The sequence below is a fragment of the Cebidichthys violaceus genome, unplaced genomic scaffold (genome assembly GCF_023349555.1).
Source record: "Cebidichthys violaceus isolate CVI_PGR_0920_01 unplaced genomic scaffold, fCebVio1.0.p SCAF_11, whole genome shotgun sequence".
Lineage (NCBI taxonomy): Eukaryota > Metazoa > Chordata > Actinopteri > Perciformes > Stichaeidae > Cebidichthys > Cebidichthys violaceus.
Window position 1 is genome coordinate 14,760,533 of NW_027176274.1, and position 121,896 is coordinate 14,882,428.

The 121,896-nt window shown below is 40.3% G+C and overlaps 4 protein-coding genes across 12 annotated transcripts; 2 read left to right on the forward strand and 2 right to left on the reverse strand.

The window, feature by feature from the left end:
* Window positions 1-14,634: 14,634 nt before the first annotated feature.
* Window positions 14,635-36,985, reverse strand: impg2a (interphotoreceptor matrix proteoglycan 2a). The gene is given in 22 exon segments (XM_068734115.1): window positions 14,635-15,396; window positions 16,161-16,225; window positions 16,745-16,824; window positions 17,657-17,858; window positions 19,449-19,637; window positions 20,639-20,849; window positions 22,751-22,970; window positions 23,063-23,350; window positions 23,632-24,557; window positions 24,695-24,890; window positions 26,648-26,691; window positions 27,826-28,034; window positions 30,045-30,124; window positions 30,126-30,230; window positions 31,144-31,299; window positions 31,396-31,463; window positions 31,807-31,853; window positions 32,648-32,680; window positions 32,802-32,827; window positions 32,916-33,082; window positions 35,048-35,302; window positions 36,967-36,985. Coding segments are annotated over 21 exon segments (3,564 nt in total). The 3' UTR covers window positions 14,635-15,396; window positions 16,161-16,182.
* Window positions 36,986-37,543: 558 nt separating this feature from the next.
* Window positions 37,544-51,573, reverse strand: si:dkey-100n23.3 (sentrin-specific protease 7). Of its 2 annotated transcripts, XM_068705057.1 has the most exons (23): window positions 51,423-51,573; window positions 49,928-50,014; window positions 48,780-48,845; window positions 48,569-48,675; window positions 46,429-46,674; window positions 45,808-45,932; window positions 45,308-45,426; window positions 44,509-44,833; window positions 44,190-44,317; window positions 43,619-43,741; window positions 43,478-43,511; window positions 42,329-42,556; window positions 41,744-42,174; window positions 41,479-41,606; window positions 41,018-41,134; window positions 40,808-40,924; window positions 40,239-40,334; window positions 39,966-40,147; window positions 39,798-39,844; window positions 39,640-39,683; window positions 39,297-39,365; window positions 39,069-39,219; window positions 37,544-38,911 (listed from the first exon to the last, which is right to left on the reverse strand). In XM_068705057.1, the coding sequence occupies exons 2-23, from the start codon at window positions 49,982-49,984 to the stop codon at window positions 38,774-38,776; spliced, it is 3,078 nt and encodes a 1,025-aa protein (XP_068561158.1). In that variant the 5' UTR covers window positions 49,985-50,014; window positions 51,423-51,573; the 3' UTR covers window positions 37,544-38,773. The 2 variants fall into 2 exon arrangements, with proteins under 2 accessions (XP_068561158.1, XP_068561160.1); XM_068705059.1 differs by lacking the exon at window positions 48,780-48,845.
* Window positions 51,574-52,607: 1,034 nt separating this feature from the next.
* On the forward strand, window positions 52,608-59,740 carry ftcdnl1 (formiminotransferase cyclodeaminase N-terminal like 1). 7 transcript variants are annotated; one of them, XM_068705064.1, is made up of 6 exons: window positions 52,608-52,652; window positions 53,775-53,911; window positions 54,282-54,377; window positions 54,938-55,093; window positions 56,710-56,898; window positions 58,133-59,740. In XM_068705064.1, the coding sequence occupies exons 2-6, from the start codon at window positions 53,797-53,799 to the stop codon at window positions 58,567-58,569; spliced, it is 993 nt and encodes a 330-aa protein (XP_068561165.1). In that variant the 5' UTR covers window positions 52,608-52,652; window positions 53,775-53,796; the 3' UTR covers window positions 58,570-59,740. The 7 variants fall into 7 exon arrangements, with proteins under 7 accessions (XP_068561165.1, XP_068561163.1, XP_068561164.1 ...); XM_068705062.1 differs by having other exon boundaries at window positions 52,619-52,752; XM_068705063.1 differs by having other exon boundaries at window positions 52,619-52,752; window positions 53,778-53,911.
* Window positions 59,741-62,431: 2,691 nt separating this feature from the next.
* LOC137868337 (nck-associated protein 5-like) lies at window positions 62,432-121,395 on the forward strand. Of its 2 annotated transcripts, XM_068705067.1 has the most exons (14): window positions 62,432-62,962; window positions 76,724-76,859; window positions 83,441-83,531; window positions 86,594-86,749; window positions 90,992-91,060; window positions 93,664-93,702; window positions 94,385-94,504; window positions 104,997-105,176; window positions 105,317-108,210; window positions 108,538-108,652; window positions 109,413-109,488; window positions 114,211-114,597; window positions 116,497-116,592; window positions 117,799-121,395. In XM_068705067.1, coding segments are annotated over exons 2-14 (4,254 nt in total). In that variant the 5' UTR covers window positions 62,432-62,962; window positions 76,724-76,830; the 3' UTR covers window positions 117,801-121,395. The 2 variants fall into 2 exon arrangements, with proteins under 2 accessions (XP_068561168.1, XP_068561171.1); XM_068705070.1 differs by lacking the exons at window positions 116,497-116,592; window positions 117,799-121,395 and adding an exon at window positions 109,635-109,673 and having other exon boundaries at window positions 114,211-114,280.
* Window positions 121,396-121,896: the final 501 nt, after the last annotated feature.

Here is a 121,896-nt window from a genome sequence, read left to right on the forward strand (position 1 = left end):
ACATACAGGGCTGGGCTGTTTATCTTTAGTTGACAGGTTGGTGTGTAAGCCACAATCTCTTGATTACACTTACTGGTTAAAGCCTTGGAAGACTTGTTTGGGTAAAGGACCATCTGGTTTCCATTTGTCTGTCAGAAACAACTCTTACTGTTGGCTGGAAACCAAAAAAGATCAGCGCTGCAAAGCTCAGCAGTTGGCCGAGGGGCTCGTCACTTCCCGAAGAGAACAGAGAGCCCTCTGATCTATTTAAAACCCAACCCGAAGATGGAGGCTTCATGAAAGTGCTGTTGCATCCAAGAATTAATTGAAAAGGAGTATAGCTGAGCTTAAAATGATAAAAGAAAATCATGTTTTGCACCACATAGCTAACTCCTAATACATTTGATCTTACTGTGCAGCGTCTCATATTCCATAAAATGAATAGCAAATTACAAAAATGACCAATTTCATGTATTTATTTAATGATTGAGTAATTTTACACAAAGTTATATGAGAAGATTGATAAGACTCTCATATCTGTACATTAGATATGACGCTACATCAGTCGGTTAGCATAGCTTAGCACAAAGACTGGAAACAGAGGGAAACTGCTAGCCTGACTCAAATGTATTAAAATCCTTCCACCAGCTCCTCTAATGCACATTAACACTAAATAACATATTATATACTGTTGGTATTTACAAAAAACAAGGTGTAAAAGCGAGACATTGTGGTTTTGTGTTGTGTTCTGGAGTCTCAACTGGTTTCCTGGCAAACCAGGAAGTCACTGCAGCCAGCCAAGAAAATCTGACACATGATTCCCAGTAAAACCACAACATGCACTTTCAACACGTCAGTAAGTGGAATTTGTAGGTGGATTTTGTTTTAAAAAAAAAAAAAAAGTCGGACTGATCCTTTGAATAAAGTAAAAAACAATACCTTTAAGGTGAGGTAATCAGAACTGTTTAAAGCAAATTCAACTTTTTCAAGAATCTGATGATCAGAAGTGATCTTAAGTGTTTCATCTTAATAAATTAATCCTCATTTCTATAAATCTCTTAAAACACATGGTTCAATGATTTGAAATTAAGTCATTTTAAGATTAGTTCAGCATCATGCTTTGTATAAGATGAGGGTTTACTCTGATCCCTTGAGGCCAAGTCTGATCTGTCCTCAAAGTTATCCGGTTGGAGATGTCGTGTGACGCAGCCAGTTGGGCTTGAACGAAGCTAGAAACTGACAGGCTACAATATCCTTTAAGATTTTTTTAAGCATGTGGAGAAAATAAAATAAATGCAGAGGTTAAGACAAGAATAAGATGTAGAACCTGAAATCAATGAACCAGATGACAGAATCAATTTGGACAGAATGAAAAGAAAACATCGACAGCTTGGGGGAAAAAGCTACGTGGATCAAGAAATTCTTTGAAAGCAGCGTTGTAATTTAAAACATCATCTCCTGTTGAGGCCCAGAATGTTATGTCTGCTTTATACTGGACGGTAAGCCACGATTTCCTCCTCACAGCACCACGTATCTAAAACATTATCTCTGTCGACCACAGATATGACGGGAAAGATCTCAGACTACAGAAGGCCCAAGCAAAACAAACCAAGAGACTGAAAGACAACAGCGCTGATACAGAAACAGCTGGACCAAATCTGTTCTCTGCTTGCTTTGGGATTCTTCCTTCAGCCTCCCTCTGCACCCCAAGAGAGATCAAATCCTTTGTCACCCTGTTGGAGAGATTATTGGTATTGATCAGCCAGCCTGAATGTCTTCCCTTTTTCAGTGTGTTTAACCCTTACATACTGCTGTTAGGGTCAAATTTGACTCGTTTTGACATTTGACAGCAGTAAAAATACCTAAACGTCATTCTTTTAGCTTGAAATTTGATGACTTTTCCTAAAGTGACCCAAAATACACTATAATTTAAATATTTTAAAATTGTATACTTTTGAACAGGTGCTACACATTTTTGTACACTGAGGCTGTTTCGGGTCAAATTTGACCCGTATCTATTGAGATGGAATTTAGATCTACCAGTGTGGGTCAAATCAAGGAAAATGGTGGTTTTAGGGAATCTTGAAACTGTACAGGCCATGTTTGTGTGTATTTGTTATGGGATAGTGGTGACAGAGTTCAAGGGGGACCTCAAAACTGTCACCAGAACTGTCTGTGTTCCCACAACATTTGCCCAGGTTCCCGTAGAGACAGACACCTGCTGGTCTTTGAAGGGGCATGGAGGAGCCTCGAAACAGTGAAATAGTAAAACAACACAGGAGTGATCATGGGGCACAAAGGGAACAGAGGTCATCCACAGGTCAGAGGGTGCCTTGTCACAGACACAAGATCTGCACCTGCAAGCACAAGCACCTGCAATATTATCAAATAATCTACAAAGTAACACATTTGAATCAATTTGGGTTGGGGGGGGGTTCATAACATTATAAAGGTACCTGAGCTGCCATTTCAGTGACTGACATCATGGCAGCAAGATTTAGTGTGCAACAGGCCTTTGATCTGTTCTTCCAAGATGAGGAGGTTGATAGAGATTTGGAGGATGTGTCAGAGTGTGTTTATTATGTAATGTTTTGTGTTCTTAGTGGTAAATGTTGAATTAATATTGATAATTATGATTTCTTATGATATAGCAGTGGGGACAGCGTTTAATGGTTGCAATAATTAAATATGGTTATATTACTAATTCCAACAGTTCCAGAATGTTCATGCCATTTTCAAATTCAAAATAATATATTTAAGTCATTATGGCTTTTATGTTTTTATGTCTTATGTAAAACAGGACATGATAATATGTAATAGTAGATGTTTTTTTCCCAAAACAAATGTTGTTAAACTTAAAAAATACACTCTCCCTGCTCTCTGAAACATTTATTAAGGATTAATCATACATTTATTAATGAGAAATAGGCTATTTAGACATTCTGCATAGAGCTGTAGTTTAAAATTTGGTATAGACACTTACTATGAGGGAATTCTTGGTCTGGGTCAAAATTGACCCGAACCATACGGTGAAGGCATTAAATATAAACAGTATGTAAGGGTTAAGAAATTGTTCGCAAGCTTGTAAATACAAATCTTCATTTCTTGTAGAGAAGGTGTATACTACTCTCATGTCCGTAGTGTAGTATGAAGCTACAGCCAGCCGCGTAAAAACAAAGTGTAAAGACAAAAAGGAATCTATAGATCTATAGTTGACTATAGTTGCGGTACTATTTCTTGGCATGGTGCAGTGAAAATGGATAACTTTTCCTTGTTAAGTCGGGGCTAAAGACTTAACAAATTCATGTGATCACTTGCGCATGTCCGTGAGTGAGTGTGCACCTCTGGATCTGTCCACGGCTAATCTCTCATTCTGCCGAAGCAAACTGCACAATATTTTGGGTGGCCCGTCATCACTGCATGCTCAAGGACCTCTCATGGTTGTAGTGACTCACAATTTATCAAAACACCTTTTATTACCTGTTTTGGCGAGATTATGATGTGTCTTTACGCTGATTGCCTGCATACATCTGCTTGTTTTTGAGTTTGATTGAGGTGTGTTTTACGATGCATTACAGCCCATTCGTGTCTAGACGGGGCTTCAGCCAATCGTGGGTTTTATTCTTTCAATCACATATTACAGCGTTCTGCACTCTACTGAGTGCACTTTTCTAGTTTATTTTGTTTGTCTGCCTTGCTTTGTAAAGGCTTTACGGCAACATATTGTTAAAAATATGAAAAAAATATATTTTAGTCAGAGTACTTTATTGTTAAAGCAAATAATTAAAAAGGGGTGAAAAAAATCAGTCCTTTGAGAGGTGGGATTCCATTCCTCACAAGTTTGACTTCGCTCACATAATAGTAACAGATTGAGTTAACTTGGATGCGTTTCAGTTTCAAACACCTGTTGGTGAGCATAAATAAAGTAAGACATGCCACAATATTTTACTCCACAACATTTCAGGGTAGTGTTTGCCAACAAAGATTAAATACCAAAACCATCAGATAAAAACTGTCAGTGACCCTGAATCGCTGCAGTAACCTGTGCTTGTCGTTTTCCTGTGATCAGTGACAGTGTGATCAGTGACAGTGTGATCAGTGACAGTGTTTTACAGACGGCCCCAGAGGTTTTTCAGCTCCTCAAGGCCCAGGAGTGCAGATTGTCCCAAAATGAAGTGATGTGACAGAGATAACTGTCTGCTCCTCATCCTATATGCAACCGAGTCTTTCAACCTGCTACATAATGCGCATCTTTTTTGTCCCATAAGTACAAGACTATTTACAAGATTGAAGGTTTAGTAAAGATCTGTGGCATATACACTGCCTGGCCCAAAAAAAAGTCGCCACCAAAAAAAAAGGTCACACACTCTAATATTTCGTTGGACCGCCTTTAGCTTTGATTACGGCACGCATTCGCTGTGGCATTGTTTCGATAAGCTTCTGCAATGTCACAAGATTTATTTCCATCCAGTGTTGCATTAATTTCTCACCAAGATCTTGTATTGATGATGGTAGAGTCTGACCGCTGCGCAAAGCCTTCTCCAGCACATCCCAAAGATTCTCAATGGGGTTAAGGTCTGGACTCTGTGGTGGCCAATCCATGTGTGAAAATGATGTCTCATGCTCCCTGAACCACTCTTTCACAATTTGAGCCCGATGAATGCTGGCATTCATCTTGGAATATGCCTGTGCCATCGGGGAAGAAAAAATCCATTGATGGAATAACCTGGTCATTCAGTATATTCAGGTAGTCAGCTGACCTCATTCTTTGAGCACATACTGTTGCTGAACCTAGACCTGACCAACTGCAGCAACCCCAGATCATAGCACTGTCCCCACAGGCTTGTACTTTAGGCACTAGGCATGATGATCCAGGTGGCGACTTTTTTTTTGGCCAGGCAGTGTATGTTTCTAGTAAATCTCATGCTGGTCATCTAACCTTAGTTACATAGTAGTTAACGGCTAAAGGAAGCTAGATCAGCAGTTGTGACGCAGCTAAACAGGAACATTAAAGGTTCAATAAAAAGCTTTTGGTGTTTTTTTCCTGTTGTTTTAAGCAAACATAATAAAGGTTTTACTTGTTTTAGCCCACTAACTAGAAGTAGTGTAGATCTGATCATCCAGGATTTTAGACTGACTTCCTCCCTTCAAGCTTCTGTTCTCTTTTCATTTCAGCACGAGATGAAAAGGTTAGTTGACAGCTCGGAATGTTTTGGAAAATGTTTTAATGCGAAAGCACCATACTCACGTTATCCATGTTTGGTTATTGTTTGTCTTTACTATGCACCGCCAAGCGCGAGTTTTCAAATAAATCTCTAATGCGAGCTGCAGTATTGGGGTTTCAAAAAATTGGATGTCATTTTCATGGTTATGGATTAGGTTGTGCAAGTTTCTGCTCTCCACAAGTTAATTATCATACTGCAGTGAAATTACCAGAAACCCATGACTGATTGTAAGGTCAGCCTCAATCTTTTGGTATGCTTTTGAAAATGGTCAACAAGAATATGTGAATTTTGCTTAATGATTGATAAATGGATTATACTGCATGAAAGTGCAATATTCAATGACCTGTGGACTGGTTTGTATCCACTTCTTTAGTGCTGCTATAGAGTGGTGCAGGGATGTATTTTTTTAGCAACTTGACAAAAAATTAAATTGGATTTTTCTATTGGATTTTGGATTATTGCAGAAAAAAACACCTTATTTGGCATCTAACCAGAAACCCATTAAAAAAACAATGGACCACTAGACGAGGGAACCCTAAGTGCAAAACGCTAACTTGTCTATTTTACCTACTCCCAGTCCAACCATACTGCTAGTATAACCAAATGAAAATGGTCAGGCCATCAAACTGCCAAAGTGCTGTGAAAACAAATCGGATTTCAAGACAAAAATGACCCCAAACAGCCACCTCCCACCACTACTTTGCAACAAAAAACACTATAAAAAAATGTCCAGAGGGATTACACAAACCCATTTCTACTGAGTGTTTAAAATGAATAGATAAATAAATAATATATCTCCTCAAAAAGCATTAATATTTCACATGAATGACGAACACCATGAACATTCACAGAAAGTTGAGTAAAAAGTAATTATTGAGAATAAAAGGGTTTGTGTTCGGTTCAGCCTCGGGATTATGATGAGGATGATGATGATGAACAGTCTGATGGTTCTGCTACTGTCTCCTGTTTACAGACTTAAATGAGATTCTCCAGCTGCTCTCTACATGAGCAGATGGCTTCAGAGGGGCTTTAGGTCAAATGTGGTCTCTACACCTGTTTTCCTTTTCCACACAGCGCCTTTCTCGTCCAAATGAGGCCCTGATGCTCCTGCCAAGTGTCCCTCTCACAAGACAGACGTGTGGTCAAAAATGTAAATGATAAGCTGAAGCCAATCACAAACAGGATTTTGACTTTATCTGGGGACAGAAGTGGGGACTTCTTGAAATAAGCAGTCTCATTGAAAGGACACACTTATTGAAACAGGCCAATGAAATGCTGAGTGAGAGAGCACTGAGTGACAGAAGCTGGTGGAACAGACGCGACACGACTTTGAGGCTGCGACTTCGGCTCCTTGTGGTTTCGCACCAGCTGCCAAGGTCAACAGCCCAACATTCAGGTCAATGTGGTGAACAGCAGTCACAGTTTGACTTTGATCATTTCTCATTTCAGACACCGTGATGTCACAGTGAGAGTACATTGGGGAATGATTGAGTATCGTTATTCCACACAGAAAGCCGACCAAAGAAAACAAGGATTGACGTTTATGACTTTGATCTAAATTTGTCCAGGATCCTGTCTTGTCTTTCATCATTAGCAGTCAGCACAGAGCAACCAAAACAATAAAAGACCTCCAGATGATGTCACAAAACCAACACTGAAAAATCATAATCTCATAAACAGAGAATATTCAATAGCATAAGTAAAAAGTCGTTATTTTTTCCTGACATTTAACACTGTGGTCGCTAAAAGCTAATGTGAATGCCATCAGTTTATGAGCTCAGTGGATATGTGAGCAGCTTCTTCTTCCCAATCCAGAAAGGACGTACCTGTCCCTCGCTATGAACTGAGGTGGTGACGGATCAGAAGAGGTTTCCCTGCATTTGTTCCCTCCCGTCCCTGCTGAGGTCTTTGCTGACAGAAGGTCTGGAACAAGATAGCTGAGATTACATTACATTACATTACAGTCATTTAGCAGACGCTTTTATCCAAAGCGACTTACAATAAGTGCATTCAACATTGGTAATCAAAAGAACTACTAGTCACCAGAAGTCATAAGTACATTTCCTTTTCCAAACAAGCATCTAAGAGCATGAAGCAGAGCATAACTCAGAGCCAAAGTACAGAAACAAGAGAAACAGTTAGTGCTATAAGTAATACGAATACAATAAGTGCAACAAGCTAGTATGAAAACAATAAGCGCTAAGTGGAAGGCTCAGGGTAGCATTTCCTGAAGAGGTGGGTTTTCAGCCTGCGGCGAAAGATGGGCAGCGACTCCGCTGTCCTGACGTCAGTGGGAAGTTCATTCCACCACTGTGGGGCCAGGACAGAAAACAGCCGTGACCGGGTCAATCGGCCGCCAGGACCTCTGAGCGACGGGGCAACCAATCGCCCCGAGGCAGCAGAGCGAAGTGGTCGGGCGGGGGTGTAAGGCTTGACCATGGCCTGGAGATAGGAAGGAGCTGTTCCTTTCACTGCCCTGTAGGCTAGCACCAGAGTCTTAATCTGGGTGCGAGCTCTTACAGGTAGCCAGTGTAGAGAACGGAGAAAGGAAGTTGTGTGGGAGAACTTGGGGTGATTGAACACCAGGCGAGCTGCAGCTTTCTGGACAAGCTCCAGAGGTCTGATGGCCGACGCCGGGGCTCCGGCGAGTAGAGAGTTGCAGTAGATTTAGTAGCGATCATGTCTTTCACCCTCTTGATAGCTCTTGGTAGCAGTTCCAGTGCAATTATAAATAATGCCATGGAGGGAACAATCCATTACATATAATAGCGATGGAGCATAATTGGAAAAGAGAAGAAATACTAATATTAATTTTGCATTGTTTTTATGTCAGTGGGGACAAATGCCTCATCACATCAAAGGTTTTTCTTTACACAAACTGTCTCAGCCTATTATACTGTAAGTCGAGTGTTTGTTCAACACAACAACAATCACCAAAACACAGAGATAACTGGTGCCAAACTTCCAACAGACACGAGCTGATAAATAGCCAACTGGTTAGTGTTGCTGCCAAGAACCTGGTCTGAATCCAGCGCTGATTAAAGAGGGACGACAATAGGAGTTGTTTTTGACGTTAAGCTTCACTCCGTTGCATAGAAGCTCAGGTTTTTATCTGAAACATGTCTTATATATAATATCAATCAATTTGATAAAGGAGAAATGAATCGCTGCATTGAAATAAATATCAGCTTTGCTGCTTGATGAGTTTACAATCTGATAAAGCAGTGATTTCCAACCAGGGTAAGTTACCTCTGCAGTTGTAGGGGGGATGTGGAGTTTGTAGAGTAGCTCACTTTATTTGTAAAAATATGAATTGAAATTAAAACTATATCCAAAAGTTCCAACAGCAATCCATGAAATTGCGTGAAAAAAAACAAGCTAGCAGAGAAAAAGTTTGCTGAAAGTAATAACCAATCTGTCAAAACAAAGTTAATAATTAATAATAATAGTTCAATAATTAAATAATTTAAAATGACATAAGATGAGGTGGGATGAGTTAAAATGATATAAGATAAAACTTTATTCATCCCGAGGGAAATTGCTGAGCAACATGTGCAATTCAAAGAGTGAAGTATGCAAATATAAAGAGTGCAAATATTAAAAATCTAAAATAACAATAAGTTTCAAATAATGTAGTAGAAAAACGTTTGAAATAGTAAGCTAAAAGTAATAGTTTAAATACATTGCTAAAAGCAATAGATAATAGTGATAAAAAGTTGAAATGGAAAGCTAAGAGAAATGGATAAATGGTTGAAGCATTTGCCTCTGCTACTTGAAGTGACGATGCAAACTGAAACAAACCAACTTAACATTGACAGTAAACAATAAACATGTATGCTATTAATAGTGTTAAACACTATGCAGTTTAAAATCAGTTCAAATGAACACTTTCGAGTGTTCATTTGAACTACCTGGTGTTAATGAAGGGGCACTTGAGTATATTTGGGCTGTGGGGGAACGTCAGACAGAAAAGCTTGTGAACCACTATGATATAGTGAAACTGCACTTATCTGCATTTTGTCACTGTGACAGTCAGGAAGATATTATCCTAGATGGGGAAAAGGGAGTTGAAAAACTCTTTTCATTACAGTACCATAGGTCCTTAAGTGTTTCCTCTGCAGACCGTGGACAGCTCTGTTTCGCTGCTAATGGCATCACACTCATCACATAGAAACTCTCACTCACTCACACTCACACACACACACACACACACACACACACACACACACACACACACACACACACACAGTACTTCCCAACAGGATAAGTGCTCATCCTAGAACATCTGCGTGGTATAAATCAGTCTCAGAGAGGGTTATCTCACAAACCAAAAGGCCTCAGAGTGACAGAGAGAGAAGCCCTTGGCAGCGACCGCCAAGCAAGAGAAAAGAATTTAACCATCACAAACTGCAATACATCATTTGAATTGCCAAAACACCAAAAAAAATGCTTTGAGTGGGATTTGGGAAGGAAAAGTAGAAGCAGGCCGAAAAATGGGGTGATGCAAGGGCAAGCTGAAATCAACAACCCATTCTGCTAACTGTATCTCCGGAGGTCTGTATCGCCATGTGAATCTGCCTTGGATGTTGCTATGCTAATTACGCCCATGAATTATACGATGCACAACAGGAAGTCCAAATACTCTACGTTGCTGGTAATTGGCTTAAGCTCATCTATACTGTATGATTTTTGGGTCAGTACTGATACATCTTACAATAATTAGACTCTAAAAAGGAGTAAAAAAGGTTTTGACTGAAAATATCAAATAAGAAACATTTACACATCTTCCCTTTTTCCTCCTAATAATTAAATAATTAAAAAACAAAGAATTTTAAAGAACTACCTAGTCAAGTTGCCGTTTACAGCCACGTCTGTCCAAAATGTCATCGCTTCATAGTTTATTCCTATTAGACATTTGTGTGAAGTTGTCGTAATTTGCTTATTAATTCTTGAGTTATGGCCAGAAATGCGTTTTGGGAGGTCCCAGTGACCTTTACGCACCAAAGCATCATCAGCTCATCCTTGATGTGGACGTTTGTGCCAAATTTGAAGAAATTCCCTCCATGTGTTCCTGAGATATCACAAGACACTCCTTGTTCCTTATTCCTTGTTTCTAGGGCTGTTGTGTCAAAAAAAAACAATAACGATAATGTTGCAAAAAAGTGCCTATTCACACACCCAGCAGATAAACGCAACATTAGCATTCATTTGAAGTTTATAGCAACCTGGTGAAGTCTCCCTCTAGCAGTGTTTGGTCTCCTTTAACCACCGAGGTAAATATATGGTGATAAATGCTGAGTCTTCAATAATGGGCCGATTTGGGCCTGTGGCAACGACCATCAGGCCAGTGGGAGTTGGGGAAAATCAAATGATGACTTGCACACTCCTATCCGCCAGTGAACTCCTGGTTACCCGTTACATACACTATGCTGCTGGTGAGGCACGTGGGCCGAAGACAGAGCAGTAATCCAGCCACGTGCCTTTTCAGATTCTTTCTCCCTCGATCCGATTGGCTCTCACCTTCCATCCTCCTCCCACTGACACACACCCACATGAAAAAAAACAAAAAAACATACAGGAGACGTTATTGTGTCCACATCAGGCTTAAAAAGAAAACACATAGTCATTAGATATAAAAGGAAATGACGAGAGGAGGGACTGGTGTGAGTGCAAGAGATTGCAGGAGAAAGTGCTATAACAAAGAGATGTATGAGTACAACAAAATCGACCATGTTCTTGGTGTAGTCGATTAAAGCTAATTTGCCACATGTAACAATTTGAAATTATCTTTAGTTAGAAAAAGATCATCTTCCCAAACAGCTGCTGAAAGCAATAAATACAAGTCTTACTTGTGGGTCACATTCAGAGGTACTAGTGTACCAAACTCGTTTCCATGCTGCTCGGGTACAGGATATAAACTCACAGTTTCTGCAGTGTTTCACAGCCAGCTGGTGAGGGCTTTCCCGCTAACTCTGTCATTTATCTGCTCATAAATCAGCAGACTTTTATAAGACACTTAACAAGCGTCTGCACAGACACAAGGGAATGAGCTGCAGACTCATTGAGATATCAAATAACACCTCTGCAGGCTTATCAGCATAATTACAGGCTGTTGTTGAGGAAGAGGAAGGAGGACAGGAAAAAGAAAGAGTTCTGATTACTTAACGCGTTCAAAATGTGGGAATCCTGTGCAATCAGGTATCTATTCAGTGTCATACTCCAGTTCATCTCCAATCGTACTTGGAGCCTCTCCAACTACACATGGACACACACATGCATTTGAGTGATGAAAACTTAATTTCAAAATCAAGTTGAGATTAATGCAGCTTTCATCAAACATATATCTATTTATGGTCATCTGAGTGAAGGCAAACAGATACATGGCCCCCTGGTGGTGTCACAGGATCAGACACATCCAAAACACCACAGTCCGGCTATTTTCAATAATTAACTGCACAATTAACACCCAATTATTCCTGAGGGAGCTGCTTTTGTAAATACAGATATGCAGATTGTTTAATTCAGATTGATCATTCCTTTTGGGTTTTTTTGGAAAAAAGCCTAATTTATTTGACTAAAATCATAGTGATCGCTTTTTGAATGGGGAGAGAGTATACATTTTAGTGGGGCTTGTTGCAATGGGGGCATTACAGTCCCCTGCCCAGAACCACCACAGCGTCAGAAGAAAATAAAAAAATATTTTAAAGGAAAAAAAGGTTAATTTTGTTTTTATTACTAACAGAAATGAGGTCCATGGGAACCAAAACAATAAAGGAGTAACTCAAATGAACACAAGGGTTTTTCCACAAACTGGTTTAACACGAGGAACACGATCACAAATTACACATCAAGCAACTTATTCGAGCAGAAGTCTGAAGCTGCTTTTGTCACATGGGCAAACATTGACCCACCTGGTCGGGAACAATTCTCCAACACTGGAACTTTTCATCCGTTCGTCACTCCACGACCCAAAAATATCCTCCAGCATGAAAACATTACATGTCAGTCTGTCTGCATGCAGTAATGATTTCCTCCCACACTTGGTGTTTACATTTTTCACCCACTGCCATGCACTACACGGACCTCTGAGCCACTTAAAGCAGGCACACCCTCCTGCTCTGTCACCATCGTGATTTTGATTTTCTTATATTCAATTTGATTAAAAATACGCCATCACTGGCCAACAACACACCCGCTGACCTCATCAAACCACACCAAATATAATCCAAACCTCTGGAACAATACTCATAAAATGTAACAAGAAACTGCAGCTGGATCCAATACAGTGCAGTATGACACAATGCTGATAGTTGTATCGTTTTACCACACTAATGCCGTGTTTACACAATGTCTTTTACTTGTGCATAGGCGTGAAATGACATAGCCACACCCATGGCATATGTGTAGAAGGCTGATTACTGGTGATTACTGGCTGATTACTAATTTCACTTCAGGTTAATTGCAGGCCACCTCAAGGTGTCACTCAGAGAATCTTTTAGAAACTGTAAAGGCCACATACGGGCCTATAATCCATACCTGATGAGGCTAATCTGCTCTTCAGATATTATCCAGGAGCAGCTAAACAGCTGGTCCAAGAACATAGTGGAAAAAGACATATATCAGTAACTCTAAGAGAAAGTGTTATGCGTTTTTGTGGCACTGACAAGCACAAGAGGTGCTATAGAGGTGCTATCTACGACCCCTTTCTCTGGAGTTACTGGTGGATGGAATTTGCTATTTTTTTAAAAGAGCCAGGCTAGCTAAACTAAGTAAGCTAAGCTAACTAGCTGATATCAGGTGACATCCTCTCAACTACTTCTCGGCAACAAAGCGAATAAACGTTAAATAAATATAACAAACAAAATGTTAAAAATAAGTACTCATGTTGTAGATTTTCCCCATAGATTATTATATCGGTTACATTATTATTACTGATGCAAAGGTGGCTATTTTTCCTAGCTGGTGGAGGCGGAGCTACTGTTGGACACTTCTTATTTGATAACGAAACATTTATTTTACAGGCTTATCATGTGCTTTATAGATAAAATCGTAATCTGAGAACTACAACTGAATAGAAGTACAAAGTTGCATGAAATGGAAATACTCAAGTACCTCAAAAGTGTACAGTGCTTAAGTAAATGACCTAAGTTGTATTCCACCTCTGCATTTTGTATAAAACATTTTATTTTCATACATGTTCCAATTTGTTATTAATAATGTACACAGCAGCACGGCATGATAACACTGTTAAAATGGTGAAAGAAATATCAGTATAAAAAGAATGTGTTCATATATTGAGACATTTGAGACACACATGATTTACATCCTACAACTGTTAATAATATCCTCAATAATATTTACATGACAGCAGTATGGGATGATTGGCCATTTGTCCAGGTGGCAGGTGGAGGATGTGGAGAAAAAAGCATGCATATACAAATACAACTGAATATGCAGATTGCAAAAGGCATGACACTGTCACAAGAGTCTGCTTCCTTTGTCGGTGTTTGTCGCTTATGTAGACCTCTGAAATAAGAGTAAAAAAGCATGTAATGTAAACAAGAAGCTAGGACACGATCTATGTGTCTGATTCTGACAGTCACACTGGCCGACAGAAGGGTCAAGACGAACAAGTCCAGGGAGGAACATGTGAGAAGACCAAAGAAAACACTGGAGTTAGTCTGACAGGTTTCCGATTGAGGAGCAGGATGGTGGCCAAAAAAGTAGTCAAAGAGCAGGTCATTTTTTGAAAGAATTGCTGGTAGCCTTACAGTTTTTTCAACAGGAAACACAGCTTGAGGTTGGCTTTCCAAAGACAGCATGTTGTTTATCAGCTATTCCTGTTTTTTCAGGTGCATTACACATGACGTCTGAAAGCAGACCATTTGAATAAATCCCTCGGCCGCTTGCCCCACAGCATTTTTCCACTGAAACATGTTTTCACTTATTTCTGAATCCCAGAACTATAAATGGTTCATGCTCTCTGCCTTTCTCTCATCACCATGTTTTCACTTTCTCATGTCTACCACGCCGTACCTTTACAAACATACACACCAAAGCTTTTGATTGATGGAGCTGTTAAAAAGGCGGAAAAAATGACCTGCCAGTAGAAAAATTGTTGGAACAATGTTCAGATTGTGAAAGGCTGCTTTTACATTGATGGACAGTAATAACACATACACTAGCACCAAATTTGGCCATCTCGAAGGAATCGTTGAACATTTTGGGAAAACCGCTTCTTTGCTTTCTTGCGAAGATTTAGATGGGAAGATTGATTCCTCTATCTGTTATCTGTACATTAGATGTTGGGCAAAGCAGCAAGCAGCTGTTTAGCTTAGCTTAGCACGAAGACTGGAAACAGGTGCAAACAGCTAGCCTAGCTTTGTCCCAACATAACAAAATCCATCTACCAGCACCTCCAAAGCGTATTAACGCGTTATATCTTGTTTGTTTAAAATGTACTTAAGTGCGCAGATTTTGTTACCTCAGAGCAGAGTCAGGCTAGCTGTTGTGCTAAGCTAACAGCTGTTGACTGTACCTTCACCGACAGATATGAGGGTCCAATCAATCTTCTCAATTAAGTCTCAGCCAGAAAGGGAATACGCATACTTCCCCATAGACTGATTTTCCGCAAAATGTTGAACTATTTCTTTGATGCACCGTAGTGTATACAGAGTTGATCCATTGGTGATGCTTTAAAATTGTAAAAATAAATCATTATAGACCCCTACATTTTAAATTAAGATAGCACCATTGATTCAAAAAGAACAACTGTCTCAGCGCCTCTCTGAGAAAACCTAAAGAGTAAATTTGACCTTTATAGCGACAAAAATAAGTAGAGATTAATATTTTAAGTAGCCAACATCCTAACAGTAACACTTTATACATATTCACAGTTTTATGTTCTTCCCTTTAAGTATGGACAGATATGACATGATGAAACAAAACCGATTATTCCACTAAACAAAAGTACTACTGACAGGATTGTGATGAACATTTCAAGTAATGGGATTCAGTCCAGGTTTCCCCGAAGGGAGTCGTCCAGCAAATGAGCAACACTTGATGTCACAACCAGCTCACCCAGTCAAGAGAAGGCACAAAGGAAGGAGGAAGAACAGTCAACGAGTGCCATGATGAAGAAAGAAAAGAGTCTTGATAGGGGGCTTCACTTTACTAACATCGAGGCATGTTTCTGTGCAGCAGGAAAAAGTGTTTCAGTGTGCAGGGTCCACATTCTTTCATGTATTAGAAACACCTAATATACACAGTACACAGTCTTCTATGTATATGTTTTAAAAATGTTATGCCAATATAATGTCTTACTAGTAAGTGTCTTAAATCAATGGATTGTGACTCCGCAAATACAATTAGTCTTTAAGCTCTTGGAAACACCTTATTCTATTGATTCATGAGGCTGCAATATGATGTGAGCCCACTAGTTATCAAATATTTTAAAGAATCACCGGGAAATACACTTATTTGTTTTTTTTAATTGTAGTTAGTAGTTGTTAGTTGTAGTTGTTGTTTATTTATATATATTTCATAGTTAGGTGTCCAAAACTGCAGGAGTTACATCACCTTTGTTCTTTAGTGAATATGCAACTATATATATACATATATATATATATATATATATATATATATATATATATATATATATATATATATATATATATATATATATATATATATATATATATATATATTGTCCCCTTTCCTGAAACTGTTGATGTAATTTATTTATAGATGTTCATTGTAGGACCATTGCTAATGTATTGACTGGCATTAAACACTTCCTTTACTTTTACTTATCATGCTACATCTTTGTGTAATTAAAGTACTTCACTGTCTTTTCATTCCAACCTACTGTAGATGGTATTTCTGACAAAGATCTTGAGAGGACCTGTGACTGAAACTAACTAACCTGCTACAATCTTCAAAGGAAGACAGACATACCTTGTTTGTTCACAGGAGACTTTCACGTGTGAGCAGAGGAGCTCTCTCTGCGGGTATCCACGACACTGCAGCACATACAAACGCAAACATATTAGATTTCATCTTTCTAGGTCAATTTGTTACTTTATTAACAACACATGCAAGTACCCACAACTTTACTCTCAAGGTTTGTCTGGCAAGAAGCAACTCTATGGCACACAGATCGGTGGTGGTCTGTACAGCCAGATAGGACTTAAAAAACAACCACCACTTTTTACACACAGACACATTGCTACTGCCAGACTGTTGGCAAACACGAAGGAATGTCTGTGTCTCCTAATGGTTTCTGTCTCATTGTATCAGCTCCGGGCCTGATTGGTGAAGATTTTAGAATGATAAATCTGTTTCCACACTGGTTTGGCGTGGCTCGAACTCTTTCACTCGTCTCCTGCAACTGTCAACTAACTAACTAATCCTTTTTTCAGTACAATCTTGCCAGACTCCTGTATCTAACACTCACTTCCCCTTTTCCTCATATCCTGGTTTGCTTGGTCCATGTGTTTATCTCATTGCAGTATGAAAGGGAAAACAAAAGAGGCACTCACGCTTGATGATGCCGTACAAAGTCTGCAAACTGTCGGTCCTTCGCGTAGAGCTCAATAATGCGTATCCTGTCTTGGATTTCCTGCAGGAACACATGGTATCAGTCGGATGGGAACATTACGTCACAAGCAGATAAACATTAAACTTAACAGGATGTGGCTTAATCAAAACGTGACATTTTACACGAAGAAAAAACTACAATGACTTTCCTGTTTAACGGCGTAAGAGCCAGTTGGTGAACGAACAATTTTACAACCTGAGATTTCCCAATTCAGATCCTTAACAGGTAAAATTTGGATGTGGGAAATGAAAGTGATATACCTCGCCCTGGGTCTAACATTGGGATGGCTTTGAGCAAGACACATCTCCCACCTGCACTACAGTACAGCTACGTGGATTTTTGTGTTTGAAACGAGTGAAGACATTTCAAAAGGGCACCTGAGCTTTTCCAAATACGACTTATGAAAGTATGAATATAAATGCCAGCTTGGTATTTTAATGTGAGCAGAACTAAGACACAAGCCAGCCCAGTGAGGGTAAGAGGTTGTAAAGAAGACAACCATCAGTCGCCACTAACTTGATATCTGATCCCTTATTGTAACTGTAAATATACCCAATCACACGTGCATGGCTGTAGTTCATATGCTGCTCTTCCTAGATGTTTTTGATAAAAACAATATTGATTTTATCAGCATCGTATCAGTGCAAACATTTCACTGTATAATAAAGGTAATGAGGTACAAAAGAGAAAAAAGAGCAAAGGCCCTCTTAATGTGGCTAAGACATCTTCTGAATCAACCAGTGGATAGCAGCCCCCCCCCCCCCCCCCCCCCCCCACACACACACACACACACACACACACACACACACAAAAGCATACACACACACACACACACACACACACACACACACACCTCCTTGGTCAGTTCACTGTTCTCGTAGATGTGTCGTATCTCCTCGCTGCTGAAGTCAGTGGAGGCCTCAGCGCTGGCGCTGCTGTACACAAGAGCCTCAGGGTAGCGGCGGTAGTAATGGCTGTAGCCTGTGGTGGCCTCACTCTCATACATGGGGTTGTACTTGGTCGCTCTTTCCAGAGACGGGAGACTCTCTGCTCGCCTGCAAAGCAACACACAAATCTGTCACATTGTGGAGGCTGAATGATACACAAAGCAACACGTCATCTTGGAAAAGAAAACTGGGCTGCAGTAAATAAGACCTAAGTGTTGATAAACCTTCATTATGTATTAACGTTCATTACTTGTGTCTGTCTGAGTCCAGACTATGAGCAAGCCTATTGTGTTAGATGTTTAAGGCTTTTTTGGAAATACATCAGCATGACATCTGATCAGTTAACTATCTTAGGTTAACACAGTGTTTTTCCACATGCTGCTCTGGGAACCTTGCCACACACACACACACACACACACACACACACACACACACAGATATATGGTGAACAGACGCATTGTGTCTTCGTGTCTGCAACAAAAGACTAAAAGTAAAGGAAAGATCAAAGGAGGACAGGAGGAAGGGACACCCAGACAAAGGGAGTCTAGAGGAATAAAGGGATGGTGTGGTGGATAATTAGGCCGTCTAACTGAAGATACAGTCATGGGATGTCTCTAAACTAAACTCTAAACTTATTCTGTCCCCTCAAGAAAGTAACCAGTCTCCTTTAATCTAAAAAAGATTACATGGAGGAGAGAAAACTTCAAACACACTAAATGTAAGCGTTTCTGTTCACTATCAAACAGAAAAGTAAGGTTTGTTTATTTTCAAGAATAGACTTAACATCTTTTGCAGACTGATATATATATATATATATATATATATATATATATATATATACATACATATATATACATACATATATATACACATATATATACACATATATATACATATATATATCAGTCTGCATATATGTGTGTATATATGTGTATATAGGCGATGCAAAATTATATATACTACATTATTATTACCGTATTTTCCGCACTATAAGGCGCACCGGATTATAAGGCGCACCTTCAATGAATGGCCTATTTTAGAACTGTTTTTATATATAGGGCGCACCGGATTATAAGGCTCATAGAATAGAAGCTACTACAGCACAGTACCGGTGTTTACCGCTATTACTTCGGCGACGCCCCTGACTACGGTAGCCGTAATGCTGCAAGCGGTGCGGCTTTGTAGTTTACCAGTCGTACTGAAACATTTTGACAGAGCGCCGTGTACAACCAGTATGGATCAACCAATTAACCAATTGATCCATATATAAGGCGCTCCGGATTACAAGGCGCACTGTCGTTTTTTGAGAAAATTAAAGGCTTTTAAGTGCGCCTTATAGTGCGGAAAATACGGTACTATATACTATATTCAGTTTATAGTATATAGTTAGCATTCAGCCAGACATATTCAAATACAGTATTTATTTCTGTATTGGCCACACAACATGATACAATATGGATAAAGTGTATTCTCTAGAGTTGAAGAAGTTTAAAAGAAGGGACATTTTTCTGTCAGCACATGTATTTGTTTGTCAAGGACACAATTGTGCTCCTTTTTATTCACCTTCGGGTCACTCACTGACAAATAAACATTTGAATATTAAAAACTATGGAGCGACACATTGAGAATGGAATGGATCTAATTCATGGAGCTCTGTTGAGAAGTTTGGCTATACGGTAAGTGAGTGGTTTTCCTCACCGTATGGGGTCCTCAGACTCGTCCTTGTCATACTGATCCCGTAACGTCCTGGCGAGGAAGAAGATGACTATGGAGGCCACCAATAGGAATCCAGCTACGGAGGCGATCGCTATGCCGACCACCAGAGGCTCAGATACATACTCCTCACAGTGCTCTCCTCTGTACCACCAGTTCTCCCCGACGCGACACCTGAGGTGATGATGAAAAATGTGTCAGCTAAAATAATGTTCACAACAAAAACAGAAGACTTCATAAAACTGTTCAAGCATTCATGGAGCAGCAGAAGAACAACATTCTGCTTTTTATTCTGTGTTGAATGATTAGAGAATGTAAAAATGAATGACTGAATCATGTTTGTATGTTGTCTTGACATAGTTAATAACAACAAGTATAATGTTCTGTATGTGCTATTAAATCATGATTGCCTTATTTTGGAATAAAATAAGTCCTCAAATGCATGTCTACTGACTCCATAGAGCAATGCAATACTTGCGATTGGACGGCATGAAATAAACAACAATCCAGCAGCATCTGGAGCTGCCTGCATGTTTTATGATGTGGTAGAGGGTGTCTGTCTGTTCATAATCATACAATTTGAAGTGTACCACATAAAACAACACAGCCACAGGACATGTTTCTGTCACTGATTTGGATTACTGGCACATTATTTTACACCCCTGCAAATGTCTGTTTGGAGACACACGCACAAACATACTTGGACACAAAAACTCCCCAAATTGTGCTCATTGCTTTTAAATCATGAACAGTAAATTTAGTGCCAAAGGCCAAAATTAAATTAACATAGTAATTGGCCAAAGGTTTGATAGCTGACTCAAAATGTTGGCATGATTATCATTTTTAAAATCTTGATCTAGGTCATAAAAAATATAAATCTTTATTCCATTTAGTTAGTTATGATTATAATTATTTCTTCAAAGTATCAAAGAGTCAAATAAAAAATGTGCTTTTTAACGAATGCTTTGAGCGTGTTGAACATCTCTTATCTTCACCTCATCAACATAGAGCCAAGCTAAACAAAACCAACTCTATAGCTAGAAGCTAAGAATCCGGCCTCCTGCATGAACTGTTGAAAAGTTGTTTATGGGATGAAGCACTGGCCTCGCAAATCTGCAAACTCAGGCACCCTTTCCCCGCAAACACGCAGATCACTTCCCCTAATCCCCACCCACCTGCAGATGGCTCCCTGGCCGGGGATGATGTCACATTTGCCGTCATTGAGGCAAAAGTCAGTCCGCAGCTCACAGATGCTCTGACAGGGCAGGCCTTCTACGCTGAAGTAGCCAGCATTGCAGACGCACTCCCCCTCCCCCGACCACTTGTTCACCTTACACTCTGCGTACTCGTTACACGCCTGGAATTTACAGGGGTCGGCCTTGTCACCTGGAAATGAAAGACACCAGGAGTGTTGACTTTAGGTACTGTATGAAGAGAAACTGTAACAAGCAGGTGCTCATGTGGTGATCAGCATTTAACAAGAGGCAAAGAGTACATTTTCCAGCTAGATTATCTCAAAAGATTTAGAATTAACAATATACATAACAACCTGAAAAAGGTAACATAGATTTAAAGAAATAGTTCAACATTTTGATCAAATTTGAGTTCTTGCCGAGAGTGAGATGAGAATATTACTCTCTCGTCTGCACCAGTTTTTACACTTCGGGTTTTGTACAAATCCAACAAATGAGATACATGTTAATTAGTGAACTTTATAGGCGCTGGTTGTCAGATGTTTTCAGCTTCTGACAGAGCCACAACCCTTATTTTCAATGCTTATGCTAAGCTAAGCTTAATTACCATATTCACTGTATATACATGAGTGGTAGTTAAATAACAGCAAAATAATAAAACTAAAGCAAACTCAACAAAATAATAGCCTGTACAAGATTTAAAATATATCAGGGTTTTTTTTAGAGATTACTTGACTAGAATATTTATTTGCAAAATGGAGACACAGACACAAGCAAACAACATTCTTCCTCCCTTTTTAAAACACCCCTAATGCATGCTGGGATCCATTACTGTGCGTTGGCTGCGACTCAGACAGATTATGACCTCTCAGTCATGATTGTAAACACAAGAATGAATCACTGATATCATTAACGGCTGATTACAGGCTGAGTCATGCTCTGTTACACAGAAGCTTTGAGTTCGACACCACATGAAGAAATAAAAATAAAAAGTGCACAGAAGACTGGCTCCATATAACAGACACACTGTGAAAAACCAGAGCTCCACACACAGTAAGGAGTTGGTCAAAGTGCAGTTAATGACATGTGTCAACTTGGCTGCTGTCCAGGAAAGCCCTGATTATCTCAAGCCAGCTGATGTGACTCTTCATGGTGATTCAACACCTGCTTGAAGTGAAGTAATTTTCCAAAACAATGTTCAGAGATTACACCCACTGAGGGAATAGTTCAACATTTTGGGAAAAAAAGCCATCTTGCTGAAAGTTAGATGAGAAGATTGAGGTCACTCTGACGTATCAATATGAAGCTAGAGCCAGGAGCCTGTTAGCATAATTTACCATAAAGACTGAGGTAGAGCAGAGGAAAACTAGCCTTACCTTTGGACAGAGCTAGCCTGTCTCTGTCCAAAGGTAACAAAATCCATCTGCCAGCACCTCTGAAGCTCAGTGATTCACAAGTTATATATTTGTTGTTTAAATGAACCATTTGTGGATTTAAAGGGGGTTAATATTCCTATAAATGAGGCCAAATTAATGCATTTAGGTGGAGTTAACACGCTCTTGTTTTTTTCCTCTCATCAGTAAAACAACCAGAACGTACGCCAGCCTTTCATATTAGATTCAATGTCAAGGCTACTATTATCAGAACAACATGAACATTCAGGTTCCCTCATGTGGCTCAAAGAGGACTGCAGAAATAAATGTTAAATGAAAGAATATGGAAGAAATTCTGCAATTTTATTTGGCAATTCTAATAAAATCTCCTGTTGGTCCAGACCCTTTGGGAATGACTCCTCTAGAGTCTTGAGGGTGCTGGACAGTGGATGTAGTTACCTTTTGACAGAGCCAGGCTAGCTGTTTCCCCCTTCATTTCCAGTCTTAAAGCTAAGCTAATAGCTTAACCTCCGGCTTCATATCTACCGCACAGACATGAGAGTGGTTATCAATCCTCTCATCTAACTCGCTGCAAGAAAATGAATAAGCGCATTTCCTTTAAGAAACATCTGGCATAAGCTTCAAACAGTTGATGTTATTACCATTGCTGGCTTAATCAAAGCACTCATAAAAACGCTACAGTGTACTGGTGAGAACCTACCTGACTCGACGTCCAGTGAGTACTTATCGATGGCCAGGTTCATGGTCTGGTAGGCTGTATTGCAGAAGTCCTCAAGGATCAGATAGACTGTGGTGGTGACACTTTGTGGCACAGGTTTGCCAAATTTCATCCGGCTGTTGACCACAATGCTCCCGTTCCTGAAGTTCAGGATCTCCAGGTTCTCAAAGTTACTCAGGTTGGACTGCAGGTAGGGCACAAGCTGGGAAAAGATTGAAAAATGTAGGGTTTGATGTTTCAACACAACAGTGAGAACACTGATAAGCAGAAGTACAGTAAATATGAGACGTTTACCAGCTCAATGAAGCGTTGCTCTAAAGCTTTGTATTCTGGGGAGCTCTTGTTAAAGAGATCATCTGAAAAGATCATGTTGGTCACCCGCAGGCTGAAGAACACCATCAGTGCTCGTCCAGGGTTCACAGGCATGGCGATACTGACTTGGTCTGTGCCGCGAGCCACACCAAACGGAAAGCCAGTGCTGCCCTCCTCTGTGTGGTTAATCAAATCGTAACCATAATGGATCACATCATAGTCTCGCTCTCCAATGGTGCCATCGTCCAGGCCTTGGTTAGTGGTCTGGATCTGGTGGGTTAAAAAGGTTTTGAGATGAGACTTTCTACTTCTAACTGGCGTACTGGTTTACTTGGTCTTAAGCTTAAATACTGTTATCACAAATGTGTAGAAAAAAAAGTTGTGTCCTCGTTTAAAAATCGAAAAAAATGCACATTAACTGCATTATCCATAGTTCAGATTTCCTTACACAAAAATAAATTACATTTAAATGAAAAGCAAGACATGAGTCCTGTATTTAAAAAAAAAAAACATGGTGTATTTAATGATTTAATTCAATTCTTTTGCTTTACCTCTACTAGTGAAGGGATGATGACGTCAGAGGGAGGGTCAACTTCAGAGATACGGGTGAAAGGCGACTCCCTCTCTGGAGACAGGGCAGTCGGTTCGGCAGGGTTCAGATAATCTGTCACTGGTGGCTCGAGTTCATCTTTGTTGACCAGTAAAATTTCATCCTCTGTAAGATCCTCTGTGGAGATCTCTGGAGCTGCTGGGCCTTCTTCCTCTGCAGGTGGAGCTGCAGGTGCAGTCTCTTCCTTCACCTCCTGTCCCTCCCTCTCTGTTGCTTCCTCCATGCCACCCTCTTCAAAAACAGGTTCCTCAGGATAGGTCGACACCATATTGATGTCTGCATCTTCAGCAGGATTTACATCTGTGAGGTGGGACTCTTCTGCGCCCTCCACCGGATCTTCACCAATAGGAGGCAGACCTGTTTCTGCTGCCTCTGGCTCTGGTGCTTCACTCGCTTCATCTACAGCCTCAGGAGGGGGTACCAGGACAGACAGGCCTTCTTCTGTGGTCTTAGCTGCGATTGTAGAGATCTCAAGCTCCTCTGGAATCTCATTCAGATGCTCCTCATCCAAAGCTGCAACAGTAAGCTCTTCTCCCACTGCCGCAACCTCAACATCCTCTTTTTCAGCTTCAGAGATGGCATCTGAATTTATGGCTATATCTTCTGTTATCAGCCCATCTTCTGACCCAGTCTCCTTAAGAGACACTTCTCCTTCCTCTGTCGGCGTGGATGGGTGGAGCTGGTCCTCCAGGTCATGTGTGCCCAAACCAGAGGCCTCGACCTCCACTGGTGGTTCAGGCAGTGTGACGCCCTCTGGCAGCTCAGGGGAGGGAAGCTCCGCCGGGAGCTCCTCTGGTGGAGGGGTTTCTACAGCAGCAGTCCGCACTGTGTCCCAGGGCAACAGCAACAGACCCTCCTCCTCAATGCCTAGAAAAAACAAAGGCAAGAATAAACTCAGTCTCTGCTGGACTCCTTTTATTGAAACTGGCTACAGAAAATCATCCGTTGAGACTGTCACAAAAAGGTAAATAATAATAGAAAAGCGAGCTAAGATTAACACTCACTGCCAGCTTCAGGTGCACTAGTGGTCAGGCCGGGAGCAGGAGACACAACTGCACTCTCCTCCAGGACAATGACGTAATTTTCTGTGTTTGCCACTGTGTTGGTTTCAGAGGGGTCAGGCAGGACGTAGTCTTCGTTGACAACCTCTGTGTCCTCTTCCAGGTTCGTGACCTCTGGTGGCTCATCAACAGCATCAATCTGCATCACAAGCAGCATGCATTATCTAAAGCTTTGGGCACTGTTTCATTGGAGTGTGCCATTCAACAGGAGCTTTGATTGGCCAGATGTTTTGTGTTTACAGGTCAGGCCAATCTGAGCTCCTGCTGCTGCTCTGTAGGTTGGACATAATTCCACTGTTTGTATCTTAAATTAAATGGTAAAGCAAAAAACAAATTAACTGTGGTATGGAATATGATAGAGAGACATATTAGGAAATGGAATATCAAAATGTCAGAATTTCAGGGTTTCCTCGCCAAGCTTTTATTGTCTGACACATTACTTTTACGTTTCAAAAACCAATCAATATTGTGTCTGCATAAGGGAATGTTAGCTAACTAATAGTGGCAATACACATTTGATGATGTGCATGGTGATATTCAAACGTGGTTTTCTTAGGTTTATTATTTATTTGAATTCTTCTTTGAGCACATTTAGATATAAAGCTTTGTATCTACCTTTGTAAATTTCCAAAACGTTTCTATTTTGAGAAACCATTTGGCAGTACTTCTAAGGCCCACTAGATGGCGCTCTGAGGCCCATCAGTGATTATAGCTGCCCTTTGTACACTTCAACAGCATTACGTCAAGGTGATGTAAGTATAGAAGAAGAGGACGTAGTCAACATGACTTCACCAGTTGGTTTGCGGGCTGCTGTTTTGAAGCCCCGAGTTTGGCATTTTTGGCCGTCATCATCTTGGCTGGTTAGTTAGCTAACTAGCCTGATAATTCCACTTTCATGCTACACTGGTTACAGAAAATAAGCGCACATGGAAGAAGTTTGCCTCATCTGCTTCCTATAAGTACTTAAACTGGTGATATTTTGTTATTTCTTGATAAGAAGCACGATGTAATTCATTTGACAACTTGTCTATACTTTAGTTCTAGTTTTGCTTTAGTTTCCTTGCAGTACATTTGGTCTACTCTTGTTTATCTAACTCTTGTTTGTAATGACTGTCATTGGATTTGTTGTCCAATACTGTATTGACAGTTTCCCAATTGCTTTCACTAAAATCTCTAAAGGCAATTACCTGTCTTCAACCTGTATTTGAAGTGCGTTTAGCTCGCTGCATGTATTGTAAAAAGTGTCATGATGCAGGCTCCTTACTTTTAATATCAACTCAAAGAAAGCTAGAAAGACCAGTAGCTGAATCTCAAATGTTCCAAATCCAAACCAGGGCAGCAAAGTGCTTCAGTGGCACAGTAGCTCTGCGCTCTTGCCTGTGAATCAATTACTATGAGAAGTTTGCCAAACTCTCACCAACTCATTTAACGAGTCAAATGAATCACTTACCGAGCCGAGCTGCAAAGTGAACCAGCAGACGCATTTAGTGAACCCAAACTCTGATTAGCATTAAAGTGCACAGTCGACCACAAGACAGCACAAATAAAGACTGACTCAGGATGGAATCATTTGTCTGAATAAACTCATACTGTATGTGCTGTCTCTCCTCTTTACGCGCTGTGGTGTGGTCCACTGTAGCTTTTGCCCCAGAATAGCACTGGTTTAATATAGCAAGAGCCAAACTAATCCTCAAAGCCTCACTTCATCTTTGCTTGTGAGATCATCCTCTACCTGCACTGGGTTGGGTCTTGATGACATCATAAGCCGGTTACAGGTTACCGCAACGTCATTCATACTTCGGCTGTTAAGCTTCCTTAAACAAAAGTGATTCAAAGCAGCTGTATAGCGCGGAGAGAGATTGTTGTCATGATTGTGGAGATAACTTGTTAACTCACCATGGCTCCGTCTGCAGCGTTGACAGACTCTGGGACCTCAGACACTGTGGAACCAGTGGGGGAAACAAATATGAAAACAATGCGAATGTGCCAAATGGCTAAAAACAATGCCTGTAGGAGTCTGCAGAGCCCTTTTAAACTGATGGCGTTCATTTTTGACAGCATTACCTTCAGGGGTAAATATATCTACAAATCTGTGTTAAAATCTGGAGTGAATTTACTGAATGGCCACCAAAGTAGAAAAACAAAGCCAAGCTGTGCCTCTAAGTTCCCCTCGCCACACATGTCAGCAATATGAGACTGTTTAGCCATACTTTCACAAGTCCAAGCTCATAATTGATGTAAGCATCAGATGTTATGCACCTCCAGGGGAGCTCGCTAACACAGTAAACTAATGACATGCATTCTCTCCAAAAACATGAGCAGGGAGAAATCACTGTGGAGGGAAAGATGGTATAGACATTATCACATCCTTCAATTTCTTCACATTTCTGGAGAAGGACCCTGGCCATAAGAGGAAGCTAACCTACTTACTGACTGGCTAAATCTAACAGATGCAGTGGTTTGAATCTCCCTGTGTGAGCATTCGTGTGTGTGTGTGTTTTACTTTTGTGTCTTCTGTTGCATCAATTATTATCCCTTTTCTTCATATACTGTCCAGACTGTAAGATCCACTGGGTGTAAGCCAAAATAAAGGACTACAGTAAAGCCAAAAGAAATCTGAGGGCTCAGATTTCAAACATCCTTTTTGCTCAGCGCTCTCTCGCAGACCGCTTAATGACAAGGATTTAAGTGTCACACAGAATAAATGCACTGGTCCTAAAACTGATGGTTATGTTTTTTGTTCATTAAAAATGCCCCACTTTTGAGCTGAAACTTTTTCTCTGTCCTCTTTGACGGAAAGAGCAGACAAATAAGAAACAGATGAGACTATTAAAACCCGGGACTGTTTTCTGAAGTGGTGTAGCGTATGTTGTAAGATCAATGCTGGGTCTACTGTGTCTCCATTTGATATGACGTTTGGAGGTTTGCCCTGCATTGCATGCATTACTTCTGCCAATGCGTCCCCAGCGACATCGCTGACACGACAATGAAATAAACAGCTATAATGATGGCATGTGTGTGTTCTGTTGCAGAGCAGAAAAATATCAGCAGTCAAGTGCCGGCCACCGTCTTACCGCTCTCCAGCTCGTCGTTATGCAGGGCTTCAGTGTTTAGGTCTTTGACCTCGCTGATGGTGTAGACCACCGTGGAGAGCTCCATGACCTCACGGTACGAGTTCTCCACCCGGTTCGACTGCAAGGTCAGGTAGTCCAGTTGGTCAGTGCTCACTCCTGCTCCATCCACCACCACTGTGACAGTGTAGACCACCACCACGCCATCCAGCCTGAAGACACAAATATGAAGACGTTACATTCAGGCCACATACTGAACAGGGCTAGGCAGTAATTCAACATTATTGTACAATTAATGGAATCAAATTTTGATATACTCTCCCTGGCCTCTGAATTAGGTTCAGCTGTGCAATTTAATGCAATGTGATGCCACGAATTCTACATTTAGGAAGATTATATTTATACTTCATCACTTGTATTAAAACTAAAAATGTTTATCAAGGTTTTTGTTTTATGCATGTGAACACTTTTCTTTGATGCAAAGCATTGGCACAGTGAATATCAATTAAATTATTGTATGTGAACTTTTGCACAGCGTATTTTAACATATATCAAAATATATATTAATATCAGAATTATTTTTAATTTACTTCAGGGATATGGTTGTGAAATATACATAATGTATTTCCATAGGCTTCTAAATGGACCTTAAGGTGAGATTGATTTGTCTACTGAAACCAAGGAGTGACATTTAAATCTCAATTCCTATTAATATTGTGACATTGATTTCTGCCATATTACCCAGCTCTAATCTGTTTTATCACATCAGCCTTGATTATTATTTTTCTACAAAGCACTCAACTGCTTTGTTGCTCCTGTGAAGCTCCACAATGGCCACAAGCAGAAGACACATGTTTTCCTTTGTAGTTCTCAGGTGAGAGGAAAAGGTTTCTTTTTCTTTTTTCTGACCCAAACTTGGTGAGGATGTTTCCCAATCGGTACAACTTAACTGCACCTACACACTATTTTACATTCATCCTATACACATTTACAATAAGAAAGTATAATAAATCGCTCAGGCATTAGCATGAATTTACATCAAACCTCCTTAAAGAATTGTAAAGCGATCACAGATGACTGATGACTCGAGTGATTTACTGCTTGGAATGGAAAAAGCCAATCTATCAGCCTTCATTTGACTACTGGGAGCCCTCCACTCTGACCCAGTTTGTTGGGTTCCTGGCAGACAACTGAGCACGTGCCGGCCCGCAGTCGGCCCCGTTTAGAAGGAGATCCAGTTTTTCCCCGTTTAGCTTCACACATACACAGAGTCGGACTCCTGCTTTGCCCTGGGATCTGCAGATAGCAGCAGGACTAATCACAGCATCACTGTGAGAAGGTATAAATACATGTCTCAGTGTACTTAATATGTTTTCACAATTATTAAGTATACAAAGAGCAGTTTACAACAAAAAGAGCAGTACGTGTGCATTTAAAATCTCTCGCAGGAATGGATTCTAACTAAGTACATTAACTCAAGTATTGTATGTAAATATATATGTGAGCAAGTCAGTATTTCCATTTTGTGGTACTGTTAATCCACTATATTTCTTGTGAAATGACAAATTGTTAAAAAGATGCCCAATAGCGCATAACATTGGTTCCACCTCAATCAGCTACAACATTAAAATGCGTTAGAGTAGCTGGAAAGTGAATATTTTTACTTTGTACTGAGCCAGGTTGTCTGTGTCCCACTGTTTTCAGTAGTTATGCTAAGCTAAGCTAGCAGCTACAGCCTTATATCTACCACACAGAGGTAAGAAGTGTATTTCTCAAAATGTCTTTTACTTGCAATGGAGTATTTTCACGCAGCGGTATAGCTACTTTTACTGAAGTAAAGTGTCTGAATACTTCTTCAACACCATTACCCACCAACTTCCATTTCACCTTTGCTCCCCTGACACACACAACATCTTTCCCTCTCCCTCCTTCGACCAGAGGCTGATTGGTGAGGTTGTAAAGCTCTGATAATCTTCTGCATAGAAGAGCACCTGCACACCCGTCTCCACCCAACCTGATCCCACTTAACATGTGAGTGACCACACTAAGACCATTAACAAAGGCAACTAGTGACACACGTGCCCACGCTCACAGGGTAAATACAGCGTGAGATGAAGGTGACGCCACACACACTCACACAGATCTAGCTGAGGAATGGTTGACGGGGGATCGGTGGACTTAAATACTAGAATATTCGAGGTCAGCCGGTGCTGATGACTCACCCTTCAGTGTCCTTCTGGGGCCTACGTGAAACAAGTGAAGTGGTGTCAATACTACAAGTCAAGGTAATATTGGCCACATTGTGAGATTCTTTTGTCCACAGGATTAAACCACAGCAGGAACACTGACCTGAAGTCCAGCACAGACATACTCTTAAATCCAGGAAGCCCCTCCAGAGCGTCCTCTATCTGCAAGGACAAAAACGATCACGTATGATGAACAAGCCTTAGGAGGAGGCTTCTTATTTTGATAGGGTTACAATAAACCCGCTTGGCGAAATAAAGTTTGATTTATGGTTCCAAAAGGGCTAATTTTGTTCAAAGCAACTGAAAGGTCTCAAGTCTTTTGTGCAGTGGTCCAGATCATTATCCTCTGGAGGCAGACTAGTGCACTGTGGTCAACTGTTTTATTGGTCTACAAGGCCTTGCTTCTCTGCACTAAGAAAAACAATCCCAATACTGTTCTGCAGACTCACTGATCCGATTTATTGAATCCATCATGGAAAGAGGACACAAAAACAGGTCTCCAGGGTCTTTGGTCTCCTGGCTTGTCCTCCAATTCCCCTTTCTTAACATTCATATAATACCTTGTCCTCTGCTCCACTCACCCGTATAATTTCTTCAAGGCACGTGAGTTTGTGTGTTCGCAGTGTGTGTGTATGTGAAGGCATGCAGATTTTATGTGTATAGCATTTCTTCACTGAAAAACACAGGTCAGCGATAACGGGAAAATGTCTTCCTTTGTGGACATAAAATCCAGTGCATGCTTACGATGCCTGAGAAAATCCCCTAAACAAATTTACTGAATTTTCCAAGTATCTGTAAAACCACTGAAGTTGCTTCCAAAGGCAGAGTGCATACATGTTCATGTGCATATCTTTATCTATTCCCAAGGCACGTCATAACACATAGTTAAGTGCTTTTAAACTCCCGCCAAACAGTTTGGGTTTAACTACAGCTGCTGTTAAAGTGTGTGACATTAAAACAAACCAATGCATCCATTGCAGACCACAAACCAGGAGATATAGTGAGCCAAGATACAGTAGCACTAAGGGGAGTCATAAAGAGAGATGGACGGAAGGCGATGGAGCCAGAGACAAACCTTTTCAGCAAACTGTCTGCTGAGAGTTTGCCGCTGGAAGCTGGCTGGATCGCCGAGGTCGTCGCTGTACGTCTCTCCGGTCAGGAGGATGCTTAGCTCCACCACCTGCTCCAGCACAGCGGGGTTGGGAGGCTGCACGGCAATGTCATTGTCCATCTGTGCCATATGAGAAAGAGACTCTGTAATATAGTAATTATATGTGCACGTTAGTAAAACTTTGGAAGTCTGTAAACTATCTGTGGGTGCACTCACTGGACTCTCCACCGCCTCTGGGACAATGGCGGCTGCTTCCTGCACCTTCTCTCCTTTATCTTTGTCTTCTGGGTGGTTGAGTTCATGTGCATAAAAAAAGAAACTGTTTATTTCAAGTAGATGTGAGCTTAAACCTTTGGCACGTGTGATTACGGATGGCTGTATGGATTAGACTGCCCTGACCTGAGCGGATGTGGCCTACAGCCAAGCTCACTCAGCAAACACACAGAAAGATTCACTAACTGCATAGAAAGCTAGAATATTGTCGGAACAAGTACTTGGAAGCACACACAAGATAATGGTCTGACACTGAAACAACAATGTTTGTGCAGAGGTACAGATATGCTTATTGGACAGTAGAGACACCATGTGATCAAAGTCACATGTCCTACAGCAAAAAGGGACACTGACCTAGCTCAGCAGCTTCAACAGCCTCCGGTGCTCTTTGTGTCGGAGTGCTGTGAAACAGAAGAAGATTGTTACAACAGTGCTGATATCATATTACTTAATAATAACAAACACACAGATGCATACTGTGGGCAACTGGTTAGCTTAGCTTAGCATAAAGACTGGAAATAGGGGGAAACGACAAGCATGCATGGATGGAAGACAATAACATGAGGGCATTAGATATACCGGACTGTGGCTGCACAGACCAAAACTTGTTAGTAGAATGAATTCATTGTCATCTCCGCATGGGGAATCATGCAATCGGTAGCGTGCGTCTATGTGTGTGTGCATCCGTAAGTGAGTGTATCTGCTCCTATGTGGCTGTCCACAGCTAAACTCGCATTCTGACAGCTTGGTGAGTTTAATTTAGTTTTTTTGCAAGATTGTATGTGTATTATACAACAACATTGAGCCGATTGCCTGCATTCATTTTTTAGTTTGAATGTGAAGTGTGTTTTACGATGCCTTAGAGCACATTGGTGTCTAGCCAATCATTGGTTGTATTAATTCAATCACGTAATGCAGCAGTGGTTGTTGCAGACACACCTGGAAAATGTGCATTCCACTGTGTGCACCTCTCCAGTTGGCTTTGTTTTTTTTGCGTGATTTATTCAAAATAATAAAAAAGACTAAATAATGCCAGTGCTATCTTTTACACTCAGAAAAAGGAAAAGCACATGTACAAAAGAGCTTGGGTATCAGAGAAACAAATCAAACAGGAAACAATTCAAAGCCATGTGATGAAGCCATGTGTGCTAACTAACGTGCAGGAGTATGAACAGGTAAGGTTGAAGAGCCTTACCTGCACATTTGTTGCCAGGACCTGGTGGCTTCACTACAGATGGTTGGAAGAACAGATACATTTATAAGACAGTGAATGAGTGAATGTTAATGAGATCAATAAATGTTTGACTGAAATGTTGGGTTAGCACTGAGAGAACAGACGTTTATTTTACCTTCTCAAACCTGGCAGTGACATTCTCTAGAAGGAGAAAAAAAATCAGAGTTGTCTATTATGTTCTGTACTGCTCACATATACTGGTTTATTAAAGCATTAGTCAGCCACTAACCTTTTGAACCAGAGCCTGATGCTCCTCTGATTGGCTAAAGTAGCTGCCCACATCTTGTGCCGTAACTGTGCCCTCCTGGCATTGGCTCATCCAGCTTTGGTACTCGTCCTGCTCTGGGAGGCGGTCCCAAAAGATCTTGAAAGCCTCCCATATGGTCTCCTGGCACACTGGAAAAAAATACCATCCACTTTAAAACACAAGCTTGCAGAACTTGTTCCATAGTAGTGTTTTCCAAGTTATTTTGGTTGGGGCGACACTTCAAAGTGTGAAGGTCTCTTCTAGGCAACAAAGACCACTGGCTCATTAGCAGGTGAATACAAGCATATTTAATTAACTACAATTATGATAGACCTTTATATTATTAGCAGGGAGGTCTGAGGCCCAAATCTAGGTCCACTGTCATGACGATAACTCCTTTCATGAGTCAGCCGACTGGGCACTGATTCAAAGTCGACGCACAAACAAATGCTCCAATCTTCCTCCCTAATCAACGCCGTCTGTGAGGATTGAGACACCAGTGGTCATTGCTAAATCCAAATCTACCTTACATAACAGACCTCAACCCGTTCACAGACTGTCTCTTGGCACCAACAAGCCTGTCTTTGTCTACGTCTAGCTGCCCTGGAGTTCACACCTTGATCTCTGTCCACTCACACGCACATAAGTTACAGACTTCTTAAGCAATAACAGAACATAATGTTTCTTCTCTCTTGAATATATTGCTTCACAACTGCTGTCCACCTGTGGTGCGCTGCATATGTTTCTTGAGGTGTCAATTCAGAAATCTCACAAACGCTTACCCTTAAAAGTATCTCACTGTGGTGGAAAAAGATTCATTATTCAAGTAAAAGTAGCAAAACCACTACATAAAAATATTCCATTAAGTAAAACTACAGAATTATAATTACAATAATGTAATTTCATCTTTGTATTTAAATAATACACAAAATAACTAGTAACTAAAGCTGTGTATTTGTAGAGTAAAAAGTACATTATTTCTCTCTGAAATGTAGTGAAGTAGAACTAAAGAGAAGTATATAATGGTACTATTCAATTACAAGTACCTCAAGTTTGTACTTAATGTACTTGATTACATTCCACCACTGGTATAGAACCATGCAGACTGTTTTGGTTTTGTGTCCGAAGTTTGAGATATCCACCTCTAAGGTTTCTGCTGCTACATTGAAGAAAATGTTGTCTGTAGCCTGCTCCTCATCTCTGCTTGAGGCTACATTAGCCGCTATTAGCAGAACACACCAGAATCTCTGACCTGACTGTCTGTGGTCAAGTTGGATTGTGGGTAACGTAGGCGCCAGGTTTTGACAAGGAAGAAGAATACCATATCTCTGGTTCTGCCGTATTGATTTTGATACTTAAAAAAGACTGTTCATGAGTCCAATACTGTTATGGGATTGCAAAGTTATGTGGATGGAATACTCTTCTTCTATTAACTAATATGATATATTATCAAACTAAAATATATATAATAAAATAATATTCTGCTATTCAACCAGATACAGAATTAAGTGTCCATCTCTGCACAAAAATATAGTTTTTTTCACTTGTAATTGTGGAGTCATTTCTTTCATCATGTACACCTGTCTCAGTCGCTTCATCAATTGTTCCACCGTAGGGGGTTGATTTTGCAACCAAAAAATAGATATAATTTTCCTTGAAATTAATGTCAATATAGTATACCTTGCAGTGTGTCCCAGCATATGGTGAAGTACTGAAGGTACATATCTCAAATCCTGGCCACGTAACAAAAAAACCTGAACTATTTGCATGACTAGATACAACTAGGGTCAGAAAATGTGCTGTATTTGTAATTCAGGTGAACTGATCCTGTAAGTAGACCACAGTCTATTTGAATGTAAATCTCTTATGGCCTAATTGGAACTGGTGTCAAGGCAGATGTCCATCAACATTCTTCTGCTTGACCCAGGTGGATCACTTGCGGTAATGCAATGTGCCTAGTGGACATTAATTCCTCTGGGATGTGACAGTGGGGACAAAATCTCACACAATTAAATTTAGTTTTTGCATAATTTGAAGCCGCTTGTGTTCCCTCACCCGACAATAGTGAGGTATCCTTCCACAGTGATCTACTCTCATTTAATGCTCAGTCTTACCTCTGAGATGAAAGTAGCTCAGGTGATTTGCAACGACTTGCTGGGCGGTCTCTTGTGCACAGAGTTTGACTCCACTCGGGAAAAGGATGTTCCGTTTCCGTCGAGAGATAGCGGCATGGCCTTCATCAGATCCCTTGATATCAGACACATTAACAATCCGTGGCAACTCCTCAGGCTCCAGACTCAGGTAACCCATAGAGGAACCTTCCAGCGTTGCATCTGGGGGACAACAACAAAATAAACACACATTCAAGACTTAATGGTTAACTCTTGAGTAAGGTGTGAGAAGTTTAAAAGTTAGCGACAATACATACCTGTCCTTATGTCCAAAAATATGACCACAAAATAAAATAAAACAGAGTAGAAAACACATCTCCCAGATATGATGCTCATGTTAAATCCGTGACTGTGTTTAATTCCTTGGAAAAGGATTAAGTAGATGTGTACTTCTTCTCAACAGCTTCTTACAAGTTTGCATAGTTAAGAAGTCTCCAGACGCAGAAAAATAATGGAAGCATGTAGAGAAATCATTTGACGACACTATGACATGCTGGTTTCCCTCTGCAGCTGAAGAGAGGCGTGTCCCCCGGTGCACAGAGGACAGCTCCTGGCTCAGGTAGAAAGGCAGATGGCTCTTTGAAAGAGGGGGATTTTTTAATGCTCTCTAATCCTGTTTACTGTAAGCCTTAGAAGAGCTCGCCAAGAAGTTACTGGAGCAACACTGAAGGGAGGGGGAGTGGGGGGGGCACATAGTGTGGAAGAAACATGAACAGAGAGTAGGAGGGGGATACATCAATACATACAAATGTTATCATAGTTTACTGATTATTGTAGGGAGATTGGTTAGGATAAGGTTTTCTCAAAGAACTTAGCAAATGGCCAATAAAAGAGGCTTAATCCTGTTACCCCAGTTGAAGGACAGTCCCCTTAACTGTTAAAGCACCCTGCTAACCAATTAGGCAAATGGCGTTAAACACACCCAGCCTTTGGAAATCATAATGGCGGCCAGGTGTCTGCTCTAAATGGTGCATCAACAACAAAAAACATCAATCAAAGGGCAACAAGATCATATGACAGGAGAAAGTGCTGATCCGACTACCACACAAAAATACAGTGATTAAGTGTAAGGTTGGTCCAGCTGAGGTGTTGCCCTAAGAAGCGGAAACTGAAATCCTCTCAGTATGTGTATTTTGACAACAGTGAGAGTCATTGGCTTAGTCTGGAGTCAACCTTTAACCCCAAACTCTTCCTCCTCTTCTTATCTTTAAGTAGCTGCATTACGTATGCGGAAAACAAAAAGAGCAAGTAAGCTCACAATGACAATGCTAACATACTGGTGTTTAGCAACTGTAACGTTTACCATGTTCAGCATTTTAATTAAGTGTGTTAGACGGCTCACATTTGATAACTACCACTTGTAGATACACAGTACAAGTCCGGCAGAAAAATGTCCTTAGTTTTGCAGATCTTTTGGTCGTAAACCAACCAAAAGTACAGGATAAATTTAAACATTATCCTAGGTTAACAGCCTCGGGGTACCATGAATGTCAGTACAAACAGTTAAGATACTTCTCTCAAAGCCACACATCAAGGAAAAGTCAAGGAATCACCAAATGGGTCTAAAATTTAAAATGGGTTTGTCTCTTCGTGGTGCAGGTATCAAACCAAAGACCTGGCCATAGTATAAATATAAATATAAAAAATATTGAACTGTCAGCTTGATCTTGTACCCAGAGATCATGGACGACTAGCCAGGGAAAGTGAGCCAAGCAGGCCTAGAGGGCAGAGGCTGTACTCACACTGTATGTGTGCATTCAGTGATGCTGCTTCTAATACTGCAGAGTACACAACACTGTACAGGCCACGCAATCCATAAACATGTGTTAATATACACGCAGTTGCCAGTTTATTAGCCTCACCTGGCTCAAACGAATGCATACTAGGATATATTTCAGGACTGTTGTATTATTATCTTTAGCCAAGTGTACCTAATAAATTGGCAACGAGTGTAGATGTTGTATACGCCTGATGGCTGCAGCCCACTGCCATGCAGAGCGGGAGGGGGATTACTCGGAGTCAGACTGAGAGGGGATCCGACACGCTGAGACAGTAAATGCATCTAAGCCGACCATGTAACCCTCTGAACAGATTATATTTGCATTGTAATGGACAGGCATTTCAAAATGAAATCTTTGGACCGAGAAGAACAAAAAGAGAATCATTACGGGTAAAAAGAAAAAAGGGTTTGCAGATCAGGAGCCAAAGGAAACTTCTAATACATAAAAAGGAATAAATTGGTTTGTTTACCACACAGACATTACCTTTGTGTTTTAGTTACCAGACTGTAATCCTCATCTTGTGGGACAAGCAGTCAAGAGTCAGGACCCTACTCAAATATTGTGCTGTTGATATTTAATCATAAAAAACATGCTGGGCTTGTTTAATGCAACTATCTAGGTTTGTGGTTGCAGATGAAAGAAACAAAAAAAAAGAGTGTTATTTGGTCTACAAGTTTTAATGTAATTGAAACCAAAGAAATTTTGGAATCAGCTTCTGTACATTCGTCCAGCACAATGCCTAGAAAACATTAAGGGTTAAAAGTACAAACATCTGAACAAAAAGGGAAAAAACTACAAGACTCTCTGCTGAGAAGAATTTAGGCAACAGTAGTGACAGACAGCGATGTCTCTTAGGTCTGAATTTAGTAGCTTTTACGTTTGATAGCATACCATTCCACATGCTGATAATGTATGTATACCCCTGAACTTCATCAAGGTTGCATTTCAATAAAATAATTAAAATTCCATACGACTATCAGAACTATGATATAAAATATGTTTTATGCAAACTAAGAATGAACAGTAGCCTGTATCGATAGTCATCCCAATTTGGTTTAATTCGGCCAATTTATGCAGGCAAAGTGGATCTATTAGGAACCATTGCTGTGTCCCAATATGACTTTAGAGTTCATGGTGGATCAATTTGATGATAGTTGGTTTCCACCTGTAGAGACTGTCATGTTTCCCATCTAGCACTGGGAGGCTCTCAGGATAACTGAAGGAGGCACTGAGTGACTGAACGTTGTTTAGCATGTATTCAAAAGTTCATGACAGGATTCCAGTTCCAAAGGCTTCAAGTTATCTTATAATGAAATACATGTAGGCCACATGGGAGAAGTATGTTACACTATGCCTGTGTTCATCCAGTGAAGGTGCACCTATGTAAAGAATACAGAACCAGAACAGGGTTGATGAGAAAACCCATGACAGATAAATATGAAGTCACATGACTTCAAATGCCCAACAAATGTCATCAAAGAAAGCAAAACATGATGTACAATCTAGGCGTTACTGTACATGTTTACACTCTTTCCTTTGTTTCTACATACAAAATAAATACAAATCAGTTTTTATAATAAAAAAAATCGTGCAGCATAAAAACAATCAGTAAAAAGTCATGGGGTGTAGAAACAACTTCATGTCTAGATGTAATCTATTGTGAAACAGCTACTTGTATATTTTAAATCAACTGAAATGCCTTCATGTTCACTCACAGGATCCAAAGATAGTCAGAGGTTTACATGTTTAATGTGGAATACAATAACAGCATCTAATGCAAAGGAAATCCTTTTAGTTCACGCTGAAACGTCCGCCGCTCACTATGAGCGGTGATTTATAATGGCTACAGGAACGAGACGCGCTGAACAGAAGAGCTGCTTCATCCGTCTTATCTGTTAGTACCAAGGTTTTGATCTCGGCTAAGGTTAAGTACCAGATCTCGGATTTGGTCTCGTTTCCTCCGCACCTGCTGCCGTGGAAACCATTGTTGTAGGTGTAGAGGGAGATCAAAGTGCACCACAGGGTCCTGAGAGCAGAAGCAGAATTAATTACTGTGTACATGCTTTAAAACATTTTAATTTCCCACTGAGCTTTAATCAAAACACGAAGATTTAAAGGGGTTACATGAAGATTTAAAGGTGTCGGACTACGTGAGCCCTAGAAAAACAGATCAACGTCTTTACCTTGAGAAAACTCTCGACGTACTGCAACAGGTAGAGGCCGCAGTCGCTGCTGTTGTCCTGAAGGGGAACTTTGCAGTGTGAGCTTTGCATCTGATCAAGACTAAAGTCCCGCGATGAACCACGTCGGACCTCCCATTCCGACTGCAAGTACCTGAGGGACAAACGCACATTATCTTCCATCCATTCATAAACTGCAACAGACGGACGGATTAGAAGTCTCATACTTACTCCCGTAAGAGTTTGAAGACTCGCTCATGGAGAGAAAGTTTGAGGGAATCCATGATAAGAATACACGGCCTGCAGAAAAGAGAGGCACGTGTGTCATTCGATGTTTACGGGGCAGTGTGTAAGCAACTGAAAGCAGACCACCAAGACCATTTAGTAACTGTTGTAGTATGCGTATCTAAAACGACAAACCTCCAAGACACAGTTCAGACTCTAAATACATCTGAAAGTAACCATCACAATGCTTTTCAAACAAACAAAGTGCTTTATATTTAAAGACAAACCAGTTCTCGTGGTCATGTATTAGGCAGCAGGATAAAGTTACTCTAAGTAATCGCACACTCACCTCTTGCTAACAGTGTTCTTCTGGAAGGTCTGCTCTGTGCAGTTCTACAAACAAAGACAAAATTAGACTGAGTAGACTTGGAGGAACAAACATTTGTCTGCGAGATCAAAGAGAATATAGTGTTATTCCTAGTGAGCAGAGAACAGAATTTATCTTACCACTGGACCAGGCAATGGGTCTTTACTGGAATCTTCTGGAGGCTTTTCTAAAACACATGAAACCAACCATGAACTCACACTTTGCAATCACAACATAAATAAAGTTTCTGAAATGTACAACAAAAACACGTCATTTAACCTCGTTCAGTATCATTCGGTCAAACACACCTGTCTCTGTGTCCAAGCCGTCACTGTGGTTTAATGTGGGCGGTGTCTCTGTGTTGTCCTTTGGGCTTTCAGACCCCTGAGCCACCTCTTGTTCCAGTAACTCGCCGTTTGGACCACTCCAGGTCTCAGCCTTTGGCTCGTCCAGTCCAGGAAAGCAGATGACAACTAAATACCAATGAGCCCTAAACAGACAACAGACCAATGTGATGCAGAATGTGATATACAAAAAAAACAACCTGTTCAATACACCTCTTCATGATGTTTTTAACTCACTCCTGATTGACAGGGACAAACAGGAAGTCCTTTTTGAAGATGTCAACATGGCGTGTCCATGTCTTCACCCGTTGGTGTCGCCTCTGCCTCTGACAGCTGGGGGCACACAAAAATAAACACAGGGACACGTGTTTTAACAGAAATTCATAGACATACAAACAACTATAGACAATACAAAATGCTTAAGTTGAAGGCTTCACTAAGCTGATCATTCATGAAATCATAGAGCATCTTACTTTATTTATTGTGATGCATGTTGATTCTACTCGTTTATTCTTTTAACAGTATATCTACAAAAATCATGAAGACATAAGTATGTTGTAACATGGCAGTACAACAAATGGAAATAGAAATATGTACATTTATATGCAAAACAATTAACACTTTAGGTTTGTGATGGAGTTTCCATTGTGATGCCTTGTTATTATTTGGTAATAAATAAAACACAAAAAAAGAAAGATTTTGTCATTGTCAGACTCAAAGTGTGCAAGGTTGTGCTATTTCCTGGAAGCAGCACATACAAAAATTCTCAACAGAAAATATGAATTTTGTTTGGCAGCATTACGCACGAGTCAGTGGTGACGCCTTCACTGGCGTTGTCCCTCCGTGTCAGCTGCTTGTAAAAGAAGCTGCTGAAGATGTGGGAGCGCTCGGCCACGGCAGCAGAGGCATTCTGGAGGACGTACCTGGTTCAAAAACACATCGACACGATCCGTTCAAAGGTGGATCTCTTCCCAACAATCTTGTGAGGAACGAAAATATTTGAATGCATTACTTACTTGAGGTAAAAGTCAATGATAACATCATTTAAGAAGTGCCCGGTGTCAAGGCAGCGCAGGTCCTCCATTGTGACGGTTATTCCTCCTTTCAGTGGAGGAGGGGGAAACTGGATCAACCTAAGCAGAGATGAAGAAAGAAGAGCCGGTTTACAGTAGCAGTAGATGACTGATGTAGCAATAGCTGTCCATGCATAGAGAAACCATACATGTGAGGGCCATTAAAAAAATGTTCTTCCATCAGTTACATTCAGCATTCATTTTCAAATTTGGGCTGGTTAAAGATCTGTATCGGTAAATACAGCGAGTTAAGGTTTCGGGATCCTGAGAGAAAAGCCTGGATCAGTGCATCCGTGTGCTGTGTTTTTAAGAGTGAACTGCATTGGCTGCAAGAAGCCACGTGCCAACCGCTGCTGGGTCAGGCTGCATGAGAAGCTGCATATATGATAAGGAAGGTCACTTGCCTGCGAGCCAGGCCCTGATGTTTAAATTTAGTCAAGCTTGAGTGTGGTTTACACATGGACACAGAGAAGGATCCTTTGGCTCTACGATGGCACAGCGTGTACACAGGAGTGGGCTCCACCTTCTTTTCCTGAGGGAGGAAATTCATATCATAGTACATATGTACTCTGTAATAATTCAACACTGACAATGTGAACAAGTGGTCCGACCAGTGAACATATGCATGAGATAGATACTGCTTTGTTTTAAAGGCCAAAACTAACTTACCTCAGGCCGATGTTGGAGCTCCTGCTCTTTCTGATCCTCCTCAGGTTTGAGTTGCGTCCCCGTCTCCGTCTCCAGCACGGCCTCCTCCTGCGACTCAACCTCCAGCTGGATGTGAGGTGTGGTGTCCTCGTCTGTATCGCAAGGTGGACCATCCCGGTCAGGGTCTAGACTAGAGTCAGTGGTCTCCAGGCCGAGCAGAGACAACAGATGAGAGTCCAGTCCAGTTCTTCTGATCAGCTCCAAGCTATCATCCAGAGAAAGAACAGGAGAGCGGAAGTCCTCCAAACAACAGATTTGGTCTGCATTGTGGATGGATTGTTCTTGTGTCCGACTGTTGAGACAGTCGATGTCCAGGAGGGAGCGTAATAAAGCCCCCTCCATTCCCTGCACAGGATCTCTCAGCGTCAGCAGAATGAAGGGGCTCACCTTGTCTGTTCAAATAAAAAACAAAACATAACACTGTTATCATGCACCATGCAGGTTTACATAAGGAATAATGTGACGCATCAAACAACACACAGCAATTGCAACCTAAATGCTACGTGTCGCCAATAACCATTAAATGTGAGGTGGAAGTGTGCTCACCAGAGCTCGTGTTTCCATCTCGTTTGACACACAGCTTCAGGAGCTCTCGCTGTAGAGCAGCTGCAGCGCTTTCTGACACACAAAACAGAAGGACGGCAACGGGGAAAGGCTCCTCGTCATCCTTAAAGTGAAGCTCCCGCTCCTCCAGTTCCTGCTGTTCCCACACGCTGTACCTCCTCAGGTCTTTACGATCCAGGGTTAATACCACCGCCACCTGCTCATCGGTGTCTGGAGAGAAAGAGGTGGTGAGCTTAGTTTATCAGCTCCCCCAAGTCTTACCATACCACACTAAAAATAACGCCTCACACACAAAATAAAACAAGGATACACCTCACATTTTCCCCTCCTATAGCAGCAAATACTTTCCATCAACTTCAAAACCAAAGAAAGTCAATCCCATCTTCCATCCAGATTTAAGCTTCTCTCTGTAGATGTTCCAATCGTGCCACTGCAGATGCCTAAATACAGCTTTAGAGCTTTCCTAATCGGTTAGTGTGAATCCTACGAACATTTTCAAATCATAAAAAATAATGTTTCTATGCTCAAATCGCCACATTATTCATACATCCTGTAAGTTATTGTGAATCATCCTGAAGGCTTGGCTCAAGGTTTAAGTCATCAGCTGTTATTTATTCACAATCCAGACTCATTTTCCAGAAACAAATCTTGTGCTTGCTAGAAAATATATTTATGCAAACATGTTGCTTGGTTTGCACAAAATATTTTTACAAAACTATCATGTCACCTATTGTGTTTAAACATATGTCAAAGCCAACATCAAAGCTCAAGAAATTACCACCTTAGTTCCCTGAAGGGGAGATTTCACAGGATCAGAAGGTGAAAGTGCACTAGAGACTTGAGGGTCGAATCGAGGAACACACACGCACACGCACGCACACGCACACACACACACACACACACACACACACACACACACACACACACACACACACACACACACACACACTTTAGCATCTGAAATAGACTACTAAGCTGTGAGTGGATGGTGTGCAGACAGCATAACAGAAACAAGGAGTTTAAACAACCCAGACCAAAGGGCTCAGGCAGGCTACAGTTCCTCTACAAACACTGTGACTGTACTTTAGTGTACTTGATACCAACATTTAAAATAACTACTCACAACATTACCTGTCAGTGGAATTATGATTTGTTGGTCTGCTATCTGTGAAAGAGGCATAAAAAAGGTGTTACGCCTTATGTCCTAAAATGTGATATGAATACTGAATATGATCAGCAAAATGCTGAGTTTATGTAGTTTACACAGTTTACCATGATGTCTCCATTCGCTTTCCCTTGGTAACCTCCACAGTGCAGCGAGGAAAAGGAGTAGTCTATGCTGGGGATCGAAGAAACTTCCAATGAACCAGGAAGATCTACAACTACACGCAACACCTGCAACACACAAACACACTCAGTTTGGAGAAAAGGGTGCAAACAGTAATACACAACAACAGTACAATAACCCCCAATACTACGATGAGATCGAGCTGCATGGTCAAGCAATATAGTCGAACCCGGTTTTTACTTTTTCAATTTAATATTTTTCCAATTCTAATATTTTTAAGCCACTATGTGTAGGCTTTAAAACGCCCTTACTTTGGCGCCACCTAGTGGCATGAACACAAATTGACACTGTAGTTGACAGCAATGCATAATGCAACTTATTGGTATCTTGTTATAAAAACATCCCTCTCAGTAAAGTCTTGTTAGCTTGAGAGGGAATGGGGGTTAAAACAAAACTAAATACATCTATAAAAAAGAAGTTTGTTACAGCAGGAAAAGTCAGTGAAGTCATTGTGAAATGAAGCTCGTATGAAACACAGGGACACATCCTGCCAACCTGCATGTGCTCCATATCAGAAGCGTCTTGCTGTTTGGCCACAGCATCCTGTATTACTGTGTCTTTCACAGTGACCAGTGTGTTGGATGCTGCGTCACCACTCTCCTCATCATCACTGGACAGCACAACTGAAAAAAATAAATAATAATAATTTGATTTTTGATTATGCCTGTTCTTCCAAGAGCCAGTTTCAGAAACAGCTGGCAGAAGCTCAGTGCTTCCATTAACCGAGTTTCTCCACAGATAATTTCAAAACAAAATGTTCAGCAGTAGAATGCAGCTACCGAGTTTAGAAGATCTCATCCTGTGTTGTACTCACTGGGTTCAGAGGTTATAGTTGTGTTGTCCTGGCTAGACGATAGACTTCTTCTGGGGGTACTAATAGAGTCTTTGGCCTCCAAATTTGGACAGACGGTTGGGAGCAGAACTTCTGATTGATCGTCCGCTCCCACCGTGAACTGTACAATGGTACGATCCAGGCTCTCCAAATCGCCGTCTTCTCCGCTTTCTTCCAGACAAGCGCGTGTCGGTGCCCGTCCTCCATCTCTTCTGTCTTCTCCGGTGAGGCGAAGCACACTCTCGCGGTGGCGTTTGGGGCTGCCTGTCCCATTGCACTGGGACCCTTCATCCTTTTTCTTCCTCTTCTGTGGAAACAGCACAGAACGCAGCACCTCAAAGTAGGCGTTAAGTTCATCAGACAACTCACTCTGGTGTGCAAAGATGAACTACTGATATCAAGAAAGAAGAACAGGCTGATGGATGTTAAATCTGGTCATTGAAGTTTGAATGTACTATTTGTTCACAAGTGGCATGTAAAGCTTTGTGCTGGATATTCATACTTTCATCCACTTAGGTGAAAACTTCTGTGGCTTTTACATTTATGTGACGGTATCATTTTCGGAGTTGTGCCGTGTGTCATGGAAATGTTACCGAGTCCTAAAATTGACTCAAGGGCGTATTCAAGACAAGATGTTGTGGAAAAACTGCAACCACTTTAACATAATGAGACACACGTCTGGTCATTTGTTTAAGCCTTTTATGGTAATGTTTGAATGAAGTTTACTCCTTGCTGGACAGAGAGTTCTGAGGCATTCTCTGCGGTCCTGCACGGTACTCACCAGACTGTGCTGTACTTCTTTATCTGGATCAGTCAACCGGTCCTTGATGCCAGCAGGGGGGAACTCATCACAACTTCCTATATCCACGGCGGGCTCCCACCTCACCGACAACCCACAATCTGTATGAGATAGATAAATACTGATCAACCTATCAGGCTAAAATAAACAGGCAGTACCGACAACCTGACTGCCACTACTGCTACTACTAGAACGAGAAAAAATGCCCGTAAGAGAAAAGCTGAGCAAATTCTGTAGAATTTGATTTCAGATGCTACATAAAGTGTAGCATCTGTTTATTTACTCTGGATGCAGCACCAGGAGGATCAATACATCTTTCCCAAAGGACATATGAGACAAAGACAGGGAAAAGTAGCTAAATGCAAGCATGACGCTTTCAGAGCGGTAGCAGAACTGATATGTTTTATGAGAATAACCCAGTGAAATACAATGGTCATGAAAAGCAGCAGCACATCAGCAATTGTACCGTCATGTTTACACACCTACAACTTCAGCGAATTTGAAGTTGTCTCCGTTGTCCTTTCCTATTATCACCTCTTCAATATCTTTGTTTTCTTCCATTTCCACTTCACCATCAACATTTTGTGATCTTCCCCTGAGTCTTGACCTGAAGAAAGAATGAAAAGAATGAAAGAATGAACACATTGATCGGATTAAAAAAAATGTACCTAACCAAAAAACAAATGCAGAAACACATATTTGAACTATAATCTAAGTTGTGAAAGCTTTCCGTGAGGTATTATTTCAAATAAAATCACCACATTTTCTTCCTGGAAAATACTGAGAGCCAAAGATTCAGCCAGCAAAGCCAAACTCCATTAAAAGGTGACGGTGAGCAGCTGCAGTCTGGCTCCTTATTAGTCGGTTAGACACAGAAACAAAAACAAAACATGGTCCGGGTTGAAAAATACCGAAGTAACCCTTTAAGGTGACAATAAATCTTCAGAAAGTCATTGATTCTCAGCACATTAAAGCGACTTGTTAGTTTTACACTTAGCCGCTTATTGTACAGATTAAAACATACAAGATATAACGTGTGAATTAAGCTTTAGAGGTGCTGGCAGGTGGAATTGGTTACCTTTGCCTTAACAGGGATTTCCTACCTATGAGCAGATGAAGAGGTGGTCTTCTGGTTGCATTTCGGGGTTACACTCTTGTTCTCATCATTCCTGGCCTCCCTCTGTCTGGACCTCATGTCTCTGATCAGGGGCTCCTCTCTGGAGCGACCACTCTCCCTCCGTGAACTTGACCCTCGATTTCCCAAAGCACGACTCTGCTTTATCCTTTCCATGTACTCCTTGCCGGGTTGTGTGTCAAGGACATTGGTCAAGATCAGACAGGGCTTCCTCCTACAGGACGAAACACAGAAGCAGTTATTCACAACCTTCCTAGAGTACGGTTTTCAAGGTATTCTAACTTATAGCTCATCTACCATCACAGGTCAGACCTTGTGTTTACCAGAGGATCAAGAGGGAGGGCTGTAGATAAGCCATGTGTGCTGTCATGATAAGCTTGGCCTTGAGTCACGGTGCTCATAAATAAGCAAGGTTTTCTTTAAGCGGGTGATAGAAAAGTCATTTTCTCTGATGAAAACGGCTTTAAGAGCCAATTTTTATGAAACATTGACGAATCATGGTTTTAAAGGTTTCTGTACAATCAGTGAGGAAAGCATGAGACTTCTACAATGTGTGTAACGTCACACCTAGAGCTCTCTGTTACTGTCATGCATGGAGCTGCATCACCGTTAACATACAGCGATGTCATCTGTAAAACGCTGTATAAAGCTGTGGAAGGCTGATCAGTTACAGCTGGGAATTTTTGTTGAGTTTTAAAGCTAGATAACAACAACACTAATAATTCTGAAAAGAAATACAGCAAGACAGAAGTTACAAGTTCAGTACCAGTCTGTGAAAAGAGGGTCAATAAGTGAGCTTAATAGAACATATGCTAGACAAAAAAATACAATTATTCAGTCACTGTTGAAATAAATTAACCAGTTTAAAATATTTGCTATTTTCAAATTTAGATGGAATACCTCTCACCAATTAAAATGATACATGTAAAAGACAATTTGACATTTTAAAGGGTTTAGAAATTAAAGTTATAATTTTAATATTGCTTTTGAAAAAAATGAACACTGCTGTAAATCATTTTAATAAGACTATATTATTAGAATTTTAGGGTGAGAGCTCCATCTTGTGACAGTTTAAGAAACTGCAATCAACTATACAGGCAAGGCAAGTTTATTTGTTTTGCACCGCTTTCAACAACAAGGCATTTCAAAGTGCTTTACATAAGACAGAAAGACATGGAGCGCTTCAGTAGCTGAACGGTTACAGCGCATAACACAATATTGCAGTGCAGCTGGTTTAATTCCAGCCGTGGACCTTTGTTGCATTTCATACAACCTACTGAATACCAGGCAGATATGACTTGGTGTCGATTTGAATGGCGGCGATTTGAGACGTCGCAGGTCAGCTTAGTGGCATCCATTAAAACTATTTGCAGCTTCTTATCAGTCTGGTCAGTCCAGGAAGGACAGCGCTGTTCTCTCCATCGTCTTTGGAATCAACGAGGTTGGCGTTACAGATTGTGCCCGTTTGGACGCTGGACTCTTCGTGAACACACCCATGTCCAGAATTTGCAGTAGTCATCTCTACTTCCGTGTCATGGTCTCAATAATGAATCAAATCTGTTTTTTAATTGTTCCATCTTTGGCTGTCTGCCAGATGTTGGAGATGGAAGCGGGGCGGCATGATGCAGCTGGTAGAGTCGTCGAGTAGTAAACTGAAGGTTCCTGGCTGATTCTGGCTCCTCTACAGAGAATGTTGAAGTGTCCTTGAGCAAGACAACTGAACCCCCGACAGCCGCTCTTGACGAGCAGGTTGGCACATTGCATGCAGCGCTTCAGGACTGCAACCAACATCATCACATAAGTGATAATTTGTTGCGAGTGTGCGAGTTAAACTTCCACGTAGTCGCATTCATAATCATAGTGGAGCAGGAACGTCAGCTTTAACTTAACGAGGCAATGTTGTTAGACGCGTAGGGAGGGCGGAGCGTGCGCTTGTCACAACATGTGCTCGTAAAAAACACATTTGCGCATGAGGAGCAGAATATTTATTGCAGTGGTAATACTTATTTTGTCTGAAATACAGTTATCTTCTTCAATAGATCATGACAATCTGTGCACTTTATGGATTCTGATGAGCAGAGGTATAGTGTAGTGCAGGGTACGATTACCTGGCCATTTCCAATGTTGCAAGGTTGTGATCAAACTGCATGGATCCATTCATATGCTGTGAACCCCGATGTCTGCGCTTGCAACCTGCAAATGCAGTCCAGGAAACCTGTGACAGGGAAGGAGATTGTGGGAGTCTGAGATATAATCCAGAATAACCATACTATCACCGTGACATTTGTTCATGTGGTCACAAAAAAGGTATCGCTGTACCTGTCTTTCTAACTTTCCACACTGTGATGAAAGACATGGCACGGAGATTTTGAGCGGGTTTTCCATCTAAAATTCACAGGGTGGTTAGTTACCAAGCAACAGCCAAAAAGTATGTGTGCAAAATACAGCAAGTGCAAATAAGCAAAGATTGTGACTAAGGCTGGACCCAAATATTTGACTATTCTGTTATTTGTTCGTTGGGTAGGTACTCTGTTTTTGATTTTGGTATTTGTATATTTGTTATTTCTTTTTTGGCTGAGCTCTTCCCGGGTCACGTCACGGAGACGAGCTAAGCCAGGGCCCTCGTCGAAGTTGCTCATGCCGGAGCGTAACCCACGGGGGGGGCTCGGGGCTAAAGGGCAGAGCTGAAGCCTCTGCAGGCTGCATCACACATAGGTTTGGACACTGCTTTAGACAGCTCCTCACGTCGACACTCGCACACGCAGAGGGATGAGGAGAGGAGACGCCAGTGTGCGCCAGTCAAAAACAAGGCCTATAAACAGCACTTGTGGACTCAACATGACGTTTATTTTTAGAAAAAACATGTCCGAGTGTGGGACAAAGCAAATGTGCTGCTTTAATGACAAGTCTGTGCAGCATTTTAACCGGGAGGTTGATTTATGCTCACTTGTAAGGATTTGCTCATTATCTGTCTTGGGTAATGGGAAATGGATTCTTTTTCCATTTTAGTCTGTTGGTCACACAAAACAAGCAATTTAATGAACAGAATTCTGACCTGCGTTACATTTTCTGACAGGCTGCATGGTGAACTGAGAAACTGCTAAATCCATAATGAAAATTATATTTTGTTGCAGCACTGGCAGCAGCTAATTATGATAACTGTAGCGTAATATCAGCTTTGACTATGCTTAACGATTATCAGCAAAATGTAGCATTTTCCTGACCTCGCTGAGATACATTTATTTTAACAACGGGGAAGTGGGTTCACTGATCAACTGAATTTAGCAATATTGCAATCACATGAGCAGGTCTGATTGAGTGTAGAGCCATTAATCCATCCCAGATCACCACAAGCTTGTGATCAACACAAGAACAGCACAATATGATGGCAGCCATAAAGCAAGCGTCACTTCAGTATCTTGCCAAAAAGGTAACATGCATGTTGTAAAAACATGGGTCACACATACCCGGTTATCCATGTCAACATTAAATGGAATAGTTAAGGCTCTTCTTCGCTCCATCATGGTCCACAATTCGGTAAGACAGCAAGAACACTGCAAGAAAAACATACAAAACAATATAAAATGGCAAGGTGGTCAGGAACGTCCAGAACTGTAACACATAAAATAAAATGACATCCATTCTCTAAGCCATAACCAAGATATTGCTTTTTGCTAAGCAATATGGTCCTATTCAAACTAGGTGGTTTAATCAAGTCATTTCAGCTACACATGTCACATGTTGAGATTGTAAAACACAATGCAACCTGGTGGCTCCAATGACGAGCGTTAAAGACAACTATATAGAAATAGCCAATATCTCGCAGATGGTCTCGTTTACGGAACAAAGCTTAAAAAAATAGAGTATGCACTCTTTAGGAGATAAAAACTGAGGGTAACAAAACTGGATAGTAATCTGAAAGCTATCTATTAAATGGAGATAATCTTTGTTTTATTCAATTAGAAATCATTTAAAAAATTAACACTGCGTGAGTATTCATTTTAAATGTTCAAAATATGGCAACCCATTGTTTCTTCGATGGCTTTTGGTTTTCATTTATTAATTTGTTTGCGTTTCCTTTTAATCCTGCAGAGTTGATTAACCCAATACTACTAAAAAATACTTTTATTTACTTTTACTATTTTTGCACTTTATTATTTACTGCATGATATTGCATTATATACATATATATATATATATATATATATATATATACATATATATATATATATACACACACATATATATATATATATATACACATATACATATATATATATATATATATATATACACATATGTATATATATATATATATACACATGTGTATATATATATATATATATATATACACATGTGTATATATATATATATATATACACATGTGTATATATATATATATATATATATATACACATGTGTATATATATATATATATATATATACACACACATATATATATATATATATATATATATATATATATATATATATATATATACACACATATATATATATATACATATATATATATATATATATATATATACATATATATATATATATATACATACATACACGTTACCTACTGCTTTTGCCATATAACATTGTATGATGTTTACATTATTTTTGGCATGCATGTTTAATGTTGAAAAAAACCAACTACTTTTTTCAATGGAAAAATTACAACTAAAAACACTTTCAATTTTGGTTGCACATATAGCACGTGTAACGCTAACGTTACCCGTTCAATACAGGGCACCCCTACGGTCATAATGGTAAATTGTATGTACACCCCCGTAACGACCACCTGTTAAGAGTTTTTAAATAATTCTAGGTGCCTGCACACAGAAACTGACGAATTGAAACTGATAGCGGTAGCATTAGTCGACTGGGCTAGCTTGCTAGTGCTACACTACATTGTCTATGATGCTAGCTAATCGTAGCCGAGATAAAGCTTACCCGAGGCTGGGGCTTCTCTCGATATCAACAGAGAATATGAGGAGTATGTAGACAACTATTTCCAAACCAAGGTTTCCAACAGCACCTTGTAAACACTGTAGAGACACATTCTGCTGGCCCCTATTCACTTCACAGGCGCGTCAATGTTACTTTAGCAACATCCGGTGATCACCGGAAGTGTTTCAGGGGAAACAGCGAGGTGCACAAAGAGGTTATAGATTGTTCGCGGGTTCTGATGGAAGCCTGCCTTTTTGGAATAAGTTACTACAATATATTGATTATGTCATCCAGATATTGTAATTAACTAAGCAAGAGCTCGGCCCCAGGCTTCCCGCGACCGTTATAGATTCATAGATTGACTCCGATACTACTATTTACTGCTCTGTTACACAACAGCAAGCCATTAGCACTTTCGGGCATGTACTTTTTTCTGATTCCGGAGAGACGTTAGAGAAGTACTCCTTTGTACTTCCGGTTTCGTCAGTTAACCAAACCAGACCGTTCAGTTAGTCAAGTGCTTAGGATAAAGAAATTAAATTAAATAGATTCAGAAAAGACGACTTTCTTGATTATATATGATACAAATGTAAACACAATTATTTCAGGCATTATACAGATTTTAAAAATGCAGGAAATAGATAGATACATTATATACATTCTAGATTAAGGGAACATATGTCGAATTTATTCAATTCTGTAACCATTTTTTATGTTGTGTGGGCTGGAAGTATGTATTATTTATTTATTTATTCTTCATTTGGAAGGGACATAGACAAACAAAAATACTGCTATATAATGCATGTGGTGTTTATAGCGGATTCCATTGCAACACCCGTACCTTAACATGCAAAGCTTAAGCTTAGCATGTTAAGGGACAACATTCTTAAACTAGTTTTTCAGCACCGTCTGGTTTGGGTTCTTTCTAATATGTGTAACACCAAACATGTATTAAAGGCTTCCTAATATGCAAAGTACATACATACATAGACAATAACAAGTCACAAAAGCAGTACAAATAATAATTTAAAAAAAACTAAGCATGCAAAAGATGAATCATTTTCATAATCGTGCAAAATACGTTACAGGCTCGAGACAAAGTTTAGCGTCCACAGAAAAGACAGGTTTCCAATAGGTTGTAAATAGGAGCGAACCATCTTGTACTTATTCTCTCATCTTTAGCCACAAGTGCTGAAGTCTGCCTGTGTGTATTTGCGTGGACTGTGCATGGAGGTTGGTGTTTACGTAAAGCAAATGCGCTTTCCCCCCGTGGATCAGCACCAAAGAATGCACTTCACATGTCAATGCTGAAAGATCATTTAATGTAACGCAAGTATGCTATTCTTTATGGCCCGATTTTTAGGTGCAATTGCATGTTTTTGAATTGCAGGTCAGTGAGTTAGCTAACTCCATCATGGACTTTGAACACTTTCTGTAACTGTACAGACAGTCGGCACTGTCAGTTTAATACCCTCAGGACTACTTAAGTTAAACTATTAAACTGTAGCTTCTGTCTAGACTAAAACATATTACACAGATTGTACTCCTTTATTTCCTGGAGTCATGCCCTTTAGTTTATTTTCTGGAGCTGCTCTCTTGTCAGCATGGTAAACGTTGCATGCTTGGGCAACAATTGTGTCACAGGCAAAAACAAGTATTTTGTTACTTTGTTGTTCCCGTATTAAAAGGGCAGCTCCACAAACCGTCTGTAGATGGCATCATCATTAAAGACATTTTTGTATCATTATTTGGAGTGAACAGTTGACATTCAGCACTTTAAGATTAATGGTAGCCGTGCATTTATTAAAGATCTCACCCACTTGCCAAAATAACTCACAAATAGACAAAACAACACTATTAATACAAAAGCTTATAGTGACACATTTAAAGGAGCATCGGAAACAAAAAATGGGGAAAAAAATGATTGTACTTGGAAATGTGCCTACAATCTATGTAACTAGTTCAACAGCAGCCACAATGGCCACAGGTGACAATTATGAAATAATGGTAAATGTTAAGATTATAACAATATCACAAGTAGAGAAGAGTCAGTAAAGTGATTTTAGATACACAGAAATATCTATCTGAAGTTTTCAAACAGTAGCAAGTAGCTACCTTAAGCTTCTAGCAGAGCAAATAAACATGTGTTGTTTATGAATTCAACGTTTCATTTAGAAAGTGACATCCTTTAACATGTGTTGTCATGCATGGTGAAGAAAGTCATTATCTTGGCTTCGTTTCTGTCCCGATGCATTTGGGCAAAGTGGAATATTGTTTTATGACTGGCTGCTCTTCAGCTTTAGGTTCATCTTTAGTCTGGTCAGTGAACTTCATGTTTACATTCTGCACTTTAAGCAGCAGCAGCTACGGTAGAAACATGGCCTCAAGTTCCTTTGGCAGAAGACTGGTGGCTTGTCTTCTCAATATTTCCGAGGCTCACAGGAAAGACCTGGTGGAGACTGTGGCCAGGGCAGCCTTATACAACAATAAAGGCAAGTGACATTTAATGTTTTATCACTTGTAATTAATGAGTCTTGGAGATAATTATTACTAAAAGCATTCATTTGGTCTCTGTCTTGCTGAGAAAGAATAACTCAACCATTTATTCACAGGCCACGTTACAACCCCAAGGATGCTAAAGAGGCTAATCCTCCTGACTAATCCTAATTTTAACATTATTAAATTTACTTACTCACAGAAACTTTATTTTCCCACATTTACTCCTGTCCTTCGTGATGCTGTTAGACATGGTTTCTGGTTTTGATATGTCACTACAAAGCTTCATAGGGACCTGAGAAGACTCAGGCGCCTCACCTAAAACACAATTTAAACCTGGGCCATTTTTCTGCAATTGTACGTCAGGTGTTAGACGAGAGGGGACCACGGTGCTGAACATCTTTAACGACCGTGACTACAACCGTTCCGTCATCACCATTGTGGCCAGTATCGACTCTATCGGTAAGTGTTGAACCTTTACATGTGTGGTGAAATGTCACGGTTTTCTCCTGCTACAGAGGGAAGAATAGAGTCAGCTACTTGCTGCAGCAGTACTACAGCTAGGATTCAGTCTCCGTCCCCGGCTCTCCAATCCTCTGAGAGAGAGAGGGGGGGGGGAAATCCTTTAATAAGCTTTGTCAGGGATTTAAACACACACACAAAAAAATCAGGATGAACATTTTTCTGGCAAAGATCACAGTGAAAAGTTGATCTCATTGAATGCTTATCCGCAACACGACCTTCTGGCAATGCAGCCAAAGTTGTTCGAGGTTTACATTTGTTTGTCCTACACTCACTCCTAAAGACTGAAACAGCTTAATTTAACCACATCTTCTATTTTTCATCATATTGAATTCAGTTTTTTTTAGACTTGGATCTGAATTTCTGCTAAAGTAAACACACAACTTTAAATGAAATGCTTTTTTTAAATGACTAGTTAATTTTCCTACCCATCACATCAGGACTTGGCTTTGACAGTATGTTTGATGTATTGTTATGATGTCATTTTTGTTGCACTCAAGGGGAGGCAGTTCTGTCTGCATGCGAGAAAGCCTGCGGGCTGATCGACATGGGCGCCCACAAGGGGGTCCACCCATGTATGGGTGCCGTCGACCTCATACCCATCTACCCCCTGGGGGAGGAGGTGGGAGTGGAGGACTGTGCTAAAGAGGCTCGGGGTGAGGTGCCATTTGTACATGCGTGTGTGTGTGAGATACATGTCCCTGTCAGTTGAGCTTACCGTTGTTGTCCTATGTTGTATCTGTTCGTTAGCTTTCAGGGCACCGTCATTTGTTGCCTTCAAATGAGGTCGTGCTTACAGTGTTCACAAGAAAGAGTCTATTTCCTCTTGTGTTAGCCACAACCTCCTCAGTGGACATGTTCTTGAAAGCTCAGAGTTCACGAGTTGTAATGCGTTGGCTGATCTTTTCAGAAAGGACGGAGGCCATGAAGGTTCATGTTTAGTTAATTCTTAAAGGAGCTGTATTTAACATACAGAGCATTTATAGCAACACACAACTACTTTCTCTGTAAAAATATATAGTGTAGTAATACCTGAGCAGAGAGTGAACTCACTCTCCCTCTGTGTGTGGTGTCATCCGAGCATCACCTTGCTTTACTGACTTAGACTGGCCGGCCAAACGTGCTTTTAGTGCACGTTTGTGCATGTGAGTGTGCTCCCCTGACCCCTGGCTAGCCTCTCTGCACTGCTCTCATACAGCGGTTACAGCTGCTAACGCCGCACTGACCCACAGTGCCGTCATGGAAGCGTAGCATCCACCCAACCGGTTCCCCCTCAGGTAAACACTGTTAGCTCTGTCAGCACTTTCGCTATAGTTAGCATTGTTAGCACCCTTAGCAGTGAGCCGCCGGCTCGCCGTCAACATGTTGAGAGCTGTTGAGAGGCAATCTAAACTCTCCCAATCTGGGATCTTGCACGTTTAATATATTTTTATTTTAGACTTATAGCATTTTTCTTTGTAATTTAAATGTCTGAGGAAAATGTTTACAATCACATTACATTAAAGGCATAATCTTTTTCCTCTGACATTATGCCTTTAATTTCCTGCAAAATGGTATTCGCTAGCTTGCTTGAGCAAGCTAGCAAATGAGCTCACCAGTTCCATTTGAAGGCAGCAACTACTCGTGTCTTTTGTTTTGTACTCTGCAGCACCTGCTTAGGACTGAGATGAACTGGTTTTGACTCTATGGCTCAAATAGAATAAACATCCAGTGTGTGCACACGGGGATGACACAATAGATGTAACTTGAAATTGCAATTTCCCCTTTGCAGTGGGCAGCTGTAATTTTTCATTCAAGCCTTTTTTTGGCTATTATTTAATAATTTAGAAAGTATCTGCCTTATTTATCGGCCCTGACGTACAGTGTTTGTAATGAGTTCTAGAGCAATGTGTTTAGTGGCTGATGAGGTGGCATCTTTAGCTTCCTGTGCTGTTGATTAGTTTCACAGTTTGCCAGCTGACTTAGCAACCATGTGTCTTGCTGATAATAAGCAGCAGCCCAGCATGTGTGCCAGCATGCCTGATGTATGCTAATCTGTGGTGTGATTTCAGAATAATAATTGGCAAACTCACTAACAAGCACTGTATTTATGCATGCGCGTAATGAGCAGTCCATGTGCCCGTGTATTTCCCTCTGTCTGAATCAAACCCCCTCAGGTGTGTTTTGTCTGTCACGCTATCATTGCTCTCGTGCTCCTGAAGTTGTGTGCATGTGATGACATGCGCTCCATTTGCTGGTTAACTAACACGTCTGCGTTCTTGCCGGGGCTCAGCTGTGGCGCAGGGACTCACGGAGCGGGTCCAGGGCACCAGTGCTTTCCTGTTCGGCTGGGCAGACTCCCCCCTTCAGCGGGGGCTGGCTCAGAGGAGGAAGGAGATGGGCTGGTTCAAGAAGACGCCAGACTTGCAGGCAATCAGGCCCGACATGGGGCCGCAGCCACAGAAACCGTTTGGTCTAACAGGTGAGCCGGAGCTGGCAGTAAGTGTCTGAATGTAGATATCTGAGCCTGTAAGGAGGGTTAGAATGTCTCTTTGCCAGAATTATAAAGGTAATCCAGGAGACTTTGAATTTTTTGAATACAGGGAAATTCATTTGATAAATTGTCCGTATCGTGCCCACATGCCCTCCACACCTCCTAACTTATTATCATGGCTGTGTTGCTGAAACTGGAAACATCCACGCTCACAGATTCACCGGAAACGTATTCATACATCTTAGTGTTATCCTATTAACTTATGACGCTAACAAGTTATTTGAACTGTAATTTTAACGGTCCAGTAAATCTGCATTAAAATTCTCATAGTGCAGAACCATGGGCACCATGTCTGGGTAAAAAATGTGTTCTAAAGTTCAGCTGAAGCTAATATGAGGCTCCAGAAGTCTGAGTTAGTCAAATTAAAAGGGTATCTGCAGACATTAGCATTAGCTCCAGCTGAACTTCAGGATGAATCTTTGCACATAGCGAGGACTGCTGATTTTGTCCTCCAATTTCTTATGGTGTAGTCACACTAGCACACTAGAGAGTCATCACTTCATGGTCATTATGGACATGAGGAGTGATTACATGGAGCGAACACTGTTTCAACGGACAATATGGCATGTGAAGTGAGTATTAAAAAAAAAGACGGTCTTATCCTTTAAAAACAGCTGTTGGTGTGACCTACAGTACCTTCTGTTATCTTTGTCCATTCTGTTATCCAGTGCTGTTTACTTATTCTTACATAAAAACATGGCAATCATTGCCAATGTCGTGTCATCTTAAGATGTTTCTGGTGCAACATCAAAGGTGTTTGATAGACAGTTTTTTTGTTTATCTCAAGAAAAACTGTGTCAGTCCCTTAGAGCAAGAGCTTCATTCTAGACCTGCTGTTTTGAATTGTTTTTCAACGGTTTTACAGGGAGAAATCAATTGCATGAGTGGCAGCATATCCCAATTTCACCACCGACACTAGCCTCGGTAAACTATAATACAATTGAGCAACAACACGTTTGTATTTTGAGGCAAGGTCGAAACTTCTTCACTAGAGAAGGTCTTCACCTCTTCCTTATACAATCACTAATTCCTCTGCGGTTGTTTTCTGCAATATCAAAAGCTGACTGCTGAAAGTAAAATGCAGGACTGCACTTACTGAAGAAGAGTAGATGAGACGAGTTACGTTTTTCTCTGTGTTCTGATTTTGGCTGATGTCCTGCAGGTGTTGGAGCCGGTCCGTACGTCATGAACTGCAACGTCACTATCGACACCCAGGACATGGCCATGGGACGCAGCATCGCCGCGGCCCTCAGGGAGTCAACCCCAGAGGGGCTGCCTGGGGTGCAGGTGCTGGCCTTGCCACATGAGGGTGCTGTGGAAATCGCTTGTAATGTGGAAAGCGTGAAAGGGAGCCCGACTAGTCAAACGACGGCAGGTGAACCGTGGCCATGTTTCAGTATCGCCGGCCAGCCGTACTGTCATGTTCCAGCTTCCCTTATCACGGCGAGGGTCGCGGAGCTGGCAGGGAGGGAGGGGGTTAGCGTGAAGGGCACCGCGCTGGTGGGGTTCACCCCCCGTGAGTGCAGGGGCCTGGCAGAGTTCGCACTGTCTCAAAGGATTGCCGAGTTCTGGAAAGAACAGGGCAGGATCCGTATGTGAAAATTAATCCTTGCCAAAACCAGTAAAACCTCACACAAAAGAACCTCATCTTTGTTTGATGTCACTTTAATTACCATGAGAGTTGACCGTTTGTTAAGCCCTGCCTTCTCTGTTATGTATCAGAAAGAGTGGGTTTCTCATTTCTAACAAACTGGTGCTAGCTAATTTGATCAGTTGCCGTTAGCTAGAGTTAGCTAATTAATTAACTGCTATGTTAGGTGACAACTCTGTCTTCCGCTGTTTCATTTTTAAACACCTGTAAAACAATCTTAAATATGCACATACACCATATGATTCTAAAAAACTGGGGTTAAAGCTTTTTGTCTCCCACAAAATGTGGGACATGCTCATCAGTTAAAACTGAATTGGTTCCTTTTATAAATACATTTTTTATCATATTTGCTCAAACTGTTGCTATATCCTGACATTAGTACATGAGACTGACAATAGAAAAGAGTCATGCTTTAATGATTTTTCAAGCACTATGCTTCAACAAACCAGTGTGTTGGCAAACATTACTAAATCCATTGGAGTGTAAACTCTCCCAAACCTAATATAGATCAAGACTGAGCTGCTAACTAGCTTAAACTCTAATATAGTAGCGTCATGGCTCTACATATCGGATGTTCTGGTCCTCATGTCACTAATGTAACCCTTGCTTTGACTTTGGTGGTAATGCTAAGTTACTGCTGATGCTAGTTAGCCAGGGATGCTAACATTTGCAGCTTACGTTAGAGCAGGCACACCCATTGTTGAACCCCTTCCTTACAATTTTGCTCTCGTATTATTTTGACTTTGGAAAGGCACAAAGATAAAACACCATTCTCTAAACACCAAACTTGTTCTTACTAGCCTACAGCTCCATGCACGCAGCTTTAGCATGTAGAGAAATCCAAGGTTTAAATGTTACCTTTGATAATACACTTAACATTCAGTTACTGGAACCATTGACCTGTTTACTCGTTCAGTGCATTTCACTTAATTTACTCATAGATTCATATTACCTGAGATCCAATCCAATAACGCTAATATTGACATCTAATCTTTAATATTGCTAACATGGATTAAGATTTCTAATGACTCCATTTAAAGATTTTTTTTTTTTGATGAGCAACTGTTTGCGTTAGCATGTTATGAATACAGCATTAAAAAAAATGATTTATTGATTAAACATTTTCATCCTGGTATTATGTTCATAAAGTGGGGGAGTTAAACTGTGGCAAATATTCCCACATCCTCTCTGACACACCTGTCTGATCAGGGTCTTCCTAATCCGACACTTGCACTAAAAGAGATTTGGGGTTTTATTTCAGAATTTCTGCTCTACCCAACCAAGACCTAAACCATAAATCCCACCATATCATCCTCCAGAGTGGAATTTGAATTGTCTTATATGTGTGTGTGTGTGTGTGTGTGTGTGTGTGTGTGTGTGTGTGTGTGTGTGTCATTTCCTGTTTGGAACAAATGGAACACTTATGTTTACTGATGAGTCGTTTCCCATCATTTTCCACCATCAGCCTTGCATGCATGACTCTGTGGGAGAGTCACCATCTGTGTGTAAAACAGCTATTTTTATCACAAGTCATGGACAGAATTCTTCTAGAAACATCCAGAGCTTTGGCGGCATGTATACTGTGTAAACCTACCAATCTGAGCGCAGCTTTAAACATATATATATATAGTTGTTTACCATTTAGTCAAGCATCTTGTAAAGTCTACACAGTGTGAGCTCATGATGCAGATGATAAACAATTTAATAACGTTGAGGCGAATTTGGCCAGAGGACAGGTCAGGAATTAACTGGGGCGAGATGATTCCACTCATTTCTTACATAAGGTCAGTATAATGCATTGAATAGCAGCACATTTATGGGGCAAGGAGGTATGGTTTTGAGTCATTAGGTAATAATAACCTGGGCTATATGGATGTGGCACAAAGGCAAGGTCAGCCTAAGTTTTAAAAGCAAGCAAATCCTGATGTTTAATTTTTAGCCATATGTTCAGAAAATCAGTGATACCAGAGCCAATAACTGCCTATAATCTACATGCAGAGAGTGGGCGCTAATCTGTTAATCTTTACGCACCAAGGTAGCATGATTCACAAAATCCTCCAGTTAGATTAGTATGCTCTGGTGTCAATTTCTGAATTTACAATGCTTTTCATTATGCTGTGTGCATTTCTCTGCATTTGAAGTTACGTAAAGTTGCCCTTTGAGGCAGAAGCCGTGCAATTTTCATCAATGTGTGCGTTGAATAAGCTCTCTTACTGTGTGAACATTCACCTCTTTGTATATCATCCAGCTGAGGCTCTTAGTCGCACAAGCAACTCAGCCATGCAGCTTCATTTCATGCGTACACAACTCCCCCCCTCCCTTTCACACACACACACACACACACACACACACACACACACATCCTTTCTCTCCTCTCTGCTGTCTTACACTCTCTCTTCTGCATCTAGACACACGTGCAAACGCATTTACTCTATGGATGACACACACACACACACACACACACACACATACACTCAGCCTGCCAGGCTTGGGAGCATCAAGGCCTAATCTAGGTCACAGCATAAACCCAGAGGTATCCCGTCTCCACAAACACACACGCATTTTTAAATTTGCAAGCAAAATCGCGTCTTGGATACAAAATCCATTTTGACTAATTTTTCCTCTGCTAACAGTGAAAAGCGTTTGATTCTCATTTTGACAACAGACACACTTCGCTTCCCAGGAAAAAGAAGACTATAAATAAAATTCAGTGAATTTCATCTTTCCCAAAAGTCCCCTCCCTGCCAAACAACCTCGTTGGTTATGTGACTCAGTCTAATGGCTCTTATGATTGTCACAAGGCCATCATTTCCATGATTAAGTGCACTTCCTTCAGCAGTTAATATCCATTTAAAAAACTCCCACTGAAGCCTAAATCTATTTTTTGGTGTGCAATCTGCTTCAATAAAGACATGTATGTTCCTGCATGCAGCTGCAGTATATTTGCATCCTTGCTACAGAAGCACCATAGGATCCCTTTGATATGACTTAGTCTGACAGCGTACCATCCAAGATGCGACCGTGTGTGTCACAGCACAGAAATAGAGGAGCTTATTTCTTTACATCAGTCTCCAGCCTGCTATAAATATTCCAAAGCTCTCTGTTCTCTCTCTCCCTCTCTTTCTTTTTTTTCCTGCTGCTTTCTCTGTTCCCCCCTCCTTCCTTCTCCCTTTCACCCCCCTCTCTCTGTTTGTCCATTTTTTTCCCTACACACTCTGCCTCCCACATCTCCTCTTTTCCCTCTGCTCCTGTTGTATATAATGTAGAGAAATGTGTCTCGTCTGTCTAGAAAGAGGCAGATTGGGTAAAGTGGGAGCAAAAACACTCATGTGCTGCGTAGAATTTCTGAGCCTATAAGATTTATTTCCCCCCCACATCTGACATTCCTGCAGGGCTATTTAGTAAGCTGGCAGTGATTTTATCATGTCACATATAGAAATCACCTCCTCCTTCCCTTCGTTACTTTCCTAGCCCACAGATTTCCTGCAAATCAAGTACAGCGTGACGGTTAATCACAGCCATTAATCCCATCTACGACTGCTCAGATGCGTGATTCAAAAACAGGAACATTTACAAGAAAAAGAGGCCAAGCTGATTTTGCCAGTTAGATGCTGCTGTGCCCAAAATGTGAGCGCACAGTGCCATGCTCCCTAACCTATCAGTGTGGGAAGTAAGCGTGCCACCTATGAAGTCAGCAGTCCCCAACCCCCACCCTGAACACATGTTCAACATCCTCTGGGCACAGGCTGAGCAGAGCACTGAGACACAGCTGAGAATTAGAGAGAGGGAGAGAGAGAGAGAGAGAGAGAGAGAGAGGGCAGTGAAGTGGAAATATGGGTGAGCATCAGAGAAAGACAGAAATAGAGCGATAAAGCAGTGAATTAGGCGGAGGCAGAGAGAGGAGGAGGAGAAATGCGAGGAGAGTCTGTCACTGAGGCGGCGATGCTTCGTGCAGACTAGGTTGTTTTCTCATAGCAGAAAGCTCTCGTCGTGTGTGGATGTGAGAACCCCATGGATTTCCCCCCCGTCTGAGTCTCAGTGGGATTCATTGTATCCGGATGCAAAACAACTGCAGACGGAGGATGCGACCGTGGCTGGATGCTAGCATCCATGTGGGCCTGTGACGTCTGCACTCCCCTCTGTGGCTACCTTCTTCATCATAAGGATGGCTCCAGCAGCACTGACCCAGATTGTGGAGTCCTGGCTCTTCGCCGTGCACCGCCCCTCCGGTGGTCTTTGAATGTGATGCGCACGAGGAATGCTCTACACCTCGGCGGAGACCGCTCAACCTGCCACCTCTGCTGACATCTGTCTCCGTGGATACACGCAGCCACTGCCAGGGTAAGGATGCCGTGCTCTGACATGCACGCTCAAATGTCAGGCTGGTGGGTTTTGTATGTGCACGTGCCTGTGTGTTGCATGAATACATTACAAATCACTACGACCGCGCACATCCAATTTCTATTTTCTCACACCCGTGCCTGGTCCCTCTTGGACACAGAAATTGGGGGTGGGCAGGGGGGATCTATGGAGTTCCTTTTAGAGGCTTCAAACAGTACCATAGCGTGGCTGTGATGATGAACTGATGCCATATTGTGTGCATGCACTATGCAGAATAGCTCCATGTATAATGCATGACCTAGGAGATATCATGGTGAGCAACAAGTAACTGCGCTTCCCCCAAAGTACTGACGAAAGTAGGTTAGGATAGGACAGGCTGAGAAGACCTGAATAAAACATTTATTAAAGTCTTTTTGGTTTCTGAAAGCATTTGGCTTCATTCTGCTTGAACGGAAAATGGACACAAGGAAAATGTGTTCCTACACACTGGGGAAGATAAAGCAATAGGATTCAGCTGGATCCCATCTGAGCCTGTCTGATAAAGACACATCCGACCCAGTCACTTCCTCCTCAGTCTGGTCAGTACAGTTCAGTTCAGGTCATTTTAGTTCATTTCATTTGTATTTAATCCAGCAACCGTAAAAAGACAATAACACAGATCAGGACATCTCCAACCACAAGATAGTAGTGGCTGTTTCTTAACCAGAGGTCAGACATTTTGACTAGAGGTTAGACAGAGGGCAATAGGTGAGCAAAGAGCATCTCATTCAGTAAATACAGTGTATTTATGACAATATATGAGCGTAGGATGCTGGCTTTAGTCCTGTCATTGCGATGCCATAGTTTGCATATTTTTCGTTGGATGCTGATATAGTAGCTTGAGAAGGCCAGTTTTGTAAAGATTGTAAATCTGCTGTAAGCTTGTTTTATATGTATTTCTCATCATGTTACCAGTATCAGGTTTCACACGTAGGGTTATGCTGGAAATTAACTAGTTAGTACGACGTGTTGTCCGACCGCATTGGCTATCAGAAGTGTTCATCGTTGTTCCAAACTGCCACATTAGGTGGAGTGAAAAGCCAGCCGCCATAGAGAGGGGAAGACAAGACACCGTATGGGGATAATGGCGCACATTTTCAGACGGAAATTCATAGTGTTGCACTCAGTTATTCATGTGCCAAGTGACAGAAATAGTTGTGTTAAGACTGAAAAAAAGAGCTAGTGAGAGGAGTTCAAACCTCAGGCAACTTTTTCAGCTCTGCACAGCTGGCCAATCACCCTGTGAATTGGGTGTCAATGTCGGCTTCAGTAAGTTGCAGAAACCCGTTGGGAGCGTGTGACCATCCCAAAAGGACCAATTGCTTGGCCCCCAAAAGTTCTGCTTGCAGCATTGTCAAGAGGCTATGGTTGCTTGCACCCGCCACATGTGAAGTTGATGGGATGACAGTCTACAGACAGAGATTCCTTGCTTTTTTAATATCAGCTCTGCCCACAGCATTTGACCTAACTTTGTGAGTCAGCCATAGCAAAAAAGTTTGGAAAATCAGAAATCCCAAAAAGTAGCTTCTTCCAGGTTGGTCCAGAAATGATCTGTGCCAAATTTGGTGACAATTGCTTAAAATCAGTTGGAGGATTAGCGAAAAAAACTAATTTTAACACAATTCAAAATGAAGGACAATCTATTTGGATGCAAATGGGGATATAGATTCATCTGGAAACACAAAATCCTTTTGTTTCTGAGATTTACAGTTACAGATTTACACCATATGACCAAACACTGCACATCCTTGGTCCAAAGCAATACACACGGCAAGTGTGAAGTCGAATGAGCAGTGGTCGAGATATGCAAAGGATATATCCACAAACCCACAGACCGACTGTGGTTCCTTGCTTTATAGTTTGATGGTCGGACACAGCCCACTCTAACTCAGAAAGGTGTGGGGGGGGAGCATACTGGCAGCTTTATACATTCACAAATACGTTGGTGAGTGAGCTTACAATTTTAGAATTTTGAGACTTAAATCTTGTCATGTATTTAAAAAAACTAAGAAAATTAAAAGGTTTCTTCAGTTTGTCCTTTTTAATCCATTTATTCAATGCACTTTAACATTTTACTGATTCACCTCCACAGCTTTGCTGTTCTGCTATAAATGCATTTAACACTCGAGTTAGATACTCAAAGCTCACATCTGATGACATGTATCTGCATGTCAAGTGACTGAAAACTCTGGTCCAAGTTGGCATCAGATACCAACTTCAGTAATCTGTGCATGTTTGCCTTCTTAATGATGATACAATCAATGCCACATATGTCTTATTGTAGCCTTTTAAATGCCAACAGCAACTTGACTCTAAATGTGGTCCAGATTTGTTCATTGTGTGGGTCCAAAATGTTCCCTCTCTAGTCATGTCATGTCAAACATAGCTCCACTTAAGAATGATGTTTCACAGCATCTCTGTTTCACAGCATCTCACAGCAGCGGTCTACATTTCATCTCACAAATCTGTTGTTAATCATTTTCATGGGGATTGATTTACAGTTTGTTTGCTTGCTTGTGTAAGCGTGGTGCTATTGACAGTAGTACAAGCAGTAGTCACGACTTAACCGAATGGTTATCAGACCCCTCATGGTGCTGTAGCTCAACAGAAATCTCCAGCATGAAGAGTTAACAGGAGAAGTGGCTCAACAGAGAGCTGAGAAAACGCTGTGATTCACAGTGAACAAAGAAAAGTGAACAACTAGGCCCTGTCCCTCATGGCAAAAAAAATGCCAAACAGAATCTAATCTGTCACATCATTGTAATTGCTCCACTGACATGACAGTCAGTTTGAAAAATAAGGGTTTGTTAATTCTCATAATCCTGCCTCACTGCGGGAGCTATAACCTCACTTACCTTCTCAACATATGATGACACTTACGAGTCGATTGCCTTATTCAAGGGGACATCTGAAAAGTATTATCGTAACAACAGGGCTGATCTGACCTTGATGTGGAAAATTCCTTTAAACAGGAGTGGATGTAGAGTAGCTCAGGGCAAGGGGATAACCATTGTCTGTTGCTGCATCTATTCCATGTTTGGCGCATTGAAGCAGATAGTCTAATGCATTCGATTGGGCGGCTGGATGATGGCATTGTGCAGTGGCATAAAAGGGGTCGGCTGTAGCCTAAAGGTTAAAGAAAGGCTTGGACAGGGAGGGCTATTGCTGGAGTCTCCACAGTGGTCAGGAAAACATGGGTAAATAGTGGTCAATGCGCTGTTTAAAAAGCCATTGTAGAGAAGTCCTTAACCAGCAGTAATCAATAGTTTTCAAATTAACATTGGAATCAGCTTTAATGGCTAAGTATGTGAACACATACCAGTTATTTTACTTGTTTTCATTGCTCTCAGTGTACTTACACAGAAATAGACATAAAAGCAAAGAAAAAGGCCAAGAAATCTATATGAAGCAATTCAATTGCTATCCATACAAAAAGTGCAAATAAGTAAATACTAAATGGATATACATGGACTGGATGGTTATTTACACTAAGCACCTTTATAGATGTTTAGTATAAAGAGTTTGCAGGATGTATACTGACAGTGTATGTTGTCTACATGTTAAAAAGGTATGCATTTTAATTGTAAAAATATATAGTCTATATTGGGATCATGTGGATGTTTAAGGTGATTTAAGTCTTGATCAGAGTAATGATGAAACAAACGTAGAAATAAAAATACCTTTATAATATCAAAATGGTCAAAAGCTCATTGTTTTTTATTTAAAGTGTGCAGATTTACGGTCTGGTCTGGGCTCCTCATATCAACCTCCCTTAGTGTTCCTACAAACAGAGCTCACTGTGCGCTACCTGCCAAACACCAAATGGCAGACAAATTTTGGAACTAGCTAGTGAAGAAGGTTGAGCATCTTTAAAGATAAACACTAAGATATTTTTCTTAGAGATACTCTATACAATATTCAGATCATTAACATCAAACCAGCACTATTTTTATTGTAAAGATAGGCCTTAGTGAAGTGGAGTAATGTCTACCTGAGCAGAGAATGAGCCGGGCCGGCAGCGTGTGCTTCTAGTGCCTGTTAGTGTACATGATTGTGCTCCACTAGTTCGCTCACAGCCACCGCTCTGCACTACTTTCGTACGGCAGTTACAGCTGATCCCGAACAACAGTGTCCCTGTGGAAGCGAAGCACCAACCCTCTGGTTCCCCCTCATGTAAACAATACTAGCTGTTAGCACTGTTGGCTGTTTGCACTGTTTACGCTAGTAGCACTGTTAGCTGCGAGTCGCCAGCTCAATTGTCGCCATGTTGAGAGCCGTGTGGAGGCAATAGATATGCTCCGAATGTCGTAATGAGCACCATTACAAGTTCATTGCTTTTATGCTTACATTTTTCTGGTGGCTAGAAACACTGTTCCTCTCCTAGTTTTTCCTCCGTGTCTGCTTGATATGTAAACAGTCGATTGTTTCCTAGCACATAAGCTACAGTACATCAACCACTTGGTGATATGTGTTGACTGTGTATTTACTTGTTTTGATGTTTTTCTGCTCCCAAGTGGCCCAAAACTGCCAAACAGAACTGATAACATCAATGTTTGTTTGGCTCTTATTTTCTAGCACATAATGTATTTGGTTGCATGTGTTGAAACACTAAAACAGCTCATTTGGTATTGTTCATGTTAGCTCACTGTCACACTGTCATGTGTTTACTGTAACGCTCGAGGAAAACGAGCTACACAGACAGTAGCCTGACATGTGCACTGTTCATCCAGCTAACGCTGATACATATTATATTCATATGGAGTTGAATTTCTGGCTAGCTGTTAAATGTAAGTCCAGAATTCTCTCTCCTTTCTGCTCAATTTTTGTTTAAGCTCTCCTACTCGTAGAAAAATATCTGTCTCTTTAGCTGCTAAATGCTACACTATATTTACCAGCTCGTCTCTAACTTGGTGCTGATAAAGTGTACATGGGCTTATACTGTAGGAGCTTTGTTGGCTGTAAATTGTATATCTGTGGACTATAAAACCCAAGCAGTGAGCTAAAAAGTTGAGTAGATCTGCAGTTTTGGATGATAATTATGTGTGTTTTGCCACTCTGATGGACTCCTCTCTGGTGATGTGGTTCTTGTATTGATGGTTAGTAGAAACATGTTTGATTAGTGCAAGTTTAGATTCAAATGACTGTTTTAGTAGCGTAGCCAATACAATAAGAGGACAATTCTGTATAAAATATGAACTGTTGTTATTTTGTGGCATTAAAAAAGAAGCATAAAACATAATCTACTCATAAATCAAATTTAAAACTTTTAATATTAGAATTGACCGGTTTAAGTCTAATGACAGTGTTCAGCAGGGTGGAGCTGAGAAAGAGCTGAATCATTCCCTGAATAAATAAACGTTCAAATTAAAGAAACAAATCTGTAATAAATAGCTCTTCATCAAAGATCGAACTTGACTGTTCCGTAAAGACTTGCTGCAGAACCAGATGAGAGACTGGGGACGACAGAATGGTAACAGCATTACAGTGAGTTAGAACCTTTCCAACATCAAGGATGCATAAAAAAATAGCCTTGTGCTAAAAATATCTCATACAAGGACTATTTGTGGAATGAAAGGGAAGAGGGACGCATACAATTTCCATGTTTACGAGATAATTTAAAACCCTCTTCAATACTGCATTGAATTAAATGAATATGTTAATGACATAATGAATTCATTTATTATATACTTATTTTGTTTATATTTGACATTTCAGTATTTCTCCATCAGATACAGGCGACAGGAGTAGTGGGGGTTTTATTTTTGAAAAGCACTGTGACTTGGTCAAATCTATCAACTCACTGGTTGCTCATGATATTAGTAATTTCAGCTAAAGCATTATTTTTGAATTCATATTATTTGTTCTTTTTGGTTATTACCCTCTGCAAACTCTGTGTTAGCAAATCTGTCAGTTAAACATTTGGAGTACTTTTAGACATTGACAGAAGTTATTGCAGGCATTGTAGTTTATGTGTGTGTTTTAATGCTGCACACACTTATTGTAATATTGAACATGTCCTTTCAGCCATGCTAACGGCATGACTCAAGGGATGGCCATGATCCAGAATATTGCCAGGACATTTTATAAAGACATTCATGGTCCTCAGAGGATGAAGCCTTCTGACTTTTGTGATTCCTGACTTTTCCTCTAGTGCTACGATAAGCTTGACATTTGTAAAGGACATATCTTGACAATTGAAGGATGGATTTTCTTGACATTTGCTCCAGATATTCAGGCCCTTAGAGGAAAAATTCTGATGATTTTTGTGATGCCCTGATGATCACAATTATTCAGTGAAATATCTCAACATCTGTGGAATGGCATCAAACTTTGTACATCTCAATAGTTCTCTGTCGATGAAGATTACTGACATTGGTGATCCCCTGACTTTTCCACTTGCGCCAAAGGAAGGTTGACTTTTTGGTTGTTACTGAAATATCTGGTACACACATTTATGTTCAGTTTAAAAAAAAAAAAAATCAGTTTGAAGTTACAAATAGGCATGAGGTCCTTGTAGGTTTATTCTTGGGGTTACGGCAGCAATTATGTTAATTAACCACTTTTTATGTAATGGTTTTGCTAGCTTATCCGAAAAGTGACGAGACGACCCGGTGCGAGCCGTCGACAATGCGCATCAGGCGCACTGACCCTCGCTGACGCAGCATTCACTGAATGCATAATAAATCAGACATACGCCTCACAGAGCTGCTAGCGTGGCAGTTCTTAGTCTTGCTTTTAAATTCCATACATAAATACAGTGGGGACCACAATAAAAAAAAAAACTTGACTTGTTTTTAACCAAGTGCTACAATTTAAATTTTCTGTCATTGACGATGACATTTTTTACAGTGAGACATTTTGACAGGTCAAATTACAAAGTAAATCTCTATCCTTCTGTATATGAGAGGTAGGAGTGCATAGGGAAGTACATAAACTGAACAGCACAGAAAGACATAAATTCAACAAAGGAAACAACATGCTCTACATTCTCTGGTTGCACTGATGGGAAGCTGTGAAAGTGAGTTGTAAAACGTAACAAATGTAATGTTATGTTGTTTATTCTCCTGGTGTACTCAGTATCAGTTGTCTGTGTGAAAATCCTGAGCTTGATGTTTAAAAGTGTAAAAGTACAGTTCCTTGTGAAAGCTACATTTCCTACTCATTTCCCAGTGTGAGTTGTACGGTACACTCGCAAGACTGGCTCGCCAGTATATCAGCAGGATGTGATTTGGGGGAGAAGTATGTATTCATTAGATACCCTGGGGGCAAAATCTCAGCGAGGTCCTGTCCTAATTCATTCCAACATCAATGCCAGAGGCTGAGCTGCTGCCTTGATTACACCAATTTACCCCCCCACCCACCCAAAAGGAAGACGTGTAATTACACTATTTACACTGGAGTGCTTTCCTCTCTGAAAGGTAAAAGTAAACACACTCTAGCTTGGTTTTTTCTCTGCTAGTCGTTGTGATTGAAAAGTACAATAAATGTCTAACTGTTTGTCTCTGTGACACTGATGTAGAGAAACACTAACGGCTCTCAGGATGTTTCAGGGCTGTAACAAAGGCTCTAATGTGGACTGAATAATGTGATCTAATGGACGGGTAGTGATCAGTGTAACTGTCACAATCAGATTACAGATAGAACAGCAAAATGTTTTAAAGATGACTCCGATCAGTTTGTTTAGACTGTAGACAACGATGCAAAATAGCTATAAAGCTACAAGCTAAATTGAGTTTACAGGTAACCTGAAGTATTATCATTTTTTAAGCTGGTAATATTGCTGTTTTAGTCAGGATATTTATTATTGCCTTCGCCAAGGAGGTTATGTATTCAGTTTGATTTGTTTGTTTGTCAGCAGGATCAGGATATAACTCCTGGCCTGATTTTCACAACAGAAAGGGCTTGCATGGGCCATGGAGGAACCCGTTTCTTTAGTTTGTTTGCGCTCAGCAAGTGCCCTTCTAGTTTATCCTGTAACTGATTGTATGTTCTTCCTCTCTTTTTGACTAAATATTTCAGAATGTCTAAATATAGAAGAACCTGTCTTCAAAGGTGTAACAGAGTGCCTGAGAGAGCTCAAGGTACAACCACTTACAAGAACAAATACACAAGCCAACTATAAGGCGCGCTAACCTACGCCATGGCCAATCCGCTCCAAAATGTAATGGATTCGTCCTTGGCCTACGCTACACCCTTCCCCCAAGTTTCATAAAAATCGGGCAAGCTAGACTTCACTGCTTGTATCACATGTAGTAAAAAACGCTGAAAATATATTAAAAAGGCAAAACAGCATTTTGAGAAGATGGATATCTATCTCACTTCCTGTGTTAGCCTAGCTTAGCATAAAGACTGGAGGCAGGGGGGGTAAAATAGACCTACCTGCACCTAAAAAGCTCAAGAACATGTTGCCACATGTATCGGTTTCTGTTAAGGTACAACAGTAACAAACTTTGCAACTTCACTTTGTCAAGTCTCCAGGAAGTTGTGCACGATAACTGCATCCAGCTGCTGTTCATTGAGAAATAGTTACAGTTCCCCCCTAAAATCACAAATTGTTTTACACTGCTGTGGGTGTATTGGTTAAACAAATTAGATACAACATTTACAGATGCTTAGCTTCGCTTTATTTTATAATTTTCCTATAATGTATCAAATAAATATGAAAGGGGTCCCTGATAGTGATGAACCTTCATAAAATGATCACCAGAATTTGCAGCTCCTACAGTTTTGCAGAGCTTTACAATGAGTTTCCGGTCATTGTCTATCTATCAGAGACACAACTTAAAACTAAAAACTCACTGACTAACATTCTGAATATGGGATTCAAATTGTATTGGATATACTGGCCATAGCGTTAGCCTTCTAGTAGTAGTGCTCTTTAAAGGTAGACATTTTCACACGTCACAGTAAAGCACAGGCATGCTTTACAGGGGAAGAGAATAAAATGAATGCTGGCTGAGCTCCACTGAGCTGCTTCAGTTTCAGGGTCTTGGTATTGTTCATGCTGACTCATTGTCACACAGTCATGATTTACTGGGACGCTTAAACAGAAAAATATTGTTTTGTTTCCCCAGGAAACTTCTGATGATACTTTTTACCAGCCGGGATTACAACACAGGCATTATTTTCACCTTCTGAGTCTGTGCGTGTCATCGTGGCAAAATTTGGTCCTGGAAACACCTTGAGTACTTTGCCAGGTGTTTATATGTCTGTCTCTCTGTGGACAGATTCTCTCACGGACAATAGCGTCGCAACTGTGCAGGATGCAGTCACAAAACATTACAAGTGTTGTGAGCAAAATGAAGGCTGACCTCAAAGATGGGTGTGGTCCGAGCAAGGATGTTAGGAAATGGGGAAGGGGCCATTGGTGCTCCTACTTAACACTCCTGGTCTATTTCGGTGTCGCGGCTGGTGTGATCCCATCAAAGATGGTCTCTAGCTATATTTGCTTGTGGTTTCTGTGTTTGCAGCGTGTCTCTTAATGCTGCGTATGCATTGTCAAAATTGGTGAATCTGTTTCTCAGTTTTCTTGTGTTTTAATTGTTATTTTTTTGTGTGTTATCAGTGGCAAAGATGTTTTCTTCATTTGCTTTTCTTTTGTCAACTTGCTTGCGCTTGCAGCTTCATCATCTATATTGAGATGCTGAAAGTAGCCTGTACTTCATTTTTGAGGTAGGCCTATCCATTTTGCGCTACTTTGGGCTTCTACTCAACTTCATCCAGGGAAATATTGCATTTCTTGCTACACTACATTCATTTTACAACTAACATGCATTGTTACACATTAATATACTTTATGTATGCACATTATTGTATAATATTTATAGACTGTCGTCTTCTTATGTGAATACTCTTATCTATTATCTGATTCACTGCCAAAATCCTTTATTTTTTTATATCTCCAAGTCTTTATCCAGTTGACATGAATGAATGAATGAAACCTACCACTGTGGGAAACTAAACGGACCTTTGTTGGTAATTGTTAAATTAGTACACTGGTGAGATCTTGTCCAAAGAACAGCGTGTCACTGTCTATTAATAGAGGATGAAGTCTAAGAATGGACACCCTCAGTGGCACATCATGCTGTGCGTTTACAGTAGCCTGTTGTAGTTATTTTACTTATAGTGTGAATGTCTTGACATTCTCATACATCCCCAGTGACACCATGGGTATAATTGAAGGGTTTCATTTCTTAATGACGTATCTGCTATTTGAGAAATGAGACACCCACTCTTTAATGAATAACTGTACAAAATGAGCAATTACTTGATTTTATTACAAATAATTTTCTAACCGAGAATAATACGTCTTTGAGGAAAAACTTTTGTAAGTAGACATTTTCTTTGTTATTAAATGTGTACATTCTGACTTTGGATTTGTTTGAGAAATTGGAAACAGTGGATCAATTTTGTTTAACAGGTGTGAGGAGTGAGGTACTTTTTCTTCCAAAATAGATGTGTGATTTGTGAAGAGTGTCACATGACTCATTTAAATGGCGCCGTGTGACTCAGCTAAATAAACCAACACCTCTGACTTGAGGTGTAATCTGGCTGGCAGGCAGGCAGGTGTGTCTTCTCCTGTTTCCTCTGTTACAGTGTGGCTGTAAGGAGAACAGACATACATACGAGGAGGCAGGCGATAAATTCAGACGGTGAAAGACTAGTGAGGAAAATGAATGAAGAACTCCATCTACTGGCCAACTATTGGGACAACATATACTTGAAAAGTTATGGCTTGAGCATTACATAAATAACGTAAAAACAAAATCTCTCCAAAACCGTTGCATTATATAAAACCAATACCTTAAATCAGAATTTACTATATATACTCTTGTGACATTAGAGTTCCACGCACAAAACCAACAGTAATCCAATTCTCATGCTACAGAAACCAACAAACCAACCAACACATTATTTATTAACTTGCATGCTATTCTCTTCTCGCAGGTTGTTTGAAATGAGAGAATTATTTATTTAGGGGAATATGAAATATGTAATAGGACAAATATTAAAGAATATATTTATAACTTGTGGAGTGGTTGTGACAAGGAATATATTTGTGATTATTATTGTGGATGAAACGTTTGGAACTTTGTTTTGATTTTGTATAGACTAAACCTAGACATGTAAGGATTGCATGTTGTAAAAAGGGTAGAATAAGCTTAAGCTTCAGCCTATATCTGTTTGATCAATATGTTTTGGTTTTCCCTTTAATATAATGCCTTATTGTTATTTATTTATACATGCATTGTTTTGGGAAAACTGTTCACAGGGACTGAAATAAATCCCTGCTATTACTACTCCTACTACTACTACCATTACTACTACTACTACTACTACTACTACTACTACCACTACCACTACTACCACTACTACTACTACTACTACTACTACTACCACCATTACTACTACTACTACTACTACTACTACTACCATTACTACTACTACTACTACTACTACTACTACCATTACTACTACTACTACTACTACTACTACCATTACTACTACTACCACTACCACTACCACTACCACTACCACTACTACTACTACTACTACTACTACCACTACCACTACTACTACTACTACTACTACTACTACTACTATACTTTTTGGCAATTTTATTAGGAGACTGTGTTGTCGACTGGAACAAGATGACTTCTCAGAACAAGATGGAAAAAGCATTAGGGAACTTGATTAACAGTGTGGTGTAACAGCTTCAGTCATATGGACCTGTTTTACAGACAGGTGTAATGTATAACTTAAATGATGGCTCCTTTCCATTAAGTGTCCCAGTAAGCAAAGACGGTCAAATGTGCACTGAGCTTGGAACTTAAAATATAAATCATTATCATTAGTAATTTCACCTGTGCTTTTCCTGCTATGACGATGCAAAATTAAGTAAAATGCCTTTTCATCTGCTTGTAACCTATATTTACAACAAAACAGCAGCAACGTGCAATTTCCGTTTAAAAAAAAAAAAAGGCTTCAACTACTTTGTGAGAAAATACGGTGAACTATTTGACTGCATCGAAACCTCTCTTTGTTAGGTCCTCAGGATTCAAAGCAGGAGAGGACAACAGGTGGATGAACATTGGAATGATGTATGTTGAAACTGTGCAGTGATCCTGCAGTAATCTGCAAACATCACTAGAGGGCAGTGCCGATTCAGGGTTCACATGTGTGTCCGGTCCCTCAAATTTAGCTTTTTCTTTTTTACATGAATTTCTTTGCTTGAAAAGTTTTGTCCTTCCCTTTGCATGAAAAGAATGAAAATACTCAAATTATTTGTAATCCTAAATGTAGACCGGCTATTCCTCACTGTGTTTACATGCTCTTCTGGGTTGAAGGACTGACAAAATCAGATTCTCATTCTCAAAAAGAAAGAAACAAATATATAAAGTGGACTGATTATTTTTCCTTAGCATTCATTCAGCATTCTGGTCACAATAGTAGCAGCAATACTAGTAATCAGTTGTATAGACCTTTTACAAAGCAACCATTCTGATGTGTGTGTATCATCAACAGCACATAATTAATAACATTAATGGTGACTATTTTTTACATTTTGTTTTATTATTTCCAGGACAGGACTATGGCATTGTGCATGTTGCTCACTTGTATGGCTTCCTAGGACACGAAAGAACTGAGCCATTGTTAACGTTAGATGCACCTGTGCTTTTCCTGTTATAACGTGACAACATGTCTGCTCTGACATACGTGAATAGTGCTGGTGATAGCAGTTACAGTAGTACTAGATGTAGATGTATAATCAATCTGACACAAGATTGAAATCAAACACATTATATTTCATCATTATAGTGTGAATTGAGATTGTCCTTGCTTTAAATCTAGTACAATAAAGTACAGTAAATAGTTCTTTTGTTCCTGTACTGAAGCCCTGCATGGTGGAGTTACTGATTCCCTGAGTCTCAAACCTGTGGCTAAAGACTTGCGCCACAGCTGACTGATTATTTCTGAAATAGACCGGGAACCATTGTCGTTTTGATGGGCAATTCTGCTGGCCTCTTCATATCCCTCCACAGAGTGACACTAAATGGAAATTCCCATTAAGTTGATGCAAAGCAAGGATTTTACAAGCACAGAGTAATTCATTGAGATACAGTGAAAACTCCCTACTATAACGATGCAGGTTTATCAGGGTCATTGTGTGCAGCTGATTGACACAAATATAGTTTGCTCAATTCACATTTACGCTCAGCAAAAGAACGAGAACAGACCACTGAAACATGAATATTCTTTTATGTCACAACTGTTTTTCAGCTGAGTAATATTCAGACAGGTAAACGCCCAGAGGACAAGCCATAAGGCAATATCGTAATTATAATATGAACAACACCCAAACTTTTGCTACTGTTAGCAGTATTTAAATATATATATATACAGGTATTTGGTTCCAAAATGACAGTGTACCCTAAGGCCCTGTTTAAATGAAGTTCGTTTAAAAGAGTAGAGAGAAGGGAGTTTGCCTAACCTGTCAGTTGTGGGGAAAACACGTATGTCGACACTAATTCAAAACTACAGTGTGTGAGGTGGAGAGAGGACATGCTCTGCACCGGTCCTGCTCTTTTCCAAACTTTTTAAAAAAAAATAGAGGGAAAGGGAAATGAACAGATGTATTGTCTATATCTTTGAAATTGTCAGTGGGATTATGATATGCAAGATTAACAACAAATGTACTGTGTTTACTCCTCTCCCCTGCAGCTACGCCACCAAGACTGATCCATAATAATAATCCCCAGCTGGAGAACAAACAACATCTGGGCGTGGAGAGAAGGGAGAGGGCTAAGTCTCAGCAGGGTGGGCGGCAGATGGTGTCACTGCAGCAGCACTTCTCCAGGTAGCACCTTCCCCACACCAACAACCAGACACTGAAACACAGCGGCGTTCTCTACTAGAGCCTGAAATACTGATGGCAATATTTGAGATCTTAAAGGGGAGTACTATGTGAAAGTTATCTAAAGCCTCTTGGGGCTCTATAGGGAGTTGTACAAAGTTTGATACATTTGGTTGGGGCAGAAGACTACAGGGTTGTGCAGTTTGAAAGATTTTAATTTGCATTAAATAACAATGATTTCAATAACATTTCCATTTAAATGATTGCCCTTCTTGGTAATTGCAAATGATAGAACATACAAATAGTCTCCATATCCTGTCGTAGGATGCAAGATGTTTCAGAACTAAACTGAGAACTTTCCATTTAATTTCAGATGTATACAATTTCAATAACTACTAATGATTTAATTTACTGTCAGTAAAGAGTTACTATGACCGAACAAAGAAAGAAAAGATGAGCGATGACTTCAAACAATGAAACTTCAAAAACAAGAGCAAATTTGACATTCAGAAGAATGCAAACAGTCCAAAAAGCAAAGCGAACGTCAGCGAGGAATAAACACAGTTACCATCAGCGTTGCCTTGTCAAGGTGGAGAGCATTGACAGGAAAAAAGGGACTGATGGAGGCGTGGCCCAGGTGTCAAATGCCAACTGACTGCCATCAGACAGGCGACACTGTTTGGATCCCTGAGAAGTGAGATTTGAAAACCCACCTCTATATATAAGATGTTTTCATAGTTCATTGCTTATTTAATGAAAATGTTGAAATATTGTTGCCCTCAATCTCCTGTGCAAGACACTACAGCTTGCCAGCTATGCCGACTTTTTTTTCTGTGAGGAACAACGTATTAAAAAGTTTCCTCTGTTTCACAGTAGCTTATATCTCGGTAGATTAGAAGCCAGTGGCCACAACTCAATGACAAACCGTCAAAGTCAGCAACAAACATAATGCACAGCACACATCCATCAAAGGCCGAACACCAAATGTGATGAACTGCTGGGCTTCAGTGGCGACATCCAGCATTTTCATTAACTTGAGAGCCCACTTCATGCAGAGAATTGTCTTTGAAAGAAAAGATATGCTCAGTTTTATTGGAGTAGCCGACAATAAAACCTGATATGAAGTGTCAACCTACTGCAGTGAGAGGCTACCACTGTGTCCCCACTTATTGATCTCCCCTCCCAGCAAGCCATAAAGAGAAATAATAACCGAGCATTATGGCCAGCCAACTGTCAGGCTGCTGATGGCCCATCATGATCCAAGTTCGATGCCATCTGCATATGCTCAGTGAGGTGTGAGATGAGGCCCGGTGATTTGTGACTGTAAGTTAATTCACCCCTGCCATGCAGATCTGATCCACTGCCTAATATTTACTTAAATTAAGTTTGTTTTTTCCTCCCTGCTAGTTCTCACAGAGGGATGTGTCAGACAACTGTATGGCACAACCTATAATACAAAAACTATCCCCTTTATTTATCTATATCATTTTATTTTATACAGTAATGGGTTTTTTTATGTGTGACATGGCCGTTACTGTTTGATTTGTTGACTTGCACTGGTCTGTTTTTTGTTTGTGTGTCTTAGCATTACGTTTTAAACCTGATTTAATTGTGGTATAACTTAAATAAACTACATAAATGATGTTGCACCAAACTTTAAGACCAGCTTAACATTATGAAAAATCTAATTTAAACCTCTCTTTAAATGTCAGTTTATTCTGAAACGTAATTCAGTATTAACTTTAAACTTAAACTTGAAGAGGTTTAACTTTTAAATAGCTGTCATTTTGAGAGGGATGGAGCCAAATAATCAGGTTCCTCAAAGAAAGTTACAGACAGAGTAAACCTGATTGAGTTGTATTATGCTGCTGTCACTGGACGAACAGGGAGTCTCTTTTTTCTGAAGGTAAAAAAAGTGTTTTACTTTCTGTACTTCTGTCTACGTCTTATCTTCTATTATTTGAAATGATACACACTTCCTGTCTCCTACATGGGCGTGGACATGGTCTATTGTCTTTCCCCCCCATCCAAATAAAAGCAGATTGGGTTTTGTTTGCATAATGAATTTACATCGTCTTTAGATATTTACACAGCTAAAAGGCATATTTAGCATTACAAATATGGCTAGGGTGTTCGTGAACGTTAAATATCACTGAAGTGTGTTGCTGAGACAGAGAAAGGTTAATTGTTATTATAAGTACTTCTAGATCCAGTTAGCCTTGTCACATGCAGTGTCTAATCCAAAAGCAGCCTTTTTAAGTCAGTGCTCTGATGACATTTGCCGGTGATATTTCTTTAAACACTGGCCTCTGACGACCCTTAAGTGGTGCTGGTGAAGCTCTGGAGGATCCTTTGTGTCTCATATTTTATTTACAGAACAACTTCATCACTCAAATCTTACAAGTTTTTAGATATTTTCCACATGAAAAGATCTGGGTGGTTTCAATTTGAATTTAGATTTACACCAAACACCAAATCATGTCAGAGTCATTTTGATGGCTCACCATTTGAGATACTACTCATCTTTTTTGTCTTGATTTCTTTTTTAAATTTGTAAAAAAGTGTAAAAACATTATTCTTTTATTGGTCCTTTTTTCTCACACGAAGTGATTATTGAATCATTATTAGAAGAAAAGTAGATTATTAAGTTTTAAGCATTTCCATTTAATAAAATAAAAAAACTCTCTCTTTATATATATATTACACACATTACATTGTCTTTATGCACTTTGGGAGGGACGAATAAACAACATGAAAAATATGAAATACAGGACTGCAAATATGATATGTCTAGAGCTTTTATTTTAAAGGTAAGAATGGAAGGAGTGGGTCTGGTCTGCGCTGCCTTTGTCAGGGTTGAAAGGGGTAAGAAAGCTTGCTGTCCTGGTATTTCATAACTATAGGAGCAACTCTGCCTGTTCTGCACAAGGTAAAGATTGTTAAATTGGGGAGGAAAACCCTTGAGAGGAATAGTAGTGAGGTGCTTCCCCATACAGCTTGTGTTTGGCACTGGCTCAGTTTTCATTAAAGTGGGGAAAGGGGTCACCTTACTGCAGGAAACTAGGCCGTTCATTCATACATTGTCGTGCATGAAAAGTGCAGCCTGTGGCGAAATGTGACAGAGCAGCAGAAACCCCTCTGGTAAGAAGGAAGTGGTCATTTCAATTCAAGACAAATATCTATGTCATATACATACTGTAGACACATGCATGGGTGCACATGTGTGTCTGCATATGTAGAGAGTATACATGCGGCATGTGTGTGTGTGCTTAATAGTACATGATAGATAGGTGCATCTTCCATATTTAAAGGAAGAGCTGGAATGTTATGAACCAAAATAATGCTTTGCATTTATGATTTAAAGAAAACAAAAGCAAAACTCAATAAAATAGATCTTTCAGGAGTCCAGAGAGTTATATTTCACCTTCTATACTGATTTTATTATAGCTTAAAGAGTTGAAGTACAAGGACTAGTTTGTTAAAAAAGCATAAAAAGCAACATATGTATTCATTACTTCCCAAAAGTATAGTATGAACTGTATTTCTGTCTAAAAAAAGAACATTTGCTTAATACAACATTGGAATGTTAGTTTTTGCAAAAATGCCTTCTCATATCATGCAATAATCTACAAGATGCACTTCATTTGAAAATGCTGCTATCATATCAGGCATTCATCTTTAGCCATCGCTATCGTCTGACGAGGATTTAGTTTAAAACGTGCTTGTAAACTGGCTACTTGTGAAACAATCACACCTTAAGTAACTGGTCTGACTGTAAACATCAGGCAGTGCATGGAAAAGGAAGTCATGGCCCGGATATCTGGCTACACCGAAACCCCAGAAATATGTCCCCTTGCAGCTAGAGGCTTAGACGTTTTCAGACCGATAGCCAATGAGTTCTGAGATTGATCAGGCTTTCAAACACAACATTAAAAAATGCTTCATTAAGGATTGAAATAAAAGAGAATATTGTTTTTTTGGTTATTTTTGTCTTCTGTGCATGCACTGTGTTGTTGCAGACACAACGTGATTTAGATGCGCTTTACAGTCTGCTTAACGTAGCAAAAAGCCGCTGTGGCACAAGTCAATGGAAATGATGGGTTTCAGAGCGCAGTGTTGCCGTTGTCATGTTCTGGTGTGTAGACGGCCTTTCTTGTCTCAAAAGAAAAACGGTTTTACATATAAAGGTCAGTTTATGAGTCACAGGGAATCCAGCGCAGCCTGTGAAAGCAGTTTTAATATGTCTCTTGTGAGTTTTTACAGTGTGGCCAGAACCACGACGCATTTTTCCAAATCCGAAGTAAGTTAGCGCAAAAGAACAATTCAGCGTTCATTCAGCAGCACTTCTGAAATGAGGATGAACACACGGGGACAATCAGACCGCAGACATCTCCCCTGCTAGACTGCAGTCATGAGTCTGGGATGGTGAGGAGAGTACGAGGCCTTGTTAGGTTAGAGCCGAACAGGGTAGGAGCTTGTTTTTCCCCTTTCTGAGAGCACTCGGCTGCACATTATTCCCCACATGGTCCACTGGGAGACCAAGAGACCCACTTTCCCTTCAGTGCCCAATCACAAACACAAAGTAATGACGAAGTCTGAGCCGAGGAGGCTGAGGACCCGTGTGGTTCGCCTCATTTCAAATGACCAGCACCGGTGAAAGTTCAGTTTGGAAAGCAGCATGGGGTGAATGACTACAGAGTTGGGGAAAAAGTGGAGGCATTGAATGAAATATTGCTGAGAATAACATGAATGTTGAATAGAGTCAGGTGGATTTGTGCGACTTTGTGAGGAGCAAGCATGAGGAGCGAAAACTTTGAGGAGGACCGGCTCCAGTGTTAAAATGATAAAATGATCCATGGTAAATTTAGTGATGTTGAGGCTCAGATGCTGTGAAACCAAAAGATGCCGAAACACATTTGTATAACAATAAATTGACTATTTAGCATCATATTTATTCATACAGGACACACAGGAAGATGTGTTAACTCATACACTCTTATTAGTGGAGTAGATGCTGTAGATTTGACCTTTGTACTCCTCACTATCACTCCGGAGAGCATTGGTGGTAACAGAGGGTGGCATCGTGCATCTGATTCAGTTTGACGGATTCGTGACCACCACCACCTCACCCGCTGATTTCATTTTGGCCGGGTTTGTTTCAGGTTAGTGGCTGTGTGCTCACAGTCAGCAGCTAGTGCTAAAGACTGTGCCACATGCATCATACACGGGGAAAAGCTGCTTTAGAAGTGGCAGAGCAAAATGTCACTGCGTACAACACTATGCGGAACATGGTCAGTGTCTATCAAGCATACACAGCTCAGAGGGAAAACAATTACAAAATCACAAGGCAAGACTACACTGCAGTGATTTGAGCAAATGTCAGACGAAGTTGTATGTTGCGAAGCCTTATTAATATTTGGAGGTATTATATGTCTAAGGACAGTGTAAGTTTCCAGACAACGGGTTTGTGCAATATACAATAAGAAAACTGTTCATAATCAGGATTTTCAGGCATGATTTTAGAAAATTTGAATATTTAATTTGGGTCAGATAATACCTGAAATCAAACAATAAATCTACGCTACAATCTTTTTTTAATGTTAGCAAATGGATCAATAACTATGTGCAATGTGAAAGAGGGCATTTATGTTGCTGCTCTCTGCAAGAAAAAGAAAGAAAAAGCTCAAAGGAGCATGAATATTCATCAGGTGAATGAGGACAAGACTTCAAATTATTGGTAATGTTGCTCTGTATCTGCTGGAATTAGAAACTGTTTGCTAACACGTTTCCCATATCAACATGAAAAGGTGATGATATGTCAATGAAGTGTTCACATTTCATTTCTGCTGCCCCAAAGTGGCCAAAATATCAGTTCTTCCTCATTAAAGCCACAGTGTTTAATGTTTTATGTGGTTCTTCTGAAGGCAGATTGCAGAAACATGTTGGTTTCAGGGAATCCATTCAAATGTTAAGCAGCTGAACTCTATTCTTTCTTGTTAATCTGCCCGTTCAAGTATAAATAGTACAACAAAGCATGACATAAATTCAATTGCAGCTTTAACAGTGTAACCTATGCAGTCATTGCAAATGCTGAAATGTGTTCTTTAAAAGAGAAATGTCCCCTTAACATGAACAGGTGTATCAGCTTCACAACCCCTCATTTCTATCACTTTGCCTCCAATTAGCAACTTCATTACTGTACACACCGAGCAGGAAAAATGACATTGTTCTGCAGACATTGTTAATTTCCCTGTTCAGTGTGCGCTTTGTCATAAGCTATTACATGAAGGCAGTGATCAAAGGTGTATCCTCACAATCAACATATTTATATATATTTAAATATTTATACATCTTCAATTGTGATAATCTTAGAAACACTCAAAATGCATCTAATGTGTATGTGAATATACAGTGTTTGGTCAACAATTATTAGTTGAGCCTTTAAAATGGTTTTAAAATGTTAACTTCAACTTTAGATTAAAAGTTTTTTTCCCATCATGTCCATTGCGTTTTTGATTCTCTAGCACTTCCTCCCATCCAGTGGGTTACTCTGACCACTTTGCCTGTTTTCCTCTTGAACACAGCATGGAGGAGACGGTGCGGACGCTACTACAGAACCAGGACTCACTGGAGGGGCCCAAGGTGGACCCACTGGACCTCATGAAAGCATACAAGGTACAAGCGGGACCACTGGTCACTAAGTCTTTTGGTATTATTATGGTTTTATAACACTGATGTTTATGCTGTTCTTGCTCTCACCATTTTGATTTGAATCAAATTAAATATTGTCAAGAAACTGAAAAACTTGTTCTGAACTGGCAAAAAAGTTAGATGATAAAGTGAAACAGTAGTTTGAGCTTTTTTTGTGCCCTATTACAGAACTGTAAAATATGGGAGCAATTGATTTTTTTTTCCACTTTTCATCATCCAGATTGCAGATATAAATCCTCTATGGATGATTTGCCATTAGGTTTACGATTGATCTTTTTCAGATGATGGCTTCATGTTTCAAGTCACGTTTATAATTTGCTCTATCAAGATTGAAATGTATGTAACAAAAAACGCAGCCAATTGAGATGAAAGCTGATTCATTTAAAGCGGTGTTCATTTCCTGGAGTTAGCACTTAAAATACAAAATAAAAAAATGTAAGTCAATACCTACTACAGGGACACTTGAACCCTTCGGAGGAAAGTCAAGGCTTCAACTGAATCACTTCCCTGCAAATGCAGAATCGCAACGACATGTGAAAATCATATTTGAACCCCTACCACTGAGCTCAATATCACTACCAGCGTTTGCTCCAGTGCTGCTGCTCTCTGTGTTAAAAACTGTTCAAATATCTCCTCTCATGAATCCCTTGCATACTCCTGCGCTTAAGAATTCAAGGTTGAACAGAGCAGTCATAGCTTAGTACAAGCTGGAGTCCTTTTTCTGGCCATCTGTTGAAGGAAAGTCCAACATGCACTTGTTTGAGTCTTCATCCTGATCCACCAACTGCTGATGGAAACATTTGTCTCTCTTTGTCTTAGCAAATGTTCCACTCTCTTCGTCTGCCACTTCACACTGGGCAGGAAGTGTACACCCAGCTTGTCTGAACTTGTGAGCCGGAGCGACGGTTCTAACCAGAAAACGGGCATTTGTTCAAACAAATAAAGATGTTTCCCTTACAAGTGACCCCCTGTTGCTGTGCAGAGAAGACTATCCTGTCTGATTAGCAAAGACAGTTAAAGTCGTGTTGTTAGATACAACATCATTTGACTCTGGAGATAGCCGATTCGGTTCTTCTCCTAACAACAGCCTGTCTAGTTTAAGTTTCCTAAACATTACCAGAGCTTAATAATAAAGGGGAAGATCAAAATCCTAATACAGTATTTAAGATTAGATTGGTATTTTTTAACACTGACAAAACACCATAAAATGAATAAAAGTCTATAAAAGCATTCAAATATAGGCGGAAAAAATATTCAATGAAACAAACAAATAAGGACAATAAAAAAACAAACATATAGCAGGGGAATTACCTGTAGCCTAAAACAAAACAAAAAGAGTTATTTTATGTACCACTCTGCTGCCCTCAGTTTCTCTTTTTCAACAGAGAGCGTCATTTTATACTCCAATTAAATCCAGTTGTTTCTTCTTCACCATACGCCCGATCCATCTGTTAAGTTTCAGTCAACTCAACCTGATGTTTTTCTCATTGAAAGCATTCATATGAAGAGAAAGAAAGACTTTCAGTGCCCTACTTTTCTGGCAACCCAACAACCAGTGTAAGCCGTGGTCTGAAAGTGCTTGTTATTTTCTTGAATTTGCTTTGCCCAGCTGTGTTGTATTTGGTTGCCGAGTGCAGAGCGTGTAGTGCACAGGTGGGAGGAGTGGTGCAAACAGGTGGAAAGCTCATTCAAATGAGGCACTGTGAAGCAAGTTGTTGAGGCTTCTTTTGAAAATTGGACATTGGACTTTACCTTAAGAATAGACGTTACGGTATTACTTCTTATCAAACGAGAGTAAACTTAATTTTGGAGCAAATGCGCAGCAATAACTGAATAATGCTTAAAATGTTAATAAACCATTTAAATGAATCACTCTCCAACCAGTAGGTGCGTTTGAATCAGCATCAAAAACATCTTTCAATGTGGTCAAGGCAGGAACATCGTTATCAGTCTGCATTTATCTGTAAGTGAAAATGAGAGTTTCTTTGTCCACGGCTGCTTTATACCGAATGAATAGCTTCTCCTTCAGTTCACTGAGTCCCTGCAGCCATCTGAAAGCAGCAGGAGACAAAAGCAGGACAGCCTTTTATTGGAGAAGAGCACTGTGCCATTACACGCAGCCATCCACTGAGTTTACCTTCATCAAATCACATGCAAAAGACCTCAGGCTGCTACAAAATAACCACACACACACCTCTGCACACATAAGACTGGTCTTTTACAACTCAGTGTTCTGTAGCGTTCTGTGGAGACGTCAGATTACCAGGGCTCATTAATACCTCAGCCTCCTTTTCAATTGTTTAAATGATTGTTAAATCAGCCTTTCATTCTTTATTCTTGACTTTAAAAAGAAATATGATGTGACCATTTACAGCATGAAATAACTATTATTATTAATTTAATTTGACTAATTAACGTTAAAATCCCTGGCTGTGGGTTTGTGATGCTGTATGTTCAGATTACGTTGCTCGGCATCCTCCAGAGAAGTACAACAACATGATTTTCTGGATACGCTGATTCTTGGTGTTTAACGATGAGACCAGCGATGTGACTGGCTGAGAGCGTATTTATAAGTCAACACACCCTCCAATTTATATTCCTCTTCACCCAGCCTTTTTGCACTTTGCTCCGTTGCGCATACATCAACCAAAAACAGCAGGTGCACTTGGGTAGTTTTGGGGATGTAACTAGTCAACCATACAGCTCAGTGAACCAAAGCTCAAAAAGGCTGCAATTCTGCTGAAGCTTCAAAGTAAGTGTTGATTCCCCAGTGAGACTGACAGTACTGACAGTTGCATACATAACAGGGGGTCATTTGATGCAATGTTACCAGTGAAAGTATACTGGGTTTATGAACTTTGAAGTGAAGTGGAAGTTTTATAAATGCAGTTAGTGGCATCATTCAGTGTGTCGTTTATCAAGATTTATTGCTAATATAAGTGGAGCCCACAATGATGAAGAATGTATTTTTCATTTCTTTGTGACTTGAAGGCATGCGTCTTTGATCCGCTCTCGCTGCGTTTCAGGACAAACTCCTGGAGGAAATGTGGAAGCAGCAAGACAGTCTGGAGGGTCCCGCAGCCACGGCAACGGAGATGCCTGCCTCGCCCGAGGCCGGCGGAGGGTCAGATGAAAATTCAAAGGACAGCAATCCCCTGCTAGAGCGACTCCGAGCCCTGGAGGTAAAGTGGATTGTATGGTCCACTTCTTCCCCTTCCCCCTACTGTTCCTCATTTCCCCACTCCTCCTTTTCCCCATCCCTGAAACGTCACATTGATCGATATATTGAGAGTACCACTCTTTCTTTTTATCAGACGTATTTCAATAGAGACTTGGAATAATTGGGCAGCTCAAGGACGGCACACAAGGCTGTTATTCCAAGGGCTGAACATTATTGTACTGGTTACATTATGGTCTGTCTGAACACTACAACATTTTTCTTCCTATTTAGGAAAAAGGAAGGATTACAGGGTAGAAGGGTAGTTAAAGAAGTGACATGGCGTTAGTCAACACTTTGATTGGCTGTTTATGCAGATTGATAAACTAATTCGCGCTTTTTTCGGGTAATTTCGGCTATAGGTCAGGTCGGCAAATCACAGCCTGTGGACCAAATCTGGCCCTCCATTAAAAATGATTTGACCCGCTCAGTAAAATCTTACTTTTTTTTTTATTGGCTTTAATCAAAACCTTTAGGCGTACTGCTGTACTATAGCTTCGTATTGATATTTTTGTTGTGTCCGACTGGGTTATGTGGTGAAACTTGCTTGCTGAGGGCTAGACTACATTCCATCATTAGTGGAATCTAAGATGCATAAAAATAATTCAAAAGCTGTCTAAGGTACTGAATTCTTTAAGAACAATGTAGCATGAAAGTTTGTCAGTCATCAAATGAAAAGCATGAACTTGTTTGAAGGAAATGATCATTAACCACCGTTGCGTGTCATTCACAGCACCCGAGTCTGTGTAGCTTTGTTTACCCGTTGAAATACCAGTGAGCCGTGTAGGTGAGAAACAAGCACAATCAGTGTTTCATCATGGCTCTATCCATCTTTAAAAATGAGATCACAGAAAATGAGACCCCATTATGCTGCAGAGCGGTGCAAGGGGCAAGACGGGGAACAGTGGGATACAAAGGAGTTATTCAAATCAGAAGGTGATAATTAAAAAGCTGACAGGGTACTTAACATTTGCAGCCAGTGTTCCAGTGAATGTACAGTGTGCCTCGCTGTCACACCTTGCCTGCTAAAGGTAATAGGACTTGCCATTCTGTGAGAGGTCTCCCAGCTATTATTGATCACACTTTTATAACTACTGCAAAGGCAAGCCTAAAGGTAAAATCCACCCCAAAACGGAATTCACTTTGCTAATTCTGCATCGCATGTTTGTTTTTTTTTACTGGATATTATTTTGTGATGATTGTATTTGGTAATGCTGTTTTAAAAAATATGATCAGTAATGACGATTGTGCTTTACCTTAAAGGGTTACTTAGTTGTTGTTTTTTCAACCTGGACCCTATTTTCTCATGATTTGTGTCTAACTGATGCATAGGGACCACAATTTCTGAAATCGGTCCGATACTGAGCATGAGTGCTGTAGACAACAGCAGCTCAGGGCCAGCTGGCCCTGTAATTTACATTCACTAATAGTGCTTATTTCTGCCATGGCAGGCTCTGATTGTTATTATAAGTGTCTGACAACATTATGGAAAGAGTCCCGCTCAAGGAGAAGTCTCGAGGTGAGGATTTTCCATGTCATGGCAGAATATTTAGATGATTAAGATCTTTGAATTCAATGGCCGCCCTTTGCTTGTTTATCTGGGTCCTAGTATAGGGATATTCTGATTTCACTACAAGATTTCTCCTTGAGCGGGACTTGGACACTAAAACAAACAGACTGGATCAAACGAAAGGAAAATAAAAACTTTTTGAGTCTCTGTAGGGTCCTTTCCATTTTGTTGTCAGACAGTTATAACAACAATCTGAGCCCGTTAGAGGTATCCTTGCATGTAGGCAGCTCGTTTGCCCTCGCAGCTCATTTAGCGGTTGCATATTACAGAGTTATCCCTCACTGCTTTAGGAACATACATTTGTTTACCAATAGAATTTCATAATTACACTTCTACCACATACCTGGAACCTTTGCTGTAACCATGGCGCTCTTTTATGAAATACATATGAAAAAAATAAATTCTTGGCTGATCAGGAGTAAATTCGTTAAACACAGAAAAAGCATTTTTTTATTCTAAGAAAGCAGGGATCATCATAGTTTGAAGCTTAGGCTCACACTCTGTATTTGACACGTTGGGAGAGAGAATGTATTGGAAAACCTGAGGACATGCAGACAAACAAGTCAGACAATTTTAAATTGCAAAAAAACATTTACGTCCTAAAAATTGTCCTTGTTCCAACATGCATAGTGAAACAGTGCACTATGCAAACTGATGGCATTTGTGAGTAGCCTGACTTTTTCTGAAAAAAACAATGTATAACATGCCTTGCTAAAACTTGTAGTGACTCTGCTGAAAGCCTGTAAATTAAGTGAGAAAACCAAGCAAATGATTCAATTCAAACTGACCAAACAGCAAATACATCAGCAGATTTTCATTATTTTATTGATTGATTGCCAGCAGCATACGCAAACCACATCATGCAGGCATCAAAGCAAATCTCATCACTGCAAAGACAATAAAGTTGCATCTCACGTCCTGATAACGTCACAATAATTGTGTGAAAGTAATTACCAGTGTGGACGCTTGCTGAATTTTCACCAGCCACCATTTCAGTGATATTTCACTGATATTTAATTTCCTCTGCCGATACTGTGGTCTCATGCTTGCATACTACTAAGCCCGCATAACCACTCTGTCATTAGTGATGATTTTTTACAATAAAGTGCCGCCTTAAATTACATACATTTTCTTGTCTACTTTGTTGACCCTAATGGATCATTCTGAGTGTATTTTGTGGTTTCCATGCCGTTGCCTTTTCATGGTGGCTGCCTTTATTTTATGATTAAACTTTAACGCCGAACTGGAGAAACATTACAAGGTTTTCCATTTAGTTTGAAACTACTTTCCAGTCATTATGGCACACTTGGGTACCTTCCATATAATCTACCATGAAAAACTGAAAGAAAAAAAAAATGCTTAAGATCCACAAATAAGAATGAAGCGATAAATGATAAAAACAAACTGAGCTTGCTGTTCTTTTTGACCGAGGTGAAGTCACTGACTCCTCTCAGCCCCTCAACCAAAAACTAATATTCAGTGGAATTTGACAGTTAAGTCTGAAACACTGATTGATTCGATGCTCGCTGCGGTTCAACCGTGATAACTCTGCAAAAACAAGGATGAGGGAGCATGGTGGTAAGCACGCAGCCAAACATTTACATCTTTTCACATGATTTATGTTTACATTCTGGATATTATTTGTGTACTTTATGCAGAGGCAAAAACAGTTCCTTCATTTTTATAAATTAAGATTTTAAATGCAATATATATTGAAAAAAAGGTTGTTTTCTTAACCTGCAATCTACTGCATAACATGTGAATCAATCATGCTCATTTGTAAAGATGCACTGCTACATCAATAGCAAGTGTGAGCTCACGCAACCCATACTACATAAGGCTCAAACACTTAAAGTTCAAACTCATAACTTGGACTTCCCTGACCTTTACACAGACCAGCTGCAAGCCTTCAGGCTGATCTGTGGCCTTTAAACACCGTCCAAAGATTCCTCTCTTCACGTCTTGTGTGGACCATTGAGAACCGGGTTAAAATACTGCGGTGATTATCTCCGGCTATCTCCTTGGGTTTGAAGACAATGCTTAGCTGTGAGGCGGCCACTTATTTCAACCCTGCTCACATCTGCCATTATCAGCCATTTCCATGATGTTTTGTGAGCCTGTTGTTCGGAGGAGCTGCCCACAGCACTTTAGTGAAAAAAAAGCCACCTCAGCCTGGCCTTTAAGATTTACTGGATTAATCATTTTCAGTGGAAAGTCACCTCCTAAGTTACAAGAATGTGTTTTTTTGTTACCCGTCGTGCAAAAACTCAGTCAGTAATTGAATTACATCTACCTCAAGTGAGTAATACAGATACTGTGAAGTTCTGCCCGATGGCGTTTGGATGCCTGAAATTTAAAGCTTTGTTCATTTAGATCTTTCTCCAGTGAACCAGCAAACTCTACAGTGCTGGGAGAGAGCCTCCTCACTATCCATCGCTCTGCTTCACTGTTTGTCTGAGAGAAGAAAATATCATCAAAGGCTCACAGTTATAAAGATGCTTGTCTTTTTTTGCAGGAATGATTATATTATGTGTTGTGTGTATTTGATTCTCAGCTGAGAAGAAAAAACTATGTCTGGATTTTTCTAAATTATATTTGATGTAATTCATGCAGTTTATCTGTCTGTGTTTTCTACAGGCTGAGAACTCTGCTCTGTCAATGGAAAACGACAATCAGAGGAAGCAGTATGAACGCTGTCTGGATGAGGTGAGTGTTACTGTTCTCACAGCGCAAACATGTCCTGTGCCTTGTGGGATTTGACTATCTATCTTTACTGCTTGTACTGCTACGCTCCACATGCCCCACAATACATTTTCAAACAGTGGTACCATTTAGCTTATCTTGTATTGGAAATGACAGATGTATCTCATGTCAGTACTGGTTTGCAGTAGCAAACGTTGCAGGGCAAAATATAATTGCTTGTGTAATATTTCCACAATGGCAACATAATGCTAACAGCTGATTCCCTACTTCATGTCTGTGGGGTTAATATGAAGTCTTAGCCAGGATTTGATTAGCTTAGCTTAGCACTCCAAGTGAAGGAGTTCAAGAACCTCGGGGTCTTGTTCACGAGTGAGGGAACAATGGAACGTGAGATTGGCCGGAGAATCGGAGCAGCTGGGGCGGTATTGCAGTCGCTCTACCGCACCGTTGTGACGAAAAGAGAGCTGAGCCGCAAGGCGAAGCTCTCTATCTACCGGGCAATCTTCGTTCCTACCCTCACCTATGGTCATGTGGACCGGGTCATGACCGAAAGAATTAGATCGCGGGTACAAGCGGCTGAAATGGGTTTCCTCAGGAGGGTGGCTGGCATCTCCCTTAGAGATAGGGTGAGAAGTTCGGTCATCCGTGAGGGACTCGGAGTAGAGCCGCTGCTCCTTTTGCGTGGAAAGGAGCCAGTTGAGGTGGTTCGGGCATCTGGTGTGGATGCCACCTGGGCGCCTCCCTAGGGAGGTGTTCCAGGCACGACCAGCTGGGAGGAGACCCCGAGGGAGGCCCAGGACCAGGTGGAGGGACTATATCTCCAAACTGGCCTGGGAGCGCCTCGGGACCCCCCAGTCAGAGCTGGCTGACGTGGCTCGGGAAAGGGAAGTTTGGGGTCCCCTGCTGGAGCTGTTGCCCCCGCGACCCGATCCCGGATAAGCGGGTGAAGATGAGATGAGATGAGATGAGATGAGATGAGATGAGATGAGCTTAGCATAAAGACTGGAGGCAAAGGGAAACAGCTTGCTCATTAATTAAGACAGTATTCTACTGATTTGTCACTATACACTCCACTATAAGTTTGGATAATTATTAACTTTCTAAAGTTTATTTTTGTAGGAACTTTGGAAGTGTGTGTATCATGTTTCCCATTTACGCACCAAGCTAATGCTGTAGTGGTAATTAAACAAACGAGACCCAAAATGTTTTAGAGCTTTCAAGGTGCTGGCTGGTGGATCTTTTTCACTTTAGACTCTGCCAGGCTAGCTGTGTCCCCTTGCCTCCAGTTTTTATGCTAAGCTAGGCTAACCTGGTTCCAAGCTCCTGCACATTTATGAGAGTGGTATCAGTTTCTACCCCTCACTCTTGATAGGAAAGTGAATACAAATCCCCAAATGTTGAACAATAATTCTCTAACTTTTAACTTCAGGCCAGACAAAGTTATCTGTTGGTTAGGACTATCAGCTTCTAGCCAGAGACACACTTACACTCTCAGACTATTATCTACGGCGTTAGTGAAGTCCATAGAGGAGAGCCAAGAGAAGGGATCATCTCTAATTGAAGTGGACAGACAACAGAGCCATGGGCGATATAAGAATGAGAGCTGGAGGAGTGAGCCCCACCGCTCAGGAGGGCCGACTCTCAGCTCCTGCATATGGCTTGTCTGCCTGCACTCCTTCTCTCCCTGACAACACTTTGATTGTCTCTCCATCTCTTTCCCTGCTTTTCCCTCATCTCTCTCCAGTCAGCAAGACTGATCCACTTTATTTTTTTAGCGGGCTTCACTAATGGGCTTGTTACCATGGAGATTGCTGCCCATGAGAATTTAACATACTCTGGTTGAGGACAGAAATTTCAGAGTTTCAGCTGTGGGATGAATTTCTCTTCTCCTGCTTTTCAGTCTTATTATGCACATTAATCTTTTTTGGGGGAAAGCATTCAGAAGGCTTCCTGTCATGGTGTGAATGAGCCGAGGCAAGTTGTTTTGATAGATAGATGAAAGAGGCAGAGGGGAATCATTTTGAAGCACTCAAAAGTGGAAACATAGTTATTATTCCAGTGTCAAGGTATAGTGTATGCTTCCGCTTCAGACATTATAAGCAGGAAAGAAAACATATCAGATTATACATTTTTATATTAACAATAACAAATAAACAAAATATTTTCCTTTTCCATCAAATATTAAGAATAAAAACAGTTTCATCAGTCTGATGCATGCATTCAGGTCAGCAGACACATTTTGTAGGAAGAAAAAGAAACATTCTCTCAAAAAAGACGTTTGTTCAGATTTTCTATTTTTTTTATTCTATTTTGTTTTATTTATGTGCTGAGAGTAAAGTTACGTGGACTAACTGCAGGGAGGCTGCTGTGTGATTTCACTAAATCGGACTTTGTGATGCAACACGCTGTCAATTTGTCCTCACAGCATCTTACAAGCCTCTAGATTCTCTGTGATGGTGTTTGCACTGGGTCATTTTCATTTACAGTCTCTCACCATTTCAAAGCTCCACAGAAAGTTCTGAAATCCACTCTAAAATAATGACCACACTCATAATGCATTTTTTTTTTTTACATATTCTAACTGCCTTTTTACAACTCTCTTCAAGGTGGCTAACCAGGTGGTCCAGGCCCTCCTCACACAGAAGGTTTGTCTTTGTCTCTGCTGCATTGACGCATCGTTAATCCAGTCAGCCATTAGAATCCGTCAGGGATATGATAACTGTCACAATGATGAGTAACTGCATGTCACGAACATGGAGAAAGATTAGCAGCACATGTCAAACTGCATGATCTTCAACAGTAGAATCTTAAATCCTTTTGGGGTTCTTTTTTTTCATCCATAGACACAAGTCAGACTTGAGTCATGGATCTGATGGCTTTAGAAAATAAAATAGGAAATAAATGTAAAAGTAAAATCCCTATAAATTCCAAGAATTAACCAATACCAGTATCAGATAACGGGCCGATACTGACTCAAATAGCTTGATTGGGTATCGGGGACATTGGGGCCAATCTATTTAATTAAATTCTATATGTATATGTATATGATTACATATATTCATTTTCTTCTACCCTTTGAATATGGAGTCCTTTGTTTAGATACATTAATGTGTAATATGAAGATTCATCTGCAAAATGCCTGTGATCCATATTGTTTTTTTAACATAGTTGACCATGTGTTAGAGCACTGCCGTGTTCATCTTGCATGAATACAGCTTTGAGTCTTGTTCCTGTTGAATTAGCATCTGGTACACGTGGTAGTGCTCTGAAATATCCCCGTCATTCGCACTTATCTGTCCATTCTTCTTCTCTCTGGGGGGTTTCTAGGACTTGAAAGAGGAGTGTGTGAAGCTGAGGACCCGTGTGTTTGACTTGGAGCAGCAAAACCGCATACTGAGTGTGCTGTTTCAACAACGTGTCAAAATGTCCACGGTTCCTGTCTCCCAGGTAGGAACACATGGCACAATGGATACAAACAGGCACTGACAGAGCAACCCTGCTTCAAGGCTTTTTGAATTTTACATGAGCAGTGCTCTACTTCTAAAGGTTACTAACTTTATAAAGGACCACGAAGAGAGAGAAGTCTACCCAGGGTGCAATTCAATTTAAATTGTTAGGCTGTACAGATTTACTGTCGGATTTAGAATTGGTAAAGGATTTATTTGGGCCTTATATTCTTCCTTTCTTAAATAGTGTTGTGTCAAAGTAGTATGCTCCAGTGCACTGTAGGTCATCAAACAAGCATTAAAATCCCTTACCACTCTCTTCTTTTATGCTAATCATGTCAGAATTTAGCCTAATAGTGAGCCAGACCTCTTATCCAGCTGTAGCCGGAAAGAGAGCTGCAGAGTTGCTCCTGTTTCTCTAATTGGAATGCTCTCAACCACAGAGCAGTAGGGATAATTGCTTTAAACCTATGCCTTCTTGTCGTATTGTTCGCCATCATGTTTAGTTGTAGAGCTTCACCACTAACTGTACTGTAGAACTTTGAAGCTGCTCTTATCAATAGCACGCCTATGGTGCGTGCATATGCGGATACATGTGCATGTGCTGTACACTTAAGGGTTGCAGTTTCGGGATTTGAAAATATGATCCCCCTAAAGTTAATGCAGATTTAAGGTTAGCTTTAGGTTGTTACCTCCACTACACAGTCCATCTACATTCGTTTTCTTGTTGTCTATTGCATGAAAGGGCAGTCATTGCTCATGATAGGAAAAGGCTTGAAAAAGTGTTTTGGTTGACGGATATCACCAAGACAATGGTAGGCACCACATACAGTACATGTAAATGAAATACTGATGGAATTTTGAGCGTCTGTTTAGGACACAAAAGTCAGAAAAAATGGTATTCAAGGAAGTTATGATAACGCTATAAAAACGCTGTTCTCTTCATGTTTACTATTTCACTGATGCTCGTGTGTCTTTTAAAATTTTCATGATCCGCCTGAAAAAACGAACAAACTGCAGTTGTTGTTTTTTTTTCTCCTTTGCAACAACAGTAATATTCAGTATGACAGCACCTTGTAACGTTTCATTTTTCTTCTAAACTTTTCCTCCAGCAAACAGTTTGGCTGATTCGTTTTTTGGAATTGTTATAAGTATTTTGAGGTGTATTTGTGCAACCTGATGACAGGCTTGATATAGCTACTTTGATCAGCGTGTAACAATAATGAGGCACCCCTGCTCTCAAGGCTCTCACCATGTTTTGTATATATATATATATATATATATATATACATACTTGTTCTGCAGATCCCCACAACAGAAATGTGTTGCAGCAATTATGTGTCCTGTTGTGGAACTTGCTGCATGAATCTAAAGTCAACTGGTCAGCTCTACCATGAATAATTGACGAGGGATGATACTTTTGATGGACAGATGATTCTTTTTGCATTCTGAGCCGAATATTTGAAGAAAGCCCCTGACTTGGATGGTCAAGCCCAGTTTGTTAGCCCCTCATTTTCAAAGAAGTGTAAGCTGTAATTGACAGAAACGTTGTGTTATTTGACTGCAATAAGGATCTCTCACTGTCATTGCACCAGCGGGAATACATACGCTTGTTGAAGCCAATTACACTTAAAGTGTGTGCTGTGGTGTTGAATAGCTACAGCTCTGCAAATACTGATGCAGTGCACTGCCTGTCACTAATTTATCCAAGGGTACATTTTACAGTTCATTGTGAAGTGAAATTAGAGTAAACAGCTAAGACATACTTATTGCTGAAATGCAAAATGTAGTGTATCTGGCCAAAGCAATTTTGGATTTTCACATATTATATTTGTATTTACTCTCTTTGTCTCATCCAAAACTCAAATTCTGATAAAACGACCCTTCTGTCTCTGCAGAGAATCATAATCATTATGCAGAAGGCAAGCAAGAAGTTTCAAGTTGCTTTGTTTCTAAAGGTCTCTTTGGACTGTCGGGGTTGTCAGCAGGATTTCTCTACACTAACAAACTCAAGCTATCTGTATTCAGGGGACTAGTTTGATCACAGACAGAATTGGTAATTAAAAAAAAAAATGGATAAACTTTCCAAGTCAAGAAGTTGTCAAGGAAAGTCTAGGAATTCCCATACCAGGTCATTAAGTATGCTGGGAGCCTAGCAGAGCAGGAAGTGCTGTCCTTCATCTATAACCTTTTCTGTAAAGGTCAAATTTGCAGACGCGGCTAAAAGAGGGATTATGTCTTAGTAGAAGAACCGTATGTATCACAGCAGAGCTGCTCAGCTGCTTCTGTAGGAAAGAGTATTGGACATGCAGATATTTTTCCTTAGAGCCTGATTTAAAGGTACTCAAAACAATATTCAGTGCAGTAATGTAGCAGCAAACAATGAAGTCACTTTCCCTTTGCGTGTTTTGTAATCCGAGTTTCTGTAGTCAGTTTGTGTAGGCCTCCATTTATCAAAGGAGAGAATGTTTGACCTGCAGTGATGGATTCTCAACTCACTCACTCACCAAATATTTCAGCCGAGATTCCTCTGATTAAACACTCAGTAAAATAGTTATTAGCACAAAATAAAAATGTTAATAACACAACATTGCCAGCAGCATGAGAAAAACCCTTTTATGTGCCAAATGGAGCCTTTGATTCACTAATGCTGCATTCACAGTTATCCAGGAGGCTACATTAGTACTGTAAGATAATGATCTCGTGCCTAAAGCTTGAATATTAACTACAGTTGTTATATTCATTTCCAGCAAAGTCGCAAACAAAAGTTTTTAGAGCAAGCTTTGCATTTAAATCCTCGATTCCAAAGTTTGGGGTATTTTAATTGAAAAACATTACAGATGTGATTTCCTGCTGTGACCACCTGCTGTGCAGCTAAGCAACAATTTGCTTGTGGTCATGACTAAAATATGAAGTCACTGAACCCCGAGAGTTTTTAGAGAGGTTAGGGAATTTGTATGTAGGATGATGATTTGTTCATATGATATGATACACAAAATGTTTATTTGATCAAAACAATTGATTTTTGTTGCTGCTGTAAATACAATTTTTTACATATCATCACCTTAAAAAGATGCAAACGGTGAACGACTTAGCAAGCAGATGGCAGTTTACTTATCCAGCAGACATTAGCATTCACTTGTATGTCCACTATTTTCTTTCCTTTAAGTTCTGTTTAGATCTCCACCAACTGCTGATGCACATTTCTGGCTCTTTAGCAGCTAAATGCCACACTTGTTTTTATTCTGTTTGGTATACAAAAACTTTATGACAGGATTGCTCAGTTTTTGTTGTTGTTGTTGTTGTAAAAGCCTGTGATAGAAAAAACTAAGCTGTATTATTTTTTCGGAAACCTTTCTATTTTTGTGAACGTGGAAGTTAACGTACTCAACTAGAATAATATTTCACAGAAGCCTGTATTAGAAAATGTAAAAGTTATACAAAGTAGTAAAGGCAGCAGTGTTTTATATAAAGTACAAGTCAGTGTGTTGTTGCTGCTATGAAAAGAGTAATTCAAATGGTACATGAGTGTATCATTTTGTCTAATGAATAGGACTGTTAGGTTTTGATTGCAGAGTTTCATTTTGACATTGAAGTAAGACATCTCCAAATGTTGTGTCTTATTTGACTTGTGTGCAGAGTTTTGACACAATGAGCCAAATTCTGCAACAAAGCATTCGCAAAAAAGCTGTAACCTTCGGGTGCTAGCATGAAAGGACACTTCTTCTCAAAGTCCCAGGCTGGATTTCAGTCCCAGTACATTGCTGGTCAGATCCAAGGGGGGTTAAAAGGGTCTTCTTTTTGATCCTATCACCAAAGGACATCAACAGACAATTTGGTGAGTTGAATGTTATTTCATGGACAGACTGGTTTTAATTTCCTCTTGAGTTTGTTCAGTAGAAATAACATGGTGGATCATCTGCTCTGAACCCATTAGCAGAATGTATTCAATGTGCCAGACATGGTCCGAGCCATTGTTCCTCACAAGTCCCTTTTCTCTAAAGACCCTGAGCTGCTCACCTGTCTTAGTGATGAGCCTGGCTTCTGAGATCAGATGAGCAGCATGATTACAAGAGATCCTGGCCTTTGTACTTCCCCAAAGTGGGAGCAAAGAAGCTAGAATCCATTATGCTCTACACTGTTACAGCTGCAGAGAGTACTCGAAAAAAAATGAAACACAGGTCATTTCATTGTTTCTATCAGTGATCAGTGATGGATGGTTTTGAGATCGGAGACATAACACTCTGCAGTGTATCAATTTGCCAGATAACACAGAAATATTATGTAGAGAGACGGAAAATGAGTTTTCCATTGCTGAGTTATGCTTGTTAAATCCTTTTATCACTGTGAGCACCCCTGTTCCCAGTCAGGTTGACTGACTCCGAGCGTGGTGCACTGAATTATACGACACACAAAAGAGAAGAGAGAGTGGGAACACCTCTCTCTTTTTAATCTTGTTTCTAGTCTGTGAATTTTACTGAGGGGATGTGCAAAGAAATTAGAGGCAAGAGTGCACAGATTGGAGGTTACGTTAAAAATGCCCTGTTCACTACCAGCACATCCACCATTTAGTATTTCCCCACTATGTGGGGGTCTGGGATACTAACAGAGATACCAGAGGCTATTGGTGGTGTCCATTGGCTGTTGACAGCTGGACAACAGCCAATGGACCAACTGTATAAAAGTTAGCCATAAGCTAGCTAGCAATGTGATGAAGATCTTGCAGCTAATGTCTGTACAGTTGATACATTGGTATCTTTTTTGTCACATAATATTCATGTTCTGTGTCAAAGTACTAATGACTGACACAAAAGTTAAAAAAAATGTAATGTGCAAATAATCGCACAAAAAAATCCCCAGGTGTGTGACAGCCTGACCCAGGTCAGCATCATCACCAGTTGAAAGTCCATGTGGACAGAGAGAGAGAGAGAGAGAGAGAGAGAGAGAGAGAGAGAGTTCAGTCAGTGGCTGAGCTGTCACACAAACAGCCAATGTATCAACTGTACAGACACTAGCTGCAAGATCTTCACCACATTGTTAGCTAGCTTACAGCTAACATTTGTACAGTTGGTCCATTGGCTGAGTTTTCTGAGCTTTTGCACCGCGAATAAAGACATCACCAATCACATTGTGAGTCCTCTATAGTGTTGAACATCATGGAGGTTCTTTGATCCAACCTTCAATCAACCTTAACAAAGGCAGCAAATGACAGATCCACTCCTTCCATTCTTACCTTTCACAATAAAAGTCCTTCATATATACACTGCGAAATTGTTAACCAGAGGGAACTCAAATTCACTCAGAGCATTTTGATAAAGAAGAAACGTAAAGTAAAAGCTTACAGTAGCTTACAGAGGTTGCTCTGGGTCAGTAGGATTACGGTAGTTCGTCCTCTGCCTGCGTACATTTATTCAAACCTGTTATTGAAAAGGTTTAGCTAATGTCGCAAATTTACATTGTATTAATAGTTTATATGTATTATAGTCACATGTTTGTGTCGTTTATTCGTCACGCCAGTGTGTCACATTTTAAAATGAGTTGTCTAGAAACGTTTAAAAAGCATCCAGAGACATCTCTTTCAACCAACTCATGAAACCTCATAAATTAACTTTAGCTTATTAAGCTATAGGTATGCTAATAAAATGTGTAAGTCACAGTTTCATCTGAAAAAATCAGCAATTGCCAGCTAGAAATGAGAACCCTGCTTTACCTCCGTCTGAAATCAAAGATCCACTGTAGGGAACAGGTTCTAATAATGTGTTATTTTATTTCTATGATTAGACTGTGACTCTGGATGTTTCATTAAATGATTAGAACCTTCACAACAGCAACATTGTCTCTGTGCCAAAGAGTCCTAGCCGTGTGACTGTGTGACAGGGTCATCTGTCACAATGTTATTGGAATTCAGTGGCAGAGCGACACTCAAGAGACCTGGGACTGCAAGGTTTTTTAAACACCAACAGGTGCCTCTTTCCTCAGATATGCTTCCTGGGAGGGCTGCAGCAAAAGATAAAGGCAATGTAATAATGTCAAATGTATTTGCCCCTTTGAAGTGCCCCAGACGGCATTTGATTTTGTTGCTGTGTGTGCTCTTGTAACAAAGGCACCATTATTTACCCTTTCTTAAAGTGTCTGAAATTGTAGTTGCTTTTGTCTTGCAGGAAGATTTACAACAGAGACACATTGTACAACAAAAACAACTCTTTCCTTCGTAGGCCTCATTATATAAGGTTCACATGCAAACACGTTTTGCTTGCAATAAGATCTGATTTAAAACTAAAAAAGTTTAACTTGACTTTAAATGATGTGACTGAAGTTACACCATATCTGCACACCTCAACATGCAGGGCTACTAGCTAGTGCGGTCTGCTTTTCCACCATTTCACTCCTGCTTCTCTCCTGTCTCTGTATGTCATGCCAAAGTTCATCAAAGTGAACAGCAGTGCGTCTAGTTAGAGCCCAACCCAGGCTAAACACTGAGCAGCAGCGACGAAAGACGTTAGAGAGGGTGACATGAAAAAGAGAAACAGTAAGGTGTAGATGATCAGGAAGTATTAATGACAAGGAGCCTGAAGACAAGAAGGTGTAGGAGTTAGAAGACAGTGCGTGTGATATTGAATGGGGTGAGAGCAGCGAAGAATGTGTTTCTAACACTAGAGTGGAAGACACAGGTTTCAAGAGCAGCTGAGTGTAACCTTGCTGTGGGCGGCTCTGGGGGATGCATGGACGAATTTTGATGAGATTGTGAAATTTAAAATGAACTCAGAAGTCCATGGAGGCTAAAGTGCATTGTCCTTGTGTCTGAATGGTCCATTGATCAGCAGCCTGTTTGGTGGAAGTGAACCTGAAAATGGCTTAATAGCGATTACCACTTCAATATCGTGGACAAGCCATGATTTTACAGGTTTTAAGTGAATAATATGGTAACCAGAAAAAAATGACAGTGAAAACTGAGTGTAATGTGAATGTTTTTAAAGCATACTATTATTGACACTTCTGTGAGTAATGCAAGTTAAAGAATATGATATTCTATTTTACTATTCTCCAATTACCTATTTCAAATGTTATCAGCCCATTAGCACTACCATTCTAATGCATCAGAACTGCAACTACCCGGTCCTTGTGAAAGTGAAACTGTTTTAAAGTGATTAATGTTGTGAATTTGACACAAAACAGCTTATTTAGGTTTAGGCAATAAAACTAGTTGGTTCGATTTAGGAAACGATCATAGTTTGAGTCACAATTTGTAACTTTGTTTCAACACTAAAAAGAAGTCAATTTGATGAGTTTTGGTTTCACACGGGACACAAACAGAGGTCTCCTGGGTTATAGTCCTGTCTTTGTTTGACACATCCATCCATCCAACCTGACCTCCAGTTTGTCACTCTTTATACTGTATACGTGCTCATAACTGATGCAAGGGAGGCAGGGATATTCTGACTTTCAGTCCCTATGGGTCAAGCTCTAAAAACCTGTCCCATAATGCAACTTGAGGTTGTCCCCTTTAAAAGTCTGAGTCAGTGCTACTAATGATACATGATAATGATAGTAATAATTATATGAAAAAGAAGAAAAGGCTTTACTCACATAGCAGTATAAAGTGCTCCACTCTTGTCTTGGATCTTCCACAGCCAGACAGAACAAATGCAAACAGTCACACAAAACCAAGTCATTTTAGCACTTCCATTTATAGATGCGTCATACATTTATTTATTCACTTACTTTTTCTTTTAGTCACGACATAGATGCACTTTTAAGAAGAAAAAGGCTGGCCCTGAGCTTTTAAATAATTTGTGAGTAACTATCTCTATATCTCTTTTTACAGAACTTTCTGAGCTTCTGAATTTGATGCTGTTTGATTTTATGATGAGTACATCCAGTGTGACTCATTGCTTACTTTGACGAAAGTACCTTTGCAAAATGCAAATGTAAGTTTAGGTATACTATACAATATAGAGCTGATGATTTCTGCCACCCCTGAGATACTGTATTTAAAATTTGGGGCCTTGAGCAAACTTTTCATATGACAAATATTTGGAAGTGGCTTTGGTGCTGTTGCAAGCAAAGCAAATATGTTCTTCTTTCACTATTTGTAATAATCATGTATGAATTGTATGTACAGAAATATTAAGAAATGTCGCCTCACAAAGTGGTAAATTATTGCAATATATGAACTGGAAGAAACATCTCCACAACTCTCAATTTTGCCCTTGACTTTAAGCACAGGGCCAGTCTGGTTGAGGGTTTGTTAAACTGGATCACTCAATTCTCAGATAGCCCTCGACATGCTGACTGTAATTAGTTCCAAGATTAATCCGCACAATCTGGTCAAATGTGTCCTCCTCCCACAGTGCTCGTGAAATAAAGGCTAGCACGGATAATCAAATAATAGGTGAATATCAATGAATAGACCAAATCACTTCAGTCCCTGGCTCCCTTATGCAATTATTTCCTATTCACATTAATTATTGCTAACAGATGACATTAATGACTTTGAGAAGAAGCTGGCCATGGCAGCCTTACAAACGATCAATGCTATTTTAAATGGGGTCACAACACTTTTGACACCTTTGAGTCCCTCTGATTGGAAATGGCACCAATGCAAACAGAATCTGCTGCATGCCAGTGAATAGTGCCAGCAGTTCTTATGAACATACTGGACTCTCTACACTGGACTCGAAAAGTGGACCTATAAACCATGAAGCAAACACTCTTTTTTTCAAATTGAGAATTGTACCTTCTTCCTATTCAGTGCTTTTTGATGCCTTGCACCTCAAAATCCAAACTGACATACAAATAATTTTTAGTAAAAGAAAAGTTTTACATAATACAGAAAACAAACAAATGTATTTTTTCTCATGCTGTTTTAAAAAAGCTTAAAACTTATATGGAGCATACTGGATGTGATCCATATCATATAGCAAGTACTGCGTTTTTTTATAAATTGATTGTCTGACCTGCAAATCCGTTAAGTTGATAAGGACTTGGAAACCAAGTCCATACCAGTTTCTATGAGCAGTTCTAAAACAATAAACATTCATAATGAAAGGCTAAACAGTCAACTCACTAACATGTTTGATTATTTCATTTTTTGCAAACCTAGTTTAATTTAATGTATTATATTAGTATCAGGCTTACAACGAAGACAATGTTACACTGCTACCATCACAGGATATGAAAAAAAAGTTTGGATCTTTAGTTGCTTTCTCCACCTGCCACTGTTTATTTTGTCTTTTTGCTATTTCATGCCTGGCTGATACCGCACACTCAGCTCATCAGGATTAATTAAAAGAGCCAGAAGTGTCTACAAGTTGTATGGAGTTGTACAGTGTTGATTCTCAGTTAGTTTGGCAGTACTAGTGACTCATCCACATTACATCACTGGAGTGATTCAGGTCATTACCTAGTCAGAGAAAATTTTATTTTTTTATTTAATTTACAGCAGATACATGTAAACGACTGGGGGGAAATCACTGTTGTATCAATTGATAAACCAATCAATCAATAAACCTTAGATAGACAGATGGCAGCTTGATCACTACAGGGAACTGCTGCTTCAGATTTAGAACAAGGGAGTCTATTCCCAAATAAAATGTATGTGATAAAATATGCAGTGAAAGTCCTTTCAAAGCTTTCAACATTTCTTTCAAAGCTACCTCTGTCATCTGTCATTTAATACAAGTATTTTGCATCAGCTGAAGACATTTTTGGAGACAATATTCTGTGATATCAATCTTCTACAATGTTCTATGAGTTATGCTTCTGCCTGCATTACACTAAACTATTCAATTAAGAGGCTTCCAATGCACTTTCCTTTCATCTGTCACTTAAGATGAACAGGCACAGTGTGGGCAAATAGTTGTTCTGGCACTGGCAGAAAACAATTTGATCTGAGTCAGAGGAACACTGTGAATGTTGATTTTGGTTAATTTTGTAAACTCTGACCAACATAAAAGCATCATAATCTACTGCCGTCAGTTAATGTGCAGTTATGTTTGGAATGTGAATAAAAAGCAGACACATCAAGATGTTCCATGTTCAGTGTATCATGTCAGAACATAGAAGCCTCCCTTTAAATGTCTCATTGACCAGCTTCCAAAAAGTTATGATGGTACACCTGCAAGACCAGAGAAACATGCAAACACATTGTATTTTACAACAAAGGCCATCTGACAATTGCAGTGGAAAATGTCAGTCTATTCCTCAATTAGCCTTTGGTTGGAAAGAGACAGCCATGTATCCAGCATATCAATTCTTTGGGATCTGTGTCAGAGACAAATGGAGAGCCATGGGGCATTATCATAGTGTATTTCCTTCAGACTGCAAAGAGAGTCATAATTACAATATTTGTCACTATTGATAAATTGAATTGTATATCCTGTTAATATGTCTCTTATTGCCAATGCTTTGTCAATGTTAGCCTGCAATGAGGACATTCATTGCACTGTGTTTGTTTAATTTGTTGATTCATTACATAATTAATGATTTTCCAGGAGGGTCAAAGGAATGGAAAAGCAGGTATTCCTGCAGGAAGATGGCCCAGCCTGCTGAGTCTAACATGCCCACGCAGTAGTGGTAGCGGCAGTGGCAGTGAACTGTCACTATCCAGTGCTGGTAGTGAGTACTCCAGTGGCTCCCACACTTGGGCAGAGGGACGTGGATTCTCCAAGCAGGTGGGTTTCTTTCATCTTACAATCATCTTCCTTTGATTTGAAGAAATAGGAAGTTGTCAAAGTTGTCATCTCAATGGCATGTTGGTGATCCCTCTGTAAATTCCATTTCAATAATTGTAAATATCATTTGTAATGCACAGTGCGCTGCAAGCCGGGACAAAAGGATGAGTACGGGTTCAGTATCCAGCAACCACTCTGCACCCATTGAGCAGACAGACCTGGGATGGAAGGAAGGCCACATTCTGAAAGGCCTGAAGCGTCTCCAAATGTGCAGCTCCAAAGAGGCATCCTCACTTGCATCTGTGCCACACTGCAAAGATTGTATGACTTCCAATGAGGGCATATACTCCTTTGGTGTCAAGTGTGGCCAACAAGGGAGTACAGCCAAGCAATTAGCCGCAACAAGTAAATCTTTGAAGGCTGGAGCAGGGACTACTGCCCCCCTACACTCAGATGATGCCAATAATGAATCAACTAAATTACAAAGTAGAGAATCCAGTGATCAACCAACAAAAGAGCTTGTTTGCTTGCAGAAACTGGATGTCACAAGGGATGATGACAACAATTTTCAACAAGACCCTGTAAAACTTGCAGGGAATTCTGGTCTTTTTCCCTCACCTGTCACAGACAACTTCTTATTTTTGGAGGGCCCCTCAGTAAAACCTGGTGTAAGCCCAACAGATAGCCTTACGCATTTGGAGGAAAAAAACAAGCCTTCAAGCATGAAGTTAAGTGACAGAAACAATAACCAGGAAAGGTCTACTGACCGTAAATCCAGACTTGATCATGTCAAAAGACAACAGGGCAGACTTGCACTCAAGCAAGTCGAAGCAGATACAAATGATGTGAGCTCCTCTATTCAGCATTCTGCAACAAGTGCTCTGAGCTCTGTGAGTGTAGCCAGACAGCGCAGCTCCTCAATGGAGGTTCCTCACTGCAGAGACCAGGCGAGTCAAGCTGGCAGTGAAAGCCAGGACTACACCATCTCAGAATCTCCACAGAGGAAACCGAAACCTCAGCCTTGTGACTCAGCAAGAAAGGCTTTCATTCTGCGGAGCAAGAGTGCGGATGGAGGGAAAGAACAACCTAAGCATACACATTCTCCCCTCCACCAAAAACTCATTAAGGGCAACAGATCCAAAGGACAGTCAAGCCCTCCTGGGCACAGTGTTCCTACCAAAAGTACAAATCTCAATAAAACACACTGTTCAAACAAGGGATCATTATCTAAAGTTGAGAAAGATGAGAACATTTTGGTACCAACAAGTTCCAAGTCTCTCAAGAGTGTACGCTCTCCCCTCGCATCCCCTGTGAAACATTCAAAGACATTTAAGCCGCCAGGGATCAATGAATGCTCAAAGAGCCCAACAAAATCATCTTTGCAAGTCACTGGACTTCAATCAAGCAACGAGTCTGTGGAAGAGAGCATCTACGACAACTTACCCTGCTCTCCACGAAAACAACGACGCCAAGACCAGCACTGTGATGTTTCCCGTTCAGAACGTAGGTCCCCGTCCCCACCACCACCCCCAGGTCGAACTACTTCTCTTGTCCTTCGGCCCAGTTATGACAGCTTACCAAAAGCATATACATCTGCAGGTCAGGCTCAAAGCTCTACTACTGGCAAGACAAAATCGGGCACCACCAAGCCACAATCATATCTTCCTTCTATTTTACAGCCACAACAATCCAACACAGCAAAGGACAATCAACATACAGCCCCACAACTGGGTGCTGATGGGAAGCCACTGAAAGATATCCCTGCCAAGCTTTACCATACCCAGTCATCTAAGATGCCATCTGTCTCACTTCAAGAGTCTTCAGAGTCAGTCCAGCTATCTATGGACAGAACTGCCACATGCCATGATGAACATGGTGTTCCCTCTATATTTCCAAGTCAGAGCATCTTACAAAGATCCCAACAGAGCATTAGTGAGCCAAAACTTTCAGATGTACTGTCTCAAGCATATTCTAAGATGTACTACCATGGGATTGCCAATAATCCTCAGAGTTCCACCTCAAGACCTGTAAAAATGGCTCTCCCTGTAAATGCTAAATCTCATGAGGCAATTTCTGGACAGGAAACCAGTACCTTCCTAGTTTTTGGAAGACATGACAAAGATGATACAAACTCTACTGCAAAAGGTATCCACACCTTTCAGACTTTTACGTGTGATCCCCAGATGATACATGAATGTGGAGCTCACGATAAAGTCCGCAGAAAGATTGAGACCCGCTGTAACTCACTGGATTCTGAGCCCTCTGTTCAGCCTGTTGCATCAGACAGCGGTGTGATGTTAGATTGGGGATTTGATGAAGAAGGTTGGCTGTTTAAACGATCTGTGTCTGTGTCAACCAGACCTCCGCTTAAGCCAGTAATGGGAATGAATGGGGCTAAGGCTCGTAGCCAGAGCTTTGGTGCACGCTACATGGACAGGCCAAGCTTCAACAGATCTGGAAAGGTCCGTACCCAGATCAAAACACACTCAGGTAGCTCCTTGAACTCTCTTAGTGATGTCCTTCCGGGAAGTATGAGTTGCTCAAGTAGCTACCATTGTCCAATGAATCGATCCCTTTTGAACAACTTTTTGATTGAAGAGGGCCTGACAGTACCTTCACATTTGGGGTCCTCCAGTGAAAGACTTCAGAGTCTTAAACACCAACGAGAGCAGGCTAGGCGCCTTCAGATTGAGCAACAGTTTTCAAGCGCCTTTGGCGAGCCAGTTTCTGAAGAACCAGAGAGACAAAGTTCTATAACCACAATCGAAGAGAAAGTGATGCTCGGCATAGAGGAGAACTTGCACAAGACTCAGGAACAGGAGAGAACCATTGAAGTGAAGCAAAAATCAGGCTCAACCTTAGCAAATTGGTTTGGTTTTCGTAAGAGTAAGCTTCCTGCTCCAAGCAGCAAAAAGACTGATCCACCCAAAGTTAAAGAGGATAAGAGGGAGCAAAAGATTACATCACTTCTGGGAGGAAAGCAAACAAAGTCTGACAAAAAGAGAGACAGAAGAAAAAGCGATGGAAAAGAATGGTAAGAAATTCTTAAAATCAGTATTGAATGCCAACTTTCATTGAATCTTCATCGCAACATTAGACCTTCAGTTTTTGTTCCAGCAAATTTTCTTCATAGCTTATTGCTAATGAAGTACTTTAATGCCTCAGAGGACTACAGCCATTTTTAATCAATTTGTCTTAGACACATCTGCTAGTCTCCTTAGCCCAGAGACCAATTGAGACTCATTTCATACAGAGGTTTAAAGCGATGTAGGGTAATTTATCCAAATCATCCAGGGCATGTTGAGTCAATATCAGAGGATCTCAGTATGTAGTGATCTGTTGACAAACTGTTTTCTTTCAGCTCTGTGGGGATGAGAGAGCCTCATGATGCAGTGCGGGCATGCATCTCCATGCCCTGCCCAGGAATGTCCCTGAATGAGATACAAGGACATACTGACTTCATCGGGGACCCGAAGGTAAATTCAATTTTTTTAATTTATTTGTATGTGGCCAGATTTAGTTCTAATCACAAAAATGTCTTCATAGATGTGTTCCCAAAACCTGTTTTATGTAAAAGTATGTTTGTTTTAGTGATATGACATTACTGTAATTGCACCAGAAAGAACAATATGAACAAAAACAACACATTTATAAGAAATATACTTGTAATTACCATAAAAAAAATAAAGTGTGATCAAATGAAAACAGAAAGCCACTACATGACCGTCTTTACAAGTGAGAATTACTTCAGGCTGATTCCACCAACTGTCCCTCAATTAGTTTTTTTTTAAATTCTCAACCACTCTTACACACAGTTTCATCATTTCAGCCTTTATTACCAAATCTTATCTTGTGACCTTTTAAATTCATCACAATGTTACTATTGGAGTCCATTCATTCATCCAAAGAATGTATTAATAATTCAACAAGTGAACACATTAAGTTTTACTATCAAGCCGACTATATTGTAGTTTGAATATGTGATTATATTGTAGTTTGAATATGTGATTATTGTTTAAAGTTCAAAACCTGTGAAACTTACCATATGCAGTACCACTTATCAGTCAATAGAGGAAAATAAGAGTAGAGCTAAAAACGCTAACAGAATATGGAGCAGATTCTTTCATTTGTCACGTTAGGACTCTGACACAATCAAGGTTGTGTGACACTGTACATTCAGAAGTATGGAAGAACATGTAGGTAACTTCTCTTTTCACTTTGTACAAAAACACATAGATGCAGATGGTGAACCTGAGAGCTGATGGTGAAAATGGTTCCACAGTGAAGAGCCCCAACCAGGATGCTGTAATAGGTCAGATTTTTCTAGTCAATGTTTTGTAGGACTGTACAGAATTCCTTATAGTCACTGCAATGAGTAATTCCCCAATTTGCTCTTCACTCTTTGGGCAATTTTAGCATGCTAGCATTAAGGTTTTATCTGTGTTTACCATTTTACAGTTTGCAGACAGAAGTGAAGACCAAATATGAAAGATATGTGTAAGTCATAAACATGATGAATATGCTACAAACAGTCAAACAAACATGCAAATTGCTCAATTTTGTCAGTGTGTGCTTTTTCCTCCATATTTCTGTTAATTTCATTTGTTCTATTTCTGCATTTGTTTATTGTTTTGGGTGGCAGTTTGAATCAAGACAAACAGGAACCATTTCACCACAATTGTATTTCACTCAGAGTTTGCCCTTTAATGGGGACATTGTATATATCCTTGACCGCTCATCTTCACAGATCCATGCACTGAAAATTTGCATGCACAGGCTCATCCAATTGGGATGAACCTATTCATCCATATGGTGATCCAAGCTCCTTCCTGGCGTTTTTGTGCCGGCCATAGTGATGTAGGAAGATCGGCTGGACTGTTCCAGCACTGACCTCTTGTAGAGCTGTGTTGTCATATAATGATGCTGATGTTGAGGTGGATTGAGGATGGGATTATCCTTTGTACAGCGCTGCACTTGGAAATTCCAGCCCTAGTTAATTAAGCTGGGCTACGTGTGATAAATGGTGCTGTTGTTGCAGATTTTGGAAAAGTGCAGTTTGACAGGCTCAGCTTTAGAATACATTTTATCACCCAGAAAGAGCGTATTTAATGAGAGCCACAAGAGCAACGCTTCTTGTTAACTACATTAATTTATCTGAACAGTATTTTTTTATATAGTACATAATTACAGCAGGTGTTTGGTAATAAGCAACCCAATCATTACACCCAAAAGAGTGCATAAAGCTGACAAATTCAGCAATTAAATAATACACAGAGATCCACTTTGATTTTCTTGGAAAGGATCTTAGTTGTTGGTGTATAGTGCCAACCAAACAGGTGCTTGTAGCTGTAAATAATACAAATAAAAATGATAAAAAGTAGTTGAATTACTGAAACTCTGTGCCAGAGACCTTCAAAGGCCACCTGGGACCAAGACCCAGCTAGGGACACAAGTCAGTCTAAATGGGTTAAGTAGGGTCCCATTGTATTGTCTTGACCCTTCGCTAAGTCCCACCCCTCAAACTGGCCCATCATAGCGTAGCATCAACCAGCCCCAACCAGAGTCCAACAACTATCCGGCTCTGTCTGCTTCATAGACATAATTAATCAGAATGTCTACATTTTGGGACTGGTTTTGTGGATTACGTGCTAGTCTTGGTTAAACATCGTGAAATAGTGAAATTCATTGCTCAGAGAGGTTGGAAGGAGATATGTTTCTTGAGAAGGGTTATTTGCGACGACATGTCCAATTCCCAAATTATCTAATGACCAGATAATGGCGTGGCATGATCATCACATGTCCAGAAAAATGTTTTGGGGGGCAGACAGGGTGTGAAATGTGAAGTTCAGGTAAAAAGGACGTGTATTGCTGCTGCATGTATTGCTGTTTTCTCCCCGCTTGGGTCTGTTTGGTTCAACCACATTTTGGATCTAATTATCAGGTCTTTTCCGATCGGGATCGACTGTCTTTGGGTCTCTTTTGAATCAGTTCTAATAATTCCTGGGTGTGGTTCAAACGGGTCTCTTATTGAAAATGGATTTATGGGCAAGTATCTCAAATATGTCAAAACACTTCAGGTCCATTTTGCTGCTCAATGACACTTTGGTGCAAATGTGATCTCTCTCGCTCACACTGACCAACACACATGAGTTATTTTCCACTTACTATTTAACTTAAGGTAACTTACTATTTAACTTAAGCCAAAAATGAGAGCGAAGGAGACTGAAACTAGACTGAAACTAGACAACAAGTAAAACTTCATTTGGTCCGTATTTCATTGTGGTCACTTACTAAGTTAAAAATAGCTGCAGATAAAACTCTCCACATCGCTCAGGTAGAGGACGCTGACAGACCCTGCCGGAATTTCAGTGGCCAGAGTGACACCATCGGCAAGCCGCTGCAAATATCAAGCGTGTTTGATTCAGGTGAACGCCTGCCCTCAGGGGTTAATCACCTCATTAAAATTTCAGTACTGCACCAGTTAAGCACGCTCACCCAAGCCACTGCTGAGTGAATTAAGTTTGCCTTCAGCTGTGAGCTGAATTAAACCATCCAAGCTTGGCATAAACTTGTTGGGCCTCATGAAGAGTTGAATCGTTTTTAACTTGATGCTTCAAAATAACGTTAGTCAAACAAAAAACAAGATTAAAACAAGGTCTGTAGTTTATACTGAGGAGCCACATTTGTACATCTGAGACTATTTTTGTTATTTCTCATCAAATTAGACTTCTTCTTCTTCTCTCTTATTTTAAAATTCTACTATTCACCGATGGGGAGTGACACAACACAAAAAGCGCTACACTGAACCACGGCCCGCATTCTCCTCATCGACAAGCACGGACACACGGATATACACGGACACACGTCCGTGTTGGACCATTGCTCACAGAATAAGTTAGCACAACAAAAGTGCTCACGTCAGTTTCCAGGCTAGACTGATTAGCTATAGTCAGCACTTTGAACTACAAATAATGTCCCTGCAAATGTTTAAATGCTAACTGTAAAAATATTTATCCAGACAACAGAGCAAACACCGTCGATTCAGCTGTCAATCGACACACTGGCCAAAACAATAAATCTGAAGATTATTACTGCAGTGTTGCTTTGTGACATGGAGCAGTTATTGATTGAGCTTGGCATAACAGAGAGGGGATGTGATGTGAGGAGGACAACAACCTCACCGTACATGCGAAAGGCTTGTTGAAAACAATCATTTCTCATCCTCTGTGATTCTGCCTTTCCAGGGAAGACTGTGTCACAGCGGTTCTTGTTAACTTCCAACTAAAGACCAAACTAATCAATAGTGTCTCTGTTCAGTGTCTTCTCAATTCAATTAATTGTTCTTGTTTACAACGGTATAAATTACCATTTCCATTTCAAGCGCTGCTTCACTGACAGACACTTAAAGCAAAAATTGTTTGATACATGAAAAGCAGCAACATAACTACAATGGATGTTAGTGACATTGCTACAATGTGTCCATGGCTCATGCTCTAAATTAAGCTATTCCGAGCTACTAAGATATTTTCAATGCTGCATACGCGGATATTTGTAACTCATTTGTAATACGACGTGAGTATGTTGTTTATTTTAACGGAAAAGTACATAAAACTGGTCCTATAATATTTCCCTTAGGTGACAAATTTGAAAAACTCTATTAATTTGAGCACTCTAGCTTAAACACGGAATGAGAAAACAGGGGGGAAAATGAGCTTGTATCCCAGAAGAGAGGTGTAAAGTCTTAATTAATAAAGGGGGAGCAGCTGTTTCTTTTGCTCCAGTGAGAGATCGCCTGCAGGTTCCTGCCACAGGGTACAGATAACATGAGCATGCATGACAACAGCTGGAGGATATTTGTTGAAGATTTGTTTTGCAAGATAGATGATTCTCTGATCCAAATGTAAATGATAGAAACTCCACATATACGTATAGCGTCAAGCTTCATTAGTGCAACTGTGTTATATTGTGTAATTCTGGAGGCACAATGTCAGACTTTTGATTGAGCAATGCAAATTCTGCATCTTTAATCTCAAAGCTGAGAAACATCACATACAACATAACTGTGTGTGTTTGGCAGTTATGTTTGATATGTTGCAAACAAAATACACACATATGGGGTGTATTTAAGTTTCATGTCATATGCCATTCCGTGCCTTTCACATTCACAGTGTGATCAATGCATGCTAGTAGTCGCACACCCATTAAACAACATCTGTAATACAAAGCAGCAGTGGTTTAAGTGGCCTTGATTTGTTTTGGCCGAGTCGTCCTCTGTGGCAGGGCTACATGTAGGGTGTGATCAGAAAAATCTTTACCCAGACAAACCATCTGTTGCATGTCTGCTTTGAAATGATCAAAAACACAACACTAGAATCCGCTGCTTTGAGCTCAAACAGTCAGGATGATGTTGCAGGAACAACAAGGAGGCATCAGGGAAACAAGCTTACGATACCGCAGAAAGATCCATTAATATTGATTGGTAAAGCTGCTCTCATTTGATAGTGAACGTATTTCAACTGATTCAAATCATCAGTTATCATTTCTAGCAGCTTATCCACAGCCCAGTCAAAAATGGTTTGCTTTGTGCGTTTCTTCAAACCACTGTTACTTTGAATGTTAACGCTTTTGAATTCGATCTGAGCAAGTCATGTAGTATATTGAGCGGCTACGTGTAATTGTGCGTCGCTGCAAGCGTGTTACGAGGTTGATATGAAACACGTCTATGACTTATTTTTTGTTCAGAAACGTCAACGTTTAATGTATACTGCGGGTGGCAGAAACCTACAACGGCAACATTTTTTGTGTTGACTGGGTTGTTATCCATGAATGACAAACAGTTTGTTCTCCACATGGAACAACTTACCCCAGACTGTCCTTCGAGACACTAGACAGTCAATTATTATGTTAGTGTACATACATTTTACAGTTTCTTTAGCGCCACTTCAACCATGGTTACCCTGTTGTTTCATTCCTGTTGTTCTCTTTCTCTTTCCCACGACCCTGAGCCACTTCGACTGTTCTCCTTGTGCCGCAGGCTCCGGCTGCAAGATGCGAACGTTGGACAGTGGAATTGGGACCATTCCCCTTCCTGAATCCTGTTCCTTCTTCTCCTCCATCCTGCACCTCCTCCCCAAATCCTCATCAACCCCAGAACAGTCCCTCAGTCCACCCAGTGTCCCCGGTTCCTCCAGTGAGGACATGTCTCTTTCCCCATTACCCCGGTGGAGAATACCCTCCAGCTTTAAGGACTGCAGCCATGCAGGGGTGCCAAACTCCCTCTCCGACTCCTCTATGACCCATATCCAGTCAGTGCCTTTCCCCACTGTGGCCTTCCTCCAGCCCATCCAACCCCAATCTGAACCCATTGTGACCTCTGCCAGTGTGTGTGATACCCAGAGCAGGCTGCCCAGACCACCACCAGGTACAGTAAAGCCACAGAAGTTTCTGCAAGAAGCAGTGTGTGGGCTGCTGAAGTAAAGATGACGCTCGTAGGGTTTTCTTCTTCCTCTTCCACTAAACTCCTGCTCTCATCTCATATATCAAAATAGATAGAAAAATGTAATCTTAAATGCAATTTTTTTAAAGAACAAATTGTTCTGTATTAGCCATATAACAGGATGCAAATCTCTGACATCTGTCACTCTCGTTCAAAAAGGAAATACCCAATGAAGGTTCTGCTCAGGTAATTCATTATTCATCTATCCATTGTGAGGAGCATGTTAAGAAGGTTGTTCTCCACCACACACACACTATATATTTTCATCAGCACAGTTTCAAGGACTATGATGGGAATGGGGAACACAGGTACACTTAATGAGCTGGTGCTCAGTTAAAGCAGCTGTGTCTTGCTTGATTGACTTTATTATTTGAAAGTGATTGGCAATCTGTTCTCATTTCAATTCATCACAAGTCATGTTGCGGTAGTAAAAGAAAAAAGAAACAGGGGTTTTTTTATGTTACATGCCTGTCAAGCTTTCCATTCTTGCATGGCATGCAGTTTACAATGATATCTGTGGCAAATTTATGACTCGTAATTTGTAGTAATTTTTAAAAACCTGATTTCAGACAGAGGTAGACAAAAGCAGGCTTCTGATTTCTAGCCGATGACCATCAATTGTGCAGGCTGAAATGACAACTGTCACTTGCAGGTTTTATTAAAGTTGCTCTAGCTAGCTAGCTAATTAAAGTTATGTTTCACTCACCGTCTCCGGCTGACTTTTAAATGTTTCCTCGTTTTGAAATAAGATCCCGCTCTCTTAAATATGCACTTAATGGCTACATTCATGATATTTTGCAAGCAAACTGAGATTTAAGCCACTTGTACGCAAAAAGTTATCATCCTCACCCACTGATGATAGAAAACAATAAAGAAAATAAAGAAGACTGCCGAGGTTACATACAGAACATAACTTTATTTGTGAAATTTTGAAATAGTAACTGTGTCTCAATTTTAACATTTCAAGAGAAAAAGCCTCTCGGATGAGGACTAACAAATGTGTTTTCTGAACTTATCACTATTTGGCTAGGGTTCCTGGAGTAAACTTTAACTTAGTCTAAAAAAGAGCTGTTATCGTTAGCTTAAACTCAAATCAACTGGACCACTAGGACCAGCTCCCATGCAATGGGGAAATACTATACAATGGATGTGCTGTGAAGGAGGCCTTTTTCCTAACCCCAAAATCCCCCAAAAATGTACCTACTTAGCTGATGAAATGCTTCTTGGCCTTTTAAGTAACACAGTTAATAGGTAGTAATCTAGTTAGCTAGACATGCTAACGTTCACAACTTACGTTAGAGCTGATAAATACAGAGTTGAATTCATTACTTTCACTTTTTCGGTCATGCGTCATAAAAACACAAATGTTATTTTTGAAGTTATTTTGAAAAAGAGTATCAGACACTGAAGCCCTTCTGGACCCAGAGAAAGTGCAGATTGCTAACCATCAGTAATTTCTTCTGACACACAGTGACTACTTTTAACAGTTTGATTTAGGCCACCTAAACTCTCACCCCATATTTGAGGAAGCATAGACTCAAGCTTCATTTGCACATTGTTTCAGTTTGGAGAGGTGGTTGTCACTTTCAGGTCAGAATTACAATGTTGTCATCTTTCAAGATGCTTTAGACCTCACTCAAATCTCCTGCCACTTTGAATTCAGAATGATAATCTTGCTCTCTTTGAAGATGTCAGATGTCAGCCTGTCTGTGTCATTCTGTTCTCCTAACTCCACATTTGACTTCTCTACTTGACAGGAGAGAGACTAAAGTCTGACTGCTGTGAAAACCTCTGAAATGAGTTTCACTCTGTGCTTTTTTCCAGGTGGGATGGAACCAAAGAAGTTGACCTATATCAAATCGAAAACACGAGCCACTCCAAGCCAACAGAAAGAGCAGACAAGACTTCAGCTTGCCAACTGTAAGAGACGATGGAACAGGTTTATTTAAGTGATAACTTCAGGCAGAAAACCTGTTAAATTCTGTGTCCACTTATCGTTTTTCCAGTGTCCACATTTTTATTCTCTAACTATTTTATCCAGTGTTACACTGTGAAGTTCCCTCATGATAGGATACTAAAAAACTAGATAAACGATTTTTAAGTTATCACTTCCAAGAGTCAAAGTGAGCCAAGTCACTGTGGCGTGTAGCTATAAAGATGAAGAAGTGAAGTGCAACAATTTCTCTTCTTCATATCGTAAAAACTGTGCAGTTTGCCTCAAAAGAACACTTCAAATGCTACACTTTCCTGTAAAAAACTCATTTCCATCCCCACAGAGCAGAAAGTAAGCTTAGTGGGGACAACTAAACACATGACTGACACAAGCTTCCCAAAAATCATTTGCATCTCACTACAGTACATTTACACTGGTATTTTCGACCCGCGCGTGTGTGTGTGTGTGTGTGTGTGTGTGTGTGTGTGTGTGTGTGTGTGTGTGTGTGTGCGCCACAGCTTTGACGTTGCACAGGCGCTGTCTAACACACAAACAAAATGCCCATAACGATTCTGTGTCGATTGTAATGATTTTATTAAATCTGTTTCATTTACAGAAATACACTCATTTTCTTATATAGATTATAATACACAGAATTCCCACAGTCACCATCCAGAAATCAGATCTGGTGCCAGTTGAACTTAAGCAACTGATTTGTGTGGGGAAAATGATGCAACTTCACATCAACATGCAGGGCAGTACGTTCCTTATAAATGTCATCCCTGCCCACTGCAATCAAAATCAAGTTGTCTGTTTCTATTTGCATTTTATCCACAGTGCGTGCAGGAAAAGTGAAACTGGTACATGTTAAATTAACTTCACAACAACACAATACTCACCATAAACTGTAATTTAAGGTGTCGTTTAAGGTGCAGTCAGCGGAAAGAGTTGCTGACTTTCTTTTTAATAAAATTGGCTCTGTATATGCAGGTTCTGAGCACACACATGAATTGTATTGCAGTGTGTGATTTAACCATTTCCGGGGAAATAAACAAATAAATATTGCATTATACAAAACAATTTATAAAAATGTGTTACTTTTCTTTATATGGCAGACGTTTTATTTTGCATGCTGTTTGCATGCATGGCATCGTGCTGCAGGATCTCACTCTGCTCTACATCTTCCATTTCAGAGTTACTGAGCCATCCTGAAGCAAGGAATCAATCAATCAGTTGGATTTATCACTTGAACACACATGGAGGATCTCTAAGTCCCACCGTTTGGATACGGCGTGACTGTGTCAGGATGAAGCGCTCAGAGCTGGACAACAACTGAGCTTGGCATTGTGGGCTTCCACCTGGGTTTTAGTGCAGTGTTGAGATACTGAGTCTGCCTTTCAGGTGTAGTAATAAACCTTCTGGCAGCCATTTTGGAGGTTTTCAGCTCATTGGCATCAGCTGGGAGCAGCTGGTTGAATTTCTAAATGTACAGCTCTGCTATCTCACAGCACTGGAGGTAAACAGACGTAGTTATTTTCCTTTACCTTTTTTTTACTCTGAGAAGTAACAATTTTGACAAAAACATGAACGTGACCAGCTTTTTTGTTTTGGTGATGTGCGGTTAGCTACTGTAGCTCTTTCAGGGCTACTTGTAATCATCTCATGAACACAGTTGCACACAAGTTAACGCCTGAACATTGGGCCCAGTGTAGCATACGTGGCCTGCAGCTGCGAGTTTACATTGCTACGACATAACCATGCTTGTTAGCTAGCTAAACTAACTGCTCTAACTGAATTGTTTCTGATTGAAATGTTGTTCTAACAAAGCAGTATACATAGGACTGTCAGTACTTTGCGGACACACTGTTTATACTTCCATAATCTAAACACCAAAACACATTACAGCAAATTCCATACATATTTGCTTTTGTAACCTGTTTTTTTAAAACTTAAAATGTGGCCACTAGTGGACAGAGCAAATGCTTAACACAATGACTTACATAGCTAACATGTTTGCAATTGCCTATTTTGATATCCAGCAGACAAAAAGCAACATCCTATCTGATTGGTTCTGGCCACTTTACAAATCTTATATTCAAAGTAGAACAGTCCTTTTATCCCGCTTTTGGTCTCCACCAACTCTTTAGAAATAGTTTTGGGTCTTGCTAGCTGTTTCACTACATGAACAAGCCACTTGGTAGCGTTCTCATTTGGTGTGCGCAGTTAGCGCACAGTGGGTTTATCTGACTGTGCGCCTGCACAACCAATACAATGAGCCATAAGAAGCTAAAAAGTATCATTTGATTCCATTTTATTTAAAAAAAAAAAATTAAAAAATTGGTTAATGCAGGTTTAAACATTTAATTTACTTTGCACAAGCACATCCAGTTCACCACCATACCTCCATTATGGCACCAGCTGTGGCCACTTTTGGAGATTAATGATGCAAATTAAAGGCCTCCACTAAAATCCTGCTGAGCATGGATTGTTTAGCTACATTTATTTGCATTCTCCAGCAATGTATGAACATTTTAATACATGTTTATGTGAAGATCTAATTCTGATTAAGATCTTATGAATATCTAAGCTACAATAAATATGTCAGTAATTTATTTTCAGATGGAACCTTATAAACTCAAGATCAAATTATGACTTCCATCCTGAAGACATTTTATGTACAGCACTTACTACTGATTGCTATTCATGAGCTCTATACCTGACTTAGTAATGTGATTCTTTAAAGTGTGCACTATCTTGTTGGAAACTTTTTTTTATTGTCACAATGTTAATATCAACTTGCATGCAACCACCCTCGGACTTATTCTAACCACAGAAATGCATCGTATGAATCTGATATCCATTATATGACGAGTTTCATCACAAGAGGTAAAAAATACTGATGAGGGAAACTTGATATGCACTGCTCAGTTTTATGACACACATTACATATTGTCATTACTTAAGCAAAGGTCTATTTAGAATATCATCCATCATGGGTCTGACTATCACGCTTGAAATTACCTTAAATACGTTTTGAAAACAGTGCACATTGCATCTTGTCATGAAACTCTTCACGTGTGTACTGCATTCTGTATTTTTTACATATTTCCACAGTTATGACATCAAGACAAAGCAGTGAGTTTTGCATGTAACCTCAGCACCTAGTAGGCACATTGTGGACATTGTTGTGCTAGCTCAGGGAAAATACCATTTATTGTCTCTGATAGATGCTGTGGATTAAATAAGTAAACCTCAACTTTAAAATGTACAACCATTTCATTGCAGCCAGTGAACCAGCCCAGTCCTGAGGAAAAAAATCTTGGCATAGTACGTTCGTGCAAACCACGGATACGTTGAATGCCATGCAGCGTTTTTGCATTCGCTCAAAGCAAGTGATGTAGTTTGTCCAGCGACCATTATTGAAAGATAAGTGGTACTAAAACAAGTACAATGAGCATGAATGTCCAGTAAGGGAAGGTGGGAGGGGTGGTGGATGGGTCAAACAGACACAGATCCTTCACCCAGTAGACCTCTGTCCATGAACCGTGTGAAACCAAAAGTAGACATTGACTTTACGCATGTTATGTAATGTTTTTGTATTGTTGCGTTATTATGTTTACGCAAACCATTAACTTTTTTCTACTCTTAACCAAGTAGTTTTATTGCCTAAACTTAACCAATTGTTTCACAACGTTAACCACGTTCCATTGTGTGTTTCTGCAAGTGTCACACAACACTGGTATGAAATTGTTTCAGAAACATTAACATTCAACGTATCCCACGGTTTGCAGAAAGGTACAATGCCAACATTTTTTCTGCCGACTGGGTTGAGTGAACACACCAGATTTCATTGTTCTGTAATGGTTTAAGGATGTTACCTGAACTCAATATTTTCTTCTTGTCAGTTTTTGTCTGGACATTTAACTGTATAATACCTCACCAGTTTATCTCTCTATTTTGTATGCTGTGTCCTTTATAGTAATGTTTGTGGTGTTTTGAATGCATCCCGACATATTTGATGCTTTTAGCTGCTTTGCAATGTTTCCCCCCTCACATCTTTGTCGGCTCCCTGCCCCTTCGTGCGTAAATGTTTGCCAAAATGCATATTGCCAAACTCTGCTCTGAGCTAATCATATACAGAAAATGAATGCAACTGACTCTACATATCAGACTTGTCATGGTGACTATAGCCATATTGTTTTGAAACCCTAGACACAGTTTACACTTTCACGTGATGTAGAACCATGGAGCACTGTACCGTCGCACAATATCATTAGTCATCTAACTGTATTTACCTCTTTAAATCTTTACTCACTTGCTACATGTATATGTTGAAAGTAATAATTGTAAACTTAAAGGGGAGTTCATGCCAATAGCATCACACAGGTTTAATGACTGAAATATGTAGCGCACATAGGTGAGGCGAGGTGTTAATGGATCAGGGAACAGATTGGCTGTACTGATACGGGTAGATGGAGCATGGTGTCTGTGTTTTTAAGATGACTCACATAATGAAGAGTCTCACTCTCACAAGGGTATTGTATTTTTCTAACAGTTACTCTAATGCCCTGTATTTGTACTCTGCACTGATGAGTGTAATTTACCATTTATTGCACATATTGTTACTCACTATTACAGTTATTCTCCCTCTAAATGTTTGTTTTTTTCAGAACCCAATAATAACAGTGATGTTCTCGTGTGACAGTCACCTTAGCAGTGCGGATTGAGAATTGTATATTACTGATATTCTTTGTTTTATGTAAAAGAAGAAAGAAAAAAATAAACTATTTCAATACTTATACAACATTATGGATTCTGCCTTTTGGTTTGTTGTATTTTAATGAATTTGTGAGGCTAAAAGAACAGGTGTGATTTTTATGCAAACGGGGGAGACAGTTTCCTCCACTCCAAGGTTCCAGCCCAATCTCTCCGTTTGCCCGTATGAAAGACGGAAGCGCTGCAGAGCACTGGGTCCAACTTACATTTCCAACTCTGTGACAACAAGAGTTGTTTTTTTTCCATTAAATTCAAAGCAAACAATTTGCAGAATAACAACCAACATGTCATGTGCACTGGACTGGAATTTCTCAAACTGGAAGCAAACTCCTATTGAGCTGCCAAACAGCGTTGTCAGATGGAAACTAAAAATGAAAAAGCAAACAAGAATGAAGTAGGCTTATTCTAAAATTGACATCCATGTGTTGCAATAATTGGTGTGAGGTTTATATAGTGAAGGAAAAAAGTAAAGGAAGTACAGCTGAAGTGTGGGAATAAGAATTTCCTTACAACAC

Excerpts from the sequence above, each read along its gene's own strand:
- si:dkey-100n23.3 (XM_068705057.1), bottom strand. The coding sequence starts at position 49,984 with ATGATGGAGCGAAGAAGAGCCTTAACTATTCCATTTAATGTTGACATG. Across the intron at positions 46,675-48,568 it reads GCAACATTGGAAATGGCCAG|GAGGAAGCCCTGTCTGATCT; the intron begins GTAATCGTACCC and ends TTCGTCCTGTAG. Across the intron at positions 40,925-41,017 it reads ATCATTGACTTTTACCTCAA|GTACGTCCTCCAGAATGCCT; the intron begins GTAAGTAATGCA and ends TTTTTGAACCAG.
- ftcdnl1 (XM_068705060.1), top strand. The coding sequence starts at position 52,718 with ATGTCAATGCTGAAAGATCATTTAAT. Across the intron at positions 52,744-53,774 it reads ATGCTGAAAGATCATTTAAT|CAGCAGCAGCTACGGTAGAA; the intron begins GTAACGCAAGTA and ends CTGCACTTTAAG. Across the intron at positions 55,094-56,709 it reads CTGTGCTAAAGAGGCTCGGG|CTGTGGCGCAGGGACTCACG; the intron begins GTGAGGTGCCAT and ends GCCGGGGCTCAG.
- LOC137868337 (XM_068705067.1), top strand. The coding sequence starts at position 76,831 with ATGGTGTCACTGCAGCAGCACTTCTCCAG. Across the intron at positions 93,703-94,384 it reads AGGCCCTCCTCACACAGAAG|GACTTGAAAGAGGAGTGTGT; the intron begins GTTTGTCTTTGT and ends GGGGGTTTCTAG. Across the intron at positions 108,211-108,537 it reads AAAAGCGATGGAAAAGAATG|CTCTGTGGGGATGAGAGAGC; the intron begins GTAAGAAATTCT and ends GTTTTCTTTCAG.